Below are 105,846 nucleotides of genomic sequence, written 5' to 3' on the forward strand. Positions count from 1 at the left end.
AATAAATGTTGTTGCTGTAGATATTTTTGCAATAGGGAACACGAACCACGTTTTATTTTGGGGCATCACAGCCATCTTTGGAGGATAGCAAGAAAATAATGGGCCAATCACTGTTAGTGAGGTCGGTGCCCTTTTGGCATTTGGAATTAGTGTCCTACATTGCAATTTAAAAATATTAAATATTTGAAGGCCCATGTCATGTTTGTTTGTTTATTTATAGGAGTGGCTGTTACAGCCAGTGTCATAACAGTGCCTACCTACGATGTTAAAAACGTTAAAAGCTACGCTACTTCGTTAGCCGTAGAGGTTAATTCAATAGGTTGTGGTTGCTAGCATCCTTCAAAGATGGACGACTTGCTGTTGATGACGTCATATTTCCTTATAGGTCTATAGGTATTTGTAAACTTAACAGTGATTAGAATGTGGGACTCTTTTGATCACCCGATGTAATGCCATATTGAAAAACACAAATATAATGTAGTGATTCGTGTATAAGAGTAAATATAAGACATTTGGCACAAAGTGGGTACACTCTTGATTCTTTATTCTCAGATTTTAATTGAACAGAAAAAGTTTGACAATAAATCACATGATACAGGTTTGAATGTCAGTCATATTTTCACTGTTAGTCTTCATGTAACACTGAGAGCTACACTGAAACCGGGTTTTTATTTTGTGTCATTAAAAAACGTTTCCGATTTCCCTTTAGTGGTGTCTCTTCTCCAGATGTTAAGATATATTGTGAAGTTTACTGTCTGTTACATAAAAACAACACAATGGAGGGAAATGGGACTTAATTTGAAGTGCTCACAGCCATTACATATTCATCTTTAGAAAATTCCAACAGCAACCTGTTACAGAAATGCTTTGCTTGTCACTCTGGTTATTCCACGGACAACAGTCACAATTGGATGTATTTCTTCGAACAGGACACTGTTTGTGGCTGTTCTTTATTAGTGTTGTGAAAACCTCAAATTAAACTGTATTCATCTCCACTGAGTGGCACTAATTATTAAGAGACTGTATACGTTAGAAGATACCACCAGAGGTAAGTGAAAAATGTTTTTTTAATAATTTGAACACACCCTTAAAACATTATTCGAACGGCCAAGATTGAATACGAACCTGTATCAGTGTAATTGCTCTACTTTACATCAAAGTGATCTTAACCAAAGACGCTGCAATTACTCATTGATTGTATTATTTAATTTACCTGATGAAATAATTTCTTTAAGAAGACCTTACAAACTGCTTGTATATTCATGTAATCACTAAACCGGCAGGACATTATTATAGGTACAAACACCTGCAGTGCTTATTAATGTTATTAATGAATATAGATTTCCTGTGAGTATACAAATAGTTGAATATACAGTACTATGAGTAGTATGCTTATCAGTTTTGATGCCATAAATGAGCCCAATATTATTCCACAGATACTGGAGATTTCTGGCTAGTATACAATCTCTTATGTGTTTCACATGATCTCTTCCATTTTAGATTATCCACTTTGGTCCAGACTAATATGTGCAATACCTCTGCACCAACACCAGTTGGTATGCTAGCCCTGTGAGGAGGCAGTGTGAACAGTTGAGGCTAAAAAGGTGAAACACCTGCCAGGATGTGAAGCGTACCAACATTGAAGCCCTTCAGTTGACAAGGAAGGGGAGGAAGCTGCATTTGAAAAAGCACAGATGTTGTCACGTGACTTTACAGAACAACCAGATCCATGGAGTCTACAAGAGTAATCAGTCATCAGTGTTTAGGTAGTGATACGTTGCAAATGAGCCAAGAACTCAAGTTGCCCACGCTGGAAAACGTATTTTCCTATCACCCCATACACTATGTTCCAAAAATAAAAAAGTGAAATAACTTCGATGATGTCCATTCTATTACCCATGTACAGTATGTGAGCAGATGCTTTTACAGAAATACAACTCGGAGGATAACAATCAGGGAACATTTTTAATTTAAAGTGCTTTCCTTGCTGGAAGATCAAATATGAATCAATTCTAGCTTTTAATCACATGATCTCTCAACTAAAACAGAGATAACTGTACATTGTTGTTTGTGCCGTTCATTTGCTGGTCATAGTCATTTCTTTGTTTTAAAGTAGCACTATTTAGTTCTGTGGTTGAATCAGAGCTGAGGCGAGGGGGTACAGTTGGGCACCATTGATGTACCTGCAGCTAGTTTAACCTGAGGCAGGGCTCAGTACTCCCCCGGGGGGGTCGAGGCCTTCTCCAAGGAGTCGTAGTGTGCTTCATCAGGCAGCTCTTCCTCCACTTCATCCTCATCATCAGAAAGGGGCGGTTTGGCTGGGGCCTCAACAGGCGGCTCCATGGGCGGATCATCACTGGGAGGAAGAGAGGAAATATAGTAAAGAAGCTTGTTTTTGTTTTTAAAAACTGAATGCAAACCATGCATGATGCGAAAGTGAGAAAAGGTCACAGAACATCTCATGAGTCATGCCAGAAGAAAAAGAAAGGAGGTAAAACACGATGCTGAAACATGCAATACATTCCCTGAAATGTACAAGTAGTTTTATACCCCACAATCAGAGTGCAGTCACATCACATCACACAAAGAAAGGAAATAACCCAAAGCCAACACGACGAAGAAGCAGTTTTTGTGATAATGGAGACATTGGAAGAAGAAGTGATTGCATGAAGACCCACAGACCCAGGGTCAGTCACTTACGAGGAGTTTCGGTCACTCAAAAGCGAGCGTAATCTGGCCCGGTACTGAAAGGCAGAGACAGTCCCCATGGGTCAACACCAATAGTCATTATATTCTAATACTATACAGGGCAATGACTTGTTATTTCTAAATACAGTGTGTTCTTACATGGCTTTACAGTACGCATATTTAATAAGCCCAAGTTGTGTTAGGATTCAGGATATTAACAAATGAGACCATGTCTGAGACAACTGGGAGCCTTCATTTCAAACTTGATGCAAGCAGTGTTTAAAGTGCAAGATATTGGAAGAGACATTATTGAAATTGACTCCAATATATTTAAATATTAAGAGTGCCTTTGTGTCAAGTTGAGGGGCCTCACAACATGTTTCTAAGGGCCACACTTGACCCGCATGCCCCACTTTAAGAAACAATGCTGTAAAGGTTGATGATCTTGCTTGTTCATGTTCTAGTGAAGTATATAAAGAAACTATTTAATTATGTTGAAGTGAAACAAGAGGACGTGCACAGAAACCCAAACAGATCTACACACTCACAATTTATATATGTTAACATTAAAATATAAACCTAAGAATATTCAAGACAAATTAATTAATACAATTCAAGACATCAAAATAAAACAGACATGCAAATAAAACACACTGGCAATATAAAATGGATATGCCGTGAAACACACACACACACACACACACACACACACACACACACACACACACACACACACACACACACACACACACACACACACACACACACACACACACACACACACACACACACACACACACACACACACACACACACACACACACACACACACACACACACACACACACACGGGGGTTATGATGATCACCAGCTGTTTAAGATGATGTTTAACCTAATGCTTAAGATGACTATGAAATAAAGATAATTCCTTTTAAAAGGCGGATATAAGCAGAAGAAAAAAAGGTTTGGCTAGGCAAATTAAAGACAATTCAAAAGACCTTCAGAGGCAAAACAAATTGTAATTGTCTTGATATAATTGCCTTCTAAAACCAATGAACAGAAACAACCAAACATTTTCAGCTGAATTCCTGTATTTCATACTTTTTAGAGTATCCCTTACATTTGAGGTGATCAATGTTAAACTGTTTGGTGCAGTAGATTCTCTGCAATATGTTGTTCATTTACATTAAAATAAAAGCATCAGTTGATGTAGAAGTGATTTGCCGACAGGTGGTCGGTGAGCTATACAGTGTCTGTCTGTCATATGTTGGACTTATTTGAGTGGAGAAAGAAGAAACACTGGCAGCTCCCAGTCGTTTGCGCTCGACTTGTCTCTAAAGTCATCAAAACAGAGATTGATAAAAGGGGGGTTGGCAAACTGAGGGGGAGACGGGTGTTAGGTCACACAAGCAGAGAAGACAGAGCAGACATGTGCAGCAAGGAAAACACTTAGATGGCAAAAGCGTCCATCCTGACTTGAGTTTTAAAGTATTTCTCTTGAAAGAACTGAAAACCATTACACAGAAGTGTCTGCCCCTCCCTTTTCTTCTTTCAATAATCTGAAGAAAAACTTATGTTAAGACTCATTAGACTCATAAGACTCCATATTAGATTTTAGAAAAGCGGCGAACAGTCTTCATTTTGTATCTCCTCTCTTTGGTCAACACAGTGTGAGGATAAGATTTTTGTAAACACTTCATAACATTTTCAATATTCAACTGAATATTGTTCTTAACAGCAGTTAGAATGAACAGAGTATAAAGTGGACCGACAGAGACGGGCAGACCAGCGTCTTTATTTAGCACAGAGGGAGTCAGACACAGAAACACTTGTTCTATCTTCAGGATGCTTCTCCTCACTGGAGAACAAGAAGGCTGAGTGAGGTTCAAACATAACATCCACTCCTCTCCTTCAAGGCTGCAGAGGCTGAGCAGTAAAGGGTGGATGTGGTTTCATGATTGTGATACTTGTGTTGTGTAACAGTACGAGACACTATGATATGAGCAAACCAACACGAAGAGGCTAAATGTAAAGATCTAAAGCAAACAAGAGTTGTCTTTTCTTTTTTTAAAGGAAGTATTAACCTAGCCAGTGAGACAACTTTATTAATATTATATTTAGAATATTATCAATCCACCAATTCATTTCTCCAAATGTAATCATTTATTCTGAAAAAAAATCTTAGTAAACAAACCCGAATAAATATTTGACATCTGGTAGCTGGACCAAGAAGCAGGAGGCAGCAAATAGTTCAGGTTAATGTTAATGAGTGCCTCTACCGCAGGGGTGTTAAACTCAATTTCATTGCGGGCCATATTTGCATTATGGTTGTACTCAAAGGGCCGGTTGTAACTTTAAGACTATAAAAAAATACATATATAAATATTTAATATCAAATAATGTATTATATTACATTATTGCCTCTGCATTGGATTATTATCAGATAGGGTAATAACTTAGTAATTAACTATGTCTGAAAGCAGAAGTCCACGGCAAATAATTGCAAGTCTCTTCAGTGAGAATGTCACAAAATGATTTAAAAAGAAAAAACACATTCTGAGAAAAAGTCAAATTTGAGATGCATTGTGCTCCATGTATGGGCAACAAGCTTCTGTAAATCGGCATGTAACCGTATAATAAAAATATCATATTTTTTGCAAGCTCTTGTGGGGCCACATAAAATGAAGTCGCGGGCCGGATTTGGCCACCGGGCCTTGAGTTTGACACCCCTGCTCTACCGGGACATGTCTCCATGCTTTCATGTTCAAAAAGCTCTTTATTTCTCTCATACTGCCTGCCCATTGAGAGGCTCCTATCTCATAATGCATTCCCTAACCCTAATTTAAGGTAACACCTGCTTCAGAACTAAAGCGCTTCAACTCTAACTAAAGTTAGTTAAAGATGCCCTATGATGTTCATTTTCAGGTTCATATTTGTGACATGCCAAAAATCTCTTTATTTTTTTCATACTGCCTTTTTTCACCCAGTCTGATCTGATTGGTTAGCTGGCCAGCTCTGATGTGATTGATCAACCGCTTAGAGATGTCCCGCCCATTAGCCTATCATGTACAATGTGTTAGAGGGCTAGCCAATAGAAGCGCAAGTGTTACATAGTGATGTCATTATGTTACGGAAGTAAACAAAGTAGTCCAATGGAGGCAGGGGGGAGTTTGTGTGGGAGGAAAACTCCCCCTGGTGAGAACTTTGGGATTTTAGTTTTGCAGACCATTTACATGCACAAGAGAAACATACAACACACTAAAGGGAAGGGAAACCCCCCAAAAAGCACAATAGGGCCCCTTTAACAATTGTGCTGATGATTTATAAACGAATGGTTTCCGCACTCAACTCAGAGCCTTGCATCTCATAAAGGGGTGAGGGACAGTTGACCCCACCCAGCCTTGGAATGACATTCACACACTGCAATAGATAGAGAGGACCCCAGACCCTAGCTTAGTGTGAGCTCAGTGTCCCCCCCAACAAGATCAAAGGCTGATACTGAAAAGGTTACAGTGAGTTTGTTCACAGAGTCAGAAATATAGATTATTACTTTTATAAGGTGCAATTTTTAATGAACTCATAGATACTTTATGACACGTACTTCTGTATGGCACATGTATGTACAGTTAACATTCCCATCACATACTGTAGTCTCTGTTTCACAACACATTTACATGAGCAGTTCACTTCTCGTGATGCACGGCCTCTTATGTCAGAGGAATACAAAACCTCACAGCATGAAAAGGTTAAAAGTATTGTTAAATACTGAAAGACCCAGTAAAATATCGATTGTAATGCCTTTTTTTAATACACGATAAATCCTCTTCATTTCACACCCTGATTCACATATCCTTCACATTATCATTCTGGTGGAGAGCACTTACATTGGTGGAAATCAGGTTCCTTTTGGTGAGGAAATATAATCCCCAGCGATATGTAAAAGAAATGTACATGCATGAAAGACAAGCAAAAGATACATTTTCCTCAGAGAAAATGTCCATCCCATTGGTTTTGATTATTCGGATGGCACAGTCTGTGTTGTTCTGGTTTCGGCTTCACCAGTGGCCCCCTGTTGGCCAGTTAGCTCAGAGCGGGGTTGGGGGGAGGAAGAAGGGAGATCAGAGAGACAGGGGAGATACAGACCAAAGCTTCTTCCTTGCATTGATTGGCTCAGGGAGAGTGTATTGCTGTAAACTGGAGGTTAGGAGGCGGGGGAGAGGATGAGAGGGGGGGGGTTGGTTGAGGGGCAGCGAGGACAGTCCTATCGCATCGTCAGGCTCAGTGTCTGTCTGTCCTCACACTGTCGAAATCAATTTGCCCTCTGTGGAACTGTGGACAGAGAGAGGAGCAGACTTCCAGGTGGGCTGGCTCAGGACAAACAGCAGCAAACACAACCAGGACAAGGAGAGGCGGAGCTACATCCACCCTCCAACATGAGAAATTAACCCCATACTATAACGTAACTTATACCATAAATGAACCATGAATAAGAAGCAGGGTGAGCTAACAGGGATTGGGTAGGTGTGCAGTTAGCAGGTGGAAGCGCTACTGAAGCTGCATGGTGCCAGGGTGGAGCATTAGAAGGAGCTGGGAGGCTTGGGTGTTTTGTTAACAAAAAGAAAACTTAATCCAACTTAAGCTTTTGACAGAAACCAAACTAACCAATAACACAACTGGTCTTCTACCAATATGCAGTATAAACACTATATTATTTGATTACTTATCGTATCCTATCAAACGAGGGCAAACAGAGGAGAATGCAAACGTAAAAGAACACAAAGGTAAAACAAACACAAAAGAAATGTGGTGTGTTCTGCTGGTTGTGTGTTATCAGGGTCAGGTCTTTAAAACATCCCAATCCCTCAACTCATCTTCTGCTTTTCAACATACTGAATATATGGCCAATATGGAAGATCCCAGAGCCATTACCAAAAACACATTCTTGATGATTGTCTGCTTGAACTTACTGAACATGAATTCAACTTGATTTTTATATCATTACAACATTAAAAACGTATTAACTACAACAAGTGGTTCTTACCTTGTAGGGAAGCGGGGCTCGTACTCTTCAGCTCCTTGCTGTAAAGACAGACAGATGATTGATTTTACAAATATTTTATTTAGTGCTGTCAAAATTATCGCGTTAACGGCGGTAATTAATTTTTTGAATTAATTGCGTTAAAATATTTAACGCATTTAATGGCCCGCCCCATACGTGCCACCAGTGGCAGCGCCAGGGTATGGCTGGGGTAGGCTACACCCATACCAAGAAATGGCTTAGCCCCACCATGAAAAATGATGTTAAAGGAAGCAAAATAAAGTCTGCCAACTCGCGGAGTAAATTGCACAGACAGCAGTTAGTAAGATTGATTTCAGTAGCCACGGTTTTGAAAACTTTTGTCACGTAGTGATCGTCTTCTCAATAGAACATCTTTGATACCGGCGTGATGTTGTTGCAGGAAGTCCCGACGGAGAATACTTTTGCTGTAGTACGGGGTGCACATAACTGGTACGCAGGTTATGTGCGTAATCTGAAATGCGTACCGTCACTTGTGTCACAAAGCGCATTTGCGTACCGACGTACTTGTGAAGCTTTTCCAGAAGGCGGTTAGATCACCGGACGACAGAGTCGGTCTCCGTGTGCACAGACAGGGCTGCTGTTAACGTCGGTCTGTACAACGGAATTGTGCCAAAACTACGCCAACCGGCGGCGGAGGGAGACTCCCCCCCCCTTCACTGGAGAACTGCGCTAAAACAGCTGATCACAACGTTCACACTCTGTGGTCACGAAGTACTCCACTAGCCGCCGCCCCCCCTCTGTCGACTTTCCTGAAGTACTCCCCCGTTGATAGAAATCAACACGTAATGAATTAAGACCCCACGGTTTGATGATTGATAGGTGTGTGGGTTGTCTTTCATTTTGACACGCAGAAAAATGTTATAATAAACATAAATACTGTAGGCCTACAGTATGTTAAATGGATATATCCGCCTTCTTTCATTTATCTTTCCATTCCCACAACAATATACATAAATAAATGGCATATTTTGGACATAGTTCGAATGGTGATTAATCATGATTAATTAATTTTTAAGCTGTGATTAATCTGATTAAAAATGTTAATCGTTTGACAGCCCTAATTTTATTATAAACCAACATTACAAATAATTTTCCATCAGAAAACTGATAAGTGCAATGACCACAGCAGACTGCAGGTGGCAGTAAAGCAACACGGTGGAAGTGATGCATCAGAATCTCACAGTGACCTTATAAGGCTTTTCCTACAGAAGCTGGGAAATCAAGACGGATAAACTGTATGACTACACTTGGAAACGATAAAATGATGTCTTTCAATAAAAACATATAACATATTTGATGTTGTCCATTATGACTTAAATAACATATTGCTCTTTTTGATGTCTGATCTGCCTAGTTAGTAACTACTGCTACTACTACTTTTGTGTCAGTTATTTCCATTAATCAATATTTAAAATAATTTTTTTAGTACTTATTCATCAGTGATGTGAAATAAATCCTAAATGCGTATTCAAATATACTCAATTCAATGATTTTGGGAGTTGTAACCACCTACAAAAACGTAGGCCTACAAATGATCCACTCAAAGCATTGCAGACACTTCCAGGTGTACACAAGCCAGTAGCGTGGCGTGGGGAAAAAATGAGGGGAAGCCAATAATACGTCCTTTCTTTTGGGTCGGGGGTGTGGTGGTCAATGTAATAACGTAACCAGATGAGTGATTACAGCAGCCGGTATCATTTGTATCATCATACAGATGCAGGACTTACACACGCCTGTTATCTAACCGACAGGTCCGCACGCACTCTCCAGCCCAAACTCTAATAAGCATTCATTCACAAACTAAATCAGGAGACCTTTAACGTTTTACGTCCGATTCGCTCCTGTTTTCCTCTCTGTACACAGCTCCAGTTTGGGCATTGGCCTGTCATCAGATTGTATTTGTTGTTGCTGCTGTAGCGGAAGTTTAGTACAATTATTTTTGAGTAAATACTCCACATCTCCACCCTCCATAATTGCACTTGCTTCAGTTGCTTGCTACTTTCTAACGGCGGTGAGAGTGATGCAGTGACGCTATCTATCTTTTATCGATTAGATTTATGATTCGAAAATTATAAAAGTAGGGTAGACATGTGGATATTATCCGACTGAACAAAACTTGCATTTATCTAACAGGTTCGTTTTCCACTGACCTTATTTCGAGAAACCGAGCGCAGCTTACTTCCGGGTTTTAGGATGCGTCACTGCAACACTAAGTTGATGCGATTTGATTGGATTGTGAGGCCTTGGCATGGCCCTGACCAATCACAGGTTGGCAGGGGCATCACCTGAGCCTTGTCTGATTGGTCAATCCCTCCATTTTTTTTCACCAAGGGAAGCCAATTTCGGCTGGCCTCCTCTCGCAACAGAGAGTGCAATCTACTGTTTCACCATAACATCTACAGGGGTGCTGTTTCACTCTTTGTAAAATACTCAATGAGAATGGGGGAGAGACGGGCCGGCAGCAACACACAACAAAGAATTTCCGAAACTAAACAAAGTGTTTTTATTTATTTATTAAAATTATAACTACAATCTGAAAAAACAGGGGAAGCCTGGCTTCCCTTGGCCTCCAGGAGAAAACGCCACTGACATAAACCTAAATAAAAACGTGTTAAATGTCAGCAGACATGTTTCCATCCCTACAGGCAGTGAGGCGGAAGAGGCAGTTTAAGTTGTTACATGACTGCTGAGCAATTAAGCTTCGCCCACATGTGATGTTCCAGGGGAGGCGTAGGAAGGACAGGTTCAGTGTTGCATAAATCCACTTCTGGTTTTGCCTTCTTTATAAAAATTAATCCTCCTTCCTTTATTGCCACGGCAACCTTCTCTCTTCCTCCTCTTCTGTTATCAACTGTCTGTCAGAAGTTCTTCCCTCAGCGGGGCAGCAGAGTGAACTGCTCCAATCTGAGATGTGCCACATCCCAACCTCCCGTAAATAGGGACATGTGAAGTGAACGAGAACGAATATCTGTGTCTAGGTAAGCTAATGTAGCGGAGCATCTTCTGCTAGCTTTGGCAAAAAAATACTCAGATTACTTGTAAAGGAAGAGACAGCCTGTCAAAGCAAAGCTATTCCTATATATCTCAGGTCAGCAGCACGCAGGGAAAAGCTACTTCTAAACTTCCTGAGACAGACAAGTGCTGATCTCTGCCAGGATTCGTGCGACGGCTTAGCTTGTGTGTCATCTGTGGGTGTGTGTGGGTGTGTGTCAGAGTGTGTGTTTGTGTGCTTGTGTGCTTGTTTTGCAGACCCCCCACCTGTGGGAAGCCTGGCACGGCCACGCTGTAGGGGCGTTGCTGTCTGCCGTGCAGCGCAGCAGCGCTCTGTGCCGCCATGTGGGAGTGGACGCCGTAATCAGGGACAGGGACCGCCATGTCTTCTCTCTCCAGGAGGTTCCCCGTGCTGCTGCTCTTCCCGTGGAGGCTTGAAACACAGGAGTGGAAAACATCAGGACATAAACATGTTTTCCCCTGAATGAATGCTTCTTGGTCCAATCAGGGACCAACATGTTGGCGTGTGGGTGTTTACCTGCAGGGGAGACATCAGTGGGTGGTTGCTTTGACATTACCTATTATTATTGGTTGTTTAATTCTCAATTGTTCACAAGAAGGTTTTACAAATGACAAGCTTTAAGCTTTGTAGCTTTTTCATCTACGTAACATTGCCAAAATCAGGCATATCTGGCCTCAAAACGATGCAGAGAAACTAGTCCATGCATTTGTTACTTCAAGGCTGGATTATTGTAACTCTTTATTATCAGGGTGTACCAAGAAGTCAGTCAAGTCGCTTCAGCTGATTCAAAATGCTGCAGCTCGTGTTCTAACCAGAGTTAGGAAAAGGGACCACATTACTCCTGTTCTGGCTGCCTTACACTGGCTCCCTATAGAACACAGGATATAATTTAAAATTCTTCTTCCCGCCTACAAATGGGCAGGCGCCATCTTACCTTAAAGAACTCATTATACCCTACTGTCCTACTAGGGCATTGCGTTCCAAGAATGCAGGGTTGTTGGTTGTTCCTAGAGTCTCTAAAAGTACAATGGGAGCCAGAGCCTTTTCTTATCAAGCTCCACATTTGTGGAATCAGCTTCCAGTTTGTGTTCGGGCGGCAGACACCCTATCCGTTTTTAAGAGTGCGCTTAAGACCTTCCTTTTTGATAAAGCTTAGTTAGGGCTGATTAGATCCAGCCCCTAGTTTTGCTGCTATAGGCTTAGACCAGGGGTCGGCAACCTTTTTGATATGAAGTGCCATTAAAAAAAAAAAAAAATTATCAGCGTGCCGACAATCGTGAATTATCAACGGGGGGGGGGGGGGGGGGGGGGGGGGGGGGGGGAAGAGCTCGATGCTCGTGAACTGTCAACAGGAGGGCGGGGGAGCCTTGCTGCGGGGAAGCATGTGTGGACCTGTCAGCGCAACTTTGATTAGGGATGCTCCGATCGCTGATCCGATCGAGTGGGCGGGGCCTATGGGGATCTTCCATTTAAAGTGATGTTTAAAACTCAGTTAATGGGGCTCATTCACTGGAGCTTCCACAAACAACAACCAACATAATTGTTACATTCAAATGAAGTACATTATTCAAGTTTACATTCACTTTGGATAATAACACGGGAGAAATGAGCGGAAGCGCTCTCTTTTCCTCTCTCCCTCTCTCTCTCTCTCTCCTGACAGCCTGTCAGTATCTCATGCAGCTCACTGATCCAGTAATGAAGTAACCCGACAGTGAAGAATAAATATATTTATAATTAGTTCCAGAGGTAGGCCTAGATGAAATAGCTAAGTGTGTTAGGTCTAACTCTTAGTGTGTGTGTTGCTCCGCTCAGCGGTCCGTCACAGCGGGCGGAGCTGCAGGATTTCTGCTTCACACACGTTGCATACCGCTATTTTATTGTCATTTTCGGGCACCTTAAAATAATGCCAGACTGGTGAAGCCATTTCGGCGAGCTTGTTTTGCCACGCACTGAGAAAAGTGTCTCTCGTGATCGGCATTTTTAGAGAGCACTGATCGATCGGCAGAGAGTGAGTATCGGCCGATATCGATCGCCACGCAAAAACTGCGGCATTTGTACAGCTCCTTATGGGTACTGCAATTAGTGAAGTGCTTTCCTCCGTGGTGAAACGATCAGCACCACGGAGGAAAGCGGCAGAAAGTCGCCTGGAGTTAAAGAGAGGGGGGCTGCGTGCATGGCTTCCTTCTGCAGGGAACGGGGAGACGCGCTCTGGCGGCGGTCTCGTTCAGGATCCGAAAATAAAATTTAAATATTTTGCAAACTTATTCCACTTATTCCTAGTGTGCCACTGGTTATGGTGCCAGGGGTTGCCGACCCCTGGCTTAGACTGTCGAGGGACACCTTACTTCTTCCTTCAATCATTATCATTATAAAATAAAATAAAAAAAAGTCAATAATGAAGTTTCATGAAAATAAGATAGGTATAAAAAATGACACAAAGCATATAAATATGCCAACAAAACTGATTTTGGGTAATGATCAGTGAGGTAATGACTTATTCTCTTTGTACAAGAGTAACATCTTCAAAACATACTTGTGTACTCGGAGCTGCCTCATGGAGTTGCTGTCCCCGTCAGAGATCACGCAGGTGTAGGAGAAGGGAAACCAGCCACGCCTGAAGGGGTGAGGAGGCACCAGATATTAGCAAAATAATATACAACTTTTTCAAATCAAATCCAACTTTGATGTATCAAATATGGTGGAAAAATGTGTTAAATCCGTGGAATTCACAGAATATTCCTTGCGGCAGGTCTAGTATATTTATACTTTATATAAAGTAGGGGGTAAAGGTAAATATCCACCTTGGTCCTACATTATATATATATATATATATATATTTTAATTAACATTTGTTTTCAAAGTGTATTTTACATTAACATGTCAATGGGATACATGTTGTTGTATTTTTATTTTTTATTACACTGTCATTCAGGTTCGTTGATTTGTTCAAACTTCAAAGAGACAAATGGGTTTTATTATTTTGTTCTAAATAAATACATACCATTTTTTATTTATTTATTAAACAGCAATGGCATGATTTCCCACCAAATTCAACTAGAATCTGTGGAGTTATGAGTTATTTTGTCTATGCCTCACTCTACAGTCTGCAGCTCAGAGTCACTCACATCCGGGTCTTCTCATTCTCCCCGTAGTGCCACCCGTCCCGGGCCTCGGGGACCAGCAGGGTGATCACGTCGCCCTCGAAGAAGCTGAGCAAGGTGCTGTTGTCCCCGGCTGTGTGGGAGAAGATGGCCTGGACCCGGGTCCTGCCGTTCCTCTCCAGCCCCGCTGCCATGGAGCTGGACCGGGGCAGGGTGCGGGTCTCCGCTGGATAACGGGGGGGGGGGGGGGGGGGGGGGGGGGAGAGCTTTGAGTCTCCCTTTCTCTAATGAACAGTGTATAACATGATGTGTAGCCACATCAGCTGCATATACTCCAGTTTCTGAATCTCTTTTTTTCAAATGTCCTCCTTGTCCTATATCTATTTTTACTTCTTATATCCCTTTCTCCTTTTTAATATCACATCTCCTTGGAATCCTGCTTACTTTGGACTATTTTTATTAAAAATAAGATAAGATAAACTCCACAGGTTAGGAGACACCCAGGTAGATGTATTCCAATAGCTCTTTTAATGGCTTTTATCTTTTAGATGTGATAACTCAAGAAATACCACCTAAATTAAATATAGAATATTTGCTTTGATAAAAAAGGTTTAGTTTAGTCAATTTCCATTTATATAATAACACGGACTGAAAAAGCATAGGCTTAAGTTTTGGCTTATTACCCTAACCCTTTTTACATCAATTATTTTTGAAAAATTGTCAATTAATTAATCAAACATATTTAGAAATATTTTTTTAAAAAGGAAGAAAATAAGCAAAATAAAAGATATGTATATTATATGCACCAAAAAGTCACAAACAAATATTAATATAAATACCAGTGCTCAATAATCAGTTTATATTTGTTACCATCCTTAAGGATATCTTTTTTATTTTGGTATTACATGTTTTAACTGACCTTTTCAAAAGGATTCCTGAAATGAACTTTTTTTAGGGTTTTGTTTTGCTTTCTTTTTTTTCTGATTATATATTCTAAATATGCTCATTACTCTTAGCTTGTACTTTCTTTTTTTTGGAACAACCTCTGGATACGTATTTTTGTATAACATGTTTTGCTTTATAGATCAATTGTGCAAATCTCTAGAGAGATTAGAGACTTATGGAAGTATAGTCAAAGTATAAAAACATTTATGAAACGCAGTATGCCTATGTAAAGTTAACTATAAAACTGCTTTCATTAACTGTTCCTGGTGTTCTTCATCCTTCCAAATCCCTTGCCAAATAAACAATACGTGTCCTTACTCAGGGTGGTCTTGCTCTTGGCGGGGGCGACCTTGCGCACAGGCAGGGTGTTGGAGTACACCTCCCCCCCGTGCCGCTGGGTCTGCGGGGAGGCCTTCCCCTGGGCTACCTTGCCCTCCATCCACTGCTGGTAGTCCTCCCCTCCGTGAGCCCCCGCTGTGCCGTTCATCACTGGCATCCCCCCGTCCACACCTCCCATCAGCCTCTGCAGAGATGGGGACATTAGCATACAGGCAATTAGAAAACTCATCTCTCTTTACCTAAAGCTGTTACATAACACCCAACAGCTCATTAATAATAATGAACTAGATGGAGAGTGGATCGAGGTCAGGAAATGCTGGTTAATGAAAATACTATAAATGAATGTATGGTGCTTTAAAGATTAACATATGGAATGACTACTGGGAGTCTGCAAAGAGTTTCAAAGTGTGTTTAATCTGGGAACATAAAACACCACTGAATTTGTACCGGGGTTTTTTAATTAAAAGCTCGAGCCAAACTGAGGCGTCTTTCATCAAATCTTGAAGTTTCGCTCTTTTTCTTCAGGAGCCAGGCCTGCCGGAGGGGCAGGGTGAGAGAGAGCCCGGAAAGTGAGGAAGTTATTTTCTGTGCAACGAGCTAATTAGCATGGTTCGCTAACAAGTTAGTTTGCATTCACAAGAGTTGCCTGAGGATGCTCTGAGGGATCCCATGATGCAACAGTCACATCCGGGGGAAACAGTCCTCGAACCACTCCAGGTACTTATTAAGAATCCTATTAGACAGCACTCAGCTGTGTTTGGGTGCTTCTAACTTCATGAGAGTCGATTAGAATTTGTAACCATGAGAGCTGAAAGTGGGTACAAGCGCTAACGGAGGACATTTTAGATTCACTTGCTTTCACTTTTTCAAGGGCTGTTCGAAGGTCAAGACTTAATTCAAGGGGCCCAATTATGCTTTTTGGGGTTTTCCCTTTCCTGATGTGTTGTATAGGTTCCATCCAGTGGGAGATTTTCTCCCACACACTCCCCCCTGCCTGAAAAGCTTCCATTGGACTCCTTTGTTTACTTCCTTAACATAATGACATCACTATGTAGAACTCGCGATTGTATAAGCTAGTGCGCCAACACATGGCTAAGGGGCGGGACATCTCTAAGCGGATGACCAATCACAACAGAGCCAGCCAGCTAACCAATCAGAGCAGACTGGGCTCTGGTTTCAGACAGAGGGTGAAAAGAGGTGCTGCAGCACAGGCTGTTTGAGAAACATAAAGAGCTTTTTGAACATTAAAGCATGGAGACATGTCACAGTAGCAGTCAGATAAATGGTATGATATTGTTTCGACTATTAAACACCTGAACTTGAAACAACATCATAACATTTATCTGGCTGCTACTTAGAAATTAATTATCTAATATATCATTCCAATCACTTGCACTATTTTACTATTTTTCCTTTTGTATTTACTAATTACTTGCACTATTTTTTGTGTGTATCTGTTTAATTGTGTTGGAGGAGCCTGTGACCTAAGATTTCCATTGTCATAACTACACTAACTATGCACGTAAGACCAATAAAAGCCTTGAAACCATGAAACCTTGAAACCAGTAGAGGCACAAAATATAAATATGAACCTCAAAATGAGCCGAATAGGGCCCCTAAGTACATTTTCGTTGAAGTTGAAGGGCTTTAGTTCTGAGGCAGGTTTTACCTTAAGTTAGGGCTAGGGAATGCATTATATGGGATATGAGCCTCACAATGGCTAGCAAACGTATTGACTATTCAGTATTTAGAAAAGTGACAGGCACCTGTTTGAGAATATATCTATCGTTTTACTAACGTTTCAAGCAGAAATAGATAAACCATTTCAGAATGTTTGCTTTTCCAGCCTCTGAGGCTGTTATTCCGCTATTCTGTCTTCAATTATTATTGTTATTCTGTACATTGTCATGTAGCGACAACAGTTTCAAGATAAAAAAATGAATAATTAATAAGTAGTTGCAGCCCTTTTGTGAAGCATTCTAGAAAAAAACAAATGATTTTATTGCATTATGTGGATCCACACACCAAGGAAACAATTGCATTGGAACATTAAATTGCTACTGTTTCTATAACAACCTACTTATTAAATGCTATAAATACTACAGTGGGCACAGGTATGACTAAATGAATGTTTAAGGCTAGAGGAACCGACCTGCTGTCCCATGCCTCCACTGGCCCTGAGGGCGGCCAGCTCTGGGGGCACAGGCAGGGGTTTAGCCCCAGCGAGGGGCTCGGAGAGGGGCATGCCTGGATGATGTGTGATGGGAACCATGGCGCCCGCAACCCCGCTCATCTGCTGGGCCAGGAACATGGCTCGGTCCGGCAGCTTGTTGGGCTCGGCACACGCCTGCTGCCACGCTGGGAGCTTCTGGGTTAAAAGCTCCTTCCCCTGAAAAAAAAGAAAAAAGAGGAGTTAGGTTTTTGTTTTTTCAAATGAGAGAATAGTTAGGTTATGCTGCTGATATATTGCATCACATGTCACATGTTAGACGCTTTTATCCAAAGCGACTTACATACTCAATACTGTGGACAATCCCCACAGGAGCCCTTTGGGGTGAAGTGTCTCAGGGACACAACGACATGCTGACTGCAGTGGGGTATCACATATATTTCCCCATTTGGGTTTAAGTTCACATACAATACTACTTTTGCACATTTTTTAAACTTTATTTTGTTTGATTTGATAGAAATAGAAGAGCTCAAATATACTCTACACATTTATTTTAAATAAATTAAAGAGCTATCTCTATCTTTGGCTTTTTTATTTGGTATCTGGTATCATTACTCTTGTTTTATTTACTTATTTTAATTTAATTGTGTTTTTCTGCATCTCATTTTGTTATTGTGTCGTATTGTTATCATTTAACATTTTAATGTTTACATACTTAAATACTCAAATTACTTTTAGAATATCAATCGATAAAGCATTTATTTTAATTCATATGATTTGTCACATTTTCTATTAAAAGAAAACGGAACATTGTTCATAACAATATTAAAGAGGAAACGCATTCCCCATCCCACAATGCTAATTCCTCTTTAATAAGTGTACCACATGAATCACTCGTCTGTTGGCCCCGTAGAAAAAAGATATGCAACATCAGGAGGTAGAAGTGTCTTTGTAAATGTTTGATGGACTTTCCCTATGGACATCAACATCACATTGTGTACAGTTCAGCAGCAGTATTTGATGGATGACAGGACGAGAGGAGAGCTTAAAAGGGAGGAGTGGAGGAACATACAGTACACATCAGCAGAGAGATGAGATGGAGGATATGAAACCTATTTATGAATGCGTAGCGCAGTTACATAAAGATACTTCTCATTAGCATTCATCAACATGGAACAAATGAGGAGTTCTGAACCCATGAATATTTGAAGTATAGAGAATCCGCTGCTGGAACACTTTTAACTCCAGCAGGATGGAGAGGAGGATAATCACGGTGAGGGGCCAAGGTTTTCTGAGAGTGTGTGGGCGGGAGCTTCAGGTATCACAGTGTGGGTGGGATGATCAAATAAATTAACACAAATATACAGCAAACACAAACTCATACCAACACTGAGCCTTATGTCACCTGGGATTCAGGTTAGAGCTGTAATGATTTCTCCGTCACAGAAAAACTCTACTAATTTCAGGCTAGATTGGTGGAAAACACGAGGAATTGGATGCCGCCCTTCTCTTTCTATGCAGCAAAGTCGTTCTCCTGCTACTTGTAAAAAAATGATGAGTCACCACGACCTCAGTTAGCCCTTCTGAATCGCTAAGGCAGAGCGTAGGTGGGAAGCTGCCTTTACCAGTGTGATAATGAAATTGACTAGCAGACAGTGGCTCTTTTCTCCCTCATTCTTGCCTAGCACAGGAGAACCTCTCTCCTACAGGAACTGAATGTGTGGGAGATTCGCCAACATGTAAATGTACCCAACAAGGAAAGATAGCAAAGTCACCAGTGGTATTTCTCGTAAAACATTTCAAAAGACATCTATGGTAACTAGAGCTGTCCACAATTAAATCAATTCTCAGTTGACTTACATAGTTTTATCAATTTAATTCAATTGATGTATCGATTTCTCCAAAAGGAATCATGAAAAAAGCACCTTTTTAAAATCGTGTTTTAATCAGATGTGCATATGTGATTCATGTAAATAAGTGATTCAGCATGAAACATGTAAATAAGTGATTCAGCATGAAACATGTATAATTGATTACTCTGAAACGACCAATTCCGTGAGTGTAGGTGGATTAGCATTTTTTCTGTACACTGTATATGATACTAAGCTTTAAGCATTTGCATTGCAAAAGGTTTTTACTTTCTACTATTGGAAAAATGGTAATGGACTACTTACTTTGTACAATTCAGAATTCCCATTTTGTTGTCGCTTTGGGTTATAATCTAGTGAACGTCTACGGTTGACATGACAACAACCTAGTGTCATCCTAGCAATGTCTCTGAAAACATGCAACATGAATTAAATACCTTAACAAAAGCAAAGGGAACCACTTTATATACAGTAATCCCATGTCTATAATGCACAATAGACATACAGTATTCTGCTTGTATCTCTTTTTAATTAAAGCTGCAATGCTTTTAACATCAATCGTGACGATACAAAGTATGTAATAATGACTCATAAGGTGAAGTTATATACAACTTCCTAATTGCTTGTGACTTCCTGACATTTTCTCCCCTATGGAACATTCTGTATTATAATTCACAAAACAAAATGTCTTTTTAATCACTGTTATAATGCAACTTATGTGATCAAAAGTTACTCTAAGTGAAGGCTGCATCTCATTATTTTTGCCATTATCAAGTCATTTATCATCAGTCTATAAATGTTCTAAATATTCCTATTCCCCGCAGACAAGACGATGTTTTCAGAATTCTTCTTTCATTGGAAAATCACTGTAAAACCTAAAGACAGCTGGTTACATATACTTATATGACAAAAAAGCATCAATCTTCACATAGATCAAACTAGAACCAGAGAAAAGCTGAAACAAATAATCAATCAATAAAGTGGCTACCATTTTAAATTCCTATCCCTTATTTTGTACGTTTTATAATATATTTAAGATTTGACTGATCTTCAGAATGTTGTTTCATACTGATTCAATCTTGTGTTTATGCATCATCATGTCAGCAGTGTGTGTTCTCTTCTTCCCTCTGTCTATCAGTCACTCATTCAGACACGTTCACACCCACACAGTCAGCGAACCAAGTGTTCTTGCAGGAAGTAGGTCATCCTCTCTCCTGCTGCCCCCCCACTTCACCCTCCCTCACTTCCCTTTACCATTTCACATTTCCCCGGTGCGAAGAGGTGAGACGAGATGATTTTCTAATAAGATTTCTGGACGATATGAAACCCCTGATGAGTGAGGGGCTCTGATGCATGGCCCAACTTTCTCCAGAATGCAATGGACTTATAAATGCAGAATGTAAACAGTTGATTGCTAACATTTGATTGGAAATGTGTTTTTAATGAGTTTACGTGACATCTGATTTTGTTTTTGCTATAACACACTTTCGCTGGCACCAATAAGGTTTAAACTGATCTAACTATCTGTCTATATTTTGTATTTCAAAGAGCCACAACTATACAAAATCTGATTTCTTTTACAGTAAAAAAACAAGACGTTTTGATGGATTTATTTTATTTCATGATAACTTTATTCCCTTGTGGAGTCAAATTCACTTATGGTGAATCAACAAAGGAACATCTAATCTTCTGCGCTGTAGATTTGAAAGCTTTCTGTTTTTACTTCTCTGTGATTGGCTGAACATAAAGTCACAAAAGAGGCTCAACTAAATATTTTACCTAAAAGGAAGGTTACAAATATGCTAGATGACTAATTTCAAATCCGGATAAATATGACTTTTGAATAGCTATATATACATTTCCTTCGACAGAATATATCCAAAATATGCTGTCATAAACATATAATTCAAGCATCTAAAGCATCACTTTTATATGGGGAAATCAACAAATCAATGACTTCAGCACTATAACAGCTATAGATGTGATTTGTGCCATGACATCACCAGCAGATGAACAGGAAGTGGAGCGCTGTTTTCTTTCTCACCTTGCCGTGGTAGACGCTGCTGTTCTTGGCGACGGCACACTGCCGGTCCACCAGGAAGCAGTACCTCCTCCTCTCCTCAGACAGAGCGTGCTTGTAGCCCTCTGCGATGCAGTTGTCCAGCTCGCTCTGCTTATTGCTGATGGCCTCCACATACTAGAAACAGCAGGGGAGGGAAATGGTATTACAAATGGATGGTATGTCTTTATTAGGACATTATCTCACTAATTATGGGGGTTAAATCTGAGAGAAGGACTAAGCCAAGATTAATTGACATTTGTTGTGTGCTGTAAAGCTCTGAAAAATGACATTTAAAACAACCAACAGGAACATCTCAACCTATAAATACTGTCCTGATTACTCTGGATAGTGTAGAGACCTTTGAAGACCACTAAATAAATTCCATTGTGGGAATTGGATGATTCATCCCTCCAACAATTGAAGCTCTGGATGCCTCTTGCAGATGATGGACAGCATCTTCTATGGTTTTTTTATGAATGGACTATGCCATTTTAAACTAAATTGGGCATCATACATCACAATCATGACATATAAAAGGCAGCGAAATTGCGCTTCCATGTACTGCTTTGAAAGTCAAATCGCTGTTCATATTGAAAATGTCACAGCCAATCAGCGTTGAAAACAGTGAATCAGAACAAAAGAATACTGTCTAATCATAGAGGCGTCTGCTGTGTGATGTCGGTGGCTGGTGTTCTGTATTTCCTGTAACATTGCTGAATTATAGAGCTTTTCCCTTTCTTATTCAAACTCCCTCACCCTTATGGCTTTTAAACTCCCTCACCCTCCACTCCAACAACTCATCCCTCTGTCTTGTGTAGAGGTGCGGGGGACATCTCTTTTAAACAAGTGGAACCACTCAGCAACATCAAGCATCGCCTTGACAGGAAGTAGCATGTGGTGAACCCCACTTTGTCCTCGGGGTTAGTTATGTAACTGTAAACATTTGACTCCCATAATGTTGAATAATGTGAACCAGCCTCCTCCGAGTGGCAGACAGCACTGCAGTATGAGGTGTTAATGACTGCGGCTGAGAAAGTAAGCATCCTACGCACTGTCGAAGTCAGGGGGCAAAAAAACAAACTGCTGGTGAGAGATAGGATTTTAAATGAGGGACTTAAATTACCTAATGCCGAGCTATCATCGAGCATCAGTTTTCTTTGCAGTCATTATTAGATAGCCTCGACAGCATGCCCATTTCAAAGTGCCACCTGTAATGTTCTAACTATGGAAATCACTAATGTCTTCACAAAAAACAGATATGAAGATGAAACCCAAAGGTCTATTCATCATCTAAACTGAAGTTTTGCTGCTGTGCTAAAACGATTTTAAATAAAACCAATATTTGACAGGGTTACCCAAAAAATATGAATAATTGTTTTTGTTGTCTTTGATTGAAAGACCTGTCGTAGGCTCCATTCCTACTTATTTTCAATTCAGATCAGAGATTGTGTTTTTATCTTTAAATATCATTGACTACTTTTTTTCCAATCTTTTTTCGTTGGTCATTTGTGAGAAACACATTTTGCCTCAATCTGGCCCGTGGCTGTTCAAAGGGAATCTGCTATGCACTTTACAGCTAGAATCATATGCCATACTGGGGGGGATGTAAAAAGTTGATAAGACCAAACTACTCCACTTACACTGCAGTAAGTGGGCCAATTCAAATGTGAACATGGTGCTGCACATGCTAAGAGATTTCATTAAAAGATTATCTACAGTTATAAAACGGACAAGTCAAATCAAGCAATCTGATTGGTTCTTAGCCGTGATATACCACGGGTAGAATTGTAAGTTACTTTTCAGTACTTCAGCTACGTGAAGAGCAGCTAGACCAACTGGAAAAGTACCACCATTCAAAAGCTTTCTGATGCGGGTCTTGAAACAAAGCAGAGAAATGATGACCGTTAGTGGCCACAGGTGCGAAAGCTCTCTCCAGAGCTACTGGAAGCTGAATCTCGGGGACCGGAGAAAGTGAAGCAATATTCTGACCACGCCAAGCAACAGTCTAGAACAACCTCAACCTATACAAGTAACCACGTAAGCCATTCTACTGATGCTGGACAGGTTTTCAGTGGCTTCGCGTCGGGCCGAACCACGGCCCTTAGCTGTGATATAATGAGCATATACCACGGCCTGTCGTGAGCTATTGCTTAAATATAGATTGTGGGGACATCAAAATATCCCTGGATCAAAGGGCTTATAATGATGGTCCACTGCAATATAAAGCATAGAGGCTGAAACACAGATAGACTTATACCCTCAGTTCTCTGTAGTGTCTGTGATGAAGATATTCACTCTGTTTTAATAATCCTGTAGAGCCAACTTGTTTATGAAAATAACACTTTTAGAACTAATTAATAGAATGACATAGTAGATATTTTCATTTTCATTTGTGGGAATCCATCCAAATAAACAGAGGGTTCATCGTGGGTTGATTGTTTAACCAAATGACTGATAACTATTTGATCTGCTGAGATGTTTTAAAACACTAAAAACAAAAAAGCTAGATAAATAATCTAACCAAAACTCAACTATATTTACTCAATATAGTGTATCAATTATATTTGTAGGTATCCAAGGGAAAACTTAGAAAAGGGCCTTCTTTACCTTCCTTTTTTATACTTGAGTGGCAATTCAATGCTTTTGGTTTTGACCCGTGATGAATCCCATTACAGTTTCCCTGTAGTACATCATATCTGTCCGTGGTATTTCTGGTGGCCAAAGGACTGTGACTTGGGGAGAGGGAAACTGTGTGCACTTAACAGAAATCACCAAAGAGAAGGAGGAACCAGATATGTTGTTAACCCTGTAGTCCATGTTCTGAGTTCCTCATGATTATACAGCCTTCCTAGCATGGCCTGTCAGCTCTGACAAGGAAGCCTTAGCCCCATAGGGCTAAGGCTAGGAAGCACAAGCATAAAGAAAGGCAAGGACTACGTTTTAACTGAGACAAAATGCTTCCATAACATGCTGTCAATGCTATAATCGGGTATACAAAATATTGAAACATTGTTAATAATGCCCACTGCAAGCTTCCACAGTCCAATGTGGCATCATCAAAAAAACAAGGACATTTTCAATATTCAATAATATGAAACATATACTGTAGAAGCAGCAGAAAGAAACAATTATAATTTCTTGAAATACCAGTAGCTTCGTAATCATTTGAATTATTCAGTTTGGGAGTGTTTACATAATCCTGGTGGTCTCTTTCATAGTATTAAAGTCAAATTCTAAAACCTGCATTATAGCAGTTGAGTTTTGCCAAGGCACATCAACTTAAATCTGTGCTTACCGAAAATCATATAATACACAGGACGGGGAAAGTTTTAGTGCTTTAACAGAATTCAGGGAAGCACCACTACTTTGATATACATTGAAGCGCATTGACCCACTGAGTCTCAGTTCCTTTTCAATAATTAAGTCGTTTTAATATACCAGCTGTATTCGGTGTATGTGATATGGAGCTCTAATTAGGATTCCAACAGCCCCTTCCTGCCACAGCCAGTCAGCTCCTGCTTTCTGCTGACAGTGAGCACAATCAGCATTTAAGATGTGTGCTGGCTTTGGTGTCCAGCGTTATTGACTGATTTCATATTAAGGAAGGTATAAATCCTTGGTGCAGTGTGAAACGTGTGAAACATGTCAAAGTGTGGTTTAAACTTGGACTGCAGTTGCTCAGTAATTAGAATAACAACATTAAACATGCTTGTCGAGATGTTTCTACTGTAAGCAACCTCACCAGAGTGATATCAAACACTGTGATGGAATGCAAATTATTTAATGCATGCTTGGCAGAGCTAAAAGAATACCTGGACTGCTTTAATGAGTTTTGACTTTATTTTATTCCCCTCAACTCAACCGGACAAACCTCTCTGTGTCTAATGGATATGAAGGACACTGCCAAAAAGCACACAGAAAATGGGCTTCTAATGGCCTGATGCCAGTCATCATTTACATCAAGTTAGCATCTTCTTGAGTCGTGTCAGCTGCAGTCGGATACTGTGGGTGTTTCTCAATGTCGAGGACGCTTGCTTGGTAGCACATGTCTTCCGAGCAGTGTTGTGCTAGTTACTGAAAACCAGTAACTAGTTACCATTACTAGTTACTTCATTTCAAAAGTAACTCAGTTACTTTTCTGATCACTTACACCCAAAAGTAATGCGTTACTGTGAAAAGTAACGTTTTAGTTACTTTTCAAAAGGGCTCCCATTAATGCCCTTATAGCCTTCCTTTCAGTACTGTTATTGCATTGGAGAATAATACAATCTGTTGATCAACTTGACATGCATTATATGCAATCTGGATTGCATCGATATTAGCTGGCTTTCCATTTTTGTATATTCTTTCTCCAGGTAGTTGGAAAAAGTGTTCCGTCCCATATGCCGTGTCCCGCCCGGACATGCTATCATGCTAACTAGCTCCCTGAAAGCGGGTGACTCCACTGTAGCAATAGCCTGCATGTGTTCTACAACATACCGTGCAATGGCTTTATCGACTTTTCCCTGGCTAGCAGTCCCTTGGTTACAATCCAGCCGCTGTTGCTTAGGTGGAGGTGGAGTGGCGTCGGCTGAGTCTCTGTGGTCTTAGCTACTAGCTTCGTCCCAGCATGTTGTTTTTGCAGATGTTTTAAGAGATTTGAATGACTGGTTTGGGCAGTAGATAGGATCTTTGACCCGCCAAGACACAACTTACATTTAACTAAAACGTTCTTTTCTTTGTGCTCGACAAAAGTGAAATAGTGAGAATATCTCCAGGTGGAGAAACTAGACTTGAGCTCCGCCGCCGCCATGATAGTCTTGTTAGTAAACAACACAAACACGCCCACAGCGCGTCTCCGCATGTGACACAGGAAGTATCTAAGTACATTTACTCAAGTACTGTACAGTACAGTTAACATCTCTGTTCGCCTGGCTGTTGACTATATAAAAACTAACGCAGTAACGGAGTAACGCACCATGTAGTAACGGTAACTGAGATACTGAATTTAAAAAGTAATGCGTTAGAGTACTAGTTACCGCCAACAATAACGTCGTTATAGTAACGCGTTACTTGTAATGCGTTGCTTTGTAACGCGTTAGTCCGACACTGAAGATAAGTATAAGATAAGTTATATATATATGATGTGTTCAATGTAGTCTGATAGAATTGATTCGTCCCCCAATTTTATAAATCCAGTATTTCAAAATAGATGCTTTACATGCTATAATTTAGAGTTTTCTTACCATCATGATTGCTCATTATGCAAACGGTTATAAAGGAGTGTACGTGAAGTACATGGGATTTATTGTTTAATAAATGTTTTCTTTAGTTTTATTGTTATTTAGTCAAGAGCGTTTATGTATTTATGTAGCGCGTCTCCGCATGTGACACAGGAAGTATCTAAGTACATTTACTCAAGTACTGTACTTAAGTACAGTTCTCATCTCTGTTCGCCTGGCTGTTGACTATATAAAAAAACTAACGGAGTAACGCACCATGTAGTAACGGTAACTGAGTTACTGGATTTAAAAAGTAATGCGTTAGAGTACTAGTTACTGCCCAAAATAACGGCGTTACAGTAACGCGTTAGTAATGCGTTACTCTCAACAGTGCTTCCGAGTCACTTGTTTCAGAAGCGAGGCAAAAATACTTCCTGGCATTCGGAAAACAAAGAGTGGAACAGGCGAGCAAGTGTGCAGGTGTGAGTCATATGAGAGGCCCCGCCTTAGATTTTCTGCCACAGATTACAGTCTACACATGTGCAGCCTCGAAATTTCTCGCTACGAAGTACGCCGGGCTCGGTAGAATTCCAAGTATGCTGGACATTGGAACAGTCCTTCGGCGGCACTCGATGACGTAGTATGCTTGAAATAGTGGCTCTGGAGCAACCTTCCTCGACATTGAGAAACACCCTGTATCTCTACGGAGAAAAGTTTAACGTTGACCCTATAGCTTGATTTTTATGGATACTGTTTTGCATGAGGCAGAGTTAGAAATAGTCTTGCCCATTTGTTGTTGATAAATGCATTATGGAATGACGAAATACAATGCAAATGTTCCTGAAGAGACTTTATATCAATTTAGATGTATCCTTTTGTAAAGGGTTGGGGAATAGATTGATACCTGGTGCCTGTTTCATAAAAAGTAAGTTCCCATACTAATAAACTGCATCCTCAAATAGTCATCTGCAGTTTTAAACACTAAAGCTTCATATTGTGAACTGCGACACAAAAACAACATTTGGTTAGTTTGAGTGAAAGATCATGGTTTTGGTTCAACTGTTTTTAAGCTAAAATAAGTCAACTTTGACATTTTGTTTCACACAGGACACGTACAGCTGTCTCTTGGATGATAGTCCTGTGTTTCAACCTCCCAATGCAGCCTCACATGGACTTGAATTAGAAATGTATTTGCAAAAAACAAAAGTTAAAAGTATCAATTTGAAAAGGATGTTTTGATATGTGAAAAATAGGATTGATGTATTTACCATTATCATCATCTAAAGTCTAGCTATGGCCCCTTTCTACCAACCATGCCTCAGTCATAAATGTACCAGGAGATGTATCAGACTGTAGGCAGCAGCTCAGAGCTTTATGACCCCTGAGGGACACCGTTGTAAACGTGTGAATGTGCTTCGCCTCTAGTTTTAATAATACCATCAGTCTCAGCAGGAGGAGTGAATGGTGATGACTTTAATCTGTGGTCGATATCTTTTTACACCAAAAGGCATCAGTGATCTGAATCACTTGACTCAAAGTTGGAGGGATGCAGTGAAGAGGAGGCTAACGGGAGAACACAGCTCATTATGAAGAAGAAGTCAGGTCCTCTAGGCTTGAACATTGCACAAGTACAAATATAAGTGTGTACGCCATATTGTATGATCAAAAGGCAAATGTATTCTTTTTATGTTTGGCTGTGAGTTTCCCAGTTCAGGCCACTGGCGTCTCCTGTTCCTGCCAAGACCTGGTTCCTCCGAGAGCCAATATGACGCACAGCAAGAATCTGGCTACTTATACACACTCCGTACATACACATGCTACTGAGGAGGTCCACAACACGCTAAAACACTAAACGTTGCAGAAATGCTTCACACATTTGTATATTTTATGAAGTCTTTTCTTTCAAATGGATCTGCACCAAAAATGGAACTCATAATCCTTCATTCTTGACCAGTGGCTGAACTTCAACAATATTTCACAGAAACACAGGGAAAATACGGAGATATCGCTAACAGGCTAACAAGCATACAACAAATACAAAAATAACCTGCTTAATGGAGGTTATGAACACACACCTGCACGTTATAAAATGTGTGTATTGTCCCACTGACCTTCGAGAGCCAATATGACGCACAGCAAGATTCTGACTAACTAAACACACTCCTTCCATACACATGCTACTCAGGACTATTCTATGAACCCCTTTCTCCCAAATGGCTCCGTGAAAATGATTGGCCAATTGTTCTACCACAATTCACTGAAATAACAGTGAAAAGACTGAGATATTGCTAACAGGTGTAATAGAAAAATATTATACTCACTTACTTTAATAATATCATTGTGTGATTCTTATTTGCTAATGTTTGTCTATGTTGACTGGCTTTCAGGTCTTTGCTAAGCTTGGGAAAATTCTTCATTAAGAAGATTTGTTGCAGTGTTGTTAGTTACACTCTCTGTGCACCAACAGTATGACCTTCAACTTCTGTTGAACTGAGAACATCCTGATACGTCCTCCCTACCTTCCAGAATGCTCCTTTCATTATGTATCAACAAGCTTGACCGTCCCTTTTCTCCTCTCTCTGTTAAAATATGCAACCCAAACTCTACTCTTCGTCTTTCACTCTGCAGACTGTATGCTCTCTGTATGACTGACTGAACGTTCTTGCAAGAATTAAAATACCTCAAAGACAGATGAATGGTTTGATTCTTTATCCACATTTGATAAAGTAAAATCCCACCACACAGGTAACAGCCATACAAAAAATAAGCTTGATGGAGGTTTATAACACACCTGACTGGGTACAAAATGTACTTTTTTTGTCCACTGACCAAATGGCTTGTTCAAATTCTACCAACCACTCAATATACTGCCATTGTTTTCTTTGTTGGGCTAAAACAAATCTACTAGCCACTTGCATATTCTACCAGCATCTAGCTTGTTAACGATGCCCGACACATGCCTATACTGTATGAACGCAATATTATGATCTGGTCTGATATTCAAATCAGTGAGGTGTTCACTCCTGGACATTCAGTTGGTCTCAAAGAGATGAAGCATCATGGGAAAAGGCCTGGACCCTCAGCTGGGCCCGGCTCTTTCACACCTGATCATCCGTTAAGCTGCAGAGGAGCTGCTGGACTTCAGGGCTGAGTGTTGCTGTTCCTCACAGCTCCATGTATCGATCTTTGTAGCGACCGGAGCCGACCCTGCCACGCTCCACCAGCCATCCGTCCAAGCAACACTAACAATTACACAACGATTACGTTCCCGGCTGCTCCTGCAGAGCGGGGGGGCGACCGCCTCAGGCTCTGACGGGATGCAGTTACCCTGTCGCTGTGCTCAGTCCTACACAGTATGTAAACCACATATTCTCCTACTGTACACATCGTTTTTCTATTGTAGTATGTTATTATATATTGTCCGAATACCGTTTTTGGGGGTCTTGCTTGATGACCTGCCTTAAAATCATCGAGCTTTGAGTCTGTCCTATTAGTTTTTTTTTGTTTAATTAAAATACAGAGTAGAAGACTGTAATAACACATGGTTTATTACATTTGTATAAATAACATTAAGAGATGCCTACCCAAAAACAGTTAAGCTGGAATCTGATCAGACTCAAAGGAATTTCTGTGATTCATCTTTATGCCCCTTTTATTTAGCCTTTAAGCAATCATTTCAAGCTTTTCTTCCTAGAGTCAAAGTACATTTAATTACAAACATTTTCAGAAGTAGCCTGGTTCTGGGTCCTCCTCATGGACTTGTAGATTACGATGCATAATGATTAGCCTCCTTGTTCAAACCAGGCCAGGGACCTCAGTCACATCTCATACCTGTTCTCCTCAGCTTTACTGAGTCATTCGTAAACTAAACAGGAATCCAGGTGTATTAAACTGCTGTTTACTTCTGGACCTTCAATTGTGCTGTGTTCGTCAGAGTAAAGCCCCATATTCCCTGTTCCATTGTGAATGTAATTATTCACTTTTGACACCTAGTGTGCTGATAAGGCAGAAATTAAACAACAGAAGTCCATCAGCAACAGAGTTAGCTTATCGCAGAAAGCAGAGTAATTGTCCTGTCGCTCTATACAGAAACCCGCTGACAGCCACAAGAAGTGTGTGTGACTTTTCAGTCGGCACATACTGAATGTCAGGTCAAAATCTGAAAAGAATCCATTATGTTCTTGTAATTTATCAAATAAAAGCACATTATGGGACAAAACATGTGGAACATCCACATAAGCGTACAGCATGAAGTATAGCCAGAGGTGTAATGCAGTGAAGTACATTTACTCAAGTACGATTTTGGGGCACTTGTACTTTACTTGAGTATTTTTATTGTATGCTTCTTTATACAGTACATCTACACTAAATTACATACAAAGACAGTTACTATTTACTTTACAAATGATTAGCTAATACGATATATAAGTAAACTAATAAAACAACTATGCTATACAATTATAGGTTAAGATGTCCAGCGGTAGTATATGAAGTCATTAAAAGTACCCCCACCTTGACCAGCCGTGATGAACACAATAATGCAGCCATAATTAAAGATTCTAAAATGAAGTACTCTTAATTTTGGTACTTGATGCCTACACTTTTGTATTTCTACTTGTATCTATATCTGAGTACTTCCTCCACCTCTGAGTATATCATATACAGGCTTGTAACTCCCTATCACTTTCCTTCACTCTCTGCCTGCCTGTCATTGGCTGAGGAGCAGCTGATTGACAGCCATCACAGCAGCTAACATCAGCATGGCCTGTAAAGGTTGTGTGAGAGGTCGCGTCCACCATGTGTCACCAGAACACCTACAGACTAGAACTGTCTCCTCACGCCTCCGCTCAATCAGCTACCTGAGCGGAGAGAAATATGTTTCACTCAACCCTCTCAAATGCCCTAGATACTGTAAACAAATATTATGTAATACTGAAAAAAGTGCAGCAACTAGAAACAGATTTATGCAGTCAGAAGTTGAGGAAGCACTTTGGTTACAAAATAAATAAGTAAAGCACTGTGGTTTCTCCTAGTTATGTTATTTGGAACTCTGTCTATTTTTGCAGCTTTATCTTGGATGCGTGTTACAATCTGGGACATGGTCGCTAGGATTTTTCAAAAGAACGCACCAAAAATAGCAAAAGAAAAATGGAAATCCAGGCAAAGTGCTGCAGGGTATTGACAAATTCAGAAACAACCATACACTACAAGTCTGTCAAACATGATGATTCAGGGGATTCTATACTTTTAGTAAATCCTTAACACTGCGCTTCAAGAAGAAAATGTACTAACGTCCCTTATCTGACCATTTTGTCAGATCTTAGACCGCATGATTTCTTGTGAATACTCGATCCCTTTTATTTTATTAGGTGTTTTTGTTGGCTAATTATCTGTATTTTTGTATTGTTACCATGGTTGAACACATCAGCTCTCCTTTATACTGCGGTACAAATGTTGCTGTATTTTCAGCTTCCAAAACCATGGTAACATTGCAGTTGGGACTGTTTCTGCTGATGAGTCCATGTGTTTGCTGCAGTTGTAACCTTTGCCACCTCCGTTTCTCTCGCTGCTTAGAGCCTGGCAGACTGGCATCGAAACTGTGTGTGCCCAGTCGGGGGTCCCATTGCATTCAGCTCAGCACGTCCTATCCTATCAGCAGTGTCACGGATTACCCGGCGCACTGAAGCTCAAATCCCTTCAGGAGGAGGGAGAGCCAGAGAGAGCTACAGCGCAGAGTCAGCATGAGGTCACTTAAGTCTGCCGCGGTGAACATAATTCTGACTTTGCTGAAATAAAGACCCAGCGAATTATGAGAAACTAATGTTTTCTCAAGAGCCGGGTTTATGTGCCACATACTGATCTGAAGCCAATTGGATCATTTTTCTTTGCAGAGGCTTTTGTAACGATAAATGTTGGTCTTCCTGCGAAATCTATACATTTGCATAAAAATACATGTGCTGTATAATTGAACAATTAGCTAAAAGAGGTTAAAAGGCTCTGTGGAAGCCCTTGCAATGTACACACACTTGTGAAACAGATACCAACAAGGTTATAATCTTTCAAAATGTTAATTTGTTTCCTTCATTTTTTTTTCAAAGAGGCCCTATTATCCTTTTTGGGGTTTTCTCTTTCCTGTAGTGTGTTATGTAGGTTTTGGTGCATGTCAATGGTCTGCAAAGGCTAAAGTCCCTGTGTTCCCTTCAGAGGGAGTTTCTCTCCCACACACTCGGACATTAGACTCCTTTGTTTACTTCTACACTTCCATTGGCTAGTCCGATCACATTTTATGTGATAATCTCTAAGAGGTTGACCAATCACAACAGAGCCGGCCAGCTAACCAATCAGAGCAGACTGGGCTCTGGTTTCAGACAGAGGGTGAAAAGAGGTGCTGCAGCACAGGCAGTATGAGAACAATAGAGAGCTTTTTGAACGTTAAAGCATGGAGACATGTATTTGCTATTTTTACAAATTGGTCTTCCTGCCGGCCATAAGGATGATCCTCGAGCCATTGAGCTAAGACATCGGTTTCATCTCTCATTGATCCAAAGAAGCACCGGTTTGCACCATTCAAAACATTCCTACACACATCTGTCCGCTTCATGAATACTCTTCCACCCTGCAGTCACACACACTGACCTGCATCTCCTTGTCTCCATACTTGGAGGGGTGCTTGCTGCCCTGGCTCTTTCTGCGCAGTTTTTTCAGCTCCGCCTGGCACTTCTCCAAACTCTCCCCTTTGCTCTTGTGCTCCGTCTGGTACTTCTTCAGCGCGGCCTGAGGGAGGCAGCACACAGTCAGCAGGGCAGTCATGTGTCAGCATCCACAGAAGATGTATAACACTGATGGACATACAATCATAGCAGGCTGGCCTGACAGCTTCTGTTTTATTGACCGGTGCGTAATGGAAGCTGGAGGATGGCACTTTGGGATTACGCTTTAGTTATAGCCCCTCCTTTGTTCTGGCTGTTTCTAGAGCATCACAGAATTAATTGGGTACAAAAATGTGGTACAGGTGACAACTTTTTTACACTGCCCCAAGCAAAAACAAATCATTAGCTGAAGGTTTTAAAGAGGCCTTATTATGCTTTTTGGGGTTTTCTGTTTCCTGTAGTGTGCATGTAAATGGTCTGCAAAGGCTAAAATCTCTCCCACACACTCTCCTCCTCCTCCTCCTCCTCCCCCCCCCCCAGAGAATATGTCTAACTAACAAAAATGCCAACCATTTGTGCCTCCAGCTTCTGAGTCCAGCTTCTTAAATGTGAGAATTATTCCTTTTATCTTTCTTGGGGTTGGTTTACTTTTATTCGTAGAGGCACAACATACAAATATGAGCATTGTATGTCAGCTTTTTATGTCCATACTTTGCATCCTGCATTGTGAAAAAAGCACAAACTAACAAAGTATGTCTGCTGCATGTGTACAATATAACGTATTTGACCAACATGTACAGTACAAAAATGTCTCTAGAGCTGATTTGCATTTGGATATATCAGAATGTCAGACCATTTGAACGATCCAAACATACACGTCTAAAATGATTCAATGTTTCTGGGAGTATTTCCAAACTACTGATCACCATAAATGAACAAGCCTATTTTTTTGTAATGCCTCATTTTCACAGAATGAGTCATAATTCACAGTGGAGTGGGAAGTCATTTATGTAACTTTCTGCAGTGGTTTGGATAAAAGCCGGTGGGAAATTAGGGAGAGAGTGCGCATTTTGTTTCTGATTTCATGAGAAGATGTCCCACACCGTATTCCCCATAACTTCACTCCCTGGGGAGGCCCTTACTCTTGAGGAGCAGAGCTAAAAGTAGGGCTGCATGAAGCATGTGGGTAATGTACACTGTTACATAATGTAGTTATGATTATGATTGATGCTTTCAAGCCATCAATTATTAATTTCAGTTGGAAAAAAAGTTTTTAAAGTGTTTCTTCTTTACTGAAATTGTGAATACGTTCGGTAAGGCTTTTAAAAATGTAATAATCACCATTTTCAGCACAGTATAAGGTTCAGCAGATATGAGAAGAACATATGTGACCTGCTCTATCGAAATCAGTCGCATTGACCCGAAGACACATTTTGAGTTGTATACACTGCTGGAAAGAGGAGATTCATAGCTTTCTAATGATATCAGGATTGTTTTTGTACTCCAAATATTAAGCAAAATATGTCACATTATATAATGACTGTCACCGAGTCATCATTTTGAGAAAAAGGCCTTCAAAGTTGTCTCTTCTCTGAAATCCATAGATCTGATTGGTTATTAGCGGATCAAATTATCTAAATACTACGGAGGGAAGATATTTTCGTTTGGATTACTGGTCTGGGGGAAGCTCGCGAGTGTGTGTGTGTATACGTGTGTGTGTTTGTATAATTTTGCGTTTGTGTGTATTGTGTTTGTTTCCCGGGGAAAACCCTCACGAGAAACACCGGCTGTTGTTATGCCTGCTGTGACGTCAAGTTACTCCGTTCTCCGCTTGTAATTATGCCGAAGCTTCAAAGTTGTATTTATCATCTGAATTTGCCGAGACAAGTTTAATATTCTGAAAGCCAAGACTTTGTTTATTTGAAACCAGATGAAAACAAACTGTAACGGACCCTGCCGTGTTATTTATGATTACTATACTCGTACATTCATAATGTCAGCCGGAGGGAGGGGGGGGCGGCGCTGTGGAAGAGCAGATTGCCTGTCATCTTCCCTTTACAAGCTTAAAGAATGTATTTATCGTGTGAGTTTGGAAATAAAAGTTTCATATTCTGAAAGCCAAGACTTTGTTTGTTTAAAATCAAACAAAACACCCAAACAAAAAAAATTGTTTTTTACGCAAATCCACGTTTATTTTGAAATGAGCCGTTAGAGCGGGTCACATATGAGTTAGACTTTAAACATATTACAGTATTGAAATAGATTTTTTAAACTTAGTTTTACTTAGTTTTCAGGGTGTGTTTGCTTGTTTTATTTAGTAACGTTATTGACACTTGTTTGGGCAATCTATAATGTCTTAAGAAGCACCATAGACGTACAAAATACCTGGTTAGAGAACTCAGAATTAAACGGACATTAGACCTGAGACTGGTCAAATGGTATTTGGTATTCTAAAATATTTTTTAAATGTTCTTGTTTTTTAATTCTTCAACAAAAGTAATAAATAGCAGGGATCAACTGTGGAGCAATTGTGGCATAGCGCCATCTCCTGGAAGGTCAAGTGTGTTCAGTTTCCGTGGTACAGAAAAAAGTTTAAGGAAACTAATTTCAACTCCTTTTACCTAGTTATATATTATAGAAAAAGAAAAGTTGAACTGAAATTAATTCAAGGTATTTTTGACTTATTTTTAACCAGGCAAAATTGTTTTAGTATTCGTTAAAGGATATCATTGTTTTATTTTGTTATGATCATATTTTTTTATATTATTTTTTAAGAGTTTTATTTTACTCTAACAACACTGATAACAGCTTAATCATGTGGTGTTTCTGTAATAGTGTGACATCAGAAAGGGATTCTCACGTTCAGGTAGCGAGCGTCCAGCTCCACCTTCTTCTCCAGCTCTGTGAGCAGCTCGTTGTGGAAAGACTTCAGCTGTAAGACACACAGAGACACAGAAACCTCAGAACAATACCACAAACACATTGAACCTCAAGCGGTTCAATTATGCTAAACCACAGTGCATTATTTAAAAAAAAAAAGGAGGGCGACATTGTAGTGAATGACTGGAATGGATGTCTTTGTCTTGCTGTCGGAAATGTCGCACCCAAACGATTAGGGGAGGATGTCTGGTATGTGAAAGCATGCCAAAGTCAATTTGCTATCTCAGCACGTTTAGTATGTGTGGTCGGGTTGAGCAAAGCTGAATACATGTAAGTGGGGAAATATTACAAAAAGAAACTGCAAATGCTAATAAAAGTATTTTATATATTTCAATTGTTAGAGTAAGATTAAGATGGACTTTTATTAATCCCCGTGGGGAAATTGTTTCTCTGCATTTGACCCATCCTAGTGTTAGGAGCAGTGTGCTGCCATTTTGAACGGCGCCCGGGGAGCAGTGTGGGGAACGGTGCCTTGCTCAGGGACACCTCGGTAGCACTTGGTCTTGCCGGGACTTGAACTGGTGACCTTCCAGTTGCCAAGCCAAGTCCCTATCGACTTCGCTACCACCCGCCCCCGTATAGCAATCTATTAGCCCACTAAGGAACCTCTCACCCTCTTTGTCTCGCCCTTATCCTCCATGGGAGATGATATTTTATAGACTATCAGCAGGAACTCTGTGCAATAGAGAGAGCATCCGATCCGGTTACTTTCCCTCAACTTCATGTAGAGGTGAAAACACTCGCTGTCTTTTGACTGGTGGTAAAACTGATTCTAGGGTTTGAGCTAATCACATAAAAACATTTAACAATACCGTGCAACTCTTTATCTACAAGGACCCCAACTATGATGTTCAGTGAAGCAAACAATTAAACAATGTCTCTGGAAATCGTTGATCTGCGTCAATATATAGTTATATATATATAGATATTTAACATATCAACAGTTTACTTTGACGGTTGAAGTATTTCCCACAGACGTATTGACTGAACGGGTCGCATTGAAAACGGAAAGACAGATCATTTCTTGTACTGTCCTTGTTTCTAGGTGAGAGTAAAGAATTGTGTGACTTTGGATATTTGTTGCAGTTTGCACGGCAGCTTTTACGCAAGATACAACTATTATATCCGCTTGGCCCCAACAATGTGTGATGAGTAGTGATCAGGGTGGATATGCCAGTGTCAAGAGATGTGTTTTGAGACGTGGTTTGAAAGTGGTGAGAGAGTCAATAGGTGAGGTGGGGGGGGGGAATAAGCAGACCGAATGACATTAGTGATGTGAGTTTTGAAAGAAAGTGTGCTGTCGAAGATGACACCCTTATCACCCTTATCACACTTATCTAAGATGTCATGAGTTCTGAACAGCGTTACAAAAGTTAGAATTGTATTGATACTGCTCTGCATAATGGTGGCGTTGGATCATTGACATCCATTACCCAGAAAGAGCATCTTCTCTGCTAATGTTTCCACAATTGGCCAATTTACTCAAATTAAATCTTTTGGGGGACTGAAATTAAAAGTGTTTCCAGTCTGTAATGGCTGTAATTTACATATAAGATCAGTAAACGTGTTATTAAGTGAAACTGCTGCCTTCAGAAAATAGAAGTAGGCTACGTAAGAGTTTGTTTAGCTGAGTATTACATATCAAACTAATGTGGAGGCTCCAAAGAGAGGCCCACAATCTGTTTGGCTCGCAACTGGTGGCTTAAGAAAGTGCTGATTTTAGCACCACATGCTCACCATCTCCTCGAGCTGGATCTGGATCTGTCGGTGCACTTCAGCCATCTGAAAGAGCACCTCCCCTGCAGAGAGAAGACCAAGAAAAGAAAGACGATAAACAAAGAAATGGAGGGGAGGGGAGAGAGAGAAAAACTGTGTTATCAAATCTTTCCAAATGATGTAAGAGCTACATAAACCGTGCAAAAATAAAAACAACCATGCAGCAACACGGAACAGATGTTGGGGAGGAGAGGAGGGAGGGAGGAGGTGGATGAGGGATGAGGAGTAGGAGAGGAGTGAATATTAGGAGGGAGGGGAGGAGGAGGGAGTAGATGAAACAACATTCATAACACTGCCAAGAACTTACAACTCAAAAGAACAGCGCAGACAGAATTATGAAAAATCAAAAAGCCAATCAAGCAATCTACTGATGGAGGTGTTCCAGAAGAGCTTCCAACACTACTGCCAATAAACACACAAGAGCAAAATAAAAACAAATCTAAAAATCAAGTATTTCATCTGAGTCTTATGCAACAACAAAACAGCAAAACCATAAGTAAACGCTAAAAGAATAAGAGCATGAATCATGCAGCCAAGGAGGTGCGTGTCGTTTTAAGATACCTACATGCTGCCTCCTCTGAATATGCAATGCGTTGTAAAAAACAAAAAGGAACAAAAAGATCGAGTTTGAGCAAAGAACAGAGGGAGAAGAGACCTGGAGAGACAGACAGATCTACCCCAGGAGTAATGAGACACACAACAGGTTGTCACACAGAGAAACAAAACAGACAGGCAGTTAGTCAGACCCCTGTTTTCACCGGCTGCTGGATAACCGGTCATACTGGGGGTTCTGGGTTCATGTTTTTACATCAACACATTTTAAGATAAGATGGAGCTTTATTGTCTCCCTTTGTCTTGGGCATCGAGATAACACACAACACGTTCAGGTCAAAACGTTTTAGAAGAAATATCTCAAATGTGTTAAAAAGCTACATGGGTTTAACTTGATCAATATTCATGTTGGCCAATAGGACATTTCAACACAGAAATGTGATGATATGTTTAAAAGTAATTGTATATCACCATTCATTTGTCCATCAAAGAGTACCAAGTTAATTTGTACACTGTAAAATGCACATTACATAACTTGATCCTGATTCTTACTATTATGAATGTATTTTATTTTAGTTGTGTTTATGACACCACCTTTTGGTCAGTGTACCATTATACATTCTAAAAGCTTCTATTCGTCTCAAAAATCCAAAAGATACTTCATAATTAAACAAATAAATAAATATAGGTGATATAACACTTATGTAACAACTGATCAAATATGAATATATAAAATAAAACGTAATATTTATTACTCTTAAATAAAGAAAATAAGGCTTATGCATAAAAACACATTTTCTTATTCTAATATACTTGCAATCTCTTATTGTACATCTACCAAAATATGGACATGATATTGCTCTTTATAAAACGGACAAGTCAAATCAAGCAATCTGATTGGTTCTTAGCCGTGATATACTGAGTGTATACCACGGGTAGAATTGTAGCTACTTTTCACAACAAGTCAGTATCCCTCTGCGTCTGAGAAAAACTGCATGCAGTTTGCCGACCCTCCGCTTTGCGTCGGGCCGAACCACGCCCCTTAGCTGTGATATAATGAGCATATACCACGGCCTGTCGTGAGCTATTGCTTAAATATATATCAACCAGGCACCAATACATGTAGAATAAGTGTATACATTGGCATTGATGCCACAGTTAAACACTATGCAGCTGCAGCTTAAAGCACCGAGAGACCATTTATTCCAGACGAGCCGACTGATATGCATTAACGGCACTCATCTGCCTCCAGCATAATGTATGCTCATATCAGGTAATGTATAGAGCTGACATGAAGGAGCACTGAGCGGGGTGTGGGGGGAGTTCCGTGGGGTGTGGGTGGTCCAGTGGACAGACAGCGGACAGAGGGCAGTCAGCGGGGAGACAGAGAGAGTGGGCAGGAACCGGATTAAATGGCTTAATGGAAGTGCTGCGGTCATGCAGACAAGACTCAGTTGAAGTAGAAGGGATTAAGAAAAGGTCAGAGCAGGAGGTAGGTGGCACAGGTGGGAAGGAAATACGTGAATATTCAAGTACTGCACTTAAGACTAAGGGGATATATTATTTATTTCTTAAGAATACAGACATGTAAAACGGATTTGTTTGTTCATACTTAACCGAGGTGATGGAACACCAACCCAAGACTTTTGATTGTGTTTAATCAAAATCATTCTTTTGAAATATGTTAAAACATTTTGTCCGATAAAAAGGAAAAAAGTTTAGACTGAGATGGAATCGCTCACACTACTTCATAAATTTGCAAAGCGGAAACATGTTCTGACAAGTAAGGTTGAACCAAATGTTACATTAGGGATGGAACAACAAGTGTGGTAAGAAAACATCTCACCCTTAATGCGACACAAAACAAAGTGACAACCGAACGATTTTGTCGGCCTTCAACTCATGATTGAGTGTGTGATCTCTGAAGTCTTCTTTAAGAAAAAACTTTGTTCGGCTTCATGAAAAAAAACCTCAGCAATAGGAGACTTTATTGAGGTAAAATAGCTGCTCTTTACCTTCCCACAGCAACACAGATGTTACATATACCAATGGCATACAAGGACTTTTTGTCCAGTCAATGCTAATGCTCCAAAAACACATCACACAAGCAGCCCCCGCCAATCTGCTTATTAAAATGCAGTCGCAGCGATAACACTGTAGAAGTGTTGGAGTGCCGCAGGACAGGGCATTAGGAGTAGTGAGGCAGATAAATGCACTGCGTATACTTTCAAATTCTCCTTTGATTCTTGGAGGGCGCCCAAACACACTCCATCCCATCCATTAATAAACAGCCACCGGGCATCCACCAGCTATGGCAACTGGGCTGAACTCAGGCACCTCCAACACACACACACACTACAACACACACACACACACACACACACACACACACACACACACACACACACACACACACCACACACACCACACCACACACACACACACACACACCACACAGCAACACACACACACCACACACCACACTACACACACACACACACACACACACACACACACACACACACACACACAGCACACACACCACACACACACACACACACCACAACACACACACACACACACACACACACACACACACACACACACACACACACACACACACACACACACACACACACACACACACACACACACACACACACACACACACACACACACACACACACGGATTTACTACTCTTTATATCTCGGAATATTTGTCTTTTTTCACTAAATATTAGCAGGCTTTGTCCAAATAGAAAAGGAACGTTGTAACTCTGAAGGTGAAAACTACTACTCATGCCAAAATAAGACCGTTAGACCGTCAAGATCCCCCATGATACAGATACATGATCTGATCTCATACACATGAATGATGAACCATACGAATATTCTCATTACTTGCTAATCTGTTAATAATTTTCTCGATGAATTGTGTGGTTTATATATAAAAAAAAAAAAAATGAAGTACATTCCAGATCCATAAAGTCCAAATTCCAGGGTACATTAGTCAAAAGCCCAAAGATATTCATGGGGTTACCTTCCCTGCTAGCTTGCACTGCTACATACCGCCGTTATCTGATTCGTCCAACTGGAAAGGTCAGCGCTACAGAGGTCAGAGTTGAAATAATTTGAACTTTTGAACATGGCAACAATTTCGTTCTCTCCATAGAAACTCAACAGCAACGTCAGCGCAGAGACGTTTTTTTACCACGTATCATACGATTGCGGGCCAGCTTAAAGTGCACCTATCATGCTCTTTTTAGGCATATATTATGGGTCCATGATGTGTTTCTCAAAATACAAACAGATCATGTATTTTAGACATCCCTTATATCCCTCTATTGCAGCCCTGTTAGAGAAACTCGGATTTTGGGTCCTTAGCTTTAGATCAGAATTCTACCGGAGATAAAGTTACATTCTGCTGTGATAAAACGCCATCCTGTTCTAAACCACATCAAGGATTATTTCTGAAACAGTATGGAGCTCAAATGCTTTTTCTCTTGCAGGTTTATCACAAGGTGAGTTCCTTTTTTTTAATTTCCTGCTCTTTAAAAAACACATGTGCTCTCCAGTACAGGTTAGCTCTGAGTGTTAGCGAGGCTTGCTAATGTAAACAAATACCATATTACGTCCAAAACACGTCAGGCATTGTTTCTGATAGCAAATCTCTGTGGGCCCACCATCCGAAATTACGTAATATCGGCAGCAAATCTGTATCCGCTCGTTGTACCCGTTTTTAAAAGATTTGGGTACGGAGGAAAAGAGAGAGGGTTTTATTTTCTGACGCTGCGTGAGTTCCCAGACACACCGGGGACACATATTTATGTGTAAAAGACATATAAAAGTGCATTTTGCATGATAGGTCCCCTTTAATTAATTGTCAAAATGTTTTTTTTTCCGTTTGATCCACTTCATCATTGAAGCTCTACTTGTAAGGGTCGGTATAGGTAAAGAGCATTTGATTTTGGGTAGCTGGTGCTTTAAAAATATTGCATTAGACGCTTTCTTATGTACAACTACCAATGTCATGATAAGAAAAACAAAATCAGAAAAATTAAGTTGAAAAAACACACAGGTTTTTGAAAGGTTAAATAATGATGACTTCATTGTTCACTTCTCAAACACTTGCAGTAGGGTTAACCCTACATCAAAGCAACCTTGCACTGTGAGCACTCTCTCCACAGAGGGAAAATGTCTGCCAAGGTGTTCAGCTGGTAATAATATATTTAACTCAGATTAACTACACCTCCTGCTTCCCTAAAATGGAGCCTTGGTCATTATTACTGGCTTTCCTAACAAATGTGTTCCGTCTATAATCTAATTAAAGGGTATCCCTCATTGATCCCGATGGGGAAACTGTCTTGTATTTGTTCTTTGGCTGGTCAGGGTTCAGCTACAGAACAGCACTCTGGGAGCCCCAGCGCCTCATCACTTCACACTTGAGTGGAGCAGATGGTCAATCAGAGGTCACATTGCCAACCACTGTGCAGCCAATTAAATGTGGTCTTCCAAATGAGAAATGTTATCGTATTAAAACATTCAGCAGTTAGTGTGGTGCAGTACCCCATTAGAGATGATGGTCAAAGGTACAACTAAAAGATCCAAGCCGTAATGAATCTGAATGATCCTTTTAAATGAATACTGGTGTAAACGAGAAATAGGTATCAGATCAGTGTAACTTTAACATCATCTGGAAGATCCCCAACATCCTGGATGTACTTGTTTCATTGCACCCAGCTAATCCAAAAAGCCTTCCACCTTGTATTGTGAAATACAGGACTTCAACCCACCAGAACTAAGCTGCTTACTGGTAATCAGAGCATATCACAATACTTGAAAGGGGAGGAATTCACATTGTTTTCCGGACCCATGTCAAGTGATTCCGAAAGGCTGTAGAATACGAAAGACTCTTGAAAATAGATAGCAAAGCATCCCTACAACAACTGCAAGCTTGATAAAAAAATAGTCCCTATTGGTGTCTTACCAATGCATGTCAGACTATGTAATGCCAGTGTCTACAACATAAACAAAATGCATTATTTGAATTGAATGCATGACCATTTCATCTGGCAAACTAAATGCAATTACGCATTTTTTATAATAACTACAAGATCCATCAATATGGTGGTTTACAGAACATGTCAGGAGAAATTAGGTGAGCACATTTCAGAACACGGCTCAGAGTTAATTTTGACAATTAAGCCTTGTGCATTAACCCCGGTAAACCGAAATGGGTTAGAGGTCATTCTCGGGAAAAAAACCTGGACTTTGAATTGACACCTTATGTAACCTCAACAACAAGTGGAGGCTGAGCAGTTCTGACTGCAGGGCGAGAGCAGGTACACAACTCAGAAAAGCTAACCCAAGGGCAGCGCTCACATCTTGGGTTTATTACCAAGGCTTCTCTCCATATGACCCCTGGGCTCAACACTGGCAGACGTAGAGACAAAAAGAGAGGAAGTGTGTACTGCCATGACGGTGTTTTATGTAGCGGGCGCCTCTAAAGGGACCGTGTTATAGGAGCCTGAAAGCAAACACAAACAGCTCTAATCCCCAGAAAGCTGCAGAGTACGGAGTACAAGGTGCTGCAGGGAGATTTGTCCTGCTGAAAGGCACATGATTGACGCTGTAATTGTTGTGCTCTTCTGGGTCTTTAGTTTCTCTAAACGCCGGCAGAATCACGATGCTTGCAAACATACTCAAGGACAAACATTTCCACTATAGCAAACACAATTCCTCATTAGTATTTACATTTTAAGCACCTACTTGACTGCAGAGTGACTCACCAATGACACTGTTTGTAACAAAACCAATCTATCAACAATTGTTAGATATGTAGTCTTGCATGAAATAATATAATCCTGCACTGTGATGGCAGTAATATACTGTAGAGCAGGGGTGTCAAATTCAAGGCCCGCGGGCCATATCCGGCCCGCAACCTCATTTTTTGTGGCCTGCAAGAGCTTGCAAATAATATACAATACAATTGGTGTAATTGTTGAATATTTGCTTTCAATTATTTGCCCTAGACTTCTGCTTTCAGACTTAGTTATTTATGAAGTTATTACCAGAACTGATAATAACCAATGCAGAGCCAATAATGTAATACATAATACATTATTTCATATATATGTATATCCTTAGAGTTACAACCGGCCCTTTGAGTGCAACATTAATGCTAATGTGGCCCGCAATGAAATTGAGTTTGACACCCCTGCTGTAGAGGCTCAAATGTTTGAGCTAACTAGAGGTGGGGGAAACATGGATACATGAGTCAAAGGTCTTATCCTTTAAAGAGGGCATATTATGTATTTTGGGCTTTTCGCTTTCGAGTGTTATATAGGTTTTTGTGCATGTAAATGGTCTGCAAAGGCTAAAATCCCAAAGTTTATCTCCAGTTTTTCTGTGGACAACATACTGACTATACTACTTAAATGTTCATGTTTCTTTAAAAAAGGCAGCCTAGCCTAGTAATGGTAATCATGTAATAGGCAGCATCAGTATTGTTATTATAACTTCTATAACAACGTTGAGAATTGAGAAATACTAAACATATTTTAGTTGAAAGTGCTTATTTGTGCAAGTTAAGCACAAATGAAATGTTACGTGTAATCCTAAGTGTAAGCATGTCATGTCATGACTGGTCTCTGTTTGACATCTCGTCTATTATTGTTTATTGAAAAGAAAAAAGAACTATTTTCAAAAGAAGATTGATTGGAATGACTAGCTATACATAATCATTACAGGGTGGCTGATGGAGAGCAAAATGAAGACTGATTATATGAGACAGCAGACGCAAGCTGGGAGCGAAGAGGACCGAGGACATGAGCGGAGAGAGAGGGAAACTGATAGATTGTTCTGTTTTGACAAACACACATGGACCTCAGCTGGTCAATAAGACCCCTGGCATCCAACTCATCATCTTTGGCCTCCAATTTGGTCCCAAAGGGAGGCAGGTAAAGATTTGTTTTCAACAGTTAGTTTTCATTAATGGATCCATCACCAGGTCTGTCCCTGTTCCGTAAGCACATTGACTCATGAAAGGCAGAAATGGTCTAAAATTGAAGAAGGATTGCAGACTTACAAATGTATAATTTCTATAACAATGAAAACAGACATAGTTTTAAAAAGTCAAGATACTGACAGCTATATAATACAGCTTGGTGATAATAAACTGATAAGGAGTTAAAAACCCTTCAAAATGTTTCATAAAACGTCTTTACCTTTCTGTTGTATCTTGATTCATTCCAACAAAATGGATGGTGTCTGTGTGTGTGTGTGAGGGTTTGGCAGCGTGTTTGTTTCTGCAGTGCCTCAGATCAGAGCCCATACTTCACGTTATTATCAGCATCATTAAGTCACCATTTGGCCGAATCCCAACATCAAGGACAATGCGACACCTTAAGGACGTTTTATGGTCTAACACGTTATTAACCTGTTAAGCCCTGAGCCTGTTTTTCAGGCCTCCGGCTCGAAAATGCCATTCCCAGAACAAATGACTATATCTTCACTTCTAAAAGGGGTAAATTAATCATCTTTTTTCTCAAAGCAAGGTTACATCTGTGAGTTGGATGTAGAAAAGTCAGAATCAATATAGATGTTTTTATTTTAAAGTAAATTCAGATTGAACATAGTAAAAAAAAAAAAATTATAGTGTCCGTCCAAAAGAAAAAACATTACTTATAGTGAAAACCACCCTTGAATTATGGGATAGTCCAAACTATAACATATAATAAGTACCCTGTATCAAGATTGATGCAAAACAAGTGAAATTTGACCTTTTTAGAGAAGTTTAGAGAAAAAAAACACTTCTCGGGTCATTTGGGTGTATTTGCCATATCTCTGGAACCCATCGGTCGATTTTGGTGATTGACACCTCTTTTGAACCGATAGAGCCAATAGAATCGAGGGAAAGTTCCTAAATCCATCTAAAAATTACCATTGGTGAATGATGCGCAGCATGCCCAAAACTGGAAGCTCTCATACACTCTCGTAGCTCTCATACTGTAGCAGCTATATATGAAAACTCATTTTAACATAAATGTTAATGATGGATTATCAGTAATCATTTCAAAGTGACAGACACATTGGATTAACCTTCAGCAGCGTTATTATGCGTTTTAATGCCATTGAACACAACTTTTGCATCAGAAAACAGCAAATGTAAGACAAGTTTTGGTCGTGGAGTGATGATACCATTGGAATCTGAGCTTTCATATGATATCTGTTTGTGCAGAATCGATGAAGTATACAATATTTCTACCGTGAGTTATGGGCTAAGTGCGTTAGCACTCTTTCGCTTAGTGCTAATTCAGAGGCTTGGCGTTAGAGTTGTGTTTGGTTTCGGTAAACATTTTCATATTGTCTGATAGCTGAGTTTCTTCCCGTTAAATGGGTATGACACATTCATAGTTTGTTAAATGTTAAGAAGCCTTCAGACGCTGTTCAAGGTTCTTTATTAGTCATACGAACATAGCTACAGTGTAGTTATGCCGATGAAAATCTTGTGTCACAGGCTCCTCCAACAGAGCAACACAAAACACAGATAAAAAAATATATATAGTGCAAGTAAATACAAAAAAAAAAATAGTTTAAAAAACGTGAAATTCTGCAATAAGAATGCAAGTTATTGGATATATAGGTAAATAGATAAATCATTTTTAAATAATTTTTAAGTAGCAGCCAGATGAATATTGAATATTAGGGATGTTGTTTCAACTGTTCAGGTGTTCAACAGATTTTGCTTCAACAGTTCAGGTGTTTAACAGTCTTCTGGCCTGTGGGATGAAACTGTCCCGAGTCTGGAGGTTTTAGTCCGGATGCTGAGGTAAAGCCTGCCAGACGGCAGCAGACAGAACAGTTTGTGGCTGGGGTGATCTTTTATAATCCGGAGGGATTTCTTCCTGAGGTGCTGGGAGTAAAGGCCCTCCATGGATGGCAGCTCCGTCCTGGTGATGTTCTGTGCAGTTTTCACCACCCTCTGTAAAGCCTTACGGTTGAGGGCGGTGCAGCTGCTGTACCAGGCCGTGATGCAGCCAGTAAGGATACTCTCTATGGTGCACCTGTAGAAGTTGCAGAGTATCCTGGAGTCCATGTTGAACCTCCTCAGCCTGCGGAGGAAGAAGAGCCACTGTAACGCTTCTGGTGGTAGTGTGAAGAGTCCATGTCAGGTCCTCAGTGATGTGGACCCCAAGGAACCTGAAGCTGCTGATTATCTCCACCGTAGTCCCATTGATGGCGATGGGGGCGTGTCCCTCTCTCTGCTGCTTCCTGTAATCCACAATCAGCTCCTTTGTTTTGCTGACGTTGAGATGGAGGTTGTTATCCTGGCACCAAGATGTCAGGTTTTCGACCTCCTCTCTGTACGCCGTCTCGTCGCCGTCGGTGATCTGGCCGATGAAGGTCGTGTCGTCAGCAAACTTCACGATGGTGTTGGAGCTGTGTGTAGACACGCAGTCGTGTGTGAACAGGGAGGAGAGGAGAGGGCTGAGCACGCAGCCTTGAGGGGCTCCGGTGTTGAGGATCAGGGTGGAGGATGTGATGTTTCCCACCCGCACTGCCTGGGGTCTGCCCGTCAGGAAGTTCAGGATCCAGTCACAGAGGGCGCTGTTGAGCCCGAGGTCTCTGAGCTTGATGGCCAGCTTGGAGGGCACAATGGTGTTGAAATCTGAACTGTAATCAATGAACGGCATTCTCACATATGTGTTCCTCTGGTCCAGGTGTGAGAGGGCAGTGTGGATGGTGAGGGCTATGGCGTCGTCTGTGGACCTGTTTGCTCTGTAGGCAAACTGCAGGGGGTCCAGAGAGTCAGGGAGGGAGGAGGTGATGAAGGTTTTTGACTAACTGCTCAAAGCACTTCATTATGATGGAGTTGAGTGCTACTGGGCGGTAGTAGTTGAGGCTTGTGATTTTTGTCTTTTTGGGGAAAGAAACGATGGTGGAGTGTTTGAAACATGTTCAGCTCATCTGGGAGAGATGCGGCACCGGGGGCTTAACAGGTTAAAGCCACGTTAACACGTTAATTTGCTCAATAAAACACTGCAAAATCCCTCGCTAGTGTCTTCCTTGGAAATTAAACTAGTCCTCAAAAAGAAAAGCGGCTTGCTGTTGACAAGATAGCTTTTTGAAAGCATGGATGGATGTAACACTCAAGACAGAAACATGAAAATCAGGCAAAAAAGAAGCATGCTGTGTGGGATGTAATGAATGGCCGGTATGGGTGATCAAAGTTCTGGTACTTGGGCCTGTGTGCTCTGTTTGATTCGACCAGAGACCGACTGAAAGGCTCTAATGAGGCAGCAAAAAGTTGCTCTGTCTCCCCCCATCCTCTTTCTTTTGTCTCTCGTTTCTTCTTCTGTTACGCTCTCCCTCAACCCATGAGGTGACTGTAGGACACGACTTTCTAAAGGGCAGAAGCAGTGAGGGAAAACTAAATTGGAACAGTGGATCTGTCCTGCTGTCGCGCAGACAGACGAAGGATCTACGTCACCCATCTGAGAATGGTCACTAGGGTTTTCATAATTAGATTGTAAATTGACCTAGTTGGATATTAAAATACCAGCCAATAAGCCAGGCCAAGTGGAAACAAAGGTATTCACAGCAGGAGGTAGGGCTGTGCGATTATGGCAAAAATCATAATCACGATTATTTGGGTCAATAATTGATATCACGATTATTTTTGACGATTATTCATTGACCATTTATTGAACTTTAAAACAAATAATATTTTACCAATAAACAAGAACAAATATGTTGGAGCGCACTTCCAAAACCATACTAAACATATATTATTAATATGATAAATAAAAATAAATTAGCCAAAATAAATGAAATCAAATATGTTGCAGTGCACTGTCACAACCTACTGAAAACTCCTTAATATATAGCCAACATTTTGGTAAAACATATTCAACATATTCCACTCAGTTAAACGTTGAAGGCTGGCCAACCGTCATGGTCCAGAAGTAACAGGAAATAAATGTTGAACTACAATTTAAGACCAAATAAAAATGTTTAGGCCACCATGACAATATTGCCACCTGTACTGAAGACCCTCAGCCACGCTCCGACACATGTGACGCCGGCCAATCACAAAGCTTTGATAAGTTCAAGTGCATTATTTTGGCACAGGAAGATTATGTTACAGGATTTTATTATTATTTATTAACGATAAAACAGAATATTGTTGTTCTATTTTTAGACACATCTCGCGATCGACTGGTTGGGCACCCCTGGGCTAGACCATAGGTCTGTTGTGGTAGCAAAGTAGTCAGCTGAAGCCACATCTCTCTCAACTTCCCGACGGCATTTGTGATATAGTGCAGGCAGCGCAGACCTGCTGAAATAATACCGAGACGGCATCGCGTAACGCTTGTCCAACGTGTTGACAAGTTGCTTAAAGCCCTGGTTGCTAACAGTGCTAACTGGGCACATATCTTTAGCGATGTGAAATGTAATGGCAAAGTACTTGCAAATAGTGGAAATAGTTTTACCCTTATTTTTAACGAGTTGCTGCTCTTGTTCTGACATCTTCGCTCTCGCTGAACACTCACAACACATGTCACTCCCACGTGGCCGAGTGGGCTTTTAGGGAGGAGCGAAAGCGCACCCAGCTAAATAATCGTATTTTGTCAATTATGCTGTTTTCATAATCGTCGCAAGCCATAATCGTAATCGCGATTAAAATACGATTAATTGCACAGCCCTAGCAGGAGGTATGAGGGCCAAAATGCCTGTAATTTAAGTCCAATTTGTCTGTACCCTCATATCTGAGTTGCATGTTTCCAATTTGCCCTGATGCCCAACTAAAAGGGCACTTTAGTGGTCTAAAATATCTCTTATGATTGGACAGATGTCCCGAAGATTTAAGCAATTGTGCCTCTAGTCAGCCAAAGTGTCCAACTAGCAGCCCCTGCTGTCAGCCAAATTGAAAACAGTTAAAAATAAGATTTTACCACATGGAGAAACTCATATGACCCAGTGCTCCAGATTTGAAGAGGCCATAAAGTCCAGAGTAAACCAAAATACGAAAACATACCCACAAGAAGCTACATTTAATCACAATGAGACCTATTCATTAAGCTGCATAGTATACAGGCTGATGTCTTGAGGAATAAAACGATTGTTGTGTATACTTAACTCAGGTTAATGCTGCCAATTAAAAGGATGGGTTCTTGTTTACCCAAGGGGCCTAATGACTTGCCATAGAAACCCTCTGAGGTTGCTCAACTGTGGCCTAACTGCCCCTCTTGTTGGTGATCTATAACCTCATAAGAGACCCTTTATCTCTTGGGTGCCCACCTTTAGTCCAACTGCCCAACTTATTGGCTCAGCTGCCACTCTTGTCTGCCCATGAGTTTGTTGTTGCAACAAACTCAATCCTCTTGTACATTGACAGTTCGTACATCATTTAATTGTTATGTATAACTCAAATCAGTTTAAAGGGGACCTATAATGCAAAATGAACTTTTTGATGTCTTTTATACATAAATATGTGTCCCCGGTGTGTCGGGGAACTCACGCAGCGTCAGAAAATAAAACCCTTTCTCTTTTCCTCCGTACCCAAATCTCTAAAAACGGGGCTACAACGGAGCTGATCCAGATTTGCCATCCGCTATGACTTTATTTACGTCATATCGAATGGCACCCACGTGGTAGACCCACGGCCCTACCAGAAAGTTGCTATCAGAAACAATGCCCGACGTGTTTTGGACGTAATATGGCCTTTGTTTACATTAGCAAGCATCGCTAACACTCAGAGCTAACCTTTACTGGAGAGCACATGTGTAAAGAAGCAGGAAATAAAAAGGAACTCACCTTGTGGTAAACCAGCAAGAGAGAAAGCCTGTGAGCTCCATACTGTTTCAGAGATAATCCTTGATAATCCATGATATTGTGGTGACACGTTATTGGACATAATTCACCTTGCTTATTGTGTTGCCACACGGACCCTTTAGTGGGGAACACCTGTAGCTTTAGCTGCCATTCCTGCTAGCTCATCAGGCAGAGCAGTGCATGTGTTAACCTCTCTGAAAGTAATGGATAATAAAGATTGGAACTCCATTCTTAATACACCGCCTCCGACTCTCTTTTCACGGCACTACAATATGGCGTTTCATCACCACAATATTTAGTTTAGACAGTAGCTGCCCGTCCCGCATGAGCTCAGCCCCTTCCTTTTTTTTTTTTTTTAAGCTTTATACTCCGAATCAGCACTTTTGAAACAGGAAGTGAAATAGAGGGATATGAGCAGGGTTGCATTCCAATAGTCCATTTAGCTTAGGAACCTTCCTAACGGAGTGAAATGACCCGGAAGTACGTCACTGGCAGCCATGATAAGTGCCGTTCCAATTCTCCAAATGAAAGGAAAGGAGGTTTCAAACTTCCTTTATAACCTCCTTTAGCTTAGGAACCACTGGACCTCCCTAACCGAAAAGAGAGGAGAAAATGCTGCCCCACAATGCATTGCAGCCGCAGCATTTGCCGTCAGTCAACAGTCGGCCGTTCACGGAAACAACCGATTATGACCGAGAAATGATATCATGAAAGTTACGGTGCTTATTAAGCATTTTAAAACGTATGTGGTAAGTTGCCAAAGTGCTTTTTTCTGAACGTTCATCAGTATTATAATCAAAAAGAGAAATATGAACGTTAGTTTTTACTGAAATGGTCAAATAAAGTCAACATCTCACAGTCTTTACTGAGCTGTGTGGAGTTTGTTCAACTTTTAAAATATGTTTGAATGGTGATATACACAGTGATAGATGTTAAGGACTAACGTTTATAATAAATACATTTGTATTTATTTTAAGATATTTTCATAGTTCATACAATCATACGTATTGGGATCATTTGTATTAATGTGGACCGGAGGGAGAGGGTGACGAGCATAAGTTTCACTTTCCTTTTTATTTCAATTCCAACTTTGGTCATGAAGAATATGTTTCTCTGTTGTCCACGTTCATAAAGCATAAAGCAACAGCATCAGAGCACGGTGCAGAGTCTCTAGATGAGTTTACAGTAGTCCCTCGTTCTTATTAAACATCCATGTTGTAGTCCGCTGTATAGAAAACTGTAGTTTCCATAGTTACCCCACAGCAGCAGACGCACATTCATGACGTCCGCTGGCGCATCATAAACACGTCGGATAGTGAAAGTGCATTCGGATTCTCTAAAGTACCGCGGTCTCTTCTCCTAGGTCCTTTTGAATTCTCCTATCCACTATCCCTTAACCCCGTGACGTTTCACTCAGAGGTCAAGGAATAGGAGATAGGGTTAAAACTTAGGAGCTGATTTTTGGATTATCGGAACGCAACCCTGGACTGCACATAACTGGTGCGCAGGTGCGCAAAAAAAGAGCACCGGGTCATTTGAAAAAAGGCGCATTTGTATGAGGGGCCGTACGGGACATTATTCAGAAATACCGTTCACAACCACACACACACACACACACACACACACACACACACACACCACACACACACACACACACACACACACACACACACACACACACACACACACACACACACACACACACACACACACACACACACACACACACACACACACACACACACCACACCACACACACACACACACACACACACACACACACACACACACACACACACACACACACACACACACACACACACACACACACACACACACACACACACACACACACACACACACACACACACACAACACCACACCACCGCCACACACCACACACACACACACACACACACCACACACACACACCACACACCACACACACACACACACACACACACACACACACACACACACACACACACACACACACACACACACACACACACACAATGCTCTAATACACATGTGAAACGCACTCACACACACTAAATGCGATTTCAGTATGTTGTGTGAGAGGGATTTCAGTTGAAACGGAAGGCATCTCAGTTGAAAAGGAAGTCGTTTTTTTTTTTAAAACAGCGAAGAACCGCGAATTTCAAAAAAGCGAAAACAATATTTTTCGTCTTTCCGTTTGCGATTGTTCCATTCCATCATTTCTGCTCAGCAGCCTGTACAAAGCTTAACTGATGCAGCAGCGTTGTTAAGTAATATCCTAGCCTCAGCTGAGACCAGTGGCGGATTTAGAATTGTAGGAGATCCGGGGCCTAGCCCAGAAGTTGTTGGGGGGGGGGGGGGTGCAGGGGTACAGTGCTACCCCTGCCTGGGGGTGGAGCGAACATCATTTAGGGGGGTTGTCGCCTCTTCTTGGGGGGTCCGGGGGCATGCTCTCCCAGGAAGATTTTTTTTTAAATATTGAAGTTGAAAGCATCAATCTGGTGCACTTTGAGAGCAACATTAACCCTACCTTAATAACACCTTAAAGCGGACAAAAGGCACTGGAGAACACTCATGAACACCCTTTAATGAAGCAAACTAATGCCGTAACTCACTTAAATAGTCGTTCTATTCTCATCCACCATCTTTGTTTGTGACGTAAAAAATTTGTAAGAGTCACGTTTCTGAATCGGACACTCTGAGTGGATGCAGTCACAGCCAATCGGAGTCTGATTCAGAGGGTTGCCTGTCAGATCCGTTGTTATGTGTACTGAAACGAGAGCCGGTATAATTCCACGTGCGAAAACAAAATAAAAAATGGAATACGTTATTTTAGTGTCTTAAAAGTAGACTGAGGGTTAACGTTACATCTTAGGATAATTTTTAGTCATGTTCTGTATACATACTAACATAAGGGTATACTTAGTGTGGTTACTCCATGTTTACTAGCTATAACATTAACGTCACATCACTCTTTTTCACTTCTTACTCAGTCAGCCAGAGTGCAGATATCACCATTAGATTCACAAACCTGAAACATTATCCATTTCTTCACTGCTGGTGATGACATTGTTGTCAGCTGCTGATACTGCTGTTGCTGCAGCTTGTGGCGCCTGCTTCAATGACAATAACTTTCTAATATCCATAACTGTATAGGCTATTAGCTTAAAACTCGTCAGGCACTAGGAAGGATCACTCCTACTTCAGGGCAGGCTACGCAGTACGCAGGCTAATGTCCCGCAGCGGATGCCTCTCTGGTGGATTCCGGTACTGCACATTACTCCCGAGACGTTTAAAAAATAAAAATAAAACATTATTATTTTTTTTTTTTTTTAAGTGAAACATCCGGGGCTTGAGCTCAAGTAGCCACCCCCTAGCGCCGCCACTGGCTGAGACTATTCGAACGCTATCGAACGTGGCCACAACCGGGCCGCAAACGACTGTTGGAGCTGCAAGTGGGAACACACTGGACGGTCAGCTATCGCCCCTCTTCCCGTCCTGCGGCGGGCAACAGCCCACTACAGCTCCCCTTGTAGGGAGAGACTGTGCACCCCGATATCAAGCACAACACTGCTTTGCTCTGCAATTGATTTAGTGGTGTTGAGGGGAAAAAATAAATAAAGATTAAAAAAGCACAAAAGCATTATAATGGAGAATTGTAGATAAGAGACAAAGAGGAAAGATGATAAATGTTAGTCATTTCCGATGTATGACATCTTATTGTGTTAACTGCGTTGAGGTTTTTTTAACTTTTTCTTCCATATTGAAGAATGAAAGCATTTCTTAATCGAATGTATACACTTTTATTCTACTGCGGTCAAGCCAGCCAGCCGCCCGCACGTTATATTGCGGTGCGCGAATATCCTATGCATTACGGTAGAGGCCTGGAAAAACTGCCTTCAAAATAAAAGAGCTTACTCGGTCAATAACAAATATACCAAACATATTCATATATACTGGAGATTAAATTAAGAAATATGTACTATATAATGTGATCAATAATAATTAAAACAAACTACGTATAACTACCACATTATAACTGAGTGAATGTAAAACTTAAGGAGTTTAAAAATAAAATACTTTTGAAATCTCATATGGGCCTTCTGTTTTTAGATAAGAATAAATACAAAACTGTCAATCATCAAAGACTTATTTCACTTCAGGGTGATAGCAGGACACCCCACTCAGAGAAAATCAGGGCATTCTGGTGTAGAGTTTCAAAATAAAAGACCTTTGAAATCTCTATTATATGAGCTGTCATCCCTCTGTTTTTAGATAAGAATAAAACAAAAACCCTCCACTATCAAAGACTTATTTCACTCCAGGGTGATAGCGTCATTCACCCTGGAGTGAAATAAGTCTTTGATACTGGAGAGTTTTGGTTGTTCATATATATATATATATATATATATATATAATAGAGATTTCAAAGATCTTTTATTTTGAAACTCTACATCAGAATGTCCTGATTTTCCTTCATGTGACAGGAAGGCCTTCCTTTTTTAACTGAAAAGCAAATTAATTCAATACTGAACTCAGCGTTTCACATGTGTGTGTGTGTGTGTGTGTGTGTGTGAGAGAGCATTTTTTACCATTGGGGCTTATCCTAATTTTCGGCCTTGATGTAACAATATTCATAATTAAGTAAATGTAACACACTTTTCATTTGCCCTGTACGATGGGCGCTGTAAGTGGTGAAAATGGGGGATGTTGGCTTATCTGGCGCCCGCAGCTCACAGCCAAAATGCGAGTGAGTGAGGGAGAGAGGGAGGGCGCACCGGTACCGGCGCTGTTGTTATTAGCATCTGTTGCTAGCTGCTCTAACGGATATAAGAAGAAGCTGTTTCTACAATAATGTGGAGGGAGAGTCCTCTCCAGTCAGACTGAGAGGCTGATAACTACAGCTCAGTGAGGTAAAGGACTCTGAGGGTTTAGATAGTTCACTTTAGTCTAAGTTGAAACGGTTTGGTCACAATCTATGTAAACACATATTTCCAAGGCACTCCTTTATAATTATTGGGATAAACAGGTTTGAAATCATTCCAATGTATACTATAGGACAGTAACCAAACATATCCTTTAAAACTGGAGATAAAAAAAAATGCATAAATAAATAAATGTTAAGGTAAAATAAGATATGAATGAACGACACAAATAAAATAAGTTACATTCATTTGTTATTGGCTATGGTAGGTTATTGGTTATGTTCACATACTTATTTGATTACATCCACTTGTCTAAGATGACAACAGAGACTTTCAACCCAAACCCAGCTGTTGACTTGTGGATGCAAGCAGCTAATCGCAGACTCAACCAGAGAGGAAGAAGTAGGCCTACATCATCAGCTACCATGTCTGACAGAGAGGAAGACAGTGAGGAGAACAGTCAGGACGGTAGTGATGACAGCTTGTAGGATTACTGCTCGTGCTAATGTGTCTGTGTTCACCTCTGCATGTGTGTTCTGTGTTCACCTCTGCATGTGTGTTCAGTGCCGTGTGTCAGGCAAATAAAGACCCCCTCAAAAGTTACGGTTTATTTCATTTTAAGGATGAGCACCAAGCAACATCTCCAGGTGCTCCTTTGAGAACCAAGGCAAAAAGGTTATGTGCATCCCTGGATATGAGACATGGCTAGAATGGGTGATCTGTTTGGTATTTTTGAGCAAAAAACTTCACATGTTTTTTATATATGTTTATATATCTGAGGCCTATGCTATTGCCTAAAAATAGCATGATAGGTCCACTTTAAAGGGGACCTATCATGCAAAATGCACTTTTGTACGTCTTTTATACATGAATATGTGTCCCCGGTGTGTCAGGGAACCCATTAAGTGTCAGAAAGCACAACACTCTCTTTTCCTCCATACCCAAATCTCTAAAAACGGGGCAGCAACGGATCTGATACAGACTGATCCAGATTTGAAATATCTCTGACGTCAGAAACGAGGAGCTTCGCCTATATGGCCAACTCTCTACCTATCAGGAGGAGACAGCCACGGCCATTGCCTTTCGAAAGCGCTGGAGACGCTGTAGTACATATGCCAGGCCTGTAGGTGGTGCTGTAGTCTGCCACAAAAGCAGCGAAGAAGACTACTCACAGATTCAGGGCTAAAAAAGAACAAATAGAGCAAAATGAGGCATGGCTAAAATGCATGATCTGTTTGGTATTTGAAAAAAAACTTCACAGACAAGTTTTATATAGGTATGGCCCTACAATATATTATTCAAATATAGCATGATAGGTCCACTTTAAGTAATGTTCCTTAGGTCTGACTTTGTTGTGTGGGAGTGTGTTTATAACTTTTTTTGACAATTCATCCTTTAAAGTATCGAAAAAAGCTGAAAATGTCCCCTGTAGGATAATGCGCATGGACTACGCAGACTGAACGCTGGCTGAATTCAGATTGGGGTTGAAGCTCGAGGGAAATATAGCCTGTGTTGGCTCAGAAAAACGAGGGGTCACAACGAGGTCACCAGCTTTTCCTCAAACTAATCAACGTGAGATTTCAAAAAACACGCAGTTGGAGGAGAAACAATAGCGAATACTGTTGACGAATGTCCCTTAGAGTTGTGAGGCAATATAACATCTCAGAGTTCTTTCCTAATCTTGTTTATGAGTCTATTATTGCTTTCATCTTCTCTTTTCTTTACCTCTGCTTCTAGGAGGAAGTAGTCATATTTCTCCTGCTGCCATCCAGCTGTGCAGACAAAATATAATTATTGGAGAGACAAATGAGGAAAACATTACACTGCTGATGAATATTAAACAACGGGAAGGAACATTTGTCAGTTTTGACCAAACATAATTAAATCCTCCCCAGCTGTTGTCTAATGGAGTCAGTGATATCCACGTTGTAGCTGAGCCTTGTTCCCTTTTGTGAAAGCCTGCTATCCTCTCTCAGTGTGTGTGATGGAGTGGAGGAATGTGCCTTGAAGGCCTACACACTCTTCTAAAGCGTGTTCCTATGAATTAATTAACCAAAGTGGAATTGTTCTCTAGACCTCAAATTTGGATATGTGAATTAACCTTAAATTGTTTTAATGAGATGAATGTTATGCTAAAGCGTGTCCCGCCCTCGGCAATGGGAACATGTGAGAGAATTATGAGAATTAAAGAGAGATGGAAGGAAAATCTAATGAGATCCAGAAATATGTGGATACACTATATTAATTTCCTCATGATCACACTAAGCAGGAAATGTCTAGGGCAGTAATTAATTTCATGGTGTATATTGGGAAAGAATGTTAAAGTTTCCTCATTTTTTTCAGATATTAATAATAATAATAATAATATCAGATTATTTATACCTAAAGGGTCTACATATCACATTAGTATGGGTTAAATATTCCCAAATATGGTGTCAAAAGCTTACTTGTAAAAACTTAACTTTTATTGGATCCTTTTTTTTTTTTTTTTTTTTTTTTTTAAATCCTAGTAAATGACTTGGAATGACAAATAATATCATTTGATGTTTCAATCAAGCACATTGACTGATAGTAACATGGTCCAGACTTCCTTTTTTGAAGAATGTATGGGTGAAACGCAATAAAAACGCCTCAACTGCAGAATTTTCTAAAACAAAATCAGTGACCTCTACAGATTATATAAACCTAAGCCAAAAAGGACACTTAGCTGAATTATGTGCCAGAGCGCAGACCTGTGTGAATAGCACCTCTGCTGATATTTGCATCTGAAAGGCAGAGCCTTTATATGGTCAGAGAGGGGAACCGGAACTGCAGGAGCTTCCTTCCATTTTTGTATTCCTCATACCGTGTCCATATTTAGTATACGGAAGAAAGACGACAACGTTTTCATCCGTACTGACATCACCAACGAGCCATTTTTGGGCTGCGGATGGAAAGCATCACACTCCTTCTCTCCTCCTCCTTTGGAAGTGGCTCTGGTCGATTTATTTCATCTATTTTTAGAAACGAGTGCAGAGTCTGCGTGTTCTCCCAAGGCTGCCTGAGCTCCCACATCAATGAGGGGGCGTTCAGAGACACAGAGCGTGGTAGTGTAAGAGGAGAGGATGAGTTAGATGTCACTCCAACACTGCAGTGGTGTAGTATCTCGTCTCTCCGGGCGGCGGCTAAATTAAGAATAACCGAATGAAAACAGAGAAGCATCATTTCCTCTTCCTGTGCTGAGTGATAAACAACACCGCTCTCCAGAAATAAGTGAATCTACAAAAGATGTGTGCCGGTTTATTTTGGGCTTCAAAAGTGGATAATAATCATGTACAGTTATTTTTAAGTCCCAATTACTCAGTTCGAGCACAGCCTACACTGACATGTGAGGGTGTGTACTTGTGTGGCTGTACAGTTTACATGATGTGTATTGGCGTGTGCGCACATGTGTGTGTGTCAGGAGCTGAAATCTACTATTAAAATGTTCCCCTGCCTCTGCTACTGTTTCTAAAGTGACACACCAAATTATCAGTGTTCCTGTGAAAATGACACGCAGCATCACACACACCAGAAGCTTCCGGGGTGCACAATGAACATCTGTGTATAAAAACATTGTTTGCAGTTGCCATGTTCGTATGAAACATTGCAGTTAGGTATTAATACAAGAGTTTGAATTTAAATCAAGACCAGTGCAAGGGGGAGACAATGGGAATGACACACGGAAAATGGTCCACTTCGGGACCTCGCTCCTATTGTGCCCATTTGTATAGGATTGTAAAAAAAGAAAATTCCAACTCTTCGGTAGACCTCAAATTATTTTTAAATGTATCCTATCCCTATGCCACAGTGTCTCCTTAAGCTAGGACCTCAAACTCTATGAAAGAAATGTAAACCAGCAGAACCAAACTGGTTAATGGTCAGAAACGCATATTCCTACATATAGGAAGATTGTAAATCAAGAAATTCAAACAATACCCAAACAACATGTATGCATAGACTGATCGTTCAAATAAAAAGTTACGGCAGGTTGACACACCCCTTAATGCCGTTAAAACCTCCACATGTTGACTGTTTTAGTATGCAATTTGATTTCTAAATGATTTCTTAATCTGTTAATAAATAAACAAAATGCATTATATTCTTTCAAATTGTCAGCTTGTCTTCCAGCAGAAGGATTTTTCGTGACATTATTCTATTGCAAATGTTTTGGAATACATAATAGATGACTTTAAATCGTTGTGTAAGAAAATTACTATACATTTTGGATATTATTTTGTGTCCTACTGTATCAACTGCCAAAAACAATATTGATTATTAAAGGGGCCCTATTATGCCCATTTTCTAGCCAATTTAAGCGTGAGTGTTAGTGATGTTACAAAAGTAAACAAAGGAGTCCAATAGAGGCGTTTCAGGAAGGGGAGGGAACTTTGAGATTTTAGCCTTTGCAGACCATTTACATGCACCAAAACCTATAGAACACACTACAGGAAAGGGATAATCCCAAAAAGCAAAATAGGGCCCCTTCAATTAATCTGTATCATATTGCCAGAGTCTAGCCAATACACGGCCTTACTTAATAGGTGCTTGTTTCTTCAGGACAGTTTTTAAACTTCTCTCCAGTTAATGAAGTTATCCATTAGTTCTGGCTATTTGTGTGATGCTAATGAAGTCAATGAATTCATCAAACAGTCCAGTGCCTCTCCTCCCTGAAGAACATGATGTTCTCCACTTTCTCCATCGAGCTCAATTTCTCAAACCCAGCTCTCGCGCTCCCTCTCTCTCCTGACTTGGCTCTGTCATATGCAGTTCCACATCCTCTGTCCATGTGCTAATGCTGTTCATCTTCATGAAGCTCTAATTAATTACACTGTTACAGAGAGTACAGGCAGAGGGATTCTGGCAGAACGGCTCCGCCACCTCGGAGAGATCAAGCAGTTTAAAGTCCGACCATGTTCACTCGGCAGCCCACACACTTTCCCGCTAACAAAACCCAATTAAAATGAACAATTACAAGCTGGACGATTTTACAAATCTGCCTTCAGTCCTCATCAATTATGAAGCGCGAGGTAAAGCCCTGTGCGAGTGATTATCCCTGACAAACACACACACACGCACACTTTTATCTGTGGTCTGAGCTCTGGTCACGGTAACAGACATGAGTTGGCTGAAGAAATGAAAACCAACACACATACTTGTATACACACACAGAACCACAATCCTTGTTATCAGCTAATTAATTAGCTAGCAGGCTTTCTTTTCTATTAATTGATTCCACAACAATGGTGCTCAATGTGTTTCCTTACGTAAAAATAGGTTGAGAAATAATACCACTGCCACCTCACATTGGAATATATCAACAGGAAGGCTGATTACTTTATGATAGATCAATGAATCTGCCTAATGAGGGAAATGTTAGTGAACATATCTCTTATCATTCCTCTCTTCCTACCAATCTATCTTTGGTGTTTATTTAGCTGTATTTAATTAAGCTGTGTTACTGTTTGTCTTTCCATTATTATTCCTGCCTCTCAGAAATATGTCAGTAAAGGCGGAAATAGATGCTTTCATCACGACATGAGATAAAACATGCCATTACATTGTTTAATAGAACAATAAAAAACGGAAAATTATCTATTCTCCGTTTTGCTGCTTTTAGTGTTCTCTTAGTATTCTGCTGAAATACAACAAATGAGCACTAAAGGCACCGATTGAAAGAAACATACAAATATGTTGATCAGGTCAGGTTGATTTGTGCAGTTTTCTACAAACTTTCAAACACAGTAAAAAGAGCAATATTGAAGTATTTTGTAAAAACAAGTTGACATGGCTTTGACAATTAAAACAATATATATTTTGGCGTATTTATTAAGTCACTAGGAAAAATGTCTTTCCTGCTAAATAAATTGCTTCAGAAATAAGCTCTTGTGTTAGATTTGAGTGTGTTGGAGGCCCCACTATCACATTATGTTAACAATAAACAAATACTGGAAACAAAATCAGACTATGTTAAATCTAAAGTTACAATTGGAGAATCTACATGATTTACTCTCGTTGCATTACGCCTGGTAACAAGCCTATTCCTATGGTAATGCACAAAGGCTGTGAGGCTTAACACAAGTGATGACATAGGCTGCTTTGTCAGAACAATCCCCTTTCAGTCTCAGACCAGCTCTGATCCCTGCTGATTTCTCTGAGTCATGGCTTCCAGAAAGAGAACTGAACAAAAGAACATGAAACAGGCAACCACAATATATATACAAGTAGAAGACTATAAAAGCACGAAGAAAGCATGAAATGAATGACAGCAAAGCAACCAAGCTGATGGAAATGGGGATGTACAGATATCCTGTTGGGAACTTCACACACCAAGTCAAACGTTTCCTCGTGATGCAGGGACATTTAAAAAGCATATCAATGCCTTACATGTAAAACACAGCACTTTATGCAACACATTGTCCCAGAACACTTTAGGTTTTATAGTTGAAGACAACTCCAGAACACAAAGTGGTTTTTACTTAACAGATATTCAGAGACAAAAATAACAGCCTCGCTATTCAAGTCATTAGTACATGTTCATCTATAAAGCCATGTTGGGTAAACTACCTTTCTATATCTGCTCTCTGATCTCTCGACGAATTGAAAGTACATATTGCCTGAGATCTCATGATGTTGTTTTATTCAATGTGCCAAGTGCTAGGACTGTCTTAGGGAAGAAAGCTTTTAGTTGTGCAGCTCCACTAAATTGGAACAGTCTGCAAACATGTTTAAAACTGAGCACTTTGGTTCCCCTGCATCATTTTAAAACTCAGCTGGGTGACATGCTGTTTGATACTCATGGTACCTGTCTCTGTAAATAGAGTTTGTAAACTGTACCCTGTACATTATGTTGTATGTCATCCTTATTGTTGTTCTGTTGTTGTTATGTTACATGTGTAACTAATGTGCTGCAGGTCACCCTTGAAAAATAGATCTTTTGATCTCAAGGGGCTTTCACCTGGTTAAATAAAGGCTACAAACAAACAAAGGGTTTGTATTTACACTCTTTTGTTGTTTTGAATAATTGAGTGTTTACCATGAGTCATAGGCCTCAACAGAACTGCTGTATTAAAGCAGAGAGTAGATTTCTCAAACATCGATGATCGTAAAAGCGATAGTAACGAGCTTCTATTAATTGAAATTAAAGTATTTACTGAAAAAGACACAGGGAGGAATAATGAAATGATGAGGCTTGAGGATAAATGTGAGGGAGCACCCATAAAGGTTTCCCCATGAATAATGAATGCAGCTTTTTATACCCTCTCCGTCAGATGTCCCTCTTTTCCCATCCTTTCACCATCTCTCCCTCATTCCTTACTCTCAGATGTTCACGTCTGCTATCTTAGGTCCCATCAAAAAACGAAAGGGAATCAGTGATCCAGCGGTAACGCGGACTCGACACACTCCTCGCCGTGTGACTATGACTGACTCGACTTTGCACAATGCGCGACAATGATATAGACACCTGCCTTGCTTCCTACAGATGTTCCTACCTGTGTATCTGCTAGAAAAGGGCTTTCCATTACCGCCTATGCAATGTATAACTATAGATAAGCCTATAATGAGCAGAACCAGGGCTGATCCAACTGAAACCAGGCAACACGCCGCGTGAGGTCTGAGCGACATGTTGTTGACGAACTGGAAGACTATAAATATATCAACGTTTTTTTAAGGAACGAGAGCTAATTGGCATGTGATTTGTTTTGAATATTTTATGCCAGACACATTTGTGAATTTATCATTGGCTCACAGCGCTGGAATATAAAAGAAAATAACTGCGAGCCTTTATCTTTCCTGAATGGTAGGGAAACAAGAGATTAACCAAATGGGAATGCTGTGACAAACATGCTGGATAAATTACTCTTAAATTAGAAAATGCTTAGTTGTATGAATAAGCTCCACGTTAAAGTAAAAGCTGATTAATATTCTATTTTTATCATTTAAAGTATCGTAATGATCGAGTTATGTGAAACATGGCGCTGTGTGTGTGTGTGTGTGTCCGGTTTCAGGTTGGTCATCAGCTGCTTCTGCTCAACAGCACCAGCCATCCCATTCACCATCTGCTTGTGCAACCCCCCTCTACCCCACCAGGGGTGCTACAGCCACTACTAGGACTCACCAAGATCCTTAGAGCCTTGACTTTCGCTGGCCATCTCTCCCATCCGCACCAGAGCGTCGAAGTAGCCCTTTGCAGCAAATGTGACACCTGGAAACATGGAAGCATTGGGCATCAGATCAAGGGGGCGGAGTTGAAATGTATCTTCTTCAGCTCCTGCAACCCTCCCCTAAAGCCCCCCCCCCCCCCCCCCCCCCCCCCCCCCCCCCCCCACAGAGAGGTAAGGTTGGGCATGGGGAAAAAAAGAGCGACAGGCGGAAATGGAGACCAGGCAGGAAAAGAAAAAGCTCTATGGAGGCAACTACAGGAAACAGAGATACAGCTGGAGACACTAATCCCAAGAACAACCAATTATAAAACATTCAAAACGGTCTGGAGCAACAACAACAACCACTTTGAGGTCAACCCCTTTCAATCAGTTTCTTTTAATTGCAGCAAAACATTTTTTGTACTTTGTCATAATGGTAATATATAGCCATTTAATCGGTTTCAAGTTCTAATTCATCTTAAAAGCTGCCATCACAAGGATAAGTTTACTTTGATTCCATGATGTGGAATTGGCCAATCCAAAGGCTAATGAATCTAATATAAAGTGTTAAACTACCTCTTTAAAAAAATTAAAAAAAGAGCCACATACAAGACATTTGACATTGTGGTCAAATCTGGGCAACGCATCCCTAAAAGCCATTGTCTAGTTAATCTTGGGATCAGTCAAATTAAGTTAAGGGTGATACAATGAAATATAATAAAGAAAGTCAAGTTTGAGTCACAAATTCATGAGTTTGAAAGCTCGTTAAAAGCCAGTGTATTAGGTCTGAATAGAACAGAAATAGTTATACTATATTGAGATTTCTAAATATTTCAAATGCCTACTGATGTGTTGTGCTCTTTGAAACATTCAAATACTATGTGCATGGCTAGATAACACTGCAGGTATTTGGTTGAACTGAATCTTATAAAATCCTAAACAGCACCATCTTAACAACTACCTTCTGAAACGTAAGCAGTCGTAACACACCTTCCACAGCCATGCTGTGAAAGCACTTTGCAATTCAAATTCTATATGTCATCCATTATTCTCTGCAGTGCATTGTCACACAAGCCAGGGACACTGGCTGAGACATAGCGGTGACTCAGGCCTTTCCAACAGCCACGGTTAAATAAAGCAGCTCAGGGGTTAGCCACACAGCGACTGACAGCCACGGTGACGGAGGAAACATGTCCGAGTGGGAGATACATATGGATGAGGGCTGAGTTTATTACAGAGCCGTCATGTCGATGTGCTTTGAGCTGCTGATGGACACTGATGTAGAATCCCCCAGAGTGGGGGGAAAAATGACAATGCATTTATATATTCATATGGGAAACAATGGAAGTCTATTCTGAGTTGAGGTTTACTTCATGACGAGCCCATGGAGACAATAAGAGAAGCCCACTGCTATTCAAGTTATTGTTCTGGAAATGAAAACAATGCCTGGCTGCTCAGTCTGTAAACATAATAAAATAAATCTTCAGACAAATACGAGACATCTTCTGATATAACTTCCAATTCTTTGACCAAACCAGTAAAAAAAAAAGAGCCAGTAAATCCCTACACAGCGATCCATCCCTCCTGGGTTAACTATGACAGAGAAGAGCCAAGACCTCTGTCTAGCTTCTCCTAAACCTGGCTTTAGTGAGTCTAGTTGGGATAAAAGAGTGCAATAGTAGGGATGGAAGTGAGGTTAAAACGGCTGGGTGAGCGCGACTAATTTAATTGATGTCGGAGAAATCCCCAAGCGGGAGGAGAGCAGGCCAGGTGAGGCCGGGTACGCTTCAGGAGATTCTTAGCTTGTCTGCCAGTTGAGACGTGATAAAGTGAGGTAGGAAGGAGAAGAAAGGAAGAAAGGGAAGGAAGGGTTCCGCCTGTAAGGAGGATTAGAACAGGGATATAAAGCCGATACAGAGCGGAGAGTGTCAGTGTGAATGAAACAAAAACAAGAAAGAAGTCAGCTGAGGTTCTTCCACAGTGTTATATCATATCCTCTCACAATCCCTACCAGTCAGAATGGATTTGATGCTTTGCAGTTCAAAAGACATCTAGGTTATAACTGTGTTAAAAGTATTAAAGCTGTTCTGGAAATAGCACTCATTACATGACATGTAACAGTTGTTTCAACAGTGAAACAGTTTTTGGGTTGGTGTTGGGCTTTACAAGCAAACAAGCAAACAAGCTAATTGACACACGTAACTGTAAATCATCAATAGACTAGTTGAAGAAGTTGGCAGATTATCCACAATTTCCTTTATCATTAGTTGTCCTCCTTGATACAAATATAATCATTTAAATGTAGTTGCATGCATCTAGATCGCTCTCATAGTAAATCAAATGGGTTATGTTAAATGTAATGCAGTTTTAACCAAGACTAGATATCTTCTGACCTCATAACTATCAAATCAGTGCTTAGACTCACTTTACTTCTCCCGGGTGAGTTTGCAATATTTCACAGCCAGCAAATGCAGATTTGAATAAAGACTGAATTCCAGTAAAGCCTTAACCACACTCCCCACATCGAGTACAATTATGGCCCAATTAGTTTCAACTCAAACAAAGAAAACAAACCACAACAACTTACTGCCTCAATACTGCTTGTTTCCACAGTCTCAAGGGATGAAAACCCCAGGTCTTGTGAAAACCAGAGGCTGAACTGGCATTTCTCCAGTGACAGTAGATACTCTGCCCTAGTCTATATTGTGCCTCTGTGCTGCTGCCTGGCATTGATGAAGTGTAATCCCCACTGAGGGAATCGCAGTTCTATTTATAGCCTTATCTATCAGACTGGAGTGAGGCCTCCTTTATTGGTCTTGTGTACTGCTGAGTCTTCCCCTCCGAGCACATGAGGGAGAGCCCTGCACTGCTCCACACCGCACACAGAACACAGAGCACCACCACTGAAAACACTGTACGATACCATCCTGATCCTCCCTGCAGAAGGAAGCTTCGTTATCGATAGATGAGCTCAACATGCTTGGAGGCTTGTCTTATCTTGAGCGAAAACCGGGAGCATGAAATATCTTAATCTTTGCTGATTCCAATCAGAGTCAGTAAATAGGAACAAGCTGCTAAAGGCTACTCATTTATCAGTTTCTCTTCACGTTGTTGAATATTTCGCTCAACCTTTTCCTTCCACCACTACATCTTTGTCCTCGATACCGGCTTGTTCTTGTTTCCTCGGCCCCACTGGGGGTACCGTTACTCTCGCAACTCCTCCTGATCCACTTCCCCATTGGCTTATGCTCCACTTAGCTCCCCCAAGACATTTCCAGTGGGTTTTTTTTTCTGTAACCTTGAGCCACTGCTGAAAGAACACCTGAGTTTTTCTGTGGCTCTCACACACACAAACACAACCATGCAAACCTGTCCAAAAAAAGAAGACAAGGGACGTACAGTAGAGGCGGACGTTTAACACCAACGAACCGGTGGAAGGAGGAAGACATGTGGACATCATCACACAGGTACTATCTGAGGATATCAACCCCAGTGTCATTTTTTTGGACCCATATTATAGGAATTTCTGCATTTGGTCAAGTTAAGGATTATGGGTTGATGCAGAAGTCACTAGAAAGATACTAGAAACTTCTGAATATCTGTGTCGTCATCACACATCTCTACTAAAGAGACATCAAAGAGGATAAAAGCAGCACCAAGTGTCGGGTCGGCTGGCCCTCTGCCTGGACTATACGGGACAGACAGGAGGAATGAAAGAAGGACGGAGACGGAGAGAAAACCAGAAACGGTTGGTGTACTCACTGGTCAGCGCCTTCTCGTAGCTCTTCCCCATGGCTATGAAGTTCCGTAAGCAGGGGTTGAACTGCTCCATGATGGACTGGAAAGGGGGGAAAGAAAAAACAGCACGCTTGGTTAGTCAAAAGGCAGAAAAGATACCGATACAAACACTGATATGAGCTAGAATGACGGAGTGCCACTCTTTACTGGGGCACGAACACACACACACAGTCAGATGAGCCAACCAGGAGCAAGAGGAGTGCAGCAGGGATTCGTTTCAAGCTCATGGAAGGGACGATGGAGGACAAGTCACTGGGAGGGCTTGTGTGTATTAGTGTTGTGGTGTTTGTGGATGAGGGGGGTCTGTCTCTATTTAAATGGACCCTGGTTTTGGCTGCTGACTGCCCTCCTCTCAGCAGTAGACCTGGATCCATCACTGTTTCCTTCCGTCTCTCTAACACTCTCTGAACTGCGGCTCACTGTTCCTGCTAATTGCTTTTTAAGTTATAAATAAAATATGATGTTCTCTCTAAGTTCTGGTGGTATATAGCCAGCATATCCAACAGACGTGGGGTTAGATATGGGAATTTATTGTACAAAAATAGATAAAACTCACAGTAAGTTGACTGTGGTAGATTTATAGTATCGGAATAATCTTGAATATTTTCAGATGACTTACTTAAATAAAAAATAGAGCCCCTTTTTAAGAAATACTTGAGTTATCATGTGAGAACATTATACATGTTTTTTGCAGTGGGACCTAATGATTACCTTATTTAAGACTTTTGAATTGCTTTTTACTAAAAATGATATGCACTAAAAGAGACGTGTGGCGCCAGAAGTATATGTTGTTCTTAACAAGATGTAAGGTAAAGCCATTCCAGTATGTTTTAGTGCAATTTAAAGAGTTTTAGAGATAATTATATTTGTATCGGGATCATATCGCAATTGCAATTATTTTGGCCAGGAAAGGCACAAGTAATGTTCTTATTGTCTCTGACTAGATCAGAAACAAAATGGTCTAACTTGATTCTTTGGGTTTTAGCTACACTAATAAAAATGATAAGTAAATATTCTACTGTGAAAACAGAAGCTAAAATGAAAACCAGTGAACAAAGCGTTTCAATGTCTTTTGGTAAGTGCAGATTCAACAGTCAGCAACATGAGATGTGCCATTTCTTCTGGTTTGATCCAGTTGTGGGTGATAAAGGGAAACTTGGAGAAAAGGCTCAACCAGCACGGAATTATCCCAGAAACACACAAAGCACCATCGAAATCGAAATCGCTCCTTTTTTATGACGGATAACAAAGCATGGGTCAGCAGCACACAGGCAGTGGAGTGTGTCTGCAGCGAACACAACAAGCAGCGTGAACCCTTGTTAACAAGTGAAGGAAACATCACAAATAAATATATATAATAGGTTTTACTGTCTCTGGAGTTACTCAACCTCCCCCTCAAAGGTGCCTTTTCACTACTGCGGCGTCTCAGGCAAGACCCCGTACTTTTACGGTCTTTACTTACTTTGAAATAGCAAGTTTTCGGCAGCACCCATGTTTCAGCCACGATATAGCGATGTGCATGTGTCAGGGCGAATTAACTAAATCAAACAATGTTTTTGATGCTTGTTAAAAGACAAACACTTTGCCATGAATAATATAAAGGAGGAGTCCCTCTGAAAGAACATCGTTTATTGTGATCCAAGGGTTTTTAGATACAGAGAGTGTCTTGTTATATGAACGCTCTGCTTGCATAGCTAACCACCAATCACAACCATTCTTGATAAATGTATCAAACAACGAAAGCAGACCCCGCTAGTCTTAGACCATCAGAGTCTTTTGGCTACGTAAATGATGATGTTGAGGAAAACATTGTCATGATCTAGGGCTAATTCCTTATACAGGGTACAGTATATGCAGGAATCCTGAAGTCAAATGTAAAACCTTTTAAGACCTTTTTTAAGACCCTTTCCGTACATTTTAAGACCTCATCGCCACTTGGAGTTTTAACCGGTTACATTGGCGACACACTTTACCTCACATATACAGTATTGATTGTCCTTCCTCCTTATCTTCCAACCATTTGGAACCACTTGCATTTCCCCATAACGATGTTGCTTCAACAACCGGCGAAAACGGACCTTCGCGCTATCAAGCAGTGAGCGTGCGATGTCCTGTTCAGATGACGTCAAATCCAACGGGATGCCATAAATAAACTACACAGAATCACACTACACACCTACGCAATGATTACATTCAGTAGAATACAACCTCTTTGGACCATTTATATACTTATTGAAAACAAGCTACAAAATGTAATACCTTGGAAAATGCCGTTTAATACTTTTAATAGCCTTGATTTTCGCTAAATTGATCAACTTTTAATACTTTTTAAGACCCCGCGGACACCCTGTTATATAGAAATACATTGCAGGAAAAACTATTGCAATATCATTTTTTTCCGATACTGTGTGTAGCCCTTTAAGCATGTAAGAAGGCAATAAGATTGAGGGATGATTGAGGAGAAGGGGAAGGATCAAATACGTTGCAATTACTGAAATGTAGCCTTTTTTCAGCAGGAGTTCAGATAAAAGGCAGCACTGTGTTTATAGGTTGTTATCGGTTGAATATTTTTCAGCATGGGAGTAAAAAAGTAAGGAGATTTAGCTGGTTAGAAAGGCAGGGGCGATACGAGGGTACACTTAAGGTTGACAGACACATCTATTCATGGCTGCTCGCTACGAGGGGTGCCTGCTAATGCCCGCCGGCTGACGCACAACAGTCACCTTGGTACATTCACTTCACCATAACTTCAGAAAGGGAAGAAGGAAGTAGGATAGGACGACGCAGAGGTGCAGGAGAAATAGGCTGACTGCCCAGTGAACAGCTTTACGGTACAGGTGACAAACAAACTTACACAGGAAATGTAGAGGAATGGGACTTGCATGGATATGGGCTGATAATAAATACATCATGTGAGGAAACTGGTTTGGATCCAAGCTGATTTATTGATGAAAAACTGATAGAACTTCTGATCAAAAGCACCCTGCTATGGATTCTCAAAGGAGAGTTTCTATCATCGCTCTACCGCAGAACTCACACAAACACGACAAAATGAAAAAAAAGAGGTTAGCAGGGTTTCTTTGTGCATTTCTGGGGACAAACAAACCTATTTATACCCCGATTTCCTCTCGCCCCACTCCCATCTCTGGGTGTATTTTGGGTTACGTAAGGCATCGGCTGATGAACAAACCGAGTGAGTGGAAGCGCTCCAGACGCTTGGCAGGAAGAAAGGGACGATCAACAAAAGATTAATTCTAGAAGATGGAGAGCGGCACGGTTCTCATGTCTAAATCAACAGAGGTACGTATTGTCTCAGTGTCGTGTGTGTAGAGTGTTTTGTGCCTGGGACTGACTGAGTGATGAAATGCGTTATGTAATCACTGTCGGACAGGTTTGGCTTCATGCCTCGAATTCTCCTTCTGAAACTATGTTGTTCAAATACTTTCAAACACGTGGATAAACACACACAGTTTCACTGATACACCAGTCAGAGGAAGTGGAAAACACAATAAGAACTTTACAAAATAAGCCAATCTCATCCAATTCATGTGTTAACCATGGCTTTGAAAAAACTTGGACGACCGACCAACCCACAGTCCAACATTGCTGGAAAACATGTTCATTCACTTTCTTGCAGTGTTTTATGAACCAAACCCAATAACACCACATGAATATAAAAGCAAGAGCCAGCAGAAGATTAGCTTAGCTTAGCATTAAGGATGAAAATGGGTGGACCGGCTAAAACTAGCTCTGTCCAAAGTTCAAGCCAACAAAATATCTCCTTTGCTTAATCTGCACACACATAGAAGAATAAAGGAGACCATTTTGTTTCAAACTGAAATGCTACCTCCGCGACCCGACCACCATAAGCGGGAGAAGATGGATGGATGGATTTTGTTTCAGGTGGTGCTGCAATTGGCTAGCCATACTGCATACTGCAGCTCTAACACTAACCCAACACATTTATTCTAAAAGCTGCATACTTGGCACAAACATCTGCACATAGCCCAGTGGTTCCCACATGTTTTCTGTCTTCAGCCTTTTTGGAAAAATAACCATTCTCATGTCATGCCTCTGCACTTTGACTGACCAAGCCTTACAAAGCAGTTCACTGCAATGAATACCAGTATGGTGGCAATTTTGAAGCTCTTGAACTTTTCCAAATTCTCTTCATTCAGAAGTACCGGAAACGTAGGTGGGTTCCAAAGGCCAAACACTATGTTAGAGTGGTAAATAATGTCCCAAGTAGACTCTTCACATCAACACCGAAACAATATGTCAATCACGTCAATGCTGCCCTTCACATGGTGATGATGAAACAATGAATGAGTTCTCCTCCCCTCACAACGTGCTCACACAGTTTAGGGATCATTTAGTGGGCCCATCCTGGCTTAATCCACTCTCAATCAGCTGAGCTTGTTCCTTCAGCACCAGGGACTGAGGCTGATTAGCATTCCACTGAATGAAAGACCATATTTGACAGAGTGCATTGGAAAGGATTACCTACTAAACCCCGCTTTGTCACATTTTGCCCGAGTGCTTTGGTCATGTGTTCTAATGGAACGGCTAATCACCTCACCGATTAAATGCCCAAACTTGATAACAATACAGGGATTGTGTTATCACGTTGGAGCGTTGGGAAAAAGCTTTCATAAACATCCTAGATCAACACAACTCAATGTTATCTGGATGGAAAACGCCAGCCTAACAACATGGTTCATTGTTTTCAGCTTTTTATAAACATTTAATACAAAAAAAAGAATAAATTATGTCTAATTTATCCAAAGATAATGACTGACTGGTTTTGTCAATTATTTATACGGCTTCTGTTTCACAGGGGCAGCTTTTTGAGTCCTGGCTGACTGACAGGAGCAGAGTAAAAGCCACAGCGGAGCTAATCACTGAACACTTTGAAATCTACCATGAAGCATATCACTGATCTAACGGGGAGATGGAAATATCACACAAATAATTAGCTGACTCCTGACAGCGGTGGGATGAACCTTTCTGAAGGAGAAGTGTGAAAACAAGATGGTTTCAACATTTCTCAATGAAGAGAAAATAGTTTTGTTAAGCACGACTGAAAGATAACATGAATCATGGTTGGCATCTTAAAGACAACACATTACTGTATTCATATTAGAGAATAAGCAGTGGTAGAAGAAGTAATCAGATAATTACTTTAGTAACGGTGGCAATACTACAAAGGTACAAATACTAAATTAGAAGTCCTGCATTCAAAAGCCAACTCAAAAGTATAACATTACATTACATTACATTGCATTTAGCTGACGCTTTTATCCAAAGCGACTTACAATAAGTGCATTCGACCAACAAAATACAACCTTGAAGAAAACAGAATCATATAAGTACATCAGGTTTCATAGAGCTAAACATTTCAAGTGCTACTCAACTGGCTTTAGGTAAGCCAGTCCTTTATTAGTATAAAAGTGCTTCGTTAATAGTTCTAACGCTCGAAGTGGAGTCGAAAGAGATGAGTTTTCAGTCTGCGCCGGAAGATGTGCAAGCTATCTGCCGTCCTGATGTCAATGGGGAGCTCATTCCACCATCTTGGAGCCAGGACAGCAAACCCACATGTTTTCGCCGATGGGAACTTGTATAAGCATCAAAATATACTTTTAGAATCCAAAATATGAAAATATAGTATCACTAATAATTGTTGCTTTAATGTGGCATCACTGTAATGTTGCAACTGGTAAAAAAATGGGGATATTTGAATTTGAATGACTGATGTGTAGATTAAAGGTGGGGTGGGTAATTTTGGAAACCAGCTCGAGTGCACTAGAATTAGAAAATACACAGCCACTTCCTTACAGAGCCCCTCCTCCAACACACACGAACGGCAGAGGTTGCGCTAGACTTTTTCACTGACGGACAGGATCGTAAAATGTCCGTCAAAATTCAGTATTACCCGTCGGCCTGTACACTCTTGGGGAGAGCACGGTCGTGAACTGTCAACGGGGGTGTGGAGGGGGAGAGCACAGTCGTGAACTGTCAATGGGGGGCGGGGCGCACGCTTGTGAACTGTTAGCGTCGTGTTATGCATGCCCACTGCACCTCGCGGGAGTGCGCACAGCGTAAAGCCAAAACTCAGACATTTCAATGATTTGTAGGGCAAAGTTGGGTTTGGAAACGGTATCATTTCCTTTTTGGCAGGCATGCTTAACACCGGAACCTCGCTGCGGGGAAACTTTGGCGCTGTTCCGAGTTTGTTCAAATCCGTCAAAATGACGGACTGCTTTCAGATTTTTCCGTCATTGTTAAAAAAAATCAGTCATAGACGGAAAATATTCGGTTAACGCGACCTCTGACGAACGCACACATGACCAATGAGGGCACGAGATAAGTTTGTGCACAGATGGAAGGCTGACGGGCAGGTAGGCCATCCAGTTACTTTAGCCGGGCCGGCTCAGATGATTGGTCGTGCTTTTTACAGCGCCACGGCTTCCACAGATGACATTTTTTATGGATTTTCTGTCAAAGCACTTCAGATATTCATTGCTATCGGGATGTTAAGAGCATTCCATGGAATATAACAAAAAGTGTATCTCGAGCCGGTTTCTCAAACTTACCTACCCCACCTTTAACCTAAAATAATGTATATGTTTTCTATTAATATTGGAATCTGCAAGTAATGGGAAAGATGTATGACACACGTAGTTGAGTAACAAAACAACATAATCAAACACAAAATGCAGAGTACAAAGGAGCGAGACCACGACAACAACACACACACCACCACACACACACACACCACACACACACACACACACACACACCACAACAACACACACACACACACACACACACACACACACACCCACACACACACACACACACACACACACACACACACACACACACACACACACACACACACACACACACACACACACACACACACACACACACACACACACACACACACACACACACACACACACACCCACACACACACACACACACACACACAACACACACACACACACACACACCACACACACACCACACACACACACAAAGGATGTTGTGGTTGATTGGTGAGGCAGATGTTCCACCTGGAAGCATCAGAGTGTGACAAAATCCTTGTGTGCATTTGTGTTCAAATACGAATGTGTTTGAGTTGTGCTTTGAGTGTGTGTAGTTGTTCAAAGTGCACTGTGCTGGCAGGCAGGTCTGGCTGCCATGTAGCATCAGTTTAACAACCATACACCTAAAATGGTCTTTGCCTGGTTTAGAAATATCATTATTCCCACCACATCGGTCTGTTTTCTGGCAAAGACGTGTTACAACATCATATCTTAAAAACAACATGTTCCAAGTCCTAAAGAAAATGCATTTCAGAACATCCCAGAATCTGACTCATTAGCTATAATTGCTTCGTACTGATTGGATGTTTCTCCTGAACATGCTCGGTTCTTGAATATTCTAAACAGCCACGATTCTTCCGCTTAGTCTCAAACTCCAAGTCATAAGATTCAAGCTTGAAAGTCAGGTAGTAAATCTATTTGTATTTTCTCTGAAGCCGCTGAATTCAAGATCAACGTTTCCAAGTCATGTAACACTACAAATAGCACAGTAAGGAATATGTTGAGTGTTTTCGAATTGTACCCTCTTGTTTTTCCTGTATTTCAGAGTGATTAACACCCAATAACACAGCTGAATCACAGTGATATTTGACTATAGTAACCACTGCGGCCATACCACTAAACTACGGCTAATGTAAATGCTTGTAAATGAGGAGAGGGATATTGAAAAGCTAGTAGCTACCCCTCAACATCAAGGATAAAACATCCATCAGAGCAACATGGCAGCCATGGACCACCCGTCTCCTGACAGATGACTGATGTGGAACATTAATGCAATATAATGTAACAATAAAAAGGTGATTATGACAAGTGTATTCATACAACAAAGAATACAGTGACTCACACATTTGAAACTGGCTGCTTGGGTAAACACTTCAAGTATTTGTCAAATCTCTTTCTGTATTATATCTGGTAAAACCAAAATGGTATCTTTTAATCAGGGCTGAATATATCAAACTTAACATATAAAGTGTGATGAATACAAACCACCTCACAGCGTTAAATACTTCAATCTGATAAACTGGAGATAAATATACTTTGTTATTTCTCATCTCCATTTGTTTCGTGCCTTGTACAAAGCAGTAATTACTTCCACTACACTCACAGCTACACACTCGAGACAACAAAGGGAAAAACAAGCAGTATTAAGAACATTGTGACCTAGCAGGCTCTGCCATGAATGTTTAGGGGAGTGAGTGAGTGAGTGAGTGAGTGAGTGAGTGTATGTGTATGTGTGTGTGTTGGCAGCAGGAGAGTGTGAGGAGTGAGTCAGAGCCTACATACACAGCAGCAGGTTTGTATCATGTTGGGGCGTAAATTGCTGTAAAGGGGAGCCAGCCATGTGGCTCCATTACAGCATGCTGCGCTGCTCACCGCTAAACTGACCCACCACCAAAAATGGACCTGGCAACCCAACAAAGAGAGAGAGAGAGAGAGAGAGAGAGGAGAGAAGAGCGAGAGAGCGAGAGAGCGAGAGAGCAAGAGAGAGAGAGAGAGAGCGAGAGAGAGAGAGCGAGAGAGAGAGCGAGCGAGAGAGAGAGAGCGAGAGAGAGAGAGAGAGAGAGCGAGAGCGAGAGAGAGAGCGAGAGCGAGAGAGAGCGAGAGCGAGAGCAGAGCGAGAGCGAGAGCCAGAGCGAGAGCCAGAGCCAGAGCGAGAGCGAGAGCGAGAGCGAGAGCGAGAGCGAGAGCGAGAGCGAGAGCGAGAGCGAGAGCGAGAGCGAGAGCGAGAGCGAGATCAGGTGGAGACAGGCATAATAAAATAAAAAAACAAGGGCTGTCAACATTACAGCTTGCGATTAATCTGCAAAAACTGAACTCTTTAAAAAACGTACGCAAAGGAATCCCATTACCAAGTTTAAAAGTGCTGATGTTTACCACGAATAAAGCCAGCGAAAAGGCAAAGAAAGTAGTGGAATCTGCAGGAATTGCCAATTAACTTTTTTTAAATCAGTTGACAGCACTAGAAAACACATTTGTCCTTTAAACATAATGATAACCGTCAATCTAAAATCAGTGTTACGGCCTTTTTTAAACTCACAGTTTCAGTTGTCCTTTTGTTGTTCTGTTGTTTATGTCTTCTTGTGGAACCTACTGCTGCAGGTCTCCCTTGAAAAAGAGATCATTGATCTCAATGGGATTTTACCTGGATAAATAAAGGTTTTGAATTGAATTGAGAGGCTTTTTATGTACTATGCAATAGTGCCAAGATATGAGAACAAGACAATATACTGTTGTCCATCACAATACTGTAAATCACAACAGAGAGAACATCTTTTTGAGATTCAGGGTGTTTCTCAATGTCGAGGACGCTTGCTTCCGAGTCACTTGCTTCAGCAGCGAGGCAAGAATACTTCCTGGCATTTGGAAAACAAAGAGTGGAACAGGCTAGTAAGTGTGCAGATGTGCTTCATATGAGAGGCCCCGCCTCACATTTTCTGCCACAGATTTGGGGAAATTGGTCCGTGTACAAAGCATTGTGGGGATTTTAAGACCGCGGAGTCTACACATGTGCAGCCTCGAAATTTCTCCAAACGAAATACGCCGGGCTCGGTAGAATTCCAAGTATGCTGGACATTGGAACAGTCCTTCGGCGGCACTCGATGACGTAGTATGCTTGAAATAGTGGCTCTGGAGCAGCTTTACTCGACATTGAGAAACACCCTCTGTGTTTGGTCAAAATGGAAGTCAAGTACTTGAGTTCCTTCCAAGGTTTATTTTCCTCATACTACCGCAGATCTACACCAGTTCATTTTCTAGTCCGTACAGTACATCAAGAATGTTGATGGATATTTTGGATTACACTAAATGTTTCCAAAAGCAAATGGCATTGTTTGTAAGTTTGTATTTCCTTTTACTTATGATTTCTCCACACATTCTAGCAAGAAGAAATAATAACGACACACATAAACAGACACATCATTGCTGCAGAGATTACATTATAATGATTACGAATTACAATTTCAGGATAAATGCAACTCCAACTAAGTCCAAACTGAATTAAGCTCGCCATCTCTCTCTTTAACTTCCCTGTCACATGACTAAAACGAAGGTTACTTCCTCCTCTTAGTGCAGAGGATTGGATGCTGAATCTGCAGGAGGTGACATCATGTGAAGTTCACTGAGTCAACAGGTTCAGGGTTGATAAGTAAAGTCTACTCTCCGTCACCTGCCATTAGATGTGTGTGAACTGGTCAGGATATGAAGGTTACCCAGATTATAAGCAAACATGCAAACACACACAGAAAGGTCATTTCATCTGGTTGGTCGTCCTGGAAACGGTGCACTGGGGTGTGTTTGGCTACCACTCACTAGTCAAGGTGACCCCTTGTCATCAAGTTTTACGGTGTGTGATCATATGTGTGTGTGTGTGTGTGCGCAAGCATACAGTATGACACCTCTCTCAATAATCTGCCACCGCACCGTGTACAGGTGTCAGCTGGTGTATAAACTGTCATCACTCACACTAACACACAGCACAGAAGCAATTTATTGTCACCACATGACGTTTTCAATCAAAACAACATGGGTAGTGTTCTGAACAAATACTCTGCTTATAATAGTCCTGGGTAGTTTGGTTACAATGTAAACTAGGGCTGCACATTATGGCAAAAATGATAAATCTGAATTATTTTTGATCAATACTGAGATCAGGATTTGATTTAGATTTTTGGCACAACATATTTTTCAATTGCAGTTTCACATTTAAATGTCATATTATGCTAATGCGTAGGTACATATTTGTATGTTGTGTCTCTACTGTGACGTGTTTACATGCTTTAATGTTCAAAAAGCTCTTCTCTCATACTGCCTGTGCTGCAGCACCTCTGGAAGGAGGGTTGTAGCCTTTGCAGACCATCTAAATCACACGTGTCAAACTCAAGGCCAGGGGGTCAAATCAGGCCCGTGGTGGATTTCATTTCGGCCCGCAGGATAATTTTTAATTACTATTAGATCTGGCCCGCCGGTATATTGCACGCACACCTTCACTCAATCCTGAGGAGTTCCTCAGCTCAGAGCCTGACCTCAAACATTGATGAACCAAGATGAGATGCCAAGTATCTGCTTGAACTAGCATCACAGCAGGAAACATAGTTCCAATGGATGTTTCCTTCTGCACTTTCTCTCTCACGACAACAGGCATTTTCTCTTTGAGGGGAATAGTTTTGTTGAAGCTGTTGTTGGCCTGTGGGAAAATGTAATCATAAGAAATTACTCCGGAAAAGCTGCAGATAGAGCCATAAGAAATTAATACAAGTGATTATTTAATGTTTAATGTTGTTTTTATAGGCAATAATTTAAGCTTTGTTAATTCCAGGTTGAATATGTGCAATAAGTTCATGTCAATAAGTTCTGCAATAAACATTGAACCAGTCCGGCCCTCGACTAGTACCCATTTCTATATTTTGGCCCACTGTGTATTTGAGCAGGGCTCAACGCTAACTTTTAAAAGTGGTTGCCAGGCTGGCAACCAGGCATCAGCTTATGGTTGCCAAAACTGAAAATACGGTTGTCATTTTTAGTCAACTTATATTTTAAATAATTAAGATACTATACAGTTATACATCAACTTAATAATGAACATGTGACACAAAAGAATGTTCAAATGCTTTATAATAAGTAATTAACACAATTATTTGAAACCTAAGTGGTAGTAAACTTGTCCACCCTCAATTGCTGGCATACAAAACACCAGTAGTGCAGCTGCTATCATGTTCTTCACAGATCCACAAATGAAATGAGCAAGTCACTAGTTTCTTGGTCATCCGTTGTCTCCCTTTCAAGTTTGGGTTTTCCTGACCTTTGTGCTGACCCCCACCACAGACCTGGCGCCAGAACAAATCTAAAAGGGAGGGCATATGATTTTCATGGGAGGGCACACAAAACCGTCATGTGCTGCGGGCCTGCGGCACAATATATATCAAACAGCAAGGCCAACAGCATTGCGCAAAGACGCACACTTATCGCAAATACATACACAAATAAAGGGCAACATCGAAACCACTTTTGAAACATTGTGTGCGTGGCAGCACAAACACTGGTCAATCACGAGCAAGGCACACTGGTTAAGGATGGCAGCTTCCCAGGGGCGGCGGGTACTGTAGGCTAGGGAAGGTTAAGCCTTCCCTAATATTTTTGTCACTGCATCCTGGTAAAATAAAAATATAATGTATAATGTTTGTGTCTTTGACATTAGCGCTGCTATGCAGCCACCAGTAAACTGTACTACGAAGCCAGTTCAACAGACCCTGGATATGTTTGAGTTATCTTAACTAACCCTAACAAACGAGATCTCGCTAAGCGGTCCTACGACGCTGGTTATCAACTCGGTAAATCAAGCCAGGGATTCTCTGTCCGGCTGAGAGCGCATTCACGTGAAAGGGGCGGGGTTAGCTACATTTGACCAATCACAAACAGGGACAAGTGTACTGACAGCGCAACATCATACTTCATTAATGAAAAGTAAACTAATATTAGACAAATATGAGCTTTAAACATCCATGAGTTAAACATATAATCCAGGATACAAGCCACAGAGTTGCTGCAAGGAGAATACAGAACAACTGGTTAAAAAATAAATAAACTACCGAGTGTTTGAAAGCGTACAACAGTTTTATGATATCACTGCCCCGTCTAAGACACGAGTGGATCTGACTTTAATTACATTTGACTCGAGTATTTTGTCAACTTAATGTGTTGCTTAAAATAATACTTCTGCATACAGTATGTGACACTGTGAGTGTTGCACGAGCAGATACGGCTGGAGAAGCTGACTCAGATAAGGAAATATATGATACATTATGATATTATATGATCGTTGATCAGATTGATGATGTGATATGAATGATAAGTGCGACATGTCGGTGTCTTCTCTGCATACTGCAGTTTAAACTGTATTTCCTTTATCCTGTAATATGACTTGAGAGATTTAAACTCCGCACACTGAGTTGATCTCTTTTCTATAGACGCCGGAGGCGGGCAGCGTCAGGTAAAAACAGTGATTTCGCCTTCCCAAACCTGAGCCTTGATCACGCGCCGCCTATGCAGCTTCCTCATCGTTGCACTCGGAGAGAAATAGTAGAGACGGAGACGATGAACTGTTTAGCCCGCCTTGGGCATGGCTTATTTTCCTATGCACTGCAGGTGCATCCTTTCGCTCAGCCGAGCTAACCTAGAACATTATTTTGGCCAACTCTACATCTTTGTACTGCAGCGTATACTCAAACAGCGATAGGAAGAGCCCACTGCCTGACTCGGACATGCTGTGGAGTGAATCGTGGTCACCTCTGAGAGGGAGTTGGTTGACAGCTAAAAAAGCTATAATATCAACGAAAGCTGACATGTAATAACGGTTCCGTGCCAGCTGATCTGCACCAAAGTTCATTTCCTTATTTGTTTCCTCGCGTATCTGTCTCTCTCTCCACGAACTCTCACATGAAATGTGTTCTTTTGATGCGGCATGCCTTAGCAGTCCTTTATCAGTCTGTAATGCGTGTTTCCAGTCGCAAAAACCTTTGACAGTAAAAGCCGCATCAGATGAAGACGTATTTACTTTAAACTGTCTACAGGGGAAACAAAAGGCTGCGTCTGCTTTTAACAAATATTCAAGCCATGGTCTGTTGTTGTACAATGCAGCGGCACAAGTGCGCTTCTTTCCTGAAAACAATCTCCCTGGATAACGATCCAGTTTCACCTGGTTGGGTTTATTAACCCCAAGATCATCTGGGGCTGTTGGTCTTTGAGCGGTTGCTGGCCCAATAGTACCTGTTGATGTTCTGAAAGGTAGCGTCTGCAGTGGAGGCACCGGCACGGAGCAGGAGGAGGATGCTGGCGGGTGTGGTACAGGGTGTGGTACAGGGTGTGGTACAGGGTGTGGTACAGGGATTGGCCACGCAGGTGGTGATGGTAGGGGCACAAGGAGCTGTGCCTCGGAGGACAGCGTTGGTGGCGGCCGCCTTGATGAGTCAAGGCTTGGGCTCGCTAACTCAGCCCCGGGGTTTGCCGAGGTCAAGCTTGTGACATTAAGCCGTGCTGCTGCAACGGCAGGTGCAGGGTCGCCAGCAGCCATACTTGCCAACCCTCCCGATTTTCGCAGGAGACTCCCGATTTCACTCTCCCGGTTTCCTCCCGGGGTCATATTTCTCCCGATTTCTGACTAAATCAGATTTACACACGACTGTTTCCACTCGGACTTTATTACAGCTACACCATTGTTTGGTTTCCATGGTAGCGCGTCTCTGTAGTAGCGTGCGCAACTAGATAGTCACAAAAAAACAGAACAAGAATCGACAACTCGACCCTCTACTCACTCCTTTCCTGGTCCAGCCCACACATATGCTCCATCAAGAGGATGGTGCTACAGGCCGCAAGGCATTGCACTCAGAACTACAATAAGCATGTTCATGTTAATCTAACGGCTCCGGCGATCCACTACCACTTTTACTGTCCTTTCTTCTTAGAGGAAGTACAGAAACACTGAACTCTTGATTATTTTTAATGTTTGAGGTGCAATAAACGACGCAGCAGCTTTTTGGCATGATACAACTATTATGTTCCGCCTCGCTCATGAGAGTAACAGCTGGAGAAATTACAGCCTCGCCTACTGATTTTAATTTAACCATATATCAAGACCGATTGTCGATTACCAATGATCGAATGTAATTGTTTGCCTGACTGGCCATCGTAATCAAGCTCTTTGAATATCCAAAAATCCACGGTTTAAAAAAAAATTTGAACGGATTGGCAAAAACTTCAGAATTTGTATTGACCGGCATTCAAATGACAGCGTTGTTTTCCCCCAAAAGTGGGCGGGGCCGTAATTTTTGCCCGGAAGTGACGTAGGTGCTACTGTCATCTATGCCAGCAGCACCATCGGCTGCAGTTCTTTCATCGCTATTTCGTTTAAGCCAATTTCTGATGTCCATTTTGTCATTCAAACAGAAATGGGAGTCTACAGAATGCACAATAAACAATAAAAAAAATCCAGAATACCCGGCAGAGTGTGACGCTGTAATTGGTCTAAATGTGGACGAATCACAAATCACAACACACATATATATATATTTTTTTATAAATAATAAAAAACGTGTTTATTGGGGGAGGGCAGGAATGTCAAATGGGAGGGCCTGGCCATTCACAAACCATTCACAGCTAAGAATTAGATATTAATTATTAATGCTGTAAATTACCTTTAATATGTCTAACTACACTGAACAAAAATATAAACGCAACACTTTTGTTTTTGCTCCCATTTTTCATGAGATGAACTCAAAGATCTAAAACATTTTCTATAAACACAAAATAACCATTTCTCTCAAATATTGTTCACAAATCTGAAAGAATCTGTGATAGTGAGCACTTCTCCTTTGCCGAGATAATCCATCCCACCTCACAGGTGTGGCATATCAAGATGCTGATTAGACAGCATGATTATTGCACAGGTGTGCCTTAGGCTGGCCACAATAAAAGGCCACTCTGAAACGTGCATTTTTGCTTTATTGGGGGGGGTCTGGGGGGGTCCGAAAACCAGGCAGTATCTGGTGTGAGGGGTAGGGTTAGGGTTAGGGTTAGGGTAATGTTGTGAATCGAGTGGCCTGTGTTCGTCGTCCATAACATACGCCTGCCCATACCACAACCCCACCACCACCATGGGCCACTCGATTCACAACATTACCCTAACCCTAACCCTACCCCTAACACCAGATACTGACTGCTTTTCGGACCCCCCCAATAAAGCATGGGTCTCCATGCTTTAATGTTCAAAAAGCTCTTTATTTTTCACAGTATAGGCAATAAATACTTATATGAACCTGAAAATGAGCAGAACAGGGCCCCTTTAAAGTCACATTCCACATATCTTACAGTTGTGTTGTCCTGTGTGCTTTATCAGAAACCACTACTGATTAACGGAAAGGTCTTTTAATTCTCATGAACCCTGTCGGTGACTTTCCAAACAGTACAAACAGATAAGACAGGAAATTACTGATGGATTTGCCTCAAGTGCATTACATGAATGTAACACAACGTCATGTAAGCAGAAGTTTAACAACCTCCAATTAAAGTGTATTGTAAGAGCACAATGCTGCAATCTAAATTAACCTTAAGGCAGAGTGAGAGCACTTGCTTTTACTTATAAGAGCGTATGTGATGTTATAATAGCTATAGGCTAATAAATATTGCTGTCATGTTGAGGTAAAGCTCAGTAGTGTTTGTTTCACCTCACTGCTGAATCACAGATTATTACCAACAGCAGCTTGTTGTTGCAGATGCCTGCAAGCAGCCCTAAGGCTCAGCATGGCTTGGTGGTATATTTCATATTTTTCCAAATCTATACATACAGGGATGCAAACTCATCAGGTATGAAAAAGGTGACAAGGATCCGAGCCCCCCGACCCCACGGAATATCGGCTTTAAAATGAGGAATAACAGGATGTTAGCAGTCAGAACAACTAAAGCATCAGTTAGTAATAACAGAAACGCCAAAGAGTCACATCTAATAGAAATATATAAAAGCATTTATTTTAAATTGCAGTTTATAATTTTGGCAGCACTGTTGAGCATTTTGAAAATGTATTTTCATGCCTCTGTGCAAGGCGTAGTCTTTCTATCTGTATAGCCACTGGTGTGAAGTAACTAAGTTCATAAACTCAAGTACTATACTTGGGTACAATGTTGAGCTACTTGTACTTTACTTAATTATTTCAATGTTTTGCTACTTTGTTCTTCTTCTCCTCTACAGTTCAGAGGTAAATGGTGTACTTTTCCTCCACTACATGTATTTAATACCTTTAGTTATTTCACAGATGTGGATTAATGATGTGAAATATAATCAAGTGTTAAATCAGACTTTAGTTCCACCTGGAGTAAATCCACAAGCTACCCTGCAGTATACAAAGTCATTCAAACTAGCTGCACCTTTACCAGCTTTGAGAACACTTTCATGATCAATCATTATAAAACATATCGTATATATTATTCTGAAATGGACCAATCTGCACAACGACTACTTTTACTGTCGCTACTTTCACTATATTTTGATGATAATACTTTTCTACTTTCACTTGAGGAACATTTTGAATGCAGGACTTTTACTGTAACAGAGTATTCCTACACTCTGGTACTTCTACTTTTACTCAAGAACAAGATCTGAGTACTTCTACTTTCACTCAAGTACAAGATCTGAGTACTTCTACTTTTACTCAAGTACAAGATCTGAGTACTTCTACTTTTACTCAAGTACAAGATCTGAGTACTTCTACTCTTACTCAAGAACAAGATCTGAGTACTTCCACTTTTACTCTAGTACAAGATCTGAGTACTTCTACTTTTACTCAAGTACAAGATCTGAGTACTTCTACTTTTACTCTAGTACAAGATCTGAGTGCTTCTACTTTTACTCTAGTACAAGATCTGAGTGCTTCTACTTTTACTCAACAAGATCTGAGTACTTCTACTTTCAATCAAGTACAAGATCTGAGTACTTCTACTTTCAATCAAGTACAAGATCTGAGTACTTCTACTTTTACTCTAGTACAATATCTGAGTACTTCTACTTTTACTCTAGTACAAGATCTGAGTGTTTCTACTATTACTCAAGTACAAGATCTGAGTGCTTCTACTTTTACTCAAGTACAAGATCTATACTTATACCACCTCTGTTTATAGCCTATGAAAAAAACTATTAGAAAACTAAGGCTAAAGCTAACGTTAGCAGATAGTGACAATGTATGCTAGCTAGCTAGCTCAACGATAATATTGCGACAGAAACACTTTTCAGTGCACATCACGCTCTGCCGCTCCGACAGGGAGCTCTGCTCTGAACACCTGAACGGCCCGTTCTAACAGCTGTTCACCAGCCGTCCAGTCTGTGCCACAGTGACTCCGGACCACAGTTAATATTAATGAACGCACCTGTAGGTAATGTAGCTGCTGAAGCTAGACCATCATCGCGGCCGCAGATTACTCCGGGTCCCAGACCCCCTCAATACCCCAAAAATATTTTTATTGCAGATTTACATGAATCACACACACGACCTATTTTGGATTCAAGACTGGTTTCCATATACAGTTGCAAGAAAAAGTATGTGAACCCTTTGGAATGACCTGGATTTCTGCATAAGTTGGTCATAAAATGTGTTCTGATCTTCATCTAAGTCACAACAATAGACAAACACAGTCTGCTTAAACTAATACCACACAAACAATTATATGTTTTCATGTTTTTATTGAACACACCATGTAAACATTCACAGTGCAGGGTGGAAAAAGTATGTGATCCCCTAGGCTAAAGACTTCTTCAAGAGCTAATTGGAGTCAGGAGTCAGCCAACCTGGAGTCCAATCAATGAGACGAGATTGGAGGTGTTGGTTAAAGCTGCCCTATAAAAAATACACACCAGTTTTGAATTTGCTATTGTTAAGAAGCATTGCCAGATGTGAACCATGCCTCGCACAAAAGAGCTCTCAGAAGACCTACCATTAAGAATGGTTGACTTGCATAAAGCTGGAAAGGGTTACAAAAGTATCTCTGAAGCCTTGATGTTCATCAGTCCACGGTAAGACACATTGTCTATACATGGAGAAAGTTCAGCACTGTTGCTACTCTCCCTAGGAGTGGCCGTCCTGTAAAGATGACTCAAGAGCACAGCGCAGAATGCTCAATGAGGGGAAGAAGAATCCTAGAGTGTCAGCTAGAGACTTAAAGAAATCTCTGGCACATGCTAACATCTCTGTTGACGAATCTACGATACGTAAAACACTGAACAAGAATGGAGTTCATGGGAGGACACCACGGAGGAAGCCACTGCTGTCCAGAAAAAACATTGCTGCACGTTTGCAGCACCTGGATGTTCCACAGCACTACTGGCAAAATATTCTGTGGACAGATGAAACCAAAGTTGAGTTGTTTGGAAGGAACACACAACGCTATGTGTGGAGAATCCAAAGGGTTCACATACTTTTTCTTGCAACTGTACCTATGGCCATACAGTGTATCATTCTTCAGCAAACCCAGTTCTCATTGTGGGTTGCCTCCCTTTGATCTGCACCTGACTGAATTATGCCTCCATGCAGAAGATTTCCATCTCACATACACTCAGTGACCACCTGTTCAATCTGATGCAATCCAATACAGCTGCCAATAAGTGTACACCCAATCAGAACGATGCATTGTGCATTCTAATGAGAAGCAGTGGACACCATGATTGCTAATGTTAAAAAGCCATTAGAGATCCCCACTGCATTACAGACAGGGGTGATGAGCTGATGTATATCCATACTCTGTTTCCGAGAGGGAAATGGACATCATTTGCTTCTGCTCAGCCAGTGTGACAATCGGCACGCTAAAGCTGCACTGCTTTCACACCCTCAGGAGATGAAAATTCAGTGTGTGTCAGTGTGTATGAATGTGTGTGAAACCCATCCAATTTCCCTTTCAGATGAGCTGTTATCGGCGAGCAGAGGCAGAGTCAGTGCCCCCTACTCCGCAGATGCAGCTCCAAAAAGGAAAGAAAAGGGAGGGAGGGGGCACTTCCGGCACCAAATATGGAAGTGTTGGAATTCCCCCCTTGACAGAGCGACCCATCGTGATTCACCTCATGTTCGGCTCGTACCACAGGAAGGTGCTGACGGGGGAGAGGAGGGAGGGAGGGAGTCTCCACCAACACCATATGACACAGATTCCTCATCATCATCATCACCATCACCATCACCACCATGGCCTCAGACCAACACAGATTTGATCAACACGCGTACATGTAAATGATCTTGTGCTCGCACGTATGTTCGCCAGTGTAGGGCTTCATTCAATATATAACTGGATTTTGGCAGCACTTCCTGAACACAGACACGACATGTGAAGGTGTTTCTGCACATGTGACTTGCTGCAGAGCATACGGGAGAGTGTGTGTGCTCAGCATTACATCTGAAAGGCTGCAGCAGTGAGATAATGATTCATCTTTAAAGACGTCATCCCTTCTTTTCCTCTTCAAATCTCAGGTTACAATATCCCTTAAGGTACAGGTCCAAATACACACTGCAGCAGGAAAGCCATATTTGTCTCGCCTCTCAGTCCTTTTATTCCCCTTAATTTCAGTCAAATTAGAGTCTGAAAAGAACAGTGGATCACACACACTGTGCTTCCATTTTCCCCGTTCCATCCTGCGTCTGTTTGGAGATGCATCCCAGTAACTTTCCTTTCATCCTCTGCCATCCTCCTGCTCAGCCTGACAGCCTGCACTTCTCCTCCCCTATCCCCCAGCAGCTCAGCTTGGATACGTTACAGATGTGCTAAAGGCTGCTGACATGCTGCATACGAGCAGCAGATGCCAACAGTTATGCTGGATGACAGCTAGCTGTGCTGCAACAGCCTAACAGAGCAGTTGGTGGAACCTAAATAATACAAAAGGATCGCTGCACCAAGCTCATGTCGTCCGGATGAGGATTTGGGGCACTGCCTGTTCTTTAAATAAATATGGAATTGTTATGTAAAGGGTAATATACAACAAGATAAACAGAGGAAGCCAATTCAGAAATCTGTCATAAACGTTATTAGTTATTAGCTGGCTTTGAGGAATAACATCTCTGGGAAGAGGACACATTTTGGTTTCTAAATCAGACATTACATTACATTGCATTTAGCTGACGCTTTTATCCAAAGCGACTTACAATAAGTGAGTTCGACCAACAAGACAACTAAGGGCCCAGTTCCCCCACGGTGTTGCTTGCATTGCCATGGATGCAAAGTACGTTCCTGGTTATTCTCCCCCACATCAATTATTACGTTTAGCTGTGGGGTTGTACGTTGTGTGTCTGTCTGGAATAATGTTATTCAGTCTGGATTTCTGCCAGAGTGTGATGATGATGTGAAGATAGCAGTAACATTATAGCTGTGGCTGAGCAGTGTGTACAGTTTCTATATAAGGAATAGTTGCTAGTACAACTTCCAAAATAATAAGCAGTAGCATATAACTAGCCAAACTTCTGACACAATATTATAACAAGTTGAAGCACGTTTAGCCCCAGCGATCCAAAACATACACTGTGATGCAATAAAGCACACTTCTCCACACAGTGAACCATCAATACTAGTGACATTCTACTATTCACAATACCAATTACCATAGTCAAAAATAACTGGGCCAAAGTGCATTTAGTGGCAGTGGCCTGCACATTCGCACACATGGATGACCACCCTTTTTTCAAAACAAAATCAATATTGTCCTATTTTGTTTTCATATATCTATTTTTGAGTATTTGATGTATTGGCTTTGTAGATATATACAGCTGAGTGAAAATGGACTAACTGAAATAAATACATAAACGCTCTTGACTAAATAACAATAAAACTAAAGAAAACATTTATTAAACAATAAATCCCATGTACTTCATGTACACTCCTTTATAACCGTTTGCATAATGAGCAATCATGATGGTAAGAAAACTCTAAATTATAGCATGTAAAGCATCTCTTTTGAAATACTGGATTTATAAAATTGGGGGACGAATCAATTCTATCAGACTACATTGAACACATCATATATATATATAACTTATCTTATACTTATCTTCAGTGTCGGACTAACGCGTTACTGTAACGCCGTTATTGTTGGCGGTAACTAGTACTCTAACGCATTACTTTTTAAATTCAGTATCTCAGTTACCGTTACTACATGGTGCGTTACTCCGTTACTGCGTTAGTTTTTATATAGTCAACAGCCAGGCGAACAGAGATGTTAACTGTACTGTACAGTACTTGAGTAAATGTACTTAGATACTTCCTGTGTCACATGCGGAGACGCGCTGTGGGCGTGTTTGTGTTGTTTACTAACAAGACTATCATGGCGGCGGCGGAGCTCAAGTCTAGTTTCTCCACCTGGAGATATTCTCACTATTTCACTTTTGTCGAGCACAAAGAAAAGAACGTTTTAGTTAAATGTAAGTTGTGTCCTGGCGGGTCAAAGATCCTATCTACTGCCCAAACCAGTAATTCAAATCTCTTATAACATCTGCAAAAACAACATGCTGGGACGAAGCTAGTAGCTAAGACCACAGAGACTCAGCCGACGCCACTCCACCTCCACCTAAGCAACAGCGGCTGGATTTTAACCAAGGGACTGCTGGCCAGGGAAAAGTGGATAAAGCCATTGCACGGTATGTTGTAGAACACATGCAGGCTATTGCTACAGTGGAGTCACCCGCTTTCAGGGAGCTAGTTAGCATGATAGCATGTCTGGGCGGCACACGGCATATGGGACGGGAAACTTTTTCCAACTACCTGGAGAAAGAATATACAAAAATGGAAAGCCAGCTAATATCGATGCAATCCAGATTGCATATAATGCATGTCAAGTTGATCAACAGATTGTATTATTCTCCAATGCAATAACAGTACTGAAAGGAAGGCTATAAGGGCATTAATGGGAGCCCTTTTGAAAAGTAACTAAAACGTTACTTTTCACAGTAACGCATTACTTTTTTTGTAAGTGATCAGAAAAGTAACTGAGTTACTTTTGAAATGAAGTAACTAGTAATGGTAACTAGTTACTGGTTTTCAGTAACTAGCACAACACTGCTTATCTTTAATAAAATGATATAGGAGGGGTAAAACTAAATTCATTGTTGTCATCTACAATATGATGCAGGTTCATGTAGGACTGTAAAACTGTACCTGCTTCTTTGTTACATAACACAGTGTGACTAATCAGAGTGGAGGAATCAGTGGTTTGAAACAATCACACTGAAGGAATCAGGCCTAAGCAGAGCATTTGGATTCTATATACTTCATTCCACATGAGGCTCCGTTTCACCTCAAATGACCCCAAATACGAACAAAGGGAAACGTAACAGAGCTCAAACTGCCTGCTCCGAACTGAGGCTGACACCAAGGCATCTTTTCATGATGGGAATGAGGAAGTATTGCTGGGATTTATTTCCATTACACCTTGCGTTCTGCCTGAAACAGCAGCTGGCCATGACTCTACTACTACTACTACTACTACTACTACTACTACTCGGCATTAGGGCTGAACGATTCATCGATTTTAAACCGAAATCGCGATTTGCAATGATGCAATTATCGAATCGCAAAGCCTGCGATTTAAAAAAAAATAAATAACCCTTTTTTCTTCTTGTGTGTCCACACCAATCAGAAGTGGCCCATGATAGAAAGTGATAGACAGATTGATCCAATCACCTGCCAAGTATTTTTGAAATACTTTTCCAAACGGCTTCCAATGGAGCTTTAGATGGTTTGTTGAAACAAAGCATCTGAGTCAGGTTAGTAATGCTCCATCACATGTTTCTATTACAGGGTGAGTCTTAAACTGAAGCTTGACTTTAAAGCAACCCAACGGAAGTTTCATGTAAGTTTAGTTCTTTCACTCGTAGCTCGGGCTGCGAGGGTGCTAGAGACGGGAGCACGTTGATGCGACCTGCCTAGCCGGAGATATGGCCGCATTTTACAATAAACTTCCGTTGGGTCGCTTAAAAACAAATATCGCAAATCGAATCACAATATTTGTCAGAAAAATCGCAATTAGATTTTTTCCATAAATCGTGCAGCCCTACTCGGCATACTACATCACAATCCAATGTAATGTTAATGAAATGATGGCTTCGGTCATGGTAACTATGTCAACTATTATAGAGCTGCTAGGATGACCCTAATCTAACGAACCAACTAATCAATTAGCAGATAGACAGGGAAATAGTCAAAGTATTTTTATAATCGAATAGTTGTGTTAAAAAAAAGTAAATTTCATACAAAAATTGTAGAAAATGCCATTTCCAGCCCCTCAATATACTTGGATTTTTGACTAGCAGATCAGGATATTTCAAGACATAACCTTGGACTTTGAGAATCAAGGATTTTCAAGACAAACGAGAAAATTATCAATATTATTGTATTTTAAAACTGTATACAAGTTCTGTTGGGGTATATCTGAGAAGATGGCAGAAGAAATACTATTGTTGACTGTCATTTTTAGTTTGTTGTCCACAAGGGTTAAGAAATGAAAAGGCTAGGGCTTTACTGAGCAGATTGTACCAGTGTGACTGTGGGGATGGAGTGTTTGGCAGAATTACTCACAGCCCCCACACTTCAGACACATTGGACCCAAACCCCCCCTCGTGAACACAGTTTTGGAAATATGACAATGAATACTCCCCGATGAAAATTACATAAATTCCAACAGCATTCCTGTTATCTCTAAACGAGAGTGAAGCTCTATGCTTTTTATAATGCCTCTTGAGAGTCGTCAATTGAGAGATGTTGCACAAGTATCACACCAAACTGCACTGTTTTTAAATGGAAGTAAATAGTGAAAAATGCCAATCACAAGCCCATGGTAACATTTTCTTATTTCTTCTTTTCACTAGGCCTCTGACGATGATTGTGATATATTATGTTAATGTATTTCATCTCTTTAAATGTTATAGAATATCAATGCAAGTGTTTTTAAAAGATAACTGTGGTTTTAATACTTAAGAATATTCAGACATTGGCCGAAACTCATTAAAATACACAAACTACATTTCAAAATTAACTCTTGGACTCTGCAAAAATGTGCAATGTCTTCGCAATGCCCAAGTCTTATAATAGTAGGAAACAAAACGCGCTGTTAATTGTGGCCTCATGTTGGTTAAAAAGTACAATACTGTATGTAAACAATGAAACCTGTCAAAATGATTGAGATCATCTCCATGTATTGTACAATAGCGTCATTTGTACATATATAGTACAATAAGTCGATATAGTAATTATTGTGACAAACCAAGTTTTAAACCGCTTAAAATAAACATATTGAATTTAAAGAAAAGCAGCAATTTTTGACTTCACAAACCAGCAAATGTTTTAGATTTCAGATGTATACTCTATAGGGGCGTTCACACCGCAGTACTTTTCCCACAAAGGTTCATCAGAACTTAGTTCATCAGAACTCTTTAGTTCTCATGAACTAAGTACGGATCGCGTTCACACCGGAATAAGTCCCTGGGGGTGGATTAGGCAAATGAAGCCGCTGACGTCACTTCTTCTTCTTCTTCTTCTTCGGGTTTACTGGCAGGCCGCAAACAACTAAAAGTACTGCGGTGTGAATGCGGCTTATAGGCGCTTTCACACCGCAGTACTTTTCCCACTTTAGTTCCGAAATGTTGCGTTCACACCAAAAAAAAATCCAGAACTAAAATGAGTTCATGAGAACCTTTTCACCCCCTTTTCCATCCCTGCTAGAGAGCAGGTACTTTCGTGGGAGAAAAAGGTTCCTATGTCTGATTGGCTGGGCGGATTGCAAACCACGCCCCGTAAAACTCCCAAAAAGTTTGTGAAGCCGCCATTTTATTATCCTCGCATTAGCATTATTAGCATTAGCCCAGCGCAGAAACGCAGAGAGACTAACTTATGACAACACAAAATAAAACATGGGAGTGGTGGAGATGAGGAGGTGTCGGCGTTCTGGTGATTTACTCGGAAGGCTTCAGTAGAAGCTGCTGGGAGTCCCAGCAGTCCCAGCAGTAGAAGCTGCTGGGAGTCCCAGCAGCTTCTACTTCAACTCCGGGGACTTCCGGCCGGGGACTTTGGGCGGCAGTATACGCCGTGAAGTGGTTTGCGGCCTGCCAGTAAACCCAAAGCAGAAGAAGAAGAAGTGACGTCAGCGGCTTCATTTGCCTAATCCACCCCCAGGGACTTTTTCCAGTGTGAACGCGATCTGTAGTTAGTTCATCAGAACTAAAGAGTTCTGATGAACCTTTATGGGAAAAGTACTGCGGTGTGAACGCGCCTTATGTCACTTGATTGATAAATCAACAACTGGTCTCCCTAGGTTATTGAATCTATATGCAGTTTCTACTTAGATTTTTCAGAAAACGTAGAAACACATTTATATTCCAACATGTGCTTTATAGACCATAATCGACACGTTTCCATATCAACCACACCTGAAACTATCTTGCCTTGGAGCTAGAGATCCTCTCTTAAGATCTGGAGGACAACATTGGTAGAAGAGCTGAGACACACAAACACATAGCCACCACAAAAATCAATGAATGGACCATGTGATGTTTCTCTGATAATCCACTCCCACCACCAAAACACAAGGAGCCAGCCTGGCCCCGACGCTCGAGCTTCATCAAACACACGGAGCCGGCAGCACTGTTGGGATTACATCACTCCTGAACAAACATACAGATGATGCTTGTTCAGCAACCACAACAACAACAACCTGAGGAGAGGCGGTTAACCCACTGTCAGAGGGTAACTAGCACATCTCCACCAGCATCTAAAACTTCACCAAACACGGAGTAGAGTTGACTCTTCAATCCAACGAGGAATTTCCCCCTTTGTTATTAGCATTGTCTGATAGGACATGTACTTTCAGAGGCAGATATATTGCCAGCCACTCAACAGTACAGTTAGGGTGCGAAGAAACAAAACACAGTCGTGAGACACTGCCCACACACACATGCATCCGCCATTGTGAGTCATGTAAAAATTGCACTCAGTATCTCTAGTTTCGGCAGCAGAGGAGTGGGGTTATGGCTTCGGTCCTCTACTGTTGGTTTTGATGTATATTGTTCTGACATCTGATACAAACAAACAAAACAAACTGGATACGGAGATGCAGGAAAATAAAATCATTGTTTATCCTGGGAAAGATCATCTCTCAGTTTGTAGACCACCTGGGAGTAATTAAACCCCACTCTTCAAATAATAGCAGCCGCCCTGTACGTGCCCTGCTTAATGGTAGCTGTTGAGAAGAATTAGTATTCAAATATGAAATCTCTATTGACAGAATTCCATATCATATTCCGATTTTGTGGAGTCTAATAAGGTTTTGATAAATTTTTAGGCTAACACATTGGTTTCTAAATTCATCGTTGTGACTTGAACTGCCATACATGTTGAATCCATCCCACATCCACAAATGAATCCTGCTCAATCTGCAAAAAAGATAGCAAATCACCTCTAGTTGTCGCTTGAGCACAAATGCAATATAAAATGGCCATAACCAAGTGTTCCAAACTGATTAAAATGTGATTTAGAGCAAGTCTTCCCTGTAAAAACAGAGTCAAGTCACAGCCTATCAGCAGCTGTATTCTGATCATCGAGATGTTCATTTAAAGCAGGTTCACAAGTGTACAAACCTTTACTAGCGTGTCTTAAATTCATGTTCAGGTAATTGTATTTTTACCAGTATAGGTAGATTTGGTTTGAAGTTAAGGGATCCATTATGGAAAAGTCTTTAAAAGGTGAACCCCATGCTCCATCACATTTTCAAACCACTAGTACCAACATTAACCAATCATATGGAGTTGTTGGTGTTTGACTGCTTCATTGTGATATTACGTTCTATAATTCATGCTCCTGGCCCCTATCTCTGTACCTTCTCTCCTCAGTAGAAACAGACCCGTTAGCTTCTCTAAACACAGGCGCTCAGATCCCTCATTGGACCGGCTCATAAATACCACCCTGCACTGATTGCCCCCCCAGCGACTATTGGTCCCCTCCAATCAGCAGCAGGTCGCTCAGGCCCTCTGCTCCTCCTCACTCCTGCTGACTCCAGCCTGCTGATGACAGGAAGAAACCCCACTGCTGCTTTCTGCATGATGGCATTTTCATAATCGACCCCCGGCGCTCTATTGCCAAGCAGTCCGGCTAATGGTCATTTGTTTTTGTTCCATTGATTTATATGCAGAAGTTGTGTGCCTGTAGTATGTCAGAAAATGTTGCAAGGTCATATATTGCAAGGTTGGCTATTCACTGTCTGATGATATACAACATAGGAAATCAGCAAATCCTCACATTGGAGAAGCTGGAAACTGAAAATGTGTGTTTTTTAAATGACAATCTTTGTTAATTATCATAAATGTTTTGCCAATTGACTTATGACTTCCCCTCTTTTCAAATTGATGCAGATCAGCCCATCATGTTTCTCCTCCCTCAACATCCTCCTCCTCCTCTTCCTCCCTCTCTCTCTGTGGTGTCTCTGGCTATTGCTGATCCGAAGAAACCTCCCACAGGTCACAACCCCAGGCGCCTCCTCCTCCCTTTGTAACATCGCGCCCTCATTAGAGCCTTTCCAGGTGAAGAGCGAGTTTTTTTGGTGTGTGCTTTCATGTAGCAGAGAAAATCAGATACTACTCCTACTGTAGGCTGAGTTCTGATGTCATGTGACCCCATATTGCCTCGGCCACACTAGGAAGCATGAACTCTGTTTAACCCGACCTTCACCAAACGCATCTTTGGCTCAGTGAGCACACATGGGCTTTTTCTCCTGCATCCACGAACACCTCTCAGGTACCAGGAAGCTTTTAGGCAGTCCAGCTCTCTCCTGGAGTGTTTCTGTAAACAGGTGAAGTTTCTTCACATGAAGGAAAACCCTTGTGATGCGTTCGCTGCCTGAAATCTACCTCACCTGGACAGATGCCCCGAGCACAGTGAAACTGAACAGTACCCAGAACAGTTACTGTTTACTCTCAATACTGCAACTAGTTTAATCATGAGCACTCCTTTGGGGAGACATTTTGAGCGCCCCCACCTCTTTAAATAAGCTCACACAGGTCATGTCTACAGATACTTCCAGGAGCATTTCCCACAGATGATGGTGACAGCTTCTCCTCTGCTCTGTTATCTCGTGTAACTTTAGCTGAACGGCCAAGGGGCAAACTGTCAGGTTTGGTCAGAGAGGTGGAATTTACACGACTGACTTGCAGCATTCTTGCACAAATAGCATAGTAATAACCGGAGTTGGAGGGAAGGTTCACTACACATATATCAAATGAGTGCTTACACTGCCAAGTAAACGATTACGATTGAAATAAATGTTTTTTTTTGCTGTGATTGGTTCATTAGAAAACGATTTGAAGACATCATTTGACTTTTTTATCATTTCTGACACTTGAAAATCATTATTCTGTTTACCTATAAATAAAGCAATAATCTGTCTTTCTAAACCAGTGTTTCTCAAACTTTTTCATACCCAGGACCACTTAACCAATAAAAAAACACTCACGGACCACCTAACTCCACAAATATCCAAAAACACATCGTTTTTTACAAATCGCCTGGAAATTGTACAAACAAGTGGCAACATGTGTGATGAAGGTGCTTATCTGGGCTATATCATGCAATCAAAAGTTAAACTTAAGCTCGTTCCATTGCGGAGAAATTCCCGCGAGAGTGCGAAAAACTTAAATTTATTTATTTCAAATGTGACATTTTACCAATATACTCACGGACCACTAGGGGGCGCTCACGGACCACCAGTGGTCCGCGGACCACACTTTGAGAAGCACTGTACGAGTTTCTGTGAGATAGCCTGACTGATAGTTGTAAATCTAAGTGACCCAGCACTTTTTTTTAATAAAAGCCTCCTCAGGGGGGCAACCTGTCAGTTAGGAGGTGAGGTCACAGTGAGGTGGAATTAACATGACTGACTAGTAGCATTCCTGCTAAAATAGCATTGTAATAACCAGAGGGGAAGGGGTTCACTAGACATACATCAAATGAGTCCATACACTGGGTAAACAATTACAGTTGAATTAATTGATGCTCAATTTGACTGAAGAAGGGGATTCGAGTACATCATATTTTAATATTTCTCATACTTTGTAAATGAAATCATTAATCTGTTAACCTAAGGAAAGGAATCATCTGTCTTTCCAAACTAGCCTCAGTTTCTGTGAGTTAGATTTACAACCATTACACAGGCTAATGTTAGTGTTTCAGCACTTTTTTTCAAGGAAATACACTAATAAAAACCCTTTTGGTATCACCTAGTGATCATGTCTTTATCATAAATCACTTTGACACATGACAGAAAAGCCACACCACTCGGGCTCAGTGAAGTAAGTTAGCCTGTCCTGAAGCCTCCCCCCGGTGCAGCAGGTGTCCCTCCGCGGCAGGAGGACGCCAGGTCAGCGGCAGGAAAACAAACAAGCTCCGTCTTACCTTGTAGACATTCTCCGTTATACGGTGCACCTCGTCGGTCCGGGACATCCTTGTTGGAGCGTCAGTCAGAACCATAGACTAAAGCTTTCCTTTTAGGTGAGGTCGGGATGCTTTTCCGAGCTGTGGCGGGAGAAATAACACAGCTGCTGGCGGGGACTCGTGGCTCTTGTCTTGCCTGTGACAGATAGACAAGCTCGGTTGGCCGTGGGATCCCTACTTTTATAGGAAAGTCCTCCGCGGCACCCACACGGCTCCCCTCCGCCGGAGCCTCCCGTCGGAGCGCAGAGGCGGACCCAGTTCAGAGGGGCGGTGCTGCCTTCATGGGCGGTGGGAAATCAAACATACAACAGCAGCCTAAAGATTGGATAAATCATGCTAGAACATGTAAATGTGTTGTACAAGAATGCATGAATGATGCACATAAAAAGTAAGTAAAGTGAAGGACTACATTGTGGGATCAAATGGCAGATTCCATAGCAAAAAGCTTTGAATATGATCATTTTTGTGTAAATAAAATAAAAACAAGATACATTGTTCAGTGTTTTGTATGTACATGGTCAAATGAGGTTAACTCTGCTGCTGGGTCCCTATATTAATAATAATATTAATAATGATAATAACCTACTTTTATTGTTTAATATTGAGTTTTAAAAAGATAATTCAAATGTGATTTAACCACCCATTCCTTTCTCTAAATGGTGTACAATTATTTCACACCCACGATTGATGTAGGAGAACTGTATTTAAATTAAACAAACTATAATTTTGCAATTTGCAACATCGAGCAACATCGTTGAGTGTCAACGCACGCCGCTGTGTGGACGGGCCGTGGAGTCCTTAGAATTTGACACATGGGCCTACTTTTATATTGTGCCTCAATAAGAACTTGAGTGCTTTGACGCAACAAAAACAAATCCAAAATGCCAAAGGCTTGAAGTCATGTGGATATGACTAAAGACATTGGTAAATGAGTACAGTCTATTATTTTTCTGCCTTTTGTTTTATGACTACTAATTAATTCTAAACAACCTCAACGGCGAGACACCCCAGGTGAATAGGGTAATTTTATTAACTTAAAGGTATCAGCTAGAAATGTCTCCAGTTAATTACTTACAATAAGGCAATTGTCTTTTGTATTACAAGTTTTCTGAAATAGCATGTTTAAATATGCAAATTCCCATTATCTCATTAAATATTCACATATTTTAACACATTTCAGGAATCGAAATCTGAACTTTGGAGATAGCCAGATTCAAAATTCTTGTTTCATTTTGTAGTCATATTAGTATCTAAGGCTTTTACAGAAGGGATATTGGATATCTCTTTTTATCACTCCATAAATCAGAAAATACTGTCAACAGCCCTAAAATATCCATTTTTGCCATGTTTTTAGGTATACAATGTTGTATAATTCAGGCTATGAATTATATATGAACAAACCCTTCTGTAAAAGCCTTCATAATATTGATAGGAATATAACTGGAAGGTTTGGTGTATGTACGTGCTACTGAAGTTGAAATTTCGAACTCAGAGTAGGAGAAAAAACTCATTTTGAGAAACGACCTTTAAAGATTGCAGTGAGGCGCTAGCTAAACCCTCCTGTTCTTTGGATGACAGCTTGCGCATCGACGCACTCCGTGAAGGTATTTCATGTTCATGTTTTTTTATAACCTTGCTTCGTGCAAGTGACAATTGTTGTCGTCTTCTCTGTGAACGTTTTTTTCGCCGTCCTTTTGGCATTTTGAGATTTCAATTTCTAGTGGAAAGCTAACCAGGAAGTGTTTTAGCACACCACGTGACGCATCTGAACGAATCACGTTGTCATAAATTGACACCAGCCAATGAGATTTCGTTTCTTGGTTTAAGACCCCTTTGTGCTTTCACGATTAGTTGCTGATACAAAGGAAATGACCATATTTGGATCCGATGAGATTGTGCAGGAGAGACACAGCTTTCCAGCGATACCTCTGTTGACATGGTGCACACAGCGGTCGCGGTACTTTATGTTACGTTAGAATGCTAACTTTTGGTGAATTTAGGAGAAATCTACAGACGCAAATAGACAAACTATAGTAAAATAAACACTTAAATGTGTATTTTGTACGTTTTCCTTCCAAAAGCCTGAAAGAAAACATGTTATGGAATCAAAATAGCACAAAATCTCAAAATTGACCAGTACTTGAAAAACGATGTTTTTGCCTGCCGTGTCTCGCCTTTTAAAGACACTAGGAGTTTACGGTGAGTCCGTGAATGCAGCCTATAATTTAAAACCCTCGCCTCCTCCGCTGTCACGCGCTACCCACGCCGCCGCCTCTGCCGCATCCATTCAGAATACCCGAGCAAGCATCTCACAGGAACCAGAGCAGTCTACACATTTAATAAGAAGAATGATATCTACTCCAACATTAAAGCACTGTAACATGTTATGATACTCCTTGGGCACTTGAATTTAGGATGTAGCCTATGGTATTTATTGTTTTTTAAATATGGATCCTGTCAATGTCTACTTCTGTGGGCTGAGGTTGATGATGCACTGTAATGTACCTGGAGGTAAGATAACTGTTGATCCTTTATTTGTTTACCCTGCTCTATATTTGTGTGGCTGCACTCCTTTTGGCTCAGTGGGTTTCGGCCACATTTTCTTGGATTACAAACCTTGTATAGTGGGTGGGGAATCCCACACATTTCAACGCATCACGATCTGAAGGCCTTTGAATGAGTAAAAGCACAGAAGAAAAGAAGCAGCAGTGTGTCACGCCTTTTCTATTATGCTAAACACATTTTAGAAAGATGTTATATGAGATATTCAAGGGCTGCTGGTAGATAATAAAGTGGAGCATCAATAAACCACCAGAACAGACCCCATTTTGCAAAGCGACCAAACGGACACCTTGAAAATCTATCAGGCATGTTTGATCTTTACCAGTGCAAACAGCAGCGCTCCCTCTGTCAGACAGATATTGATGTATTCCTCTAAGTGTAGGCTACTCAATTCATGCAGTTAGTTTCCATGATCAAATATAGCTTTCCATTGTGTTTGGTGATTGCCAATCCAACTAGAAGTCTAATTGTACACAAATAAATTAAGAACATGATTGTTGATTACGGTTAGTTCAAGTACAGCAGAGTACAGACCTCAGACTCGAGTGCAGGCATTCATTCTCAACAATCAGGACATGTGACTTGAGAGAGAAGAGAAAAAAGTTTGACTTTGAAAAAACTGTAATAATGGAGTCAGTGATATCAAAACACACTCAGAACCAATTTAAAAGGCAAAATGTTTCAAATCATGTCTTTTTTATTGCTCCGCATTAAGAGATCTGAAATACTTGCATCCGACAATTTGCTGAGGAAGTCTTGAACTTAAAGGATTTTACACTTGGATAGTGAGATTGGAGGCTGTGGCTCAGTGGATAGTATGATGTACTTCTAATCAGGGGATAGCAAGTTTAAATCCCACTGCAGTCTGCATATCGTTGTGTCCCTGAGACACTTCACCCCAAATTACTCCTGTGGGGATTGTCCACAGTATTGAATGTATGTAAGTCGCTTTGGATAAAAGTGTCTAACAAGTAACATGTAATGAGACTGCATAAAATAATATTATGACATTTGGAGAGATATGCTAGTTTTTTTGCCAATAGCTGGATAAAAAGACTGATACCACTCTCACTAAATGTGCAGCTACAGCCAGGTAGAGTATATTAGCAGAGGTGGGAGAAGTACTCAGATCTGGTATAGGAAAAATAGAAGTGCCAGAGTGTAGGAATACTCTGTTACAAGTAAAAGTCCTGCAATCCAAATGTTACTCAAGTTTTACATTTTAAGTAACAAAAGTAAAAGTAGTCATTGTGCAGATTGGTCCATTTCTCAAGTAAAGTACAAATCCCTACAAATTGTCCTTAAGTACAGTACTTGAGTAAATGCATTTACACCTCTGTAGCTTACTACAAAGACAGCGAAACTGGAAACAACTAGATACACTTAAACTGGAGTACTGAGCATTTAAGATATTACCTTCTACAAACAGATCGATTACAGCTGTGTACTGAATCAGGGATAACACTAAATTATAGAAGTTGATCTACAGGAGAATAAATGTATGGAATAATTGTAATTGTATTTTGAATTGCCACCTGACACCTGAATTGTGTGTTTTCTTTTACATACAGTAACTCTAGACTGAGGTTAGTTGTCCCAAAGTGTAGAACAAAGTTACAGCTTTATTACGGCAGATATCACACCAAGGAATACGTCGTAGCAGTGTCACACAGATGCCTTTTATTGATTTATTAACTTTGAATGTTATTAGAGATATGTCTGTGTTGTTTTAGAATGTGTGTCAGGATGGATCCCTTGTCTTTTTATCTGCAAACTCAATCTACCTACGGGTACTAATAAATAACCTGAACCTGATAACTAAAGTACGGTGGCCCTGAAGTGCAAGACACCACAGCATTTCACAAAACACAACAGCATTTCACAAAACACAACAGCATTTCAGAAAACGCCACAGCATTTCACATTGGACGGAAAGGGTATTCCTTAGGGAGAACACTTCTTGTTTGTGATTGGACAGAGCCAGCCATAGAAGCACTGCTGTGATTGGTTGTTTTTTGCTGCCAGTCAAGAAATGACGCTTCGTGATTGGCCCAACACATCAGCCGTTAGCTGTTAGCACACACTCAGAGCTCACATCTCCTCATATCTGTTCAGAAACTGGACAAAAGTTAAAGATATACAAAACACAGACTGTCTATGTCATGGCGAATACAGTCGCTGCTTTATTTATGTCTGTATGACTTTGTTGTGAGTGTGGACGGAGCAGCTACAGGTTAGTTTAACTTTAGCCTGATCGATCCGATTCCGATAGGATTTACATGGAGATACGGCCCGCCCCCTCTCCAGCGTCTTGTTTGAATGACAGGAGTAAACACAGAATTAATGCTTTTTTAATTCATGGTTTTTAAGGGGCTTATCTCCATGTAAATACTATAGCTGAGGATCTTGGGTAATCGCTCGAAATGCCTATGTCTGTTTCCGGTTATTTTTATTTTGAAATTCAGTTCCTGACGAAAAAGCCAGAGATTATGGAATTAAACCAATAAATAAAAGCAAGGATAATTGTGTGTTATTGGTGAGTAAATAACAGTGTGTTATTTTGAAAAGAATAACAAATTAGAAGGAAAAAAAGATTTAAAAAATACAGATTTCAGTATTCTGAGGCTCTGAGCCCCATTTATTTCCCTCACAGACGGCAACAAAAGTCCGAAATTATACGATTTAAAATAAAAGCAATAATTGTGGCTTGATATTGAGTAAGAACATGTTTTTATGAACCACACAGCTTCCGGTCTTCCACGACCCGACCGGAGAAAAAGACGTGCTGCAGACACGAAACACATTACCAGTAGAAATACATTGCTTTTAAAATCGTTCTGTGCAACACGAAAAAAAGGGGGAAATCGTGTTGGTGAACACGAATCAATATAAAATCGTGTTGGTGAACACGAAATGCCGTGAGACTGGGTTGTGTGTTTTGTGAAATGCTGTAGTGTTTTCTGAAAAGCTGTGGTGTCTTGCACTTCAGGGCCACCTTACTAAAGACACTTTTATCTGAAATTGCATTTAAATTCACCAAAAAGCAGAATGAGTATTTGATCAAGGGGGCAACCTCAAAACTCTTATATTTGTCCCTCAATATTAAAACAACATATTCATACTTGACAGTAGCTATGTCACATGATATCAAGTATACTCACGTATTAAAGGTCCCCTATTTTACAGTTTTTCATCAATATATTATAGGTCTCAGATATATACAAAACCTGTCTCTGAAGTGTTTGGCTCCAAACACCAAGCAGATCATTGCAGCATCCCATAATCCCCTCTGTTTCAGCCCTGTTTCAAAAGGGCTGATTCTCTGTCTGTTACTGTGCTGTTACACGATAACGCAAACGGTTGTATCCGCAACTTTTCTCTTTCGTTTAGCCCGTTCCGCCACACAAGGCCGTAACGGAACCGCGGAAACGATAACGGGTCCCAAGGTGGATAGATCTGCAACCGGAACGCTCTGGAGGGCCAAACGGCTCTGTGTGTACGTCCTATACGATCATTTCCTGATAACGATGAAGCCATAGCCCCGCCTCACCTCTGCTGCTCACTGCTGTAGCATGGTCAGTAGCTACTGCTACTGACCATGCTACAGATGTTAGTGCAACATCTATAGAGCTCCTCTACCACAACCATCAGCAACAAGTGGGTGCCACCTACAGGCCCGGCATATACATATACTACTACTACTACTACTCCAGCGTTTCCAGTAGTCTCGTGTGAACGGACACTTAAATGAGCCGAATGCGTGTGAACGGAAGACTTTTTTGAAAATGAATTCGGTGCGCAAACGTTCCCGTGTAAATGGGGTCTTAGATGGAAATAAGGAGCCCCTCCCCACACCCCTGAGAGATATTTGGTTAAAAAGAACACAATGGTGCTCTAGGAGGAGATTCAGGTGATAAGGTGAGGGGGGGGGGGGGGGGTTACCTTGGTTGGTGATTGGCTAATGGTTACACATGGCAAAAAAACGTCATGACATCATAAAGTGACCAAAATCCGATCAGCTCATTTTCAGAGAGGTTTGTATATAAATGGATCAGGACAAAAAGAGAGATAATCTTTGTTCCTGAAACTTTCAGAGTCTCTTTACACAGAGGGGACACATGTTGATGTAAGAGACATGAAAAAGTGGATTTTGCATAATAGATGACCTTTAAAGACTTTTGATGTAACTTGGACTTGTTCTTACGGAGTTTAGACTTACTATTACAAAATGTGAGCCTTAACATGAGATGGTCCTAAATGATGTGAGATTTTAGTTGGCTCTGTAACTTACCATAGTTCTGCATGAGTGTGTGTGTTCAGTCCACAGTGGAGGAGTATCAGGTAGGCAGGTGTTAATGTGGGCAGGAACACACGATCACCTACGTACTCAGGCCTCCATTGAGCAGCTTCTGATTTTCATGAACATCCTACTCACCAGCGTCCTCTCAGCCTTTGTATCTGGATTCAGATCCACGTTGGTGATTCATCAGCGCGGCGCTCTGGTTCTGTCTGTGCGACGCCCACTCCCACACACCCCCCGATTATGATTTACTCCAAGTGGTCATTTATGGAGGACGGAACATGACTTAAGTATAAATAAATAAATGTATGAAGAAATACAGGAATAAATAAATAAATACGTAAATAAATAAATAAATACAGGAATAAATAAATAAATACGTAAATAAATACAGGAATAAATAAATACAGGAATAAATAAATGACGAAATAAATACAGAAATAAATAAATGTTGAAATGAATACACAAATAAATAAATAAAAGAATAAATGCATAAATAAATGCATAAATAAATATGGAAATAAATACATCAATGTATAAATAAAAGTCGAAAATAAAACAGAACACACGTTATTATATATCTTTCATTTATTTCTACATTTACGCGACATACATTTATTTATTTATGTATTTATGTGTCCGTATGCTAATGAGGTGGGCGGTCCTAACCTCAGTCTGAAGCAGGATTCGCCAATTGTTGGAGCCAGGCAGAAGCAATAGATTCGTGGCAAGTCACATCATGTCGAGCTGAGCCAAGTCCTCTATACATCGTTCCACACGAAACTGGA

General features: G+C 40.9%; 1 protein-coding gene across 7 annotated transcripts; it reads right to left on the minus strand.

Annotated features, from left to right (window-relative positions):
• Positions 1–541: 541 nt before the first annotated feature.
• Positions 542–98,436, minus strand: baiap2b (BAR/IMD domain containing adaptor protein 2b). 7 transcript variants are annotated; one of them, XM_034227521.1, is made up of 16 exons: positions 98,158–98,436; positions 68,072–68,147; positions 64,285–64,371; positions 38,399–38,410; positions 37,795–37,856; positions 35,978–36,049; positions 33,104–33,241; positions 21,249–21,401; positions 17,319–17,555; positions 15,146–15,350; positions 13,907–14,108; positions 13,315–13,395; positions 11,027–11,192; positions 7,730–7,767; positions 2,701–2,744; positions 2,232–2,356 (listed from the first exon to the last, which is right to left on the minus strand). In XM_034227521.1, the coding sequence occupies exons 1-15, from the start codon at positions 98,230–98,232 to the stop codon at positions 2,717–2,719; spliced, it is 1,632 nt and encodes a 543-aa protein (XP_034083412.1). In that variant the 5' UTR covers positions 98,233–98,436; the 3' UTR covers positions 2,232–2,356; positions 2,701–2,716. The 7 variants fall into 7 exon arrangements, with proteins under 7 accessions (XP_034083407.1, XP_034083409.1, XP_034083408.1 ...); XM_034227516.1 differs by lacking the exon at positions 2,701–2,744 and having other exon boundaries at positions 542–2,356; XM_034227520.1 differs by lacking the exons at positions 2,232–2,356; positions 2,701–2,744 and adding an exon at positions 4,452–7,017.
• Between the last annotated feature and the right edge of the window lie 7,410 nt (positions 98,437–105,846).

The sequence above is a fragment of the Gymnodraco acuticeps genome, unplaced genomic scaffold (assembly GCF_902827175.1).
Source record: "Gymnodraco acuticeps unplaced genomic scaffold, fGymAcu1.1, whole genome shotgun sequence".
Classification (NCBI taxonomy): domain Eukaryota; kingdom Metazoa; phylum Chordata; class Actinopteri; order Perciformes; family Bathydraconidae; genus Gymnodraco; species Gymnodraco acuticeps.

What these genes read in the sequence shown, in the direction of transcription:
- baiap2b (XM_034227516.1), bottom strand. Translation starts at nt 98,232, where the DNA reads ATGGTTCTGACTGACGCTCCAACAAGGATGTCCCGGACCGACGAGGTG. An exon ending in TGGACGCTCGCTACCTGAAC is followed by an intron (nt 33,242 to 35,977) that starts GTGAGAATCCCT and finishes TGCCTCCCTCAG; the next exon opens with GCCGCGCTGAAGAAGTACCA. An exon ending in GTGGAGGCATGGGACAGCAG is followed by an intron (nt 15,351 to 17,318) that starts GTCGGTTCCTCT and finishes CCATCTCTGCAG; the next exon opens with AGGCTGATGGGAGGTGTGGA.